The 144,179-nt window shown below is 41.5% G+C and overlaps 1 non-coding gene and 1 pseudogene across 1 annotated transcript; one reads left to right on the plus strand and one right to left on the minus strand.

Annotated features, from left to right (window-relative positions):
- Window positions 1–8,164: 8,164 nt before the first annotated feature.
- Window positions 8,165–8,271, minus strand: LOC133092844 (U6 spliceosomal RNA). Its single transcript, XR_009701195.1, has one exon. It is a non-coding gene; the product is annotated as a U6 spliceosomal RNA (small nuclear RNA).
- Window positions 8,272–41,902: 33,631 nt separating this feature from the next.
- On the plus strand, window positions 41,903–119,664 carry LOC133091727 (large ribosomal subunit protein eL32-like; annotated as a pseudogene).
- The last annotated feature ends 24,515 nt before the right edge of the window (window positions 119,665–144,179 follow it).

Consider the following 144,179-nt stretch of genomic DNA (forward strand, 5'->3'; position numbering starts at 1 on the left):
TGATGGCTGCTCAAAGCAGCCACAACGCCTGCTTTCTCTGCCTGTGTCAAATCTCCCTCTGCCTGTCTCTTATGAGGATACGGTGATGGCATTTAGGGCCCACTGAGATAATCCGGGATAATCTCCCATCTCACGATCCTGAACTTAATCACATCTGCAAAGTTTTTTTTTTTTTTTTTTCATCTGCAAAGTTTTTGCCAAGTAAGGTGACATTTACAAGTTCTAGGAATTAGGTCCTGACATCTTTGGGGCCATTCTTCAGCTTACTACACCACCTCTCAATTTTTCAGCAATTCTGTGCTTCAGTGTTAGCAGAACACCTATCATCTGTAATTACTGAGTGGCATTGGAAAGCTCTTCCATGGACTTCCTGCCAACTAAGGACTCTCTGGCCTCATAGCACACAGGCATGTGTGTGTGTGTGTGTGCGTGTGTGTGTGCGCGCGCGTGTGTGTGATTGTGTGATAAAATGCCCTGGCAAGGAGGGGCATTTTACCACAGACATTGCTTCCAATTGCCTTTGTGTGATGCTAATAATAAAACTGGGTCAGTTTTATTTTGGGCGGACCCCTCCCCCCGCCACCGCTGCCACCTTGGTACATCACTGCTCTGTCAGCTTCCCGGTAAAGGAACCAGCTCCTACTTTATGGATCACGCTAGGCTCAGAGGGGTGAGAAGATCTGCCCACAGAGCCGAGACCAGCACTCACGGCTCCTCGCTCACAGCTCAGGGCCAAGTCCTTGCCCCCTTATGTCCCTCCTCAAGCCCCATGACTGGCTTCCACTTACTGAGCTCTGAAGGCTCCAGAGGTCCAGCTTGACCCTCAGGCTCCTCTTCCGAGCTGTCATCTTCTGCTCTTTCTTGGGGGCTTTTCTCCTTCCCAATCTAAGTCTGGTTGCAGAGTGGGAGGTTCTTTCTCTACTTTCCTGTTTCCTGGGGCAGGTGGAACATCTGGTCCAAGGGCCTCCAGGCTGCTCACCAGGGGAAAAGAAACAGCCACAGAAACGTAGCAAAGATTCCAGGCATCTTATACCATTCTTACGGCCGTGAGTCACGATCCATAGTTCCGTGTTCCTTCTCTTAAATTGTGTGGGAAGTCCCTCTGGGATGTTCTCACTTTACCTGGCCAGTTTTAGCTACCCAGGTCTGATTGGGCTGGAGGCTGCCTAAACCGCTCAGACAGATGGGGCTGGCAGATCCTGCTAGCCTTCCTTCCTAATCTTTCTAGGTGTGGGACTCTTAGGCTGGCCCTCGGTTCCCTGGGATGGCTCTCGGGAACTTCTGTGCACAGTTGCTTTGCACAGGCTGTCTGTTCCTCTCGTGACCCCCCGAAATCATATGCACAGAGTCACGTAGAGGCCACTCTCCCTTGCTCTTTGGATTATACCCCAAGCCCCAAAGTAGTCGCTGACAAGCTGGGGTAAAATACTGACTCACTTTTCCTAGGCCAGAGACGGCCCCTGTGGCCTTTGACACCGAAGGAGGCCAGGTGGCCATCATGACCCATTTGCCCTTCTGTGTGCTCCCCTACCCCTATCCTGGGCCATTCCTAGGGTGGGGACAGATCTCAGCAGGGAACACCCCCAGGCTGTCTTCACTCTAAGCTGTGCGCAAATCCAAAAAGAAACTACCCATATTTACTGCCCCTGACCCCGCTGAAAGCTCCAAGCTGTAGCCCCTGAGGCCCCATGAAAATTTTAAACTTTGATTCATCCATGTGGACACTCCTCTTTGGAGAGCATGGGGCGGAGCTCGCGCTACCTTGCAGCCCATCTTTCTGTACCGATTTCCAGGTACCTCTCCCCCTCCCTCCCTCCCTCCCTCGGTGACCTTGCGGGCTCTAGTCCAGATAACTCTCGCTTTCCTTTCTCCTCCGGAGAAAGGTGACATGTCCTAAATTGGCTCTTAAAACTCCTTTAAGATTTTATGTGGAATCTAGAAAAATGGTAGAGATGAACTTATCAGCAAGGCAGAAATGGAGACACAGACATAGAGAACAATCTTATGGTTACCAAGGGGGAAGGGGGGGTGGGAGGAATTGGGAGATTGGGATTGACATAGACACACTACTATGTATAAAAGAGATAACTAATGAGAACCTACCATTTAGCACAGGGAACCCAACTCAATGCTCTCTGTTGACCTAAATTGGAAGGAAATCCAAAGAAGAGTGGAAATATGTATACGTATGGCCGATTCACTTTACTGTACAGGAGAAACGAACACAACATTGTAAAGCAATTATACCCTAATAAAAATTTTAAAAAAAGAAAAAAATATTTTCTTGTTTAGCCTTCCAGAAAGACCCTGGCCCCTGGAAGGCCCCCTCTCTCCTGCTTTCTCCGCTCTCTTGTGTTTGCCAGCTGTTCCTCACGGGCCAGTCCTTAAGGCTGATTTGACGTTGGTTGAATGCCAGCATCTTTTTCCGCTACTTTAAGCCCACGGTCCACCCTCTGACACAGCCCGGCCCCCCTGGGAGAACCCATCTTGCTTGACGGGAACCTGCATCCTTTAGGTCTTCTCCCTCCTTCCAGCTCCTGGGAGTTTCTCTTCACACCAATCTCCTGTGCTCCCCAGACGGGCCTCTGGTTCACAGCTCTGCATGGAGCTGGGTGGAAGGATCCAGATCGCCCCAGCTCAGGTTATTGTGGGTCGGGGCCCCCTCTTGTGTTACTTACCCCTCCATTTTCTTCCCTCTCTGCTCCCCCCCTTCCCCATGCCCTCAACGGAGCAGTCTTTTACAATCGCATCTTTAAAAAAGAAAATACTTCAAAATACGGAGACAATAAAAGATATAAAACCCGCCGAGGGGCTAGGAGGTTATTTCCGCACACGCGTTTCCTGACAATTTTGGCAAAGCTGCTTCCCAAACATCTGCATTAAATATTCCCCAACACAGGTGTGTGCTTAATGAAGTCTTGGAGTAAATGACACAGAATTGCAATCACCAGGCGGCTTGGGACTAGACAGGCCCTCTACCTGGGTTTACTTCTTGGGAATCCAGGGTGAAGGAGGCCCTGGGACCTGGGCTCCGGGGCTGCACGGGATACATTTGCTTTTGCTCAGAAGCACTGAGGAGGCAGCCCGGCCTCAGGCCTTCGAAAGAGACAACACTAGCTTTTGAATAGCAGCGCAGCCCTGAATATCAACTCGCTCTTAATTTAGCCACTGTGCTATCATTCTTCTCCACAGATGAGAAAAACGAGGCAGGGAGTAGTCAAAGTTTATCTCCTAAGCACCTCTGTCCCCTCGTCTTCGAGATGAAGAGGACGGACCCAAGTTTCTCCTTATTCTCAAATGGTCTGATTCTATGAAATCACTCCTTCCAAATTTATACACTCTTGCTGATGAGTGCGGCTGCCTCTCTAATTTCCGAGGGATGTGAAGGGTTTTCTAGCAATCTGCAGGCTGAACTGAATGCCTCTCCGTGCTTTCCATCACGGTCTAAAAGAAAATCTTTGGAATTGTAGCAGGAAAAAAAAAACAAAAAAAAACCCATCTGAAAAAGTCTCTGAAAAAGAAAAGTGCCTTCACGGTAGCCTCTGTTGCACAAAAGGAAAAAGAGCTTGACGTTTTCCCGGGAGTGAATGAGCAGGTGCAGTGATTGTAAGGGTTAATGGCAAGGTTTCCCAAGAGCTCTGGGATAAGGATGGGATCATGACTGAACTTCTCAATGAGCTTTTTAAGGGATGACGCACGGGCTGGAATCTAGGATGCCGTTGTGTTTCTCACGTGAGGAACAAAACGGCTGTTTTAATGCATCTCCTGTTCTACCCGCCTCTTCAGTAGCCTGTGGATCTACGTATGTACGTATGTACGTATCTCTCTCTGTCAATCCATATATGTACGTATATATCCATCCATCCATCGGTCTGTCCATCTATCCATCCATCTGCCTTTCTTTCCCTTGATCTCACCTGCTTGCTCTGACGGCCTCTTCTCATTTTTGTCTCGTCAGGCTGAAATTACTTGTCTTCCCAGTAAGGATGAATAATGAAGTAGTGTTTTCCCACCTGCAGTATGTCAATCTTTCTCCTGAGTGGACTGTTCAGATAGTTTTCATCGAATTAGAATTCCAAGTCTGCCCTGGAAGCTGAAGCATACATCTATAATGCTTCCTGAGGGTTTTCAGAAATTCCACTACAGCTAATCATAGCTGCTGATGGTGGGGCGCCTCTTCTCTGGAGGGTCCCCGAGGACTTTTAGTATGATCATCAAGGAGGTGTCCCCAGGTGCCTGTTAGCAGTAAGGGTCCACATCTTCCCATTCAAATTCTCTTTGTCTCCTGAGGTGTGGATGGAATTTGGAGGCTGCAGAATCCCATGGAGGATGTGTTAATACCGTCTCTTCCTTAAGGAGCTTGAGGTCTTGGAAAGAAGACACGCATTTCCTGAGAACAAACAGAGTCATGAAGTCTACAAAAAGAATTTTTAAAGGGCAGATCACCTCTTCCAGGTCCCCGGCCCTGCTCATTTGACTTGCTGGAATGTAGTGACCATAGCTGGCAGTGATTGAGAGCGTAGACATTGTTACAAGTGTTGTACACGCATGAGCACACTTAATTCCCACAATAACCCAACGGGGCAGATACTATTAATAGCCTTATTTTACAGGAAGGGGGTTAATGAGGTAACTGATATCTTTTGGATGGTGAGGCACACATTCTGTTTGGGGATTAAAGAGACAAGGGAATCCAAAAAGTGAATTTCTGTCCTACCCACATTTAAAATTCCCTACTGGCAGGCAAAAATAATTTTAAAATAATTTAAAAAATAGGGCAATAAGGATAAATAGGGCAGGGGAAAAATAGAGCAACTGCGGCTAGATTCCTGGTCTGCTGGGGTGGACGTGAGTAGGGATACAGGACATCATCTCGAGATCATCCTCGGCCCCTGGTCGGCTGTTGAGAACATCTGTAAGACAGGCGGGTCGCTGCAGCTCTGTGTCATGGCCATTCTGAGCCCCACGGGGCTGACGATGCCTTTTCTCCATCTCTAGTCACGCTTTCCCCGCTGGGGGTGCAGACTCACCGGATGCGATAGAATCTGGGTTTCCATCTATGCTTGACTTGCGCTGCCCTTTACTCCACAAGTTTCTTGGCTCCTGAGGGGTGGAGAGGGCAGAAGGAAAAGGGAGCTCTGAGGACCAGCTGCCCACGCCTCTGATCTGTTTGCCTCTGCGTCTGTTGGCAGGTGCAGGGTTGAGGAGGGGGAGGGGACCGAACCCAAGTCGCTCCTTCTGCAAGGCTGGTGGGGTCTCCGTCACATTCCATCAACACTGTAGGCGGCTAGTTGCCATCCTTCTGGACAGCACGATGAACTGCCTCTGCTTTCCAAAAGGCTAAGCTTGGCTTCTGTTTTTAAGCCTTTCTCCAGAGCGTGGAGAAAGCAGGTCTCTCCAGTGCAGGATATTGGCAGCTTATCTAAGTTTAGAGGCCATGCGGGGCGTGATTTTGCATATGTCCCTTCCTGATGCCAGTTGGCACCGCAGAACTCAGCACAAGCCCTGAGCATTTTCGTGCTGCTCCCTTGCTGTGCGCGCGCGCGCTCACACACACACACTCACACACACACACACACACTCACACACTCACACACACACACACTCACATGCTCACACACTCACACGCTCACACACACACTCACACACACACTCACACGCTCACACACACACACTCACACGCTCACACACACACTCACACACTCACACACACACACTCACACGCTCACACACACACTCACACACACCCACACACTCACACACACACTCACACACTCACACACACACTCACACGCTCACACACACACACTCACACGCTCACACACACACTCACACACACACCCACACACTCACACACACACACTCACACACTCACACGCTCACACACACACTCACACACACACTCACACGCTCACACACACACACTCACACGCTCACACACACACACACACACACACACACACACACACTCACACACACACACTCACACCCTGTGCGTTCCAGACAGGCTGCTTCAAGCAGGTGACTAAGAAGAGACAACAAAAGCATTGTACCAATTGCTTTGAAAATGGCTCCTTTCAAAATGCCCTTGAGATCTGGGTGCAACTCTCTCTCTGGAATCTATGCGGAAATGCCATGTACCCAGCATAGTGTTCTGAGGCACAACAGTTCCTGTGTCGGCCAACTCTGCCCTCTGCCAAGCCTGTTTAGAGTAAGAGCTTTCACTGCCAGAGCCTCTCCCGCTTCTCAAATTCAGGACACGGCCACTAGATGGCGCTAAAGGTCTGTGAAACATTTTTTTTTTGGTAGGCCCTTAAATCTGTAATTCCGCCCTTAGTTGAAGAATCCTTGTAGAAGAGAGAGACCTTGATCATAAATCCCACACGCAATAACAGGTTCATAATGCATCCGAGTGACTACGCGTTGTATTTCTTTTTCTCCCTGAGAAATAAAATTTCTCTTTCAATGGAGAAGGATGTTCCTTAACATCTAACATGTGCTAATGTTAAATCTCTTTCCTAGGAAGCCTGCAAACTAAGCCTTTAATGTGCGCTGACCAAGACATCTGGGCAATGTCTGCGGCGGGATGCCGATTGATAGCTTGAGGGACTGAGAACACATAAGCCACAGTCTTGGCAGCCTGGATAGAGAGGGTTATTTTTCCCCTAAAAAATGAACATTTGACTTGTCAGAAACGTTTTCTCATTGACCCACTGAGACAGAATCTGCAGGTTAGAGAGGCAAGTTTATGGAAAATCTCCTTCATCTTTGGAAGGGAAGTTAAGGGGAAAGAAGAGACTAATTTCTTCCATTTAAAAAGTATTTACCTATTTGAGAGTGACTTTAAGAATATAATACTGGTGGGACAGAAATACATTTCTTTTTTTCCCCTGACTCTTCCATCCCATGGCCTTCCACGTTACCTGGGGAAGAGGGATGACAGAACATTAAAAAAATGCCAAATGAGAGAGTCAACAGCGGAATCTGTACGAAAACAGAGCACAATACATTCACCAACATCTCGATTTATTCTTAATATCGGTCCTTTTGTTATCAGTGCCATGCAGCGAAAAGGGCTGGAATTCCCTGATTATGATGCACCTTTTGGTAGCTTATTGGTGAAGTCTTTATGTGTCGATTGTTTGTCATGTGCACAATGTGAGATTAGGTAAAAACCAAAACCAAAACTGAAAAACCCACACACTTGAAACCAAATTTGGTGTTGCATTGCAATTCCTTTGAAATCTCTACCTGTCATAGATTCCCAGTTAAGTCTCCAAATTGCTTTCTGGGGTCTGCGCTAGAAGGGCAGGTGCCTTGCATCTCTCTTTCCTTCTTGCGTGCCCAGCACCTGGCCTCACGTCTGGCACATGTGCGAGGTCTCAATCTACTTGCTCTGGGAAAGAAGGGCATGAAGGACTGGCTGTGGGCCCAGCATGGAGAGAACATGTTAATTTCTATATTTTGTACGTGTCCCATTCTGAAATCTGCCTATTTCAGACTGACCCCTCCAGAGGCAGAGACTTACCTAGAGACCTTGCAAGCTTATGGTTGGAAAAAGTAGGATCAAAACCACCGCACTGGGACTTCCCTGGTGGCGCAGTGTTAAAGAATCCGCCTGCCAATGCACGGAACACAGGTTCAAGCCCTGGTCCCGGAAGATCCCACATGCCTCAGAGCAACTAAGCCCGTGCACCACAACTACTGAGCCTGAGCTCTAGAGCCCGTGCTCTGCAACAAGAGAAGCCACCGCAATGAGAAGCCCGCGCACCACAACGAAGAGTAGCCTCCGCTCGCCGCAACTGGAGAAAGCCCACGTGCAGCAACGAAGACCCAATGCAGCCAAAAATAAATAAATGGATAAATTATTAAAAAAATAAAACCCACTGCACCTCCATGACAAAAATGGGGACAATCTGCTGCCTTTCAGAGAAATCAAACCAAGATTCTCACAGTTGAATGTGGCACAGTTATTATTATTATTTTTATTGAAGTATAGTTGATTTACAATGTTGTGTTAGTTTCAGGTGTACATCAAAGTGATTCAGTTATATATATATATATATATATATATATATATTCTTTTTCATATTCTTTTCCATTGTGGTTTATTATAGGATATTGAGTACCGTTCCCTGTGCTATACAATAGGACCTTGTTGTTTAAAAATATGGAATGCTCCACGAATTTGCATGTCATCCTTGTGCAGGGACCATGCTAATCTTGTCTGTATCGTTCCAATTTTAGTATATGTGCTGCCGAAGTGAGCACTGGCACGATTATTTTTATCAGGTTTGTTTGTTTTTATTGCTATGTATCATAAATAAGAGGCATTTACTCTGTCAATGTTTTTCTTCTCCGGAGTTGGATGGTGTCTTCCTGGCTTCCACAATGCTAAATAGCCATCTCACATTTAGTGCCGGCCTGTGTGGCCATTTGTAAAAGGGATGTCCACGGACAATAAGGCACATGTTCATTTAGACCCTGAGATAAACAAAACAGGAACTCTTAATGCGGTGAGTGAAGTGTTTCTTCTCCCGTTGACATGCTTTTTTGGTCAAACTTCATTTTCAGAAATAGAACAATATGGGAAGCAGGTGCATGTGTTCTAGGTTTTGAGTTTCTCTTCGTGACTTCAGAAGACTTCTCACCTCCCTCCCCACTTCTCCCCTCCCCTCCCCTCCTCCTCTCCCTTCTATGCTCTCCTCCTCCAGACAAAGAGATAGGTCTCTTTCTTTCCCTTCAAGATGAGGTAAATCATGGTCTCTGATCTTCAAACGGGGAACACTTGTGTCTCCTTGGGCTGCGTCCCCATTCAGTGATGGAGAATCACAGGTCAAGGCTGGGGGACGTACCATCTACCTCCCAACAACTGGGCCCCAGAAGCTGGGATGTGACCACAGCAGGACCGGAAACTGCTACCTCTTCCCAGCTGCTGAGGCCACAGACCCAGCAGTGAGGGGGCAGAACTGGCCTCCAGCTTTTCCCTTAGACAGACTGTTGGCTGTCACACTCAGGAAGCAAACTGAATGCAGTGCAGATCACATTTCAGCTACTCTTTCTTCTGGGAGTTCCTTATTCTGGTCAGAATGTAAGGATGTAGCTTCAGGGATCGCTTTTCTTTGTGGTCCCTGAGGTCCGCTCCTGCTCTGGGGCAGCACCTCGCCTATACCACAAGGGGTTTTGCTGGAGACTCAGCAGCATAGCTCTCTCCAAAGTTATGGCCTTATAGATATCGTCATCCAAACCCCTCACAAAATTCTTGCTCCTTTTTATTTATTTATTTATTTATTTATTTATTTATTTATTTATTTATTTATTTATTTATGTTTGGCTGTGTTGGGTCTTCGTTTCTGTGCGAGGGCTTTCTCTAGTTGCGGCAAGCGGGGGCCACTCTTCATCGCGGTGCGCGCGCCTCTCACTATCGTGGCCTCTCTTGTTGCGGAGCACAGGCTCCAGACGCGCAGGCTCAGTAGTTGTGGCTCACGGGCTCAGTTGCTCCGCGGCATGCGGGATCCTCCCAGGCCAGGGCTCGAACCCGCGTCCCCTGCACCGGCAGGCAGACCCTCAACCACTGCGCCACCAGGGAAGCCCTCTTGCTCCTTTTTGCCCTCTTTTCACATCCGTATCAGGATCCAGGGGCCAGGAGTTGTGAAAGGGGTTCTGGGATCATCTCCGTGAATCTGCTGAGACAGGTCTGTCCCAATCATCTTGATATCAGATATCTTTTTTTTTTTTTTGGCACCTCAGTTGAAATGCAGGCAGAAAGAGTCTCTTTGTAATATCTCATTCCTTCAGGACTGAATGAGATCCTGTTAGTGAAAACCAAATGTGAAGAGATCTCTGTCAACTCTAACATTCTGTGCAAATGTCACTTATGAGCATCGCCATTCTCTGCTAATCTGATAACGGAGTCTTCTTACAACCACTACCAGGAAATAGGAAAAAACCCTTTCCGGCGTGACAGTGTACATTCTGGAAACAATGTTCAGGTTCCAGGGTAGTTAGTGAGTGATAATCTTTGGTAGGGGAGCCGTTAATTTCCAGTCCTGTATCCGAGGCAGTGGGCAGTGGCCACGTGCTGAGACTCTGCGGCGGCTGCCCCGATTCAAGTGGGCTGAGGGCAAACAGTGGCACATCAAGTGATTGTAAAACAATGCTGTTCTTCTCAAGAGCCAAAGAGAAATTCAGTCAGCATTTAATATCTAAGGGAATGAAAGCGGGGGAGGGATGAGTATTCCAGGGATGGGCATGCAAATGGAAAGGAGAGGGACTCCACGAGGCGTGTGTGTGTGTCTGTGTGTGTGATTTGTGTGTGTGTGATTTGTGTGTGGGTTGTGTGTGTATGTGTGTGTGTTGTGTGTGTGATTTGTGTGTGTGGTGTGTGTGCATATGTGGTGTGTGTGTGATTTGTGTGTGTGTGTAGTGTGTGGGTTGTGTGTGTATGTGTGTGTGTGATTTGTGTGTATGTGGTGTGTGTTGTGTATGTGGTGTGTGTGTGGTGTGTGGGTTGTGTGTGTATATGTGTACGAGTGTGTGCATATGTGGTGTGTGTGTGATTTGTGTGTGTATGTGGTGTGTGTGATTTGTGTGTGATTTGTGTGTGTGTCATGTGTGTGTGTTCTGTGTGTGATTTGTGTGTGTATGTGGTGTGTGTGCATATGTGGTATGTGTGTGATTTGTGTGTGTGTGTAGCGTGTGGGTTGTGTGTGTATGTGTACGAGTGTGTGCTGTGTGGTGTGTGTGTGTGTGGTGTGTGTATGTGCACACATGCTTGTGTACCTGTAGCTGGGGAAAGGTGCCTTCAGAGCATTAATTAGACACCTAATTGCCCTGTTAGAAAGTTGATGGAAGGAAGGTCTTAAGAGCTGATTTTGAGTTAAGGGTGGATAAATAGTGAATGTTGAGTCATGTTGAATTCTAGCATCATATAGGTGCCAGGGGTTCTCCCCAGGAGGCAGGCGTGGGGCAGTGCTTGGTAGACTTGGGGGTGTGTCACCTCAAGGTGGACGCCACTGGGTGACAAACCACTCTTGGCCATGGGTAGACCTTACAGTGGGGCAAGGAGAAGAGAACTCAGCTATTGTCAGCCCCCTGAACTCCGGGGAACTTGCCAGACCACCCCCCATGGGGCTGCAGCTTCTCCTTGTCACTGTCTGCATCTCTGGTCGTGTCTCTGCATCTTCCGCCCGGCCCCTGGAGCTTTTCCTCCCAGTCTCGCTCGGCCTTAAACCTTTGCTCTGTTAGCATGTGCCAGATCTTCCTGCCCTAAATCGATTACTTGCGACATTCTTCTTGTTCTGTTGTGTGCGACTCACGCCAGGGTACCAGTAAAGGGTTTTGGTCAGTCTAGTTAGAGGGAGAAACACGCTGATTAATAACTTGAAATACCCTCACATGGATAATTTAAGAGTGAAAGCCTTCACAATACCATGCCTTAGAGAAAACCCCTGTTTCCATCTGCCATGTATTCTTCCATATTATTCCAGGCACCTAATGACATGGGCAAAGAAGACATGCAATCATGTCTGTGTTATTTACAAAAATGGGATCTTACTACATGGACTCTTCTGCGTCGGATTTTTTTCACTTAACACATCTTGGACATCTTTCCAAATTGGGAGCCGTAGATCAACCTCAGAATCTCTAGGGGGCGGACGAGGATGTTATTTTGGGAAAACTGCTCAGGCAATCCTGGAGCTAATCCTTCCCACCCCAGGCTGCTGCCCTGCGACCCCTCTGTGATGAATACCCTCACTCCTCTGCTTGGTGCCCACAGAGGCTGTGCTTGATGCCTTGTCAGCACGCTCATTGCCCCTTTTCTCATTTAAAAAGTGTCCTCTAACTTCTTTCAAAATCTCCCTTCCTTCCTCCCTCCCTCCCCCTTTCCTCCCTTCCTTCCCTCCCTCCCTCCTTCCTTCCTCCCTCCCTTCCTTCCCTCCCTCCCTCCCTCCTTCCTACCTCCCTCCCTTCCTTCCTTCCTTCCCTCCCTCCCTCCCCCTTTCCTTCCTTCCTTCCTCCCTCCCTCCCTACTTTCCTTCCTTCCTTCCTCCCTCCCTCCCTACTTTCCTTCCTTCCCTCCCTCCCTCCTTCCTTCCTCCCTCCCTTCCTTCCCTCCCTCCCTCCCTCCTTCCTACCTCCCTCCCTTCCTTCCTTCCTTCCCTCCCTCCTTCCTCCCTCCCTCCCTTCCTTCCTTCCTTCCCTCCCTCCCTCCTTCCTTCCTCCCTCCCTTCCTTCCTTCCTTCCTTCCCTCCCTCCCTCCCTCCTTCCTCCCTCCCTCCCTACTTTCCTTCCTTCCTTCCCTCCCTCCCTCCCTTTCTTTCTTTCCCCCCTCCCTCCCTCCCTTTCTTCCTTCCTTCCTTTCTTTCTTTCTCTCTTTACAATTAAAAAGCTAGTGAATATAACAGATATCATTAATGTGGAAAAGAACCACAGAAGGGCTGTTCTCTAGCTTTCCTTTCCTGCAGCTGGAGCCCTAATGAGCTTTGATCACCTTGAGGGAGGAGGAGACATATTAGAAATGCCCAGCATCTGTGAATGCTGCTGTGCTGCCAGGCTGGGGAGAAGCCTGGGAGGAGGGGCCACTGCAGGGACCCTGGGGACGGAGCTGAGGCTCCTCTGATTCCTTGGAAAAATAACATTTCTCTTCTGTCACTGCCATTAGGTTGCTCACAAGATGCATCCGTGCTTTTGTCTAAAAGCATAGAAGGAGAGCAGGCACATAGAACCGGAGCACCTCCGGTTTGCCTGTGATTTCACCACATCAAGAATGCAGCTGGTGGGAGGGGAGCCAAGCTCCCACCTGGCTTCCCCGTCCTCCGCCAAGACCTGTTGCCTGATGGCTGGTATTTTTGCCTTTAATCACCGGCCCTATAGTTCGAGGCTGGGGATAGTGCCTCTAACTCTGCAACCTCCATCCTCACATGACATCTGTTACAATCCTCACGGTCAGGGGCACCATTAGAATTTCAGCTTTTCCCTGAAACGAGGGACCTAGTTCAGCAAATCACTATCTAACTTCAATATTCTGTCTGTCTGATCAATAAGGAGACATTTTTGACAAGTTTGATGTTCAGTTTTGAGGAGGAAAATGACCTCCTTGAGCTGGGAGAGGAAAGATTTGTGTGCCAGGGCAAGAAGACCTTGGCTTTCACCCTGAGCTTGTGGAAGGAGATTTTAGGGTAATGCGCCCTTGGCTTCTTTTGCCTCTGTGACAACTTCTATCAGGACCTTTTTTTTTCCTTCTTAAGCTCAAATATCAAAGCTAGTAGCAAACATTACAAACCATGACACCAGCAGTCACAAAGAAGAAAAAACAAGCTTCTTGGGAGGGTAAACGACATCCTTTGATTTTCTTAGGGACACGGTTAGATTATGAGGTTTCAAAAGGAGTTATTCTGACCCTTGAATGGGATTTCCATTCGGGAGAAGGTTAATTGCCTCTCTTACCTCCCTCTGTCCAGTATTTTACTTTGTGTCTCTTTCTTCTCGTCTTACCCATGAGGAATTTGAGGTACCGATAGGCTTGGTAAGTCTCAAGGAGCAAGTGGCATTTGAAACCTTTGTTCAACTGCATATTAACATGGAGTCTCTGTTAATCTCAATTTTCCTATTCCTACTGGGTTTGAGATCAGAAGATAGTGTAGATGCCCTGGAGAATTCCAGCACAGAGGCAGGAAACCCACCGAGGTTTGGGAGTGCTACCTTGCAGGGGCAGTGGGGCCTGGCCCTACCTTCACCTGGTAGTTCCTGGTACAGAGAACTCAGGTTTGATGCCCTGGATGGGCTGTCCTACTTTTTACTCTTTTTTTTTTTTTTTTTTCTTTTGGCCATGCTGCACGGCATGTGGGATCTTAGTTCCCCGACCAGGGATCGAACCCGGCCCCCTGCATTGGAAGGTGGAGTCTTAACCCCTGGACCACCAGAGAAGTCCTCCTACTTCCTGCTCTCTAGGTGCTTAGGATGCAGGACAGCAAACCACGGTCAGATAGAATCTTAATTGTGGGCTTCCAATTAAATGGGATGCGCACAAGGCGTTTTTTTTCACTCCCAGAAGACACAGAAGGGAGTTTGGGAGGAATCCACATGCTGCGCAGAAGTCTACACTTCTGAGAGGTTTGGAGGAAGCGCCTTCTATCTTGGGGGCAGACCAATTCCAACTCTGAGGCAGATATATTGAAATGATTGACCGGGAGTGTGGATACCTATTCAGGGTCTGAAAAAGAAAGACAGGGCTTAACAACTAAGAAATGAATTGAACCTTGTTAGAAATCAATGCATTAAATGGAATTGGTAGATGAAGCCCCAGCCAATCGGGGCCTGGGGTTTGGGCACCTTCGTTGATCAGCTCTGAGTTTAGCTTTGTTCAGTGATAATCTGATAGCAGTTCTGCATGCTGATTGGCTGGGGGCGGTTCTCTTCTACAATGAGAAACTAATCAATCATGTTACAGGCTTTTGTCTTGGCGAAAGGTATTTAGATTTCAGCCAGCTGGTAAGCTGCCTCAAGGCCACCTGCTTGACTGAAAAATAAAGCATCAGTCTCTTTCCCCTCGCAAGGAGAGGAGAGGAAGTATTGACTTGTGTGATAATTTTAGGTGGATGATTAAATTTGGCCTCTTAGGCTCCAGCTGAAAATTCAATTCGGATGACTGGCTTTTCTTTTCATATACCGTTAAGCAATCCTGTGTACTGCCATGGCTAATGTTCCTGGTGCTGTTGTCCTACAGAATCCCCGGCCACTCTCTATTTCACATGGCTCCCGGCTACCAGAACACAATGAGGAAATGCGCTCTTACCACGTAAGTTAAGAATAAGACTCTTATGCAGGCATGCACAGAGAGGCTCTCCAAGTAACAAAATTGCTCTGTTGGAGGAAATCGGAACAGTGATGATTTCTCTGATGATAGTTTATAAAATATACCAGTTTCCTCTGGTGCATTTCAAATTTACAGGGCAATTGGTCATGCGTCTGGCGCCATTTGGCAGAAACATCACAGTCTCAGATGCCAAAGGAGCAAACGGGTTCCATGTGTATGAGCTGGCCCCAAGTCGGAGGGACGTTCTTGACTCTCTCATTCCCCACATCAAATCCATCAGCAAATCCTGCCATTCTATCTCCATAACATTTCTCCGAACTTGCTTCTGTGCATCTTCACAAAGTACCACCCAGTAAAAACCTCCATCATCTGTCACCTGGACGACCACCATCACCTCCTAAGTGGTCCCCCTCCTTCCATTTTTGCCTTCCAAAATCCATTCCCCTCGCAACAGCTAGGGTACTCTTTTAAAAAAACAATTAGGTCACGAATTCCCCCTTGACTAAAAACTTCTAATAGCTGCCCATCATACTTAGGTCAAAATTAAGCTCTCCAGTGGAGTCCTGAGGGCCTTAGGAGATCTGGCCTCTGCCCACTTGTCTGACCTCATCTCATACCTCTCTCTTTTCCCTTGCGCTGCTCTTGCTGTGTCTTGAAAACTTCAAGTTCCCTTCCATCTTAGGGCCTTTGCACTAGGTGTTCCCTGTGCCTGGAATTTTCTTCCCCTAGCCAAGATCTTCACGGAATGTCATCATATTTATTCTAGCTTCAGCTTAGATGTCAACTCCTCAGAGTCTGTCTTGACTAATGCAAACTAAAGTAGTCTAGTCCTTTTGTATTACATTATCCTGTTTTATCTTTGAAATAGCACTAACCGCTACCATACATGTTTTTCCTTGTGTGTTTGATTATTACCTGTGTAAGATCTATTACAATACTGACTGTTGTATTCAGTTTTGTAAACAGCAGGTGCCCAATAAATGGTTAGCTTGTAAATGAATGAGCAAAGCCTGGCAAAGAAGAGATTTTCCTAAGTGATACAGGAACAGGATGCTTTAGGTGTAGTCCTATCAAGAGTTAGGGGATGAGGCTGACTGGCTTTTTGCAGGCTTATTTTTGATCCATATTCTGAGCTTCCAAGTTATCAGATATTTTCTGAGACCCAATGTCTGTGATGCTGTTAAATGTACTCAAACAATGACAACCTCTTATCTTGAGGAGGTAAGAGATTGACCTCATTCTCAGCTGATCTGATCAACTGAAAAGCAAAATGTGCCATTAATTTTAGGATCCATTATACGTGACATTTTTGTCTTGCTAAAGGTTAGGGGCCAATAGGAGAATTGAAGAAGCTTGCTAACCAATGTATCTTTACTCACATTTGGAATTAGTCAGCCCTGGGGACAGTTTTGTACTCACCCTGAGTTGAGGTCTACGTCTTATTTTTCCAGGAAGGGCTGGTGTCTATGCTGTGTCCTCAAGTGTCTAAAATATCTTATTCATGCGTAAACAAAGGGCAGGCATGATTCAGACGGGATGAATCCCTGAACCTCACAGACAGGAGAAAAATGTGGAGTCGTGATACTTAAAACATTTCTCAGCCTCTGTTGCCAGTGCTGGTACCCACTTCAGCACATTTCTGAAATGAACTCTGCTAAGGCTAGGTCAGTGACACCATAAAAAAGAATTTTGCAATTAAAAAGGCTTAGAGGGTTCACTGGCAAGATGGCTTTTTCTTTTCTTTTTTAAAAAACAAGTCACTTAAAGAAGTAAACTCAACAGAAGTATTTCCTTACATCAGTTTTACCATCAGTCAAAATGAAGGCATCCAGGCTGAGAAGAGCCACCATTTGAGAAACTCTAAAGGGCAGTTTTTTAGAACTCAGCCTTTGCTTGGGAAGCCATTTTTAATGTAATGAAGGCATCTGTATGGTGACTTCAGTGGTCCTTAAAGTTTGATAATCTATGGAGAAAGATTATAGGATTAGGAAATAAGATATAGATAAAACAGCTCATTGGAAAAGTCCTACCTTTTATGAACATCTATAAGCTTTACTATTTTAATTTACCAGATGGATGGAAGTGATTTAACATATTACAATAAAGGAAAACAATCACTTCCACCAAATCACATAATATTCAATGTACATTTACTACTTTTGACACATCTGGGTCTCAGGATTTAGATCTTACTAGCTGGTTTTTTAAAAAAAATATTTGTTTATTTATTTGGCTGCGCTGGGTCTTAGTTGCGGCACGTGGGGTCTTTAGTTGCAGCACGTGGGATCTTTAGTTGTGGCATGCGAACTCTTAGTTGTGGCTTGTGGGATCTAGTTCCCCAACCAGGGATCAAACCCGGGCCCCCTGCATTGGGAGTGCGGAGTCTTAGCCACTGGACCACCAAGGAAGTCCCACTAGCTGTTTAATAAATTAGCCAAAATACCCCAAATCAGCGACAATGAAATGAATGAAAAAGGAGCAAGAGGGTCATTCGTGTCTGGGGTCCTCTTGGTGCTCTAAGAGGAAGCAGCTATTTTCCTGAGCTACCCTGTGATGATAAGTGACCATAGGAGTTGACGTGAGTTCAGCCTCTCTCTTGAATGGAAAGCAATTAAGATCCATAATGAGAGATTATCCCAAGGGAGGAGTTTTAAATCAGACAGTTGACGGGTTCTTTCTGATAGTTTGCCATTACCAGGACCACACACATACACACAGAGCAAAAATGACCACATAACTCTGTGAGGGGACAGAACGGGAAGTTTAGAGAGTATCTGAGCTGGAAGATCTCAGAGAGCGTCCAGCCTGAACTCCCTATTATGCCAACGAGGGAACTGGGACCTGAAAGGGTTAAACGATGTGCAAAGTGCCACACAGATAATGACGAAGTGAGGGCTGGTACCTAAGTGTGGTGAACCATTGTCTTTCTAGACAGAATGGAAAATTAGAAAAAAGCCCCATTATTTCTAATGCTGATTATACTGTCTCTTCGATGTCCTTCTGCTACAAGGTGGCATATGTTTGAGCTATGACGTTTGCGTTTGAACACAGGATCTCTTACTCTTAGCTGTCTGATCTTAGGTAGATTATTTAACCACTCTGGGTTCCTGTTCCCTGATCTTTGGAAAGTACAAACATAGGCAGTGGTGAACTTTAAAAGCAGTATGTGCGAATGCTAGTGTAGAGTAAGAAAGGTAGCTGTTCTTATTACATTAGAGGAAACGTTGTTTGCTAGTTGAGAGAGTGGGCACTGGGGTCAGGCTGACAGGCTTCGATTCTGCCTCCATTTCCTAGTTCTGGGACCTCCTTAGTTCTTTAAGCTTTGAGTCCTTTCACTTTTTTATTTTTATTTGGTTGCGCTGGGTCTTAGTTTCGGCAGGTGGGTCTTAGTTGCGGCAGGCGGGCTCCTTAGTTGCGGCAGGCGGGCTCCTTAGTTGCGGCACGTGGGATCTAATTCCCTGACCAGGGATTGAACCCGGGCCCCCTGCGTTGGGAGCACGGAGACTTAACCCCTGCACCATCAGGGAAGTCCCAAGTCCTTCACTTTTAAAATGGAGAAAACAAAATACTTACTTGATAGAACTGTTGTGGAGAATTAATAATATACTTCATGGGATGTGTGTAACTTCATTGCACGTTGTAAAGTTTGATAAACATTGGCCATTATGATAATTATCTTAAATTTTGCCACAAAGGATATAGGGCCGGAGTCAGTAGACTTTATAAAGGATCAAATAATTAATATCTTGGGCTTTGCATGCCATTTAAGGGCTCTGTTGCAAATACTCAACTCTGCCCTTTGTAGCAATAAAGGAGCCATAGACAACATGGAAATGAACATGCATGGCTGTGTTCCAATAAAACTTTATTTACAAAAACAGGCAGTGGGCTGGACTTGGCTTGTGGGCCATGCTTTGCTAACTCCTGATAAAGGGCAATTAAGAACTCCTGCTCTGTGGCTTCCAGAAGAAGGCATCTGTTGATACAGGTAAAGGAGCAGATATAGTTTTTCATTGAAAGAAGAACTAAGTAAGTCTCCTTTAGACACATGTTTCCTATCTTCAGACCCTGTTCATGGCAGAATTTACAAATAGTAGGGCAAGAGTCTCTTTTTTTGCCCTCTGCCCGAAGCTTGCTTTCTCCCAGCAGACACGGCCAGTCAGGCTCATAAAGAGACAAAGAACCTAAGAATCACCTCACAGTCAGATCCACAATACACCCAGTTTCTATGTGGTCCTTAGATTTCATGTCATGATGTCAGCGTACAAGATGATGGATATTACTTGCAAATGCTGTGTGGTTCTGATATTGGCATGATTTGCACAGTTCACTAGGGGTTTTCAATTTTTCTTCCCCTGCTATTTGTGGAAGAGCAGGTGGTTTATGCTTTGCTTTGAGTCCTAGGACCCTTCATGAGAAGGTCTTCAGAGACAAGGTATTTTTGGCTTTGACACCATGCTGCGATCTTTTTCCTGTTGTTCCTGAACCCAGCAAGTGGAAGGTCAGTTGCTCCCTTTCTGGAGATGATTAAAGGTGGCACTTTGCTGCAGAGTGGAGGTGTAATCTTATTAATCTGGTACCAGCGTACATCTTTCAGGCAGAAAAAAGAGAAATTTAATCTTGGCTACTTTCACATGCAGTATCAAGACAATTTATTTCCTATCCACTGATCTAGGTTCTGGGACTGTAGGAAAGAAGCATCTTGGGCAGCTGCAAAAATTAGGGAACGAACTCTGCTAAATAAACATTCAGTGGCTTTATATAATACGAAGCACGGTGATTGCCAACAACAGTGTAAATAGTAGTGAGCTAATCATTAGGGTGAGGCTCCAAGACTTTCTCAATGATCCAGGGTTAAAGTGTTCCCCACAGAGCATGTATGCAAAGGAAGCTATTTATGGGAAAAAGGATCAGGTCCTTGTGGTCTCAGCAGAAACCTGTGACCAATATTTCCTGGTTAGTGTTGGGGGAAGGCAGTTAAAAAAATACCACGACATTTAGGAGAAAAGGAAAGTTCTCTCATATTTCTTTTTTTTCTTTTCCATTATGGTTTATTACAGGATATTGAATGTAGTTCCCTGTGTTCTCTCATATTTCTTAAAAAAAATTTTTTTTAATAAATTTATTTATTTTATTTATTTATTTTTGGCTGCATTGGGTCTTCGTTGCTGCGCACGGGCTTTCTCTAGTTGCAGCGAGCAGGGCTACTCTTCGTTGCGGTGCATGGGCTTCTCATTGAGGTGGCTTCTCTTGTTGTGGAGCACAGGCTCTAGGCGCGGGCTTCAGTAGTTGTGGCTCGTGGGCTCAGTAGTTGTGGCTCGTGGGCTCAGTAGTTGTGGCTCGTGGGCTCTAGAGCGCAGGCTCAGTAGTTGTGTCACACGGGATTAGTTGCTCTGCAGCATGTGGGATCTTCCCAGACCAGTGCTTGAACCCGTGTCCCCTGCATTGGCAGGCGGATTCTTAACCACTGTGCCACCAGGGAAGCCCTCTCTCATATTTCTGACATTAAAACATATTATTTCAGGACCTTCATAGACAGATATTGATAATTAATTTTCCCAGAATCCTCCTTACTGTAGACCTTTGACTCTCTTGGGGGCGGGGCATCAAATTTGTCATCTGTAATCAGAGTTCTGGGGAGTTAGTAGGATATTACCTTGCCAGTTCTCAATTACGGAAATTTTTATATTGTTTTCATTATGTGATCAGTGTTTCTATAGGTATTTTTTTAATTTTTAAATTTTTTATTTATTTGGTTGTGCCGGGTCTTAGTTGTGGCAGGCACTCTCCTTAGTTGCGGCTCACTGGTTCCTTAGTTGCAGCACGCAGGCTCCTCAGTTGTGGCATGCGAACTCAGTTGCGGCATGCACATGGGATCTAGTTCCCTGACCAGGGATTGAACCTGGGCCCCCTGCATTGGGAGCGTGGAGTCTTAACCACTGCGCCACCAGGGAAGTCCCTCTACAGGTATTAAAATATATTTATTTTCTTAGGCATTATTTTATTTTTGTCTATCCAGACAACAGAGTTGTCATGCCTTCAAAATGGACTCATTTTATATTCTTCAATGTGCTTTCTGATTTCTCAGGGAATGTTTAATTATCTATTAAATTAATTTCGTATTAATGGTGATGAATTAGTGTGCAATCTTTTCAAAAGACATTTACTCTTCAAACAGAGGATTCTGTGAGATATAGGTCTTTAACCCAGAGAGCTGGCTCTTCAATCACATATTTGGTGTGGAGGAGATCTCTGTGTAGGGAGGTGGTGAGGACAGAGGGGTTGGAGAGCTCTCCCTCATCCTCTCAGAAGCCCTCAGACATATTGCCGCTGCTCAGCTTTGAATAAAGCCAAGTGCTGCAATGCAGACAGGGTTGAGGCAGAGGGGAACAGACAATGGCGGGGAGCTCAGAAAAAGGGTTTCCTCCATCGCGTCAGACATATCCAAAAAGTCCAAAGGATTAGGAGTCCTTATAGACTCTTAGACTTGGCGAAAAGGTTGGATTTGATGATCTTGAAGAGTCGTTTCAGTGGTGTGCTGGGTGGGAAAGCTGTCTTTTAGATGTTTGAAGAGAGAGTGTATGAAGGTAAGGGAGATTTGGCAGTTAAAGGCTGGATGAAAATAAGGCGATATTTACAGGCAGTAGCAAGGCCAAGTCATGAAAACAGCATGAGGAGAAATGATGCTCCTGGCAGCCTTGCTGGTGGCACCACAAGTTCATGGAAGAGCAGGGGCTGGAACCCACAGCACCTGATACCCAGCCTTGGGACGATTTTCCACAGAAGAGGAACATGAGCATGTTTTTTTTTTTTTTTTTTAAATTTATTTATTTTTATTTATTTTTGGCTGTGTTGGGTCTTCGTTTCTGTGCAAGGGCTTTCTCTAGTTGTGGCAAGCGGGGGCCACTCTTCATCGCGGTGCGTGGGCCTCTCACTATCGCGGTCTCTCTTGTGGCGGAGCACAGGCTCCAGACGCGCAGGCTCAGTAGTTGTGGCACACGGGCCCAGTTGCTCTGTGACATGTGGGATCTTCCCAGACCAGGGCTCGAACCTGTGTCCCCGGCATTTGCAGGCAGATTCCCAACCACTGCGCCACCAGGGAAGCCCCATGAGCATGTTTGATGACAGAAGGGAAGGACCAGTGGAGGATTGTTGAGGATGCTGGAGGGGCAGTGGTTTTCTTTTTTTTAAATAAATTTATTTATTTATTTATTTATTTATTTATTTATTTTTGGCTGTGTTGGGTCTTCGTTGCTGCGCACAAGCTTTCTTTAGTTGCGGTGAGCGGGGGCTACTCTTCGTTGTGGTGCGCGGGCTTCTCATTGTCGTGACTTCTCTTGTTGCGGAGCACGGGCTCTAGGCGCGCGGGCTTCAGTAGTTGCGGCATGCGGGCTCAGTAGTTGTGGCACGTGGGTTCAGTAGTTGTGGCACCTGGGCTCAGAAGTTGTGGCTGGCGGGCTCTAGAGCGCAGGCTCAGTAGTTGTGGTGCAGGGGCTTAGTTGCTCCGCGGTATGTGGGGTCTTCCTGGACCAGGGCTCGAACCCGTGTCCCCTGCATTGGCAGGCGGATTCTTTACCACTGAGCCACCAGGGAAGCCCCGGGGCAGTGATTTTTGAGCAAAAGACACCTCTTCTCTCTGAAGGCTGAGAGGGAAGCCCAAAAGGTGGATAAAGAAACAAGGGAGGTGGATGGACGACCAATGTCAGGTTGTCTTGCTCCTCGGAAGAATCCATATTAATGGTTCTCTCTTCACACACACACACACACACACACACACACACACATACACGCTAACAAACAGTGAACAGTGGAAATTTAATGATTCTTACTTGGGCTGATTCTTCCCCTTTTCAAGGAGTAAATCTTCAAATGATTGCTATGACTCGCTCTCGTGGATTTAGGTAGGGAGAGAAAATTGTTCCCATTTTCCTGTTTAAGTCTCTTTTAAATTAGGACTATTTTGATGCAATTCTTTGCCTACAGAATGTAGATTATGGTGGAGCTGGCTATAGTTCATGGAGACATGAGATCACCACCCTCCTTCCCTTCCTTTCTTTCTCTTACAAACTGATTTCTAAGTGTTGGCCACATCCCAAGACTAGGATCTATAAAATAGCCTTAACGATTTTACCAGACTAGTAACCATTAACAAGATACCTCTTGAAGGTAGGATAATACAAATAATAAAAAATCTACCAGCTCTATGCTAGAATCAAGCTTGGGGGCCCAGTGGACAGCATGTACACTTTGTAAATTTTCTTCCAGTGTTATTTGGGTTTAGCTTGTTAGGAAATGCTAGGGGAAAAATAATGGGTGCTTTACAATCACCATAAAAAGACCCAGATTCCTTTAATTTCACGTTTCTTGTGATGACAAGCCTTCATTCCTGCTCTACCTGCTGACTCCCATCTGCAGTTCAGGACCGAGAGCTAAGAGCTAAGATGATCCTCCTCCTGTATTTATAATCTCAGGATAAACCATAGATGCTAGAAATGAATGCGTCAGTTCTTGTTTATCCAAAGTTCAAACATCCAGAGAGCTCATATTAGCAACGTGTATTTATAAAAGTGCTGGGCAGTGATGAACAATGTTCATAATTGTCACCCAAGGCTTAGAATAATCCTGAGAGGCCGTCTGGATTATCAAAGAGAGGTGCCTTTTGGTTCAGTCTTAGCGTTCGATTTCTTTCATTTGATTTTCTAATTTGCTGAAAACAGAGGATGGTTTATGAAACCTCAGCCAGAATATTTGATTAGTGGGCGGTGGGGGGGGGGGCACTGAACGTCTAGCCATTTTGTCTGAATGGGAACAAAGGGAAAGCAAATCCTGCCTTATTCTCTTCCCTGAAGAGGCCATAGGGATGGTGAGAAAGTCCCTTCTTTAAAGTAAAGCTGCTTGTGAAAAGAGAAAGGACTTGTCTCGCCTACCTTGCTAGCCACCTGCGTTCAATCACAAAAGGAGACATCACCCCACAAGGGTTAATTCCTAACACCTGACTGCTCCAGGAGACACTGCCAGCGGGTCTAGCCAGCGAGTCTAGCCGCTTCCCTGGTCTAATTACCCACTGAACGCTGGGGTGGGAGCCCGCTCGGCGGGAGGCCCTGCCCTACCTGCTTGAACACTTAGGCTGGAACACGCCTGGTTTTTAATCCTATACACAGCTCAGTCTTTCTGCTAGTTGTTATTTTCCTTCCTCACCTCTGGACACTTCGGCACATTCACTGGCAGCATCATCACAGGAGAACCCGGCTTTGACAGAAACCTCTTTGAAATGATTTTTTTCTTTTTTTCCTGTTCTGGCTTGCACTTGAATAATTCTCCATCAACAGCACGTCTGATTGAGTTGGCATCACAAACCCTTTTGTATGCTATTTTTTTTTTTTCTTCAAGAAATATTAAAGTCTGAATACAATTGGAATAGCTGCCTGGTAATGATCTCATTATATATAAATACCAAAGTGCTCTCGGGGGACATAATGACTCCCAGGCTCAGGTATGCGGCGAATACCGATTACCTTGCAGGTGTCCGCCCACAGCAGCCCTCCTCCACGCAGCCCCCCACGCATCCCTTTCAGCCTCAGGTTCAAGTTGCAGAGAACGAGTGGCTGATTAAAGATGGGAAGAGGGTTTTTTCCTTTTCCCCTTCGTGACATATGTTAGGAGATGAAAGGAACCCGGGCCGTGTGTTTACTTCTCATTTGGGAGTTTCACATGTTCTGATTGATCGGGAAGACGAAAAAGGCCAGAAGGAGAGACATTTGGTGCTGGCTGCAAAGCACATCCATTCTCAATGCGAAGTTGCCTCGTTTGGTGAGGATAATTGTGATGAGGCAGGTATGGACGCTACTCAAAGATGGTTAAAAAGCCCAGGCCCGCCACTCGGTTTGAATTCTTATGTAGCAAAGAACACACACAGATGGCGGCAGTCGGAGTGGGGCGTGGGGTGGGAGAGACCCTCTTAATGTGGGAGTTTACTAGTGCTTAGCCCCAGTCCTGTTTTCTGGCTGCCAAGGCGTAAGCGCGTGAGTTTAGCACATCACAGAGGGCCACGTGTAGGGTTCCGTGCCCGATATGGGCTAAGCAACCCTGGACAATTTTTACTCCCTGTGATTAGCAGCAAAAAAAAGCAATTGGATAGGGGAGATGGTAGACCCCCTTGCTCTCAACGTCCGTCTTAGGCTCTAAAGGGGCGTTCGTCTAAAGGAGGATTGCCATCTGCCATCTTAGACCAGAAAGAGAGGGGTGGTGGTAGAGGAGTACCAAGCTGTTTCCTCCGGCATGAGGTTATAAAGCTTTTTTTTTTTTTCTGACATCCATATTAGGAACTATCAAAAATGCAGAGTAATACTATGAGCATAAGTCTTTGGCAAAAGGATGGCATGAATGGCAAAGATATTTTGCCCATAGTTAAAAGTCTTTCGTGCAACGTACATGGTATGTTGTAGAGCAGTGACAACAAATTCCTATTGACTGAGGGTTATGGCCATAAAATCTAAAGAAGGGAGTGTTAGGCAGATTAGACAGGGGCCTGTGTGGCCAGAGGGGAGACCCTGGTATCGGGTGGGACCATTCTCACCGTGCAGAGGATCGGGACAAACGTTCTCGGCCACAATTGGATCCATACTACACACATGCTGTTTGATACACTTCTAAGTTTTTCCTTAGTTCATTATGTGTTGACATTTGTAGTGTCTTAGCCTCAGGGAAAGAATCTTCCTTCTCTCCGTCCAGTGCCACAGCTACTGTTGGAATCTGAGAGAACGTTCCCCCACTTGTGCTCTGATTTCCTTGGGTGATGGCGATTGAGGGTGAATTCAATTGTTTGCAGATATTGAGCATTGGGACCCCAACTTCTTGTATTTTTCCTGTTACCTGTGGAAGGATCTAAGAGAAATAAATCCCCATTTCAGTAATTACATATCCCCTCCAATACCCAGGCATATCTCGGGATGCCTCCATTTTGATGATGATGATGATGATGATAAAGAAACGACCGTTCTTTGAGAGTTTACCACATGCCAAGCACAGTGCCGCCTGCTTTACACACTTTGTCTCATTTCTGGGAGGTTGATACTATTATGTCATCTGCAAGATGATCTTACAGATAGTAGTTTGATGTCTAACGGGAGAAGGACTGGTTTGTGGCGACACATACTTGGAGGCTGTGGAGGCCTCCTGTGGAAGCAGGAGGGGAGATGGGTTACACAGAAGAGAAATCTCTCAAGGAATCCCTTATTTTCTCAATCCCTTTGCATTTAGTTAACCAGTTTTCATGATGACTTCAGTATTCAGCCTCCATTGTTTGCGATACCACAGAAACACGAGGCACAATCCCTGCCTACAGGGCACCTATAATCTAGTAGGTGGATAAGAGGAGAATGTGAAAACACCACCACGTGGAACAAATTTGGGTTTGGCCTCTCATCTCCTATTAGCTAGCCTTTGTGGGCCTAAGCTGCTGCCGCTTCTTCCCTTTTTTTTTTTTTTTTTTGGTCATGCCATGCGGCTTGTGGTATTTTAGTTCCCCGACCAAGGATGGAACCAGGCAAGTGAAAGAGCCAAGTCCTAACCACTGGACCGCCAGGGAATTCCTGACCTACGCTTCTTTTTAAAAACTAAATAATTGGACTAGATAAGAAGTTTGCAAACTTTTTTTCTATAAAAGGCCAGATATAAATATTTTAGTCTCTTGGGGCTCTACAGTCTTTGTCTGACTACTCAACGCTGCTGTCATAGCATGAAAGTGGCCGAGGACAGTATGTAACAAATAGGCATGGCTGTATTCAAACAAAGTTTTATTTACAAGAACACCTGTAAATAAAAATCAGGTGGGCTGGATTTAGCCCATGGTCGACCCCTGGACCAGTTGATGGCTATCAGCCCTTTCTGGCTAGAAAATGCAATCATTTCTTCACCTTCCACATTGATTTCAGCCTTGGAGTGTGGAGACATTTCTTTGGCTTTTCTCTTCTTGAGGAGGAGTATATAAAAAATGGCAATAGAAGTGGTCCTGGAGAGGCACCAGGAGGGATTCCCAGCAATGTTTTGATTGAAATCGCAATGGGAGGAAGCCATTAAGAAAGGTGGGGAGAAATGTCCCATTAATCAGAGATGGGCACTGCTGTTTTAGTTGGAGATCTGGCTATCAGCTCAGCAGGAAGACAAGGAAGACAAGATGGGATAGGCTGGAAAATTGGCTTTTCCAGAGGCAGAATGCTAAAGAATTCTATTCAGAACAAAATTTTCATGCAATTCCTTATATAAGGCTTAGAATCCAAGGCATAGTCAATAATGAAATTTTGCTTGTGTTGGGAAACACAAACTAGCATAGCGATGTAACAATCCTCACAGTCTAACACAGTCTAAACGCAGATTTCATTTTTGTTGCAAATACCTGTGTATCTCCATTTGAAAACTCTCTCATGTGGTTTTGCCATATATTTGAATAACTGGGGTTTCCAAGACATTTAAACAGATGCACAGTCATAGGACTCTTCCTGTTGCAAGTGACGGAAACACCTTGTTCAATTTGACCTAAAAAACGGGATATGTGGGCTCAGAATACAGTGCAGTCCAGAGGGATGCTGGCTTCCTCTGGGGGAAGTGTCTGATCCAGAATGTGACACGAGGTCATTTGTTTCTTGTCTCTTTCATTCCTTCTTTCCTTGTGTATCAGCCTCATCTGCAGGTAGACTCCTTTCTGGGTAATAGGATGCTATCCCAAGACTCACTTTCTTCTATGACCAAATACAGCAAAGGAACAAGAGCTTCTTTTTTGTTGAAAGCTATAGCAGTCTCCTTGGCCCTGATTGGGCCATGTGCCCATTTCTAAACCAACTCCTGTGGCCTTAGCCAGTTAGGGCCCACTACACAGCTAAGAATGGTAAAGGGGAGGTTCCCCAAAGGAGAGTTGGATTACATCTATTGGACAGAGGTGGATGATTTTGGGTAACCACCAGCAGATGTCCAGTGTAGTGATACATTATAATTTTCAAAACACTTTCATGGAAACTGTCTCATTTGATTTTACAACAGTTTCATGGGAATATGTTTGTCAGGTATTATTATTTCCATTTTCAGATGAGAACACTAGGGCTTAAATCACATGACTTGTTCAAAGTCACATAGGTGGTGAAAGATGTTGTATTACATTTTTTCCCTCATGTTGTGACGTTTGACCACTGAACAACAGAACTGTTACCTCTCTTGTTTTGGACTAGATACCTATTAACATCATCTAAAATAGAATTAGCATTTTGGGGCAGCCATATCACACTGGCTTATACTGATTCTATAGCAAAGTAAGAATCTCACTGGTTTTTCCACATGATTGCTGGTAAAATGTACCTAAAATGGCTTTTTGAACCTAAGTGCAGGGCTACCTTTATTCCTGTGATATCTTATATTAAATTTCCCCCATTGCCAGCCTGGCAAGGATTTTTGAGTCATGTGGAATCCGAAATATTAACTGTCTCTTCCAGCTTTGTGCCATCTTCAAGTTTAACAAATAGCCACTTCTATTTCATCTTTTAAGTAATTGCTAAAAAGGTTGAACAATAAGATATATGTAACGTTGACTAATGACTGACTTTAATCTGGAATGAAATCTCCAGGTGACACATCACAGGACTCTACCTTTGGATTTGTTCAATATTTTTATAACTGATATGGCTGGAGGCTCAACTGATATGTTAAAAAGGTCAGTCACCTCACAGATGGAATATATCTTCTCATTTGACCTCTTGTCTCATATTTCTGATATGAGCGACATTTTGATTGAGGACATCACCATTTGAAATGAAAAGACAAATGATTGACATGGAGTCAGTGGTAACTATGATTGCGTGAAACCCCCGTATCATTCATCCTGGATAGAGTCAGGAAAATTGTGGCCATTCAATGTTACAATCCAGAAATGAAAATAAGAAGGTAATCGCAGTGGTGATCAAGCATCACCATCTGAGAAAATGTAGGAAGAAACAGACAGTACGTATTCCCCTAGTGACTTAATTTTCTTTTTTTCAGATTAGAAAATTGAAATTCTAGAACTCACATGGAAGTGATACCGAGAATTCGGCCAGAAATACTATCTAGGACTCAGCTTCTCAGGCAGGTATGTGGCAGGTGGGTTGTAGGCTCATCTGGTGGTAGGGATGGCAGTGAGGCTTTTACCCAAACGTGCTCCCATCTTATAGCTTTGACTGGGGGTTAGTTCGAAGCACTTTGAAGGAGGATGAGAGATTTCTATGAATACTAGAAATAATTTTATCCATTATTATCATCATTTAAACAAGTTTGAGATACATCACCGTGCAGCTTAATTTCTCTAAAAAGACCCCCTTTAGGATTGGTCTCAGCCCTGGAGCGGGAGGCGTGCTTCTTGAGCCCCCCTCGGAAGGTGGCGGGAGGCGCCCTCGTCACTTTCGCCCTGGTCACTTTCTCCCCGAGGACCGATTCCACCGCCAAAAGCTTTGCAGCCCCTGTGTCCCAGCTGATGACCATCTTCTCCCAGACAATGACCGGAACACAGCTGTTCCTGCTCTGCCTTACTTCTCCCATCTCTGCCCCCTCTTCCCCACCCTGAGAGCTTGTAGAAACGCCACCCTCACGTAGGTATTTCCTAGAGAAATTTTGCTTTCAAACTAACGGATGGGTTTCACGGAAGATGAACAAAAGCGATTCTCTTCTCTTCTTTCCCATTAAGTGATTAGCCTTGAGATCTGGAAAATACCGTTTCTGTTTAAAAGGAGAAATATTTAGAGAGCAAGCTTCACCTTTTCCCAGCGGCTCTCAGAAAACAAGAAAACAGTCTCTTGTTCTCTTGTTCAGGGCTCTGACCCGCCCTCTCCCCCTCCCAGCGGTCCCCCTTCCCCATCACACTCTTTCCTCAGCTACAAACACAGGATATCGAGGTGCTAATAAGCTCGAAAATGTTCCAGGCTTGTGTTAAGCCTCAGCCACATTGCACTGCTTAAAAGAGGTTAAATGCTTGTGTGAACCTGTGTTTTCCACCCCCGGCCAGGCAGCCCTAAGCCGGGCTGATCTGGCCTCGCCTGGGCCTCTCTCCACAAGAGACTCGGGACGCGGTGGGATGATTGAGGTGGCCTCAGCCTCCCCAGCAGCTGCTGACTTGCACTTGGAAATTCAATCCTCTCAAGGTAATTCCTCAGCTTAGGAGAAACTTCCAGCAATGAATTCTGACTTTGATGCAGGGCGAAGGCAGGCTCCCTGGCTTCCACAGACGCCAGGCCTGGGATGGGTGAGGAGCGTTGTGTTATCAAAGCAGTTTTACAAGTAGGACTTTTGTGGTCTCATTAGGAGGTTTCTAGCAATTTCTAGAACACCATTCTGATCTTCTTTCCCTTCGGAGGTTTTCTACATCCCAAATGACTCGGGCCCGTCTGGCCACCCCAAAGGCTACAAGGTGGCCTGGCTTCGAATGTCAGAGTAAAACTTATGCTTCTGTCTCTTTTCGGCTGGAGCATCTCTCATTGCTTAGAGTGGCACTTTGGTACTAACATTGGAGGCCGAACTAATTGTAGAAGGAGATATGGGGGAACCATTTGCTATGGTACCTCGGTCACCTCCTGCAAGCTGGTGGACGTGGACATCTTGGCAAAAACAGATGGGGTACCAGGTTGGGAGAAATTCTCCTCAATGCAGGGAAGTGGCCCAGAGATTCTGAAATAACCATCTGCTTTTAAGATTTTGGGGATCATTTTTCTCAGGCGGTAACAATTTCCCTTTCTTTTTCTTCCTCACTCCCCAAAGCTGCTCCCGTCCCCAAGAGCAGGAAGTCCCCAGTGGTGGATGCAGGGACCGCCATGACAGTCCTCTGCCTCCTCATGGGGACGGCTTTGTTGTGGGAAGACCTGAATATCCTTTTTGTCCCCTAAAGCTTCAGCTCCGAGTTTCAGGATGTGGTTTGGCAACTGCCAAATCCAATCGTCACTGAACCCTTGATCATCTTTTATGCCCCGTAGAAGTATGTTTTTATTCATCCATTTCTTCAGGAGGTAAGAAATGAAGCTGTTCCATTCTAGGCATAAATTAGCATTTATAACAATGCAGTGCAAAAAATGTAATTTAAATAGAACTGATTAGAATTTTGATAGGGCACCTAGGAACCTCTAAACAAATGCTGATCAGGTAATGAGTGGAACAAGTCATTTATTTCAGTGGTTCAGTTCTCCGTTCGATGATTGGGTCACAGTTTCCCAAACATCTACGGCCACTGTTCATTAATTATTCACTTCTCGCTCAGTAATTGTCCAATTTAACTACAAACCGTGAGCTTATAGGCAAAGCCACAGAAGACAGCAGAGGGAAAAAGGAACAACCTAGATAAAAGTATTTTTTCTTTTTGTAATAACATTCGCTAATTCAAGGACTCGGAGAGAGGGTTAGCTATTGTTAGACTTTGGCCTTTGTCTCATCTACATGCGGTGGACTAAATTGCTCACCATTTGTTAAGCAGGGATGTTTAAGCTCCAGAGTGCCGAGCTTTGCAAATGAGGCTGTACAAGTTGGCATTCAGCCTGTCTTTGTGGGTAGAGCCTCACCTTTGGGTCAGCGAGCAATGTGCCGTAAGTGGGACAGAGAAGTTTCAGGATGCTATCATCCTGAATCACGTGTTTTTCTTCAGGTGCCTCATCTTGGAAAATGTTCTGAATCAATCTGAAAGGTTCATTTGCAGGGGTTTTCTCCTTTGATATTTTAGAGGTTTTTATTTTATTAAGAAGATGAAAATGTTTCCCTCTTATTTCATGAGTTCGACTCACATTCAGGAAATTCTGGGTTCGGTGGCTTCCCCAGTATATCATTACATTCCATGTTCTGCTTTACTTATTATCTTCACTGGTAGTTAAAATTAGTTTATCAGCCCTCTTGTCTTGATATAATCTCGGTATTAGTAGGATGTCATTTGCTAGAATGCAGGTTAGAAATGAAATCCCAAGAAAGGCAATAAGTTAAACAATTGTTCCCCCCCAAGTCAGAACAAAGCGTTGTTTTAAAGGAAGAATCATCAGTTTATTATAGTTTTAAAAAAAATGTTTATTTATTTATTTATTTGGCTGTATAGGGTCTTAGTTGCAGCATGTGGGATCTTCATTGCAACACGCAGGCTATTTTCTAGTTGTGGCGCGTGGGCTCTCGAGCGTGCAGGCTCAGTAGTTGCGGCTCGCGGGCTCTAGAGCGTGCAGGCTTAGCTGCCCCGCGGCATGCGGGATCTCAGTTCCACGACCAGGGATCGAACCGGCATCCCCTGCATTGGGAGGCGGATTCTTAACTGCTGGACCACCAGGGAATCCCTTTATCATAGTTTTAATGTTGCCCTCCTTGTCCTGGGTGTTTCGTGGGTGAAGAACCTCCAGGGATGAGGCTCTACAAAGTGGAGCGTGCTTTGAATGAGCACCTGATAACTGGGGCAGGTGGGAGATCAGGGCTAGCCTGGTCCTATGGTCTGGCGGGTTAATGGTTGGCATTGCGATTTGTGTGAGTGGCACTTGTCTTTCTTCCTGCTGCAGCCTGAAAAGAGAGTGTCTTCCTTCCTTTGGGTCATGACCGGGTACAAAGCAAGCATCTAAGGCGGTAGCCAGTGGAGAAGGCATCTACACTGCTCATCATTACAGAGTTAATAAAGCTGGCGTCTAGGTGAAACTCACATGCTGGCCGTGGAGTGACAAGCATGTATAGAGAATTTCTGTTGATGGAAACAACAGTAAATATCTCTGGGACAGAGTCCTTGTTGCCCAAACTTACTGTATCCTTGGGGAAGAGAAAGTAAAAGTTTGTTATTGCCGGAAGAATTTATAGCAGCTTGGCTCTATGTTTGCAGAATTCAACTGTCCTCTGAATACCTGTTTCTTCGAATAGGTGTCAGGCCATTTTACAGCCGAGTAAACTAAGGCAAAGAGAGGTGAAGAGATTTGCCATACTCACAAAATAATTCTGAGACCTAGGAGAAATGAGAACCAATGGTCCACCGCAAAGCGATTTAAAACCACCTAGGCCTATGTGTATCCCTGTGCTTTTCTTTTAAAATAAAGTAAAAAGGAATTAGGTGTACTATTAGAGGTGGCTGATACTGTTTTCAGCAGTGATGATTTTGGTTCTCATGAACTTTGCTATTTAGAGATATGCTAAGAGAACTTACTACCTTGGAACAAGCAAATGGCAAACAGATAAAATACTGTGTTTGGGGTAATTTATTTTCTCTGGCTTTGTTAACTGAGCAATTAACTAGATTATTTCCCTAATGTGAACAAGGACTCTAGTTATGTTAAACCAATTAATTGGACAATTGTTGTAGGGTGAACATTTACTCTCTTATTTTTTTCCCCTCCTCCTGTCACCTCTCCCTCCCCACATGTCTGGTTCTCTCAGAGAGAGCAGTTTCAACCGCATAATATCTATGTGAAGATTGGAAGCTCTCAAAAATCATAGCAAGGAACTATAGCCGCACATTTATTCTCAGCAGATCTTTGCATATCTTTGGATTTTTATGTTTTGCTTACTTTCCAATGACTGAGTTCCATGCTATAACATCTCCGTTATTTTGGTGGGTGGATTAGAGCTTATTGTCTCTCACAGCAGCCTTCGGCCGCCCTGGGTGAGACCTCCACAGCTTGCTTACCTTATCATAATATTGGAAAGCAATTTCTCTTGACTGCTGTGAACCGACACTAGAATTCCTTAATGCTGCCACAGTCATTAAGTGATTTCCAATTAGTTAACTGGTTTCACAGGCTGCTTCTTTCTAAACTGTACCTTAAATGAAAAGCGGAACCATCCATTTTTGAAAGGGAAAAAAATCCTGAGGCCTTTGGGTTTTAAGATCCTAAAACGAAGCATACTTTGGAAGAAACGTCACTGAAAACACCAGTCCTGCAGAACAGAAAATATTATTATTATTATTACAGGAAAGAACGGACTGTCTCTCCTGGCTTTGCCAAATGGTCGAGGGTTTATTTTGCCCACTTTCACTCTGAACCAAAGGAAGTGAGGTAGATTATCAGAAAGCAGCACAGAACATGGAGAGTTTCGAGATCAACATGGATTCTTCTCTAGGGAAGCTTCCTGGGCCTCTGTGTTGGGTCTTCAGGGCCATATCGGCCTGGCTGCTCTGGGATGCTACTAACCCTCACTGAGCAGTAGGGCAAAGTCCTTGCGAATGGTTCATCAAGAAGCTGCTTTTTGGAAAGGGAACTGTATATGGTTAGGTATGTGGACTGACAAAAGGAATGGGGTGAAAGAAGGTGAGAGGTTTACGTAGAATCTCTCTAGTCAACACGTGTTGTTAACGGTGGGGGCCATAAACAGGATTTTTGAGCAATAACTGATTTGCACAGTAGAATAAATATTTATTCAATAGGGTAAATACGGTAATAATTACCCACTAGGGTAAATCAATCATCTATTTTCCCTGGTAGAGAAAACTTGGCTTTAATAGTAGATAGAATGCATAAAATATGAATGCAAAATTTCCTCTCTGTTAATTAGACAAAAACGCAGTCAATCAAATAAGAAGCATCAGAGTCTAGCGGTTAAAAGCATGAACTCTGGAGACAGACTATCTGGGTGGAAATCCTGTTAGTCACTTTCTAGTTGTGTGACTTGGGGCAAGTTGCCTGACCTCTCTGTGCTTGTCTCCGGGGAAATGGAAGAGAGAAGTAATACCATCCTTACAGGGTTGTTATGAAGGGTGAACATAAAGGGTTAAAATTCATCAATCCCTTAGAATCGGGTTTGAAACATAGTTCGTTAAAGAAACCAAATTTTATCGTATGCCATGTTTTGAAAGCTCCATCTTTTGATTTCTCCATTGAAAAAACCCTCTCCTCTTCTGGGTAATCACCCATGAGAACCAGTACGCAAAGGAGGGCAAGAGCTGAGATTCTGGCGGTCCCTTGGGTTGGTCAGTCCATCTGTCGGTCAGCTATGTTCCCTGCCATTAGCTCTTTAAGACAATTTCTTTCCCCCAAATCAGTCAGCCTGACCTTTTTGTTAAAGAAGAATGTTTATGTTAGAGAAGTAGATTAAATTGGAATAGCAAAGGGGTCAGTGACTGGAATACTGGGTCAGAACGAGACAAAGAACTTCAGTGTGTGCAAGTGTATATGTGTGTGTGTGTGTACGTGCGTGTCTGTGTGAAAGACAGAGACAGAGAGACATGGTGTCAGAGGAAGACAGAGAGGGGCACACAGACACATTCACACAGACAGAGACACACAGAGACAAAGACAGAGACAGAGAGAACATGCGGAGAGCAACAGAAAATCTTCGGTGAGTGGGACACCATGCACAGGGAAAGTCAGCACTTGGCTGAGAAGGAATTGAAAGACGTGAGGAATACTGAAGGCCAAGAAGGGAGCTGAGGACAGAAAGCCCTGACTGGTGATCGTGCCTTTCTGTCTGCTTTAGAAGCAGTTGGTTCATCATTTCAGTAGCCTGGAGTCCTTTAGTAATGACTTTATGGATTAAAATTTAAAACCAAATTAGACGTGTTTACAAAACAGCACTCACACTGAATTGATAGCAAGCTGCTGAAGGTGGGCTCACAATTATCCCAGAGCCCGGGGTATGCTGTTCTGGTAGACGGTCCTGGTGCTTGTTGAAGTGGGTAAGACCACAGCCCCCCTTTCTTCTGTGTCACTTCCCGCCCTGCCTAAAGATAGCACTTTCAGGTGATATGCTGGCAGGCACGAGTAATGCCATTTATGGGCACATGTTGCCTGGCCTTGATAGTAACCCTGGTAGAAACTTGTCTGCTTTTTAAAAAATATATTTTTAAGTTTCCTCGTGCAGCCTGTTCATTCCAGTTGAAACGATGGTTTGAGAAATACTAAGTCCAGAATCTCATAATGATACAGGAGTTTTGAGACTGTGTATTTTTTTATTTTTGAATTTTATTTTATTTATTTTTTTATACAGTAGGTTCTTATTAGTCATCCATTTTATACACATCAGTGTATACACGTCAATCCCAATCGCCCAATTCATCATACCACCATCCCCACCCCCCTGCAGCTTTCCCCCCTTGGTGTCCATACGTTTGTTCTCTACATCTGTGTCTCTATTTCTGCCCTGCAAACCAATTCATCTGTACCATTTTTCTAGGTTCCACATATATGCGTTAACATACAATATTTGTTTTTCTCTTTCTGACTTACTTCACTCTGTATGACAGTCTCTAGATCCATCCACATCTCGACAAATGACCCAGTTTCGTTCCTTTTTATGGCTGAGTAATATTCCATTGTATATATGTACCACATCTTCTTTATCCATTTGTCTGTCGATGGGCATTTAGGTTGTTTCTGTGACCTGGCTATTGTAAATAGTGCTGCAATGAACATTGGGGTGCATGTGTCTTTTTGAATTATGGTTTTCTCTGGGTATATGCCCAGTAGTGCGATTGCTGGATCATATGGTAATTCTATTTTTAGTTTTTTAAGGAACCTCCATACTGTTCTGCATAGTGGCTGTATCAATTTACATTCCCACCAACAGTGCAAGAGGGTTCCCTTTTCTCCACACCCTCTCCAACATTTGTTGTTTGTAGATTTTCTGATGATGCCCATTCTAACTGGTGTGAGGTGATACCTCATCGTAGTTTTGATTTGCATTTCTCTAATAATTAGTGATGTTGAGCAGCTTTTCATGTGCTTCTTGGCCATCTGTATGTTTTCTTTGGAGAAATGTCTATTTAGGTCTTCTGCCCATTTTTGGATTGGGTTGTTTGTTTTTTTAATATTGAGCTGCACGAGCTGTTTATATATTTTGGAGACTAATCCTTTGTCCGTTGATACGTTTGCAAATATTTTCTCCCATTCTGAGGGTTGTCTTTTCATCTTGTTTATGGTTTCCTTTGCCGTGCAAAAGCTTTTAAGTTTCATTATGTCCCATTTGTTTATTTTTGTTTTTATTTCCATTATTCTAGGAGGAGGAGGATCAAAAAATATCTTGCTGTGATTTATGTCAAAGAGTGTTCTTCCTATGTTTTCCTTTAAGGGTTTTATAGTGTCCTGTCTTACATTTAGGTCTTTAATTCATTTTGAGTTTATTTTTGTGTATGGTGTTAGGGAGTGTTCTAATTTCATTCTTTTACATGTAGCTGTCCAGTTTTCCCAGCACCACTTACTGAAGAGACTGTCTTTTCTCCATTGTATATCCTTGCCTCCTTTGTCATAGATTAGCTAACCATAGGTGCGTGGGTTTATCTCTGGGCTTTCTATCTTGTTCCATTGATCTATGTTTCTGTTTTTGTGCCGGTACCATATTGTCTTGATTACTGTAGCTTTGTAGTATAGTCTGAAGTCAGGGAGTCTGATTCCTCCAGCTCCGCTTTTTCCCCTCAAGACTGCTTTGGCTTTTCAGGGTCTTCTGTGTCTCCATAGAAATTTTAAGATTTTTTGTTCTAGTTCCGTAAAAAATGCCATTGGTAATTTGATAGGGATTGCATTGAATCTGCAGATTGCTTTGGGTAGTATAGTCATTTTCACGATACTGATTCTTCCAATCCAAGAGCATGGTATATCTCTCCATCTGTTGGTATCATCTTTAATTTCTTTCATCAGTGTCTTAGTTTTCTGCATACAGGTATTTTGTCTCCCTAGGTAGGTTTATTCCTAGGTATTTTATTCTTTTTGTTGCATTGGTAAATGGGAGTGTTTCCTTAATTTCTCTTTCAGATTTTTTATCATTAGTATATAGGAATGCAAGAGATTTCTGTGCATTAATTTTGTATCCTGCAACTTTACCAAATTCATTGATTAGCTCTAGTAATTTTCTGGTGGCATCTTTAGGATTCTCTATGTATAGTATCATGTCATCTGCAAACAGTGACAGTTTTACTTCTTCTTTTCCAATTTGTATTCCTTTTATTTCTTTTTCTTCTCTGATTGCCATGGCTAGAACTCCCAAAACTATGTTGAATAATAGTGGTGAGAGTGGACATGCTTGTCTTGTTCCTGATCTTAGAGGAAATGCTTTCAGTTTTTCACCATTGAGAATGATGTTTGCTGTGGGTTTGTCACATATGGCCTTTATTATGTTGAGGTAGGTTCCCTCTATGCCCACTTTCTGGAGAGTTTTTATCATAAATGGGTGTTGAATTTTGTCGAAAGCTTTTTCTGCATCTACTGAGATGATCATATGGTTTTTCTTCTTCAATTTTTAATATGGTGTATCACATTGATTGATTTGCATGTATTGAAGAATCCTTGCATCTCTGGGATAAATCCCACTTGATCATGGTGTATGATCCCTTTAATGTGTTGTTGGATTCTGTTTGCTAGTATTTTGTTGAGGATTTTTGCATCTATATTCATCAGTGATATTGGTCTGTAATTTTCTTTTTTTGTAGTATCTTTGTCTGGTTTTGGTATCAGGGTGATGGTGGCCTCATAGAATGAGTTTGGGAGTGTTCCTTCCTCTGCAATTTTTTGGAAGAGTTTGAGAAGGATGGGTGTTAGCTCTTCTCTAAATGTTTGATAGAATTCACCTGTGAAGCCATCTGGTCCTGGACTTTTGTTTGTTGGAAGACTTTTAATCACAGTTTCAATTTCATTACTTGTGATTGGTCTGTTCATATTTTCTATTTCTTCCTGGTTCAGTCTTGGAAGGTTATACCTCTCTAAGAATTTGTCCATTTCTTCCAGGTTGTCCATTTTATTGGCATAGAGTTGCTTGTAGTAGTCTCTTAGGATGCTTTGTATTTCTGTGGTGTCTGTTGTAACTTCTCCTTTTTCTTTTCTGATTTTATTGATTTGAGTCCTCTCCCTCTTTTTCTTGATGAGTCTGGCTAATGGTTTATCAATTTTGTTTATCTTCTCAAAGAACCAGCTTTTAGTTTTATTGATCTTTGCTATTGTTTTCTTTGTTTCTATTTCATTTATTTCTGCTCTGATCTTTATGATTTCTTTCCTTCTGCTACCTTTGGATTTTGTTTGTTCTTCTTTCTCTAGTCCCTTTAGGTGTAAGGTTAGATTGTTTATTTGAAATTTTTCTTGTTTCTTGAGGTAGGCTTGTATAACTATAAACTTGCCTCTTAGAACTGCTGTTGCTGCATCCCATAGGTTTTGGATCATCGTGTTTTCATTGTCATTTGTCTCTAGGTATTTTTTGATTTCCTCTTTGATTTCTTCAGTGATCTCTGGTTATTTAGTAACGTATTGTTTAGCCTCCATGTGTTTGTGTTTTTTACATTTTTTTCCCAATAATTGATTTCTAATCTCATAGCGTTGTGGTCAGAAAAGATGCTTGATATGATTTCAATTTTCTTAAATTTACTGAGGCTTGATTTGTGACCCAAGATGTGATCTATCCTGGAGAATGTTCCATGCGCACTTGAGAAGAAAATGTAATCTGCTGTTTTTGGATGGAATGTCCTATAAATATCGATTAAATCTATCTGGCCTACTGCGTCATTTAAAGCTTCTGTTTCCATATTTATTTTCATTTTGGATGATCTGTCCATTGGTGTAAGTGAGGTGTTAAAGTCCCCCACTATTATTGTGTTACTGTTGATTTCCTCTTTTATAGCTGTTAGCAGTTGCCTTATGTACTGAGGTGCTCCTATGTTGGGTGCATATATATTTATAATTGTTATATCTTCTTCTTGGATTGATCCCTTGATCATTATGTAGTGTCCTTCCTTGTCTCTTGTAACATTCTTTATTTTAAAGTCTATTTTATCTGATATGAGTATTGCTACTCCAGCTTTCTTTTGATTTCCATTTGCATGGAATATCTTTTTCCATCCCCTCACTTTCAGTCTATATGTGTCCCTACATCTGAAGTGGGTCTCTTGTAGACAGCATATATATGGGTCTTGTTTTTGTATCCATTCAGCAAACCTGTGTCTTTTGGTTGGAGCATTTAATCCATTCACGTTTAAGGTAATTATCGATATGTACGTTCCTATGACCATTTTGTTAATTGTTTTGGGTTTGTTTTTGCAGGTCCTTTTCTTCTCTTGTGTTTCCCACTTAGAGAAGTTCCTTTAGCATTTGTTGTAGAGCTGGTTTGGTGGTGCTGAATTCTCTTAGCTTTTGCTTGTCTGTAAAGCTTTTGATTTCTCCATCGAATCTGAATGAGATCCTTGCCAGGTAGAGTAATCTTGGTTGTAGGTTCTTCCCTTTCATCACTTTAAGTATATCATGCCACTCCCTTCTGGCTTGTAGAGCTTCTGCTGAGAAATCAGCTGTTAACCTTATGGGAGTTCCCTTGTATGTTATTGGTCATTTTTCCCTTGCTGCTTTCAATAATTTTTCTTTGTCTTTAATTTTTGCCAATTTGATTATTATGTGTCTCGGCATGTTTCTCCTTGAGTTTATCCTGTATGGGACTCTCTGCACTTCCTGGACTTGGGTGGCTATTTCCTTTCCCATGCTAGGGAAATTTTCGACTATAATCTCTTCAAATATTTTCTCAGGTCCTTTCTCTCTCTCTTCTCCTTCTGGGACCCCTATGATGCGAATGTTGTTGCGTTTAATGCTGTCCCAGTGGTCTCTTAGGCTGTCTTCATTTCTTTTCATTCTTTTTTCTTTATTCTGTTCTGCAGCAGTGAATTCCACCATTCTGTCTTCCAGGTCACTTATCCATCCTTCTGCCTCAGTTATTCTGCTATTGATTCCTTCTAGTGTATTTTTCATTTCAGTTATTGTATTGTTCATCTCTGTTTGTTTGTTCTTTAATTCTTCTAGGTCTTTGTTAAACATTTCTTGCATCTTCTTGATCTTTGCCTGCATTCTTTTTCCGAGGTCCTGGATCATCTTCACTATCATTATTCTGAATTCTTTTTCTGGAAGGTTGCCTATCTCCACTTCATTTAGTTGTTTTCCTGGGGTTTTATCTTGTTCCTTCATCTGGTACATAGCCCTCTGCCTTTTCATCTTTTCTATCTTTCTGTGAATGTGGTTTTTGTTCCACAGGCTGCAGGATTGTAGTTCTTCTTGCTTCTGCTGTTTGCCCTCTGGTGGATGAGGCTATCTAGAGACTGTGTGTTTTGAAAGCAAAATGTTTTCAGGAACGATGAGTTCCTCTGCTACCTTCTCCAGCAGCAAACCCTGTTTCCTACCACGTAGTTGTTCCAGAGAGAGAGAGAATGTTTTATTTCAGTTTTCTGCAATAGAACGCAGTATTTTCTCCTCATATACTTTTTAGAACAGGAGCTGCTCTTTCAAGTTTGTTAATCAGTATAAAGGCAAGAAGACATCAAAGGTAACGCTTCTTGGTTTGAAGATACAGCAAGGCTTTTTCTTGTAATGAAGTGCATTGATAGATTTATTTCTGTGGTCCATGAAGCTAGTTATGACTCAATAAATATTAAATCAATCAATCAGCCACATAACCTCTCCCTGCCCTCAAGGAACTTATGATCTGCTGAAACACGATGAGTATCATGTACCTGTATCTTTTAATATTTTTTGACTTTCACTTATGGGTAATAAAGTCTCACGAATTCCCAACCAGGGAGACTTAAGAGGTTTGGGCTCCTAATTCATTTATAAGCCAATGAGAAGATTTGGTTGGAGTTGTTACCTGAGCGTGAATAATGCTTGTGAAATGGCTCCTTTATGAAAGAGAGTCAAGTGCTAAAATAACATGGGGGCTGAAGAAAGTGTGGCTGCTTGTGATGGTCCAGAGGGGTGTGTGTTGTGTCTCCAAGGGTAGGGAGAACAGGGCAAGCACACTGGGACAAGACTGTGCCATCTGTTAATCACAGGATTTAAAACCACAGTTCACTTACGTGGGATTCCATGCTAATATGAGTGACTTTTCCATTTCAGAAGGCAGCAGGAGCCCGCAGCAGAGTCAGTGGGCATCTGAAAGCCTGATTAAATGTGGTGAGGGTACGCGTGGAATATTTTAGTCTCTGGATGTTATTTAGATTGAGACAGGAGCGTCTTGGGGGAACAGAGATGCATTAAAGCCGCACACGTAACGGATCATCTTTTACTTCCAGAGAGGCTGCATGTTGCTGTGTGGGCTCCAGCGGCCCCTGGTAAAGCTCTTGGCTTCTTCCTGACCTGCGCTAAACCTGCTCTCTGGGCTCAAGACGCATTAGAAATAAGCGAAATGCACTTGTTTGAATCGATGCTGGGCATTAAGCGGCTCCTGGGCTTTACATCAGGGTCTCTGGTAGGGGTGGTTATCCTCTGGCTGCGTGTGCTGGGGTTTGGGTGACAGGATATTTATTTATTTATACTGGAGGATAGTTGCTTTACAATGTTGTGTTAGTTTCTGCTGTACAGAAAAGTGAATCAGTTATACGTATACATATAGCCACTCTTTTTTAGATTTCCTTCTCATTTAGGTCAACACAGAGCATTGCGTGAAGTTCCCTGTGCTATACAATAGGTTCTCATTAGTTATGTATTTTATGCATAATAGTGTGTATGTGTCAATCCCAATCTCTCAATTCATCCCATCCCCCCATCCCCCCTTGGTAACTGTAAGTTTGTTCTCTACATCTGTGACTCTATTTCTGCTTTGCAAATAAGTTCATCTGTACCATTTTTCTAGATTCCACATATAAGCAATATTACACGATATTTGTCTTTCTCTGTGTGACTTCATTCTGTATGGCATTCTGTAGGTTCGTCCACATCTCTGCAAATGGCACTATTTTGTTCCTTTTTATGGCTGAGTAATATTCCATTGTATATTTGTACCACATCTTTATCCATTCCTCTGTAGGTGACAGGAAATTTAAAACTAAATGGGCCAGACATTTAACACCTGGAGGCACTTGGTCTTGTGACTGTTCCTAGGTTCTCGAGCCTTTAGGAAGCTCCCGATCGAATAGGAGGGAGGGTGCCATCTTCCCTCAATGTTTTATGCCTTCTCACTGCTCTGCCTCTTACCTTGTCCCTTACTTAACTCATTCTTCAAGAGCAGCTAAAATGTCACGTTGGTCTTCCTTGGTGCCTGCCTTTACTAATGCTTATCCCCCTTCCCGCCCCATCCCCATAAAACACTTAGGAAGCATAGTATCATAGAAAAGCATGGATTTTGTTCCAGATAAGTCTGAGTTTATGTTCCTGGTCTCACAGTTACTAGGTGTGTTTACCTGGTAAGGCTTCTCGTCCTTTTTTAGCCTTACTTTCCCTTAACTGTAAAGTGGGGATAATGCCACTTACCTTAGGGTTTGTAGGCACATTAAATGATGCCACCAAGTACAAGCCCAGGTAGAAAATATTCCATTGATCTTAGTTCCTTCATCCTTCATAGTTTGTCCGGCCAACTGTAATTCTTAATCTTTTGGTCATGGATCTGTGGGAGAATCTGATGAAAGTGATGGTCTCTACTCCCAGGGAAAAAAAAAAGATACATGCACAAATTTTCATACAATTTAAGGAAATTCGGGGATCCCTAGAGTCCAAACAAGAGCCCCTTAAGGATGGTGATCCCGGGACTTCCCTGGTGGTCCAGTGGTTAGGACTCCGTGCTTCCATTGCAGGGGGCACGGGTTTGATCCCTGGTCAGGGAACAAAGATCCTGCAAGCCACGAGGCATGGCCAAAAAAAAAAAAAAAAAAAGAGTGGTGATCCCTTGGTTAAACCCCTCCTCTACCAAATAGCCACATTTGTAAGACGTTTGCGAGGCTGAAAAGAGACCTGGCACTTAGGAGGGGCTGAACAAACACTGGTTAACCTCGGCTCTGCCTAAATTGCAATCACAATATACACCATGCCTGGTGGAAATGTAGCTGTAATTTTTCCTTCTGTTTAGTTTTGAGAAGCTGTCATGGACAAGTGACAGAAATACCTCTGAGCGGAGAGTCTGGTCCTTGAATGACATGTCTTCCAGCTGGCCTGCCGTGCCTGTTTTCAACAAATTTGGCCTTTTCAAAGACCTTCCCTTTCTTGTCCCACTCTACCCTGCGGTCCTGTGTGTGCTGCTACCCAGCCAGGCGATGTGTTTTGCTGACATCTCTGTCTTCGCTCTCTGTATGGAATGTAGAGCAATTATCCTTTGGTTGGTCCCCGTGTCTGTATTTTGGCAGGCTGCCCTGCCTTCCATGTGATAAGTGTTTTGCAGACAGTGCAGCCCGACCTCTGCCAAGCCTAATGTCACCCTCATCAGATGCCGCCTGGGTCCAGGGGTTACCTCCACCTGCCCCTTCCCTTCTGAGTCTGCTGGTGCAGCTTCCCCTGGCACTACGTTTAAAAGCACAAAACGATGTGCAAGTCTGACTGTGATGCAGTGCCTTGGAACAATGTTAGCAGTGAAAGTGAACCTGGGTAATTCAGGCACCTCCGAATGTCCTTTTTACAACCCGCAGTACCTAGATTGGTTTGTTTGGCTGTGTACAGCAAGTAAATGAACTGGATAATCGCCATATTTCTATTCCACTCCGTGCTGTGTAGCCTGCGCCTCTGGAAACAAAAGTTTTCTCTACAACAAAGTCAATCCTCAAGAACAACGATGGTCCCCGGGGGGATGAATCCCTTTGTCAGTGTGTGCCAAGGTATGGCTGATCAAATTGACTCAGAAATCACCTTTCTCCCATTTGATTTTCACTGGATATTTTCACTGAAGAGCAAGCAACAGGGAGAACAGCAACAAAAAACTATAAAAACAACCAACCAAACACAACCCAAGCCAACATCACCTCCCTCCCAACCATCTCTCATTGATGTGCCCCATTCCAACTGTGCAGGTCAGGCTTTATTTACTGTCTGGCTGCATTGCGAAGGTCCTCACTGGAATGCTCAGGGATTCTGTGGATCACGGTTTCTCAAGCTTTAATGGGCATTCAGATCACCTGGAGGTCTTGGTACAATGCAGATTCCGATTCAGTGGGTCTGGGGAGGGATCAGAGATTCTGCATGTCTAACAAGCACCCGGGGATGCTGGTGCCCCTGGTCCACGGGCGAACCTTGGAGAATCGAGACAGCAGCCTTATCCTGTAAGGCACATGCACACAAAAGTCAAGCCCATCCCAACACGTGCCAACCTATGTGGCCCGTTAGGCCCTCGGCTTGGCCTGCTTTTCATCACAGCCTGCTTCTATTTCTTACAGCAAACGCAAGTAGAAAGGCTCTGGCCTTGAGAGAAGAGCAAACAAATTTTCATGAAATCAAGGCAGAATCCACCTAAATATAACACATGGCCCTCACAGACACCTCCTTGCCTGTAAGTCCTCATTGGCTTCTCGCTAGTTATTTAAAGTTCTCGGTAGGAAATTGTTCATCACTCAAAATTTAGGACAGCTTAGAAAAGTGCAATGAATGTAAATTTTCAGAGTCTGGAGTACTCGTCACAGCAAAGAGCAAATTCTTGGAGTTTGAGTTTAAGACAAGGAAAACTCTAATCACAGCCACTCATTTTTTTCTTTTTTTCACTCCTATTAAATACCATTCTTTTTTGGTTTTATGTCTCTTAGAAAACTACCTGAACTCTTTGCTGGAAGGAATCGGATACATTATGTAAACATTTGTTCTTTAAACACGGAATGTCTCCTATGTGTGAAAAAATTGTGGTAGTGACTTTGCTTCTGAGTTAATAAAACAAGCCATTAACCTCTGTGAGATTCCATTTTCACATGTGAATAATGAAGGGCTGGCCTGCGTGATCCCGGTTGTCTGGGATCGTGCATTCTAAGCACTGGGATACACTGAAACAGGACATTCTGCCTGTTTGTGGCTTTTTACTGTCCAACATGAAGGCTTTTCTTAGCTCTTTCTCTTTCATGGCACAGCGGGGAAGGCACACGTCCTTCTGTGTGTGTCTTTCATGGTTTATAGGGTGATAAGTGAGGAAAGGAATACGGTTCCTTGTAGGCATGTTGCTTTTTCTTTTTCTCTTTTGCGTGGAAGGGTATTCCTATCAAAGAAAAATCCCACATAGAATTCCTATATACAAAAGTGAGAAAGGTGAAGGGGTCCGAAGTCCATCTGGGGGCCGACGCTTTGGCCCTTGAGGAGGTTCCAGAGATACCCCAGGTCCCTGCTGGAGATGGATGGAAAACCGTTGCTCTAAACTGAGTTCTCTAAGGTCCAAATTCCAAACCACTCAGCTGTTCCTATGTAAATAAAGCTGGTGATGGGAAATCTAATTTAGGAAAAAAATGTGTAAGGAAGAGTGTGGAAATCTGAGTAGGCCTAGGTAAATAGAAATAAGGAGGATAGAGAGGCTGTGTCCTTCTTCTTCTTCTTTTTTTTTAAAAAAAATTATTTATTTATTTATTTGGCTGAGCCGGGTCTTAGTTGCAGCACTCAGGATCTTCGTTGCTGCCTGTGGGATCCTCGTTGTGGCATGTGGGCTCTTGGTTGCGGCATGTGGGATTTAGTTCCCTGACCAGGGATCAAACCCAGGCCCCCTGCATTGGGAGCGCGGGGTCTTAGCCACTGGCCCACCAGGGAAGTCCCTAGGCTGTGTCCTTCTGAGGATGGTGAGGGAAAGAGGTGCGACCTGGCCACTGTGTGTAAAGCTGACCAGAGTAGGTCTTAACACCTCATGGTTCTTCCCATGCAAGGGGTGGATGTGAGTTTTGTAATGGAGAGGCTGGCTTTTGGACTTGTTCTTGAAACAGGAATGAGGGGCAGGCAGGGACTGAGAGAGAGAGAGAGAGAGAGAGAGAGAGAGAGAGAATCTGAATGAGAGAGAGAATGAATGAGAGAGAGAGAGAAATGTAGCCAGCCTGCACTCCCTGGGTCTGGTGGGCAGAAAATGAAGCAGAGCCGCTGGGACCCCATGATGGATGGCGTGGAGGGGACTTTCCTGTCCTTGTGGTCTGTCCATCTACATTGAGTTGGTTTGAAAGTCCCAATCTGCAAACCACAGGGGCTGAGTTTAGACTCTCAGTCAAGTCTCTGCCTTCATTGCCTTTGGTGTCTGCGAAACGCTTAACCACTGAGTGAGAAGAGGAATCCTAGTTTTGACTTAGGCCAGTGGAGCACAAGTCCTGCTATAGGCTTCGGGCAAATGGCTTTTTATTTCATCTGTATATAAGGTAAAAAACCTCATATATATATATGTGTGTGTGTGTGTATATATATATATATATATGTATGTGTGTATGTATGTTTTTTTTTTTTCCTTTTCTTACAGGATGACTAAAAGTGAAGTGTTCCTTTCCTGTTGTTGCGAAGGCTGCTGTCTAGTTGAGTTGCTTCTCTAGCAAGAACAGTCGGTGTCATTAACTTTTTCTCCATACTGTGTGAGCTGTGGAACATGAAACTGACTTGATTGATCACGTTGCCACTTCAAAACGGAGGCAGGTAGGTGAGTGGGTTGATGAACCACTTTGGAGAGTTAGTGCCTTTGCGTAGGTATCACAGCATTGCCCCTCGGTGGATGGATTACATTTTGGATCGGCCTGTGTGCAAGGGGCTGGGTAAAATCAGGATGGAAGGAGAAAGATGGGGCGAAACTAAAGGGAGAAGGTGACTCTGCCTCAGCCACGTGGCAGCCATAATTGCGAGATGGGCTATGTTTGGGTGCTTGTCTGAAGGTGGGGCATGACGTGTGCCTGGGGGCGGAACCAGGATGGAAAAGGGATTGAAAATCCTGTTACATAAGGAAGAGATCAAAGACCGAGTGTATTCAATGGCAAAGGAGAAATTCTACTTTTGGGTGTGTCCTGTTTTTTGTCTTCAATTGTTAAAAGGCTGTTGAAGGGAGGGGTACGGAATCTCCTGTATGACTTCAGAGGAAAAATTGGAGCCTCTTTGGCTCCATTTGAGGGTGAAATGTTTAAATGGAATGGGTAGCTGCTAATGGAAGTGGGTTTCTCCTCAGGTCGCCATTCAAGCCAATGCCTTAAGGGAAGTGCGTGATCTGGGACGTAGTTGGCTTGGTTGACCTCTAGGGGTGCATAGAAGGCTGTCAGACAAAGAGTCCATCACATTTCATAATTTTCTCTCCATCTCCAATAACAACTCATGAACAATTTCTGGCCTTGCTGAAACTAGATACCCTGCCATGGACAGAATCTAGTTTCCTGCGGAAGTGGAGTTGTACAGAATTGGCTTTTCTTCCCTTTAAGAAATAAGAAGATTGAAAATCTCAGTTTCTGGGGGCTTCCCTGGTGGCGCAGTGGTTAAGAATCCGCCTGCCAATGCAGAGGACACGGGTTCAAGCCCCAGTCTGGGAAGATCCCACATGCCGCAGAGCAACTAAGCCCGTGCGCCACAACTACTGAGCCTGTGCTCTAGAGCCCGTGCTCTGCAACAAGAGAAGCCACCGCAATGAGAAGCCCGCGCACTGCAACGAAGAGCAGCCCCCCCCTCGCCGCAACTAGAGAAAGCCCGCGCACAGCAACGAAGATGCAACACAGCCAAAAAAAAAAAAAAAGAAAAGAAAATCTCAGTTTCTGTTTCCTTGTGGTACAAGAGAAAGAACAGAACTTGGAATCTAGAGTGGGATCTTAACTTAAACATTTTCTTGTTGTGTGATCTTGGGCAAAGTTTCAGATTTTTAATTTGTAAATTGGCGCTAATGCTATTACCTTTGCATGGTTGTTAGAAGCATTAAGTGAGATGATATTGGTACAGTGCCTGAGACAGGGCTTGGTACAGAGTAGTCACTCAATAAATGGATTTATTTCCATTTATTTCCTTTAGTCTCCCAGACAACTAAAATACAACAGTTGGACTGTAAGAAAAGTAAACTACAGGCCAATATCCCTGATGAATATGGATGCAAAAATTCTCAACAAAACTGCATTCAACAGCACATTAAAGGGATTATACACCATGGTCAAGTGGGGTTCACCCTTGAGATGCAGAGATGGTTCCACACATGCAAATCAGTAAATGTGATTCATCACATTAATGGGATGAAAGATGAAAGTCATATGATCATCTTTCTGAGATAACTGGCCATGAGGCTGCTCAGAGTCACTTAGGGTGAATGCAGGTCATGGATCCAAGACCCATGGGAGGGACGGATGAATGGTGGGGTGGAGGGATGGCATGGCAGAGCGCTGGATGCCAGTGTGTGGGTAGTTCAGACTAGAGCAGAGATCTCCTTTTGCGGTCCCATTTGCCTCAGAGCAGCATGTGTGTGTGTGTGTGTGTGTGTGTGTGTGCGTGCGTGCGCGTATGTTTTTCTTCTGCTTCTCCTAGGCTCAAGCTGTCTATTGCATAATTCCTCTAGTCCAGTGTTTCTCAAACTCCAATGTGTGTACAAATCTCCTGGGGATCTTGAGAAAATGCAGATACCAGTTCAACATATCGGTGGAAGGGCGTGAGATTTTGCATTTCTAACAAGCTCCCAGGCAGTGCTGAGGCTGCTGGCGTATGGACTGCACTTTGGGTGGAAAGGTTTTAGTTCGTGGCAGTGCTGCCTGTAGAAAGCCTCTGAAGCCATCGCTAGTTGGGTGATGATGTTGGAGCCTGCCTCTCCGATCCTGCTGGGATTCCTGGAGAATGCTTCCTTATCATTGTCTTTTTTTTCTGCTAAGACCTATTATTTATGAGTACTATCTAGGTATCTCTTTTTCTCCAAAGATGAGGTCTACCCGCAATCTATAAAGCCCATATTTGGGCTTCTTATAGCAACACATCTTTTTCTCAGAGTGGTGCTAACACGGCTGGTGGTGAAGCCCTGGGTACAAAAGTGTTTTAGGAAAGAAATTCATCTTGTTAGAGGGAGCTGAGTACTTACAAGGCAGATAACGTTCTGCAGCTTGCTGAATTGATGAAGAGAAGCACCGGAATTCAGACTTAACCTATTTTTCATTCTTTGAATGAAGTCTATCTTCTGAATTACATGAGCCGTGTGAAGCAGGGAAAGAGAGCAATGGTTCTAGAAACAAAAACAGAGTTCTTATCTTTTAATACAGGAGAGAATGCCTCAGGATATTATTATTTGTGATTTATGGGGTGCATAGCAATATGACCAGTGTCTCACCACAGCAGACAGAGGACTCTGAACCTCTGCCTTTGATGAACTCTTGTAGCTTCCCAGGGGCAATTTTCCACTGTAGAATAGCTGCTGCATCACAAAATTTTGGCTTAAAAAAATCATACTGAATGAGCTGCTAGGAAACTTGGTTTCTGTTTTCAGTCTTACTACTGACTTATTCTGACTTTGTCCAAACTCCTTCAATCTTCTGACCTGTTAGTAAATATTGCTATCAAATATTTGCTTTTGACATACCTTGGGATGTTTATTAGCTAAATTAGTCTCAAGTATTTGTGAAAACTTGCTTTTCCTTCTGAAGATATATCAGATTTCCCTGACAAGGGCAAACTATGTAAATGAATAAAACCAACTAAACAAACAAAACAGAGAAGACAACCAGATCACCCTTTGTAAGAAAGGAGTAGAAGAGAAGACAAATTTCCTCCCCCCCCTTTCTTCCTTTCTTCTGACTTTTTAAAAACTTTATTTTGAAATAATTTCAGATTTATAGAAAAGTTGCAAGAATAGTATAAAGGTTGCGCAAATGTTAACATTTTTACCACATTTGCTCTCATTCTCTCTCTCTTTCTATCTATATCTATATATTTGTGTTTTTTTCTGACCCAATTGAGAATAAGTAGAAGACAAAGTAGATGCCCCTTTATGCTTAAATACTGCAGTGAGTATACTGAGGATGTACTTACTCACAGTATAGTTATGAAAATCAAGAATTAATCTGACAACACTATTAAATCTATGGACTTTATTCAGATTTTGTCAATTGCCTTAATATGTCCTTTATAGTAAGACAAAAAAATAATCTTTGGTCCAGATCCAAACCAGGCTCCTGTGTTATATATAGATGTCCTGTTTCTTGTCTCATTAACCTAGAGCATCAACTCAATCTTTCTTTCTTTCATAGTGAAGCTAAATTCTTTTTTTACATTGAAATATAGTTGAAATACAATATTGTGTTAGTTTCAGGTGTGTACTACATAATGATTTGGCAGTTGCATACATTATAAAATGATCCCCACGATAAGTCTAGTCTGTCCCCATATAAAATTATTATAATGTTATTGACCATGTTTCTTGTGCTGTATATTATATTCCTGTGGCTTATTTATTATATACCTGGAGTTTGTACCTCTTAATCCCCTTCACCTATTTCACCCACCCTCAGACCTCCCTCCTTTCTGGCAACCACCTGCTTGTTCTCTGTATCTATGACTCTGTTTTCATTTTGCTTTGTTTGTTTTGCTTTTTAGATTCCACATTTAAGTGAGATCATGCAGTATTTGTACTTCCCTGTGTGACTTATTTCACTTAGCCTAATACTCTTTTGATCCATGCTTACTATTGCAAATGGCTAGATTTCTTTTTTTAATGGCTGAGTAATATTCCATTGTGTATATATGTATATACATATATATGTGTGTGTGTGTATGTGTGTATATATATATATATGTATACATATATATATACACATACACACATATATGCATATCTTCCTTATCCATTTGTCTGTTGATGGACACTTAAGTTGCTTCTATATCTTGGATATTATAAATAATGCTGCAGTGAACATTGGAGTGCACATATCTTTTCAAATTAGAGTTTTTGTTTTCTTTGTGTAAATACCCAGAAGTGAAATTGCTGGATCATATGGCAGTTCTATTTTTAATTTTTTGAGGAACCTCCATTCTGTTTTCTATAATGGCTACACCAATTTACAATCCCACCAACAGTGCAAGGGTTCCCTTTTCTCCACATCCTTGCCAACACTTGTTATTTATTGTCTTTTTGAAGATAGCCATTCTGACAGGTGTGAGGTGGTATCTCGTGTTTTTTAAAAAAATTATTTTATTTATTTTTGTTGGGTCTTTCTTGCTGCACGCGGGCTTTCTCTAGCTGTGGTGAGCGGGGGCTACTCTTCTTTGCAGTGCGCGGGCTTCTCACTGTGGTGGCTTCTCTTGTTGTGGAGCATGGGCTCTAGATGTGCAGGCTTCAGTAGTTGTGGCACGTGGGCTCTAGAGCACAGGCTCAGCAGTTGTGATGCACGGGCTTAGTTACTCCACGGCATGTGGGATCCTCCTGGACCAAGGCTCGAACCCGTGTCCCCTGCATAGGCAGGTGGATTCCCAACCACAGCACCACCAGGGAAGCCCTATCTCATGGTTTTGATTTGCATTTCCCTGACGATTAGTGATGTTGAGCATCTTTTCATGTGCCTGTTGGCCATCTGTACATCTTCTATTCAGTAGGTGGCCTTTTTGTTTTGTTGATAGTTTCCTTAGTTGTGCAAAAGCTTTTTAGTTTGACATAGTCATATGTGTTTATTTTTGCTTTTGTTTTCCTTGCCTGAGGCGACAGATCCAAAAAAATATTACTAAGGCTGATGTCAGAGAGTATACTGCCTATGTTTTTTTCTAGGAGTTTTGTGGTTTCAGGTCTTACATTTAAGTCTTTAATCCATTTTGAGTTTATTTTTGTATATGGTGCAAGAAAATAGTTCAATGTGATTCTTTTGCATGGCAGCTGTTCAATTTTCCCAACACCACTTACTGAAGAAGCTGTCTTTTTCCTATTGTATATTCTTGTCTCCTTTGTCATAGATCAATTGACCATATAAGTGTGGGTTTATTTCTGGGCTCTGTATTCTCTTCTATTGATCTATGTGTCTGTTTTTGTGCCAGTACCATATTGTTTTGATTACTGTAACTTTGTAGTATAGTTTGAAATCAGGGAGCATGATACCTCCATCTTTGCTCTTCTTTCTCAAGATTGTTTTGGCTATTTGAGGTCTTTTGTGTTTCCATACAAATTTTAGGATTATTTGTTCTAGTTCTATGAAAAATGTCTTTGGTATTTTGATAGAGATTGCATTGAATCTTTAGTTTTCTTGAGGTAGTGTAGTCATTTTAATGATATTAATTCTTCTAATCCATGTACATGGTATATCTTTCCATTTGTTTGTGTTGTCTTCAATTTCTTTCATCAGTGTCTTATAGTTTTTCTGAGTACAAGTCTTTTACCTCCTTGGTTAGGTTTATTCCTAGGTATTTTATTCTTTTTGATGCAATTATGAATGTGATTGTTTTCTTAATTTCTCTTTTTGATAGTTCATTGTTAGTATATAGAAATGCAACAGATTTCTGTATATTAATTTTGTATCCTGCAACTTTACTGCATTCACTTATTAGTTCTAATAGTTTTTTTTGGGGTGTGTGTGTCATCTTTAGGATTTTCTGTATGAAGTATCATGTCATCTGCAAATAGTGACAGTTTTACTTCTCCCTCTCCAATTTGGATTCCTTTTATTTCTTTTTCTTGTCTGATTGCTGTGGGTAGGACTTCCAGTACTATGTTAAATAAAAATAGAGTGGATATCCTTGTCTTGTTCCTGATCTCAGAGGAAATGCTTTCACCTTTTCACTATTGAGTATGATGTCGGGTGTAAGTTTGTCATATATGGCCTTTCTTATGTTGAGGTATCTTGCCTTTATACCCACTTTGTTGAGAGTTTTGATCATAAATGGATGTTGAATTTTGTCAAAAGTTTGTTTTTTCCTGCATCTATTGAGATGATCATATAATTTTTATTCAATTTTGTAACTGTGGTGTATCACATTGATTGACTTGTGGATACTGAACCATCCTTGCATCCCTGGAATAAATCCCATTTAATCATGGTGTATGATCCTTTCACTATATTGTTGAATTCAATTTGCTAATATTTTGTTGACGATTTTTGCATCTATGTTCATCAGTGATATTGGCCTGTAATTTTTTCTTTTTGTGATGTCTTTGTCTGGTTTTGGTATCAGGGTGATGCTGACCTCATAGAATGAGTTTGGAAGTGTTCCTTCCTCGCCGTTGTTTTTGCAATAGTTTGAGAAAGATAGGTGTTAACTTTTCTTGAAAAGTTTGGTAGAATTCATCTGTGAAGCCATCTGGTCCTGGAATTTTGTTTGTGGTGAGTTTTTTTTTTTTAAATTAATTTAAAAAAATTTATTCTTTTTTTTCTTTTGGCTGCATTGGGTCTTCGTTGCTGTGCGTGGGCTTTCTCTAGCTGCGGCGAGCGGGGGCTACTCTTTGTTGTGGTGCGTGGGCTTCTCACTGCGGTGGCTTCTTTTGTTGTGGAGCACAGGCTCTAGGCGCTCGGGCTTCAGTAGTTGTGGCATGCGGGCTCAGTAGTTGTGGCTCACGGGCTCTAGAGCGCAGGCTCAGTAGTTGTGGCACATGGGCTTAGTTGCTCTGCGGCATGTGGGATCTTCCTGGACCAGAGCTTGAACCCATGTCTCCTGCATTGGCAGGCAGATTCTTAACCACTGCGCCACCAGGGAAGCCCTTGTTGTCAGTTTTTTAAATTACTGATTCAATTTCATTACCGTTAATTGGTCTGTTAATATTTTCTATTTCTTCCTGATTAAGTCTTGGGAGAGTGTACGTTTCTAGGAATTTATCTATTTCCTTTAGACTATCCATTTTATCAGCATATAGTTGTTCATAGTGGTCTCCTATGATTTTTTGTATTTCTGTGCTGTCCATTGTAACTTCTTTTTCATTTCTGATTTTATTTATTTGGGCTCTCTCTCTCTCTCTTTTTTTTTTTTCCTTGATGAGTCTGGCTAAAGGTTTCCAATTTTATTTATCATTTCAAAGAACCAGCTCTTACTTTCATTGATCTTTTCTATTGTTTTTTAAGTCTCTATTTCATGTATTTCTGCTCTGATCTTTATGATTTCTTTCCTTCTACTAACTTTGGGTTTTGTTGGTTCTTTTTCTAGTTCCTTTAGGTTTAAGTGTTAGATTGTTTATTTGAGATTTCTCTTGTTTCCTGAGGTAGGCTTGTATCGCTATAAACTTCCCTCTTAGAACTGCTTTTGCTGTGTCTCATAGATTTTGGATTGTTGTGTTTCCATTTTCATTTGTCTCTAGTAGTTTTTGATTTCCTCTTTGATTTATTCAATGACCCACTGGTTGTTTAGTAGCATATTGTTTAGCCTCCATGTTCTTGTGTTTTTTGCAGTTTTTTCCCCTTGTAGTTGATTTCTAGTCTTATGCCAGTGTAGTCAGAAAAGATGCTTGATATGATTTCAATCTTCTTAAAATTATACTGAGACTTGTTTTGTGGCCCAGCATGTGATCTGTCCTAGAGAATGTTCCATGGGCTCTTGAAAAGAATGTTTATTCTGCTGCTTTTGGATGGAATGTTTTAGATGAAATGTATCTATTAAATCCATCTGGTCTAATTTGTTGTTTAAGGCCAGTGTTTCTTTATTAATTTTTTTTGGTCTGGCTGATCTGTCCATTGATGTAAGTGGGGTGTTAAAGTCCTCTACTATTATTGTGTTACTGTCAATTTCTCCCTTTATCTTTGTTAATATTTGCTTTATGTATTTAGGTGCTCATATGTTGGGAGCATATATATTTACAATTGTTATCTTCTTGTTTGATTGATCCCTTTACCTTATGTAATATCCTTCATTGTCTCTTGTTACACTCTTTGTTTTAAAGCCTCTTTTGTCTGATATAAGTATTGCTATTCTAGCTTTCTTTTTGTCTCCATTTGCATGGAATAACTTTTTCCACCCTCTCACTTTCAGTATGTGTGTGTCTTTAGATCTGAAGTGAGTCTCTTGTAGGTAGCATATATATGTCTTGTTTTTTAAAATCCGTTCAGCCTATATCTTTTTATTGGAGTATTTAGTCCATGTACATTTAAAGTAATTATTGATAGGTATGTACTTATTACCATTTTGTTAATTGTTTTCTGGTTGTTTTTGTAGTTTGCTTTTCTTCCTTTCTTCTTTTCTCTCTTACCTTGTGATATGATGATTATTTTTAGTGTTATGTTTGGATTCCTTTCTCTTTTTTTTGTGCATGTATCTATTATAAGTTTTTGGTTAGCCATTACTATGAGGTTCATAATAACAACGTATATCTATATCTAATTATTTTAAGTTGATGATATCTTAAGTTCAAACACATTCTAACCACCCTACATTTTTATTCTCCACCCCCATGTTTACTATTTTTGACATCATATTTTATGTATTTTTGTTTTGTATATTCCTCACCTAGTTATTATGGATATAGGTGATTTGACTACTTTTGTCTTTTAAGAGAAGGTCAGTTCTTCACCTTAAAAGATTTCATAGAATTTGGATGGACAAGTATTATTTTATTTAACAAGCAACCATAGAAGGCAGCTAGGAAGTCTCAAGGTTGATTTCTGAGAATATTAAAGTTGGTTTTCAAAGTTATAAAAATAAGACACAATTATTATAAAATTAAAATAATACAAAAATGAATTGTCAAAATAAGAGTCAGCCCTTCGCTCTCATGTCTGCTTAAGAGTAAACACCATTAGAGATTTTTGTATATTTTTTCAGATCTTTTACTATGCTCATAAAATATGTACATATATAACTTGTGTTTATGTTTTAATAAAATGAGATTATACCATGTGTATTGTTCTATAACTTTCTTTTTAAAAAAATTAGTATGTCATTGGTACCTTTCCCCGTCAGGCTATGCAGATCTGTGAGGGTAGACTTTTGGCATCCTTACTGGGAAAGCCTGAACTCCAAAGTTTTTCATCTTGCTCAGAGTCTTCCATCTTGCTTTTGGTGGTAGCTTTGGTTTACTGATAAGTTCATAAACGGCCTTGTGCACTGGGAGAGAACATTCTTTTTTGAAGCACACAAGCAGAGTTTGGGGAGCAAACTCCTTCTTTGGATTCTTGGCCCCTTCTTCTCTTCTCTTTCATGGTGTCCTCAGATTCTTATTTACTGGCTCCTCATGGAGGATGTCATCAGGGTGGTTGTAGCCTGGGAAGACTTTAGCACAACTTGGGTAATACTGCTTTATATTATATAAGTGTAATGTTGACCCATTTCAAAGGTCAAAATGAAACATGAAAAAAAGGTTTAAAATGACACTTTCAATTCACTGAAATCTGTCTCTTTTGCAATGAAACTAGAATTCATGATTACATGACGTGATATATAAATATACACACACACACATATATATCTTAATATCCACGCATGCATGTACACATTTTGTACAAGTTTTTGTGATCACATATCTGGGCATCATCCCCTGTGGGTGTTAATTTCTAACTGTGTAGATACTCTTTTATCTGTATCCCAGATTAGAAGCGCAGCTGTTCTCCAGTCTTAGACATACTTGCTTGATCTTGGAATGACATTAGGGGGTTTCTTGCGACTGTTTTGCTGAGATCATTAAGAAAATCAGTCTTAAAGATTGGTTTAGGCTGGTTTTCCTTTGGTTCTTGAGTGGACTTTCTCTGGACCTTTCTGACCTTTAACTCTATTCATTCTTTGCTTATCCTGATCTTATGGTGCCTTTAAACCCCAGAGGGCAACTAGACAGTGATGATCCAAAGTTATTTATGAGCTTGATGGCTGTATTAGTGGTTTTCCCATTTTGCCTTTCTCCCTGCAGCTTTTAACCTGAAAGCATTTTGGAACAGGGTCTGTTTTCCTATAACTGCCTTCTTGTACTGGTTGAGCAAAATCAGAGCAGTGATTGAGTCCTCAGCACTGTTATGGCACTACAGAGTAATAACATTTATCACACGTCTTTTTCAGCCCTTTAGAGAGTGACATTTCACAGTGTAATTTTGCTTCACAGATTTTTCCCTTGTGAGTTTTAACTTTCAGGGTAGAATTCTCTCTTATGGCTTCACCTTTCCCCTCTTTTGCGTATCTGTAAGAAGTTGCACAAATCAGCCTCCTCTCAGCATAGCAAATGGAATCAGGTCATGCTCCCAAGTGCCCTTCACCTCGAGATTCCTGATGGTTTCTTCCATATTTGTCATGCACAGGCCCAAATTGCCTCACCTCTAGCTGGCCTTTCCACTTTATGAAACAAGCAACTAATAGCAACAGAGCTCTAAAAATTCCCGGATGACCTGCATTTTGCTCTTTTTATTATCCCTTAAGAAATGTCTCAGTAATTGAAATCTAGAGTAGCAGAGTTTTGTGATCTTGTCATTTAGCGTTTTACTTATGTTTGGTTTATTTATACTGTGCCTTTAAACCCCAGTGGGCAACATCTGCCTAAGGGACCTAAAGAAATGAAACCAAGAATATTGTCATTAATTCAAAGGCAAGAAGTTAAGCAGAGGTCTTAGTGCCCGTGGTGGTCTGAGAGTCAGAAGGAGGAAAAGGAGGAGAAGAACGCTGGAACATTCTAGTAGGCAACAGCAGAGATGCGAGATATCTATGCCCAAGATTTATACTGCATGCTACATTTTATTTATTTATGGGGACATGGGTATCTGTTTTTTTCCCTCCACAGTAATTTATCAGTGAGTTCATCTTGATTTATTAGTGCACTGAGGACCCCCACTGCTAATTCCCCTTGATTTCATATATTTCTTTTACCTTAACTCATAAAGCTTCAGCGTTGCTACTTCCTTTATCATCCATCTGTGTTTCTTTGCCAGTCCAACTTGTTTTGATCTAAAGCATGAGCCCTCTTTCCCCACTTCTTTGTCCTGTCTTCACAGATTGCTTTCCTCAGTATGACATTTCAGTCATTTGATTTTTCCCAACAGGTTCCCTGATGCCAACCAGGTCATAATTCCCTAGCATCACTTCAAGACCTTCCTGGTTATTTCCCTTGGCTCCTAGTATCTGTGGATCGGTACCTAAGAGATTTACTGATGATTTGTCTCCTCTTTTAGGTTTTTGTTTGCTTAGATCCAAACCACAGGTGGTAACTTAGACGGCCTGAGGATATCTGGAATTGTGTGAAATGGGAGCTTTGTTCTGCTTGGTAGGGAGTGCTGGAATGTTCTATCACAAGCGTTGTCACAGAAGGGCCATGTCTGGAATTGCTTTAAAGAGAAGAATTCTGCTAGCCTTTGTAAATCAAATACCATCTACCTAATTTCCCTGAGAGCTTCTAGATGGGGAGAGTTGGATTATCAATTTTCAAAGTGGTTTATCTTTTAAAAAGAGGAACACACCTGTAAGAAACTCATATTAATTTTGGTTGGAAGGAGATAGAAGACTTTTTTTCTTGTGTCATTTATTTTTCATTGGTACTATATTTGTGGGATCTGAGCCACACACACATATGCAGACGGACACCTACGTATATATAACGGAGAGACAGAGAGAAAGAGAAAAAAATTCCCTTTTGTTAATTCTCATGATATTGGCATTAAAACACTGAATGCTGCATTATCACGAGAACTTCAGCTGTCCCGATTTACATTTGTGGCATCTGTTTCTGGTGTCAGACAAGAGAAAGCTGTACAGAATTATTTTTTTCTGGTCTTTTTAGCTTTCTTTAAACAGTTTCTATGATTCCACATGGAGAGAGGTTTTGTGGCTGTGTATGACATTAGAAAAGTAGCCTTGTTAGGAAAAGTAGCCTTGTCCTTAAATTGAGTATAATTCAGGAATTTCCCCATTATTTAAAATTACAATGCCGTGAAGGGCACTCATAATTCTCTATTCTGTTGCTTTACTCTGTGAAACATGTGTGGCTGGGTTCTTTCAGGGCTGTTCTAGTTGAGGTCTGTGAAGTTGATCCCACCTCATATCGTGATGGTGGATGAAAGACTTTCTGCCTGTGGGTAGGGAATGCCTGTTAATGCCGCCGCCTCCCCCCCCGCCCCCCCCCGTGCTATTACCACCCCCCTCCCCCATTCACTGCTGAGGGTGCATTGACCATAAGACACTACGGTGTCTACTTTTCCATTGTTCCCTCAGCTGTAAAATAAAGGAGTTCAATGAGTCACCCAGTCCTAAAATCAAATTTAAAATGGGCTTCTATTGCAGTTGGAGGGCTTTGGGTAGCTATAAGGAAGAATTTCCTGATGCTGAGGATATCAAATTGCTTGAATGGTTGTATAATCACATTCTCAACAGACCTTAAGAAATATTTTAATCTCTGTCAGATACCTGAAGGCAGAGGAAAGAACTGTTTGACATCAGGTCCATAACTCAATTCTGTAGTAGGGGAAACCACAACAGGTAATACCACTTTGTAATTTCTGATAATGGTACATGGATTTCTGCCCAATATTAATGTTCTATTGATTCAAAAATGTTCCTGGAATCCAGTGAAATGAATCTAAGCTGATAGACAGGATGACTAAGTAAATAATAGCAAAGCAGTAACCAAAAATGTCAAGAGAAAAAACTATGGGGAAAAAATCCCTAATGAAGAACGTATGTTTAATATCAGAGGTAAATAATAAAAAGTCAAATTAACTTACTTAAAAAATCCATTTTTGAAAAGGAACGAAAAATTACAAAAAAAGGAGAAAAAGTAGAATTAAAACCTGATCTTTGAACAAGAGACACCATGGGGTCAGATTTGAGGGCACAAAGGGAAAAAATAGTATTAATATTATTTCTTTCAAGACATTAGTAAGTGAAGTCATAGGCAAATGTGATCTGTATGTCCAAAAGGTCCACATGACTTATCTGGCACCAGGGTTAAAAATAATACATATATGCCTGTTGGAATTACCAACAAGTAGAGTGCAGTAGCAGAAACAACGTTTGTCACTCATCTCCAGCATTTTATATATTCCACCAATCCTTACCAATGGGATTTATGAAGTATTATAAAGAATTTAATTATCCTATTATAATAGTATATACACTCTGAAATTAGGAATATGCTGCAGGCGTTGACTGAAAATGCACAGGCTGATGGCTTTTAACAAGCATGGAAGACAAGATTCAAAAGCAAAACAGACTCCTAAGTGTTGAGCTATGGCTTCTTCTCAAAACGCCTGCTCACAGATTTTTTTTTTTTTTAAAGCTGAGAGAAAAGTACTGATTTACCATTTCTGTAAGGGGCATAATTTATCTGCACTGATTAAAATGATCAAGTATGCAGGGACAGCTCCTTATATTCCAGGTAAATGCTTCCTTTGTGCTTTTCAGACAAGAATTTCTGACATGATGTGGGAAAAGCTGAAGAAGTCAGTCTTTGGAGTGTGTTTTTATCCAGGAGGTGGCTTGAGATGGATTAATGGCAAATCACAGTAAATTATTTATCAGTTAATAGGTGTGATAATTGTTCTTATTTATCATCAGTATAACTTGCCTTGTTCTCCTGTCATGCTTTCAATCAAACCCTCCCCAAAGATTTACAGGTTAAAATATACAGCCAAAAGGTCATTCCAACAATTTTTACTCATAATGGCACACTGATTATCTCCTAATTGAAAAATGTAAACTAGGGGCTCTGTAAACAATACGAGTGACCCTTGCATTTCTAACTCAATGAGGAGAGTCATTCTGTACCTCATTCCTCCTGCCACAAGGAACAGCACAATTTTCAGTACTTTTGATGGTCTCCTGAATTAATTGGAAATAACTTCTTTGTTTTCCATGGAGAAGGGGAAAAACCCACATACCCAAATTTGCTGAAAAAGTACGGATGTAGAATACCACTGTCTACTGTCCTGATGGCAGCTAATCCGTCGAAGCTTAATTGTAGTTATCCACCAGGTCTGGAGTTGGAGAGGAATACTGATTAGTGCTACGTGCGTTTCCATAGGCAAGACTGTGTCTTGAGCCTGTTGCAAAGTTTCAAGTAAATTTATTTCTACCGGCAGCTGTAATGGATCTTTGGTCATGGACTATTTCTGGACTTGGTGCAGTGGGAGAAAATAATTCCAACTTACCCATGCAGAATTTCTCAAAAGGTTGCCAAGGTTTGCAAAAGGGGACTGACATACTCTCAAGCACCCCACACTCTTTTTATCAGAGGCACCTGTGGTCCAGATGGCCCTGGATTATTTTACTATGGTTTACCTCTTCACCCAGAAACCCATACACAGCTAGGCAACCCAGTAAGGGTTTCCCAACTTCCTTAACAAGAGCAGTGACTGCTACAAGCAAAGAAGTCTACACACTTCTCTGTGTCTCACTTCCCCCCTTCACTCCCCTCTCCTCCTTTCTTCTCCCCTCACTTGTTTTGGGTGTGACCCCAAGGTCGTAGCTCAGATAGGACCCTCTCCTAATGCTCCATTTCCCTCTGGCGTGCATCCTGTCACACAGCTCACGGCCTCTTTCGGGCGTGTTGCTTCGTTGTGACCCTACCAACCTTGTCTAATTCACGTGTCTATTCCTTCCTGGTCAGTCTGCTTCTCCTGTACAATCTGGGGATTTTCACGTATATTTGGGTTGGATCACGGCCTTTCCGAAGTTGCTCAGCAACTTTCACAGCTCCCATCTACAGACCTCCTGCTGATACCCTAAGCCCCGCCCTTCTACACCCACTTGCTCTGTTCTTGTTATCTGGGCTCCAGCTCCCCTTGCCTCTTACCGTGTTTTCACATCTTTGCACAACTCTCTTCAGATCGTTTGTATTGTTTCTCTTATTCCCAATCTTGCCCTCACCCTTGGAAACTATTTATTTCTTCTTTTCTAATGTTCCACAGGGGTGAGCTGGATTTACCTCTACTTCCTCAACTAAGTTAGTGTAAGAGCCTTGATCCTTCTGCTTTACCTCTTGTGGAATTTGACACTATTAGTGTCAAGTCCCATGGTAGAGACCACTTTCTGACTCTCAGTAAACTGGCCAGGGGGCCTATTTTCTGAAAGGGTCTTGATAGTTATCTCTGTGATTTTATCAATTCATTGAGAAGTTGCCCTGCCCCATCTAGGAAATAGAAGTTTTTTTGTGAACTGGGTAGTGATGAAATATCCCTAGGGTGCCTTACGGAGCTCTTCTAGTCCTGGGACTGATTGAGATTCAGTGACTCTGACCTTGTGTACAAGGCAAGCAGTTGTTTTGGTGATCAAATTCTTTGAACCCCCAACTCAGGACACGTGGATGAACAATAGAACAGAATATCTGAAATCTTGAAAAATCTAGGATGTCGTATTAGTTATTTATTGCTGTGTAACAAACTACTCCAAAACTTAGTGGCTTAAAACAACAAACATTTATTATCTCATACAGTTTTTGTGGGTCAGGAATTTGGGTGCAGTTTAGCTGGGTGGCACTGGCTCAGGGTCTTTCAAGGGGATGAAGTCAAGATGCTGGCTGAGGTTACAGTTATCTGAAGGCCTGACTTGGCGCTTCTAAGAGGACTCACTGACATGGCTGTAGGCAGAAGGACTCTTTTCTTCACCACATAGGTTTCTCCACAGGGCCGCTTGAGTGTTCTCACAATATGGCAGCTGGCTTCCCCCAGAGCAAGTGATCCCAAAACAGCAAGTTAGAATCTGTAATGTCTTGTGACCTAGCCTTGGAGGTTGCACTTCATTATTTCCATAGTATCCCATTGGTTACACAAATCACCCCTATTTATTGTGGGAGGGGACCACCCAAGGGCAGGATACCAGAAGGCAGGGATTATTGGGGACCATCTTGGAAGCTGGCTACCACAAATGTGTAGAATCATTTTTTGTGTCTTATTCTGCCCTTGTTATCCTTCCAACCATGTTTAGAAGATTATGAAGAGCACTGTACCTTGCTCAGCTCAGCTAGAAGACAGACACTGGGGCATATTATGTCCTTTGAGCACGTGAATCAGAAAACAAAGGACTCCAACAACCATCATGGTTAAAACAAAGTGTTTTAATTCCTTCTCTCTTTTGTTCTCTCTTCCACCAAACTTGGTGCTTCCCAGTGTATACTTCCCAGAGTACTAGTCCTGTGAAGTACTCTACCAAAAATTATTTTGCAATCAAAGACATAGATTCACAATTTTCATGAAGACTCTGAGAATTCTTGCAATAGAGATACTTATTTCACTGTTTAACCCAGCATTTCTCAAGTTTATTTGTCCATAGGTTTTGAAATTTTGTCATACCTGAAAACGTCCGCTAAACCTAGTGTTCTTTAAAATATACATTTTGAAACACTGGTCTGCAGAGTTAGATGTCCATAACCAATATTATTCCAGAAAAGATTTAAGATGCTTGTAATACAAAAGCAGTATGTTGAACCTACCTGGAATTGTATAGTTGAGTATGCCCATTAGATTGAGCCCTTGAAGGGCAATCTTATATCCACAATACCTAACTCAATACCTGAAACTGTTGGTTTGCTGGGGAATCCTCCTTTGACTATCCCCTTTACTGTGCTCTAAGAGCGTGCGCTTTGATGTTTCTTTACCCCTGTATGAAATCTCTATTGAAAACTGGCCCTCAAAGTCTTTCAAAGAGTGTTAACCTCCTTCCCCCAGGAGGAGAAAATTTTCTCCACCTACATATAAACTCCAAGAAGCATTGCACTGCTGAGATTAAGCATCTCTTAGCTGGTGTATTTTATGGCTGAATTGTTTGTCTTGGTATGTAAGCCTCTGGGGCATAACCATTTCTCCTATGAGTCTGGTATAGCACTCAGTACACTTTCAGCGCTCAACCCAAAGTAAATCATCATAATAATAGGCATAAACATAAATCAAGGGAGCACAATTCAACTTATTTATAGCGTTACAGGAGAAGCACAATAGAGAAAGTGTAGTTATTTTCCATCATATTATCCTATATCATTTCCAAGCAAAATGTCGTATTGTCCACTAGTGTGTAACCAGGTAATGAAGGATTCTGGCGTAACCTGCAAATTCCATGAGGCCAGAGTTAAATGATGTGAGGCTAGAAGCTCATGTTTTCTAAGTTTCTATAATTAAAATCTGAATTTCTAGGGCTTATTAAGGTAATATTTAACATATAATTATCTTGACATTTTAAAAGGGAAAAGTGTTTAAGACAAATTATGTAGTAATATTTAATCACAAAAATCTACTGGTTCTGTTCATTTCTTCAAAGGTCTGTTCTCTGATTTCTAAGGTGAAAGCTTAAAACTTAATAAAGATTTTAATGTAATGTTTAATCTAATGGATAATAGTGGATTAGTTAGTGGGTTATCCCTCCCATATAATATACAGGGTGCTTTTACCGTATTGAAATCCGAGCCAGCCTTACAGTTGGGCTTGTTATTCCATATGACTGAATATCAAACTATAGTAGCCACGTTTTCCACTTTTTTTTTTAACTTGAGAGATTTGGAAAACACACCTACACACACACGCACACCTTGTCCCCCATACTCACCCCTCCTCATAAATGTGAAAATAACAATCCCAAATGTATCCACCATCAAGCAATGTACTTGAACATTTTGATAGACTTCTTTTCAGGCTTTATCCTAAGCATCCACTTTAAAAAATATCTGAGTAACACATGACTGTATTTTCCTTTTCTATTTTTTATGAAGGCATTTTATTTTATTTTTAGATAGTGAGTTCCATATTTTTTTAAAATTAATTAATTAATTAATTTTTGGCTGTGTTGGGTCTTCGTTTCTGTGAGGGCTTTCTCTAGTTGCTGCAAGCGGGGGCCACTCTTCATCGCGGTGCGCGGGCCTCTCACTATCGTGGCCTCTCTTGTTGTGGAGCACAGGTTCCAGACGCGCAGGCTCAGTAGTTGTGGCTCACGGGCCCAGCTGCTCTGCGGCATGTGGGATCTTCCCAGACCAGGGCTGGAACCCGTGTCCCCTGCATTAGCAGGCAGATTCTCAACCACTGCGCCACCAGGGAAGCCCCCTATGAAGGCATTTTAGATAAAGCTGAAGTCCTCTTCAATGACCATCTAAATCTTGCCCTCTCTCTTGTTAGTGGCACTCCCTTTTTGGTGGTATTCGTAATCATGAGTTTGGTTTGTATTCTTCCAGATGATTGTTTTTTGTGCTAACATACATATCTATGTATTTCTATGAAATATGTAGTATTGTTTTGTAACATGAAAGGCATTATATTTACATTATATTTTATGTATTTTTATGTGAGTTACTTTAAAACAAAACCATCAATGGCGATGTACACACACATTCATACTCTAGTTTATTCATTTTATCTACTATATAATATTCCACCTCTTAAAAATACATTTTATTTAACAGTTCCATGATTTCTATGGCAGTGAACACCTTTGCATATACTAGAGTGTTTTTTTTAGCATTTAAAAAATTTATTTATTTATTTATTTATTTATTTATTTTTGGCTGTGTTGGGTCTTTGTTGATGCTCCTGTGCTTTCTCTAGTTGTGGCGAGCGGGGGCTACTCTTTGTTGTGGTGCATGGGCTTCTCATTGCGGTGGCTTCTCTTGTTGTGGAGCACAGGCTCTAGGCACATGGGCTTCAGTAGTTGTGGCTCGTGGGTTCTAGAGCGCAGGCTCAGTAGTTGTGGTGCACGGGCTTAGTTGCTCTGCGGCATGTGGGATCTTCCCGGACCAGGGCTCAAACCCATGTCGCCTGCATTGGCAGGTGGATTCTTAACCACTGCAACACCAGGGAAATCCCCCACCCCAACTTTTTTTTTTTTTAATTAGTAGATATCTAGAAGTTTAACATCTGGGTCATGGGTATGAACATTTTAAATTTTAACAGGTGGTGCAAAGTGAATGTTCTAATTGACCAGGTCACCACTGGTAAATAGATCCCTCTGTCTATAAAACCTTGCCAATGCATGGTATTATCAAATGTTAACATTTCTTATCTGATCACTGTAAAATATCACTAGTGATTTAATTTGTATTTCCCTGGTTGTTAGTGAGGGCAAATTTATTGTCCTATGTTTCTTGGCCATTTGTATTTCCTCTTCGATGAATTGCCTAGTATATTCTTTATTTTCCTACTGGATCATCTTTTTCTTATTAACTTTTAGCAGTTCTTTTTATATTCTGGATATAAATATTTTGTCTTTCATATTTGTTTTGAATATCTTTCACAATCTAGTTCTTGTCTTTGAACTTTGTTTAGGCGTCTTTTGTTTAAAAGTAGTTTAAAATTTTCAGGTAATCGATTTTATTTATATGTTCTTTTATGGTTTTTACTTTTTTTAATTTTAGGAAGACAGGTTTAGTTCCTTTTTTGTTCTCTAGTACAATGGGTATGCAGTAATTCTGGATCTTAGCTTGATCAGATGTGAAATCAATGTAGAGTTGAAACTCAGTCGATACTGGTCCTAATGGACTTAATCAACGGAGAATCTCAGAAATATCTAATACGTGTACCCCATTTTAACAAACTGAAGGTACCATTTTCTTTTCTCATCAGTGATTTTATGCCTGAGCTTATTATATTTAGCAGTTGGATTCTCCTCCTTTGATTTTCAACATTGTCTAATTAGACATTTGGCAGTCTCCACTGAATGGCTATCTCATTCTGTCACAAAAATTTTAACAGCAGTTATTAAGTGAAACAAGAGAAAGCTGTGTTCACCAAGATATACTCCAAATTCAAGGGAAAATGGGTGTCAGAACTGGAATTAACATGGTTATGTCACATGAGAAAAATCTCTCTTGGACTTTCCTGCTTTACGTACACCTGGCCCCCTCTGTTCACACATTAAATTTCCTGTGTCCCGAACACCTTACAGCACATTTATCCTTGTCTGTTTATTGGCTTATGTTCAGAGTAAGGTATTAAGTAGTGAGACTTTTAGAAGTTTGACAAGGTCTAAATTGACTGCTGCCCCAAATTTTAGCAATGGAGATAGAATACAGAATCTTAGTGAGATGGACAGACTCCTGGCATACCACAGTACCCTGGGGCCAGCCTTCAGATTTGTTATACATGCTAATTTAAGAACATGTGGTGGATAGTGACTGCTTTGATAGTTTTAAGCTTATTTTAGAAATTGTTGGATTGACAGGGTGGCATCAAAAACATCTTTTTCAAATGGTCATGAAGAACCTAGGGGCAAGACGGGAATAAAGACGCAGACCTACTAGAGAATGGAGTTGAGGACACGGGGAGGGGGAAGGGTAAGCTGGGACAAAGTGAGAGAGTGTATATATGGACATATATACACTACCAAATGTAAAATAGATAGCTAGTGGGAAGCAGTCGCATAGCACAGGGAGATCAGCTCGGTGCTTTGTGACCACCTAGAGGCGTGGGATAGAGAGGGTGGGAGGGAGGGAGATGCAAGAGGGAAGAGATATGGGGATATATGTATATGTATAACTGATTCACTTTGTTATAAAGCAGAAACTAACACACCATTGTAAAACAATTATACTCCAATAAAAATGTTAAAAAAACAAAACAAAAAAACCCCATCTTTTTCTAAAAAATTTATTTATTTATTTTATTTTTGGCTTTGTTGGGTCTTTGCTGCTGCGCGCGGGCTTTCTCTAGTTGTGGCAAGCGGGGGCTACTCTTTGTTGCAGCACGTGGGCTTCTCATTGCGGTGGCTTCTCTTGTTGCAGAGCATGGGCTCTAGGCACGCGGGCTTCAGTAGTTGTGGCACACAGGCTCAGTAGTTGTGGCTCACGGGCTCTAGAGCGCAGGCTCAGTAGTTGTGGTGCACGGACTTAGTTACTCCGCGGCATGTGGTGTCTTCCCGGACCAGGGCTCGAACCCATGTCCCCTGCATTGGCAGGTGGATTCTTAACCACTGCGCCACCAGGGAAGCCCAAAAACATCTTTTTCAAGGAAAGTTTAAATGTAGTTATATGGCTAATATTATATAGGATGTTCTTAATGAAGAGCTTTCGTATGTCTTACATTGTTTAATCCTTACAACAAACCTGATAGGTATTATTTTTAGGTATTACTTTTTAATAACAGATTTTTCAAGAATAATTCAAATAACATTCAATTACCTTTTGAAGTGTTCAGTTCAGTGGTTTTTAGTATGCTCATGGAGTGGGGAAACTGTCACCACAATCAATTTTAGAATATTTTCGTTACCCCTCCCCAAATTCCCATACCCATTAGCGGTCACTTTGTCATGTCTCTACCCCCCAACTCTAGACAACCATTAATCTACTTTCTGCCTCTATAGATTTGCCTTTTATGGACATTTCATATATATGGAACCATTAATACATAGCTTTTTGTGACTGGCTTCTTTCACTTAGTAATATAATTTTTTCAAGGTTCTTCCATATTGTAACGTGTATTAATACTTTATTCTTTATTAATGCTGAATAATATTCCATTGTATGGGTATACCACATATTTTTGTGGGAGATTTTAAAAATTGAAGTACAGTTGCTGTACAATATTATATAAGTTATAGGTGTACAATATATGATTCACAATTTTTAAAGGTTATATTCCATATATAGTTATTATAAAATATTGGCTATGTTCCCTGTGCTGTATAATATATCCTTGTAGCTTATTTATTTTATACATAGTAGCTTGTGCCTTTTAATCCCCTACTGCAATTTCGTGCCTCCCCACCTTCCTCTCCCCACTGGTAACCACTAATTTGTTGCCTATATCTGTGAGTCTGTTTCTGTTTTGTTATATTCACTAGTTTGTTTTACTTTTAAAATTCCACATATAAGTGATAACATACAGTATTTGTCTTTCTCTGACTTATATCATTGAGCGTAATACCCTCCAGGTCCAGCCATGTTGTTACAAATGGCAAAACTCATTCTTTTTTTTTTTTTAATAAATTTATTTATTTTTGGCTGTGTTGGGTCTTCGTTGCTCTGCGGGGGCTTTCTCTAGTTGTGGCGAGTGGGGGCTACTGTTTGTTGTGGTATGCAGCTTCTCAGTGCGGTGGCTTCTCTTGTTGTGGAGCATGGGCTCTAGGCACACGGGCTTCAGTAGTTGTGGCTCGTGGGCTCTAGAGTCCAGGCTCAGTAGTCGTGCCGCATGGGCTTAGTTGCACCGTGGCATGTGGGATCTTCCTGGACCAGGACTCGAACCCTTGTCCCCTGCATTGGCAGGCAGATTCTTAACCACTGCGCTACCAGGGAAGTCTGGTAGTTCTATTTTTGGTCTTTTGAGAAACCTCCATGCTGTTTTCCATAATGGTTGCACCAATTTACACTCCCATCAACAGTGTATAAGGTTCCCTTTTCTCCACATCTTTGCCAACATTTGTTATTTGTAGATTTTTTGATGATAGCCATTCTGACAGGTGTGAGGTGGTATCTTGTTGTGGTTTCGATTTGCATTTCCCTGATGACTAGTGATGTTGAACATCTTTTCATGTGCCTGTGGTCATCTGTATATCTTCTTTGGAGAAATGTCTATTCAGGTCTTCTGCCCATTTTTAATCAGGTTGTTTGTGTTTTTGATATTGAGTTGTATGAGCTGTTTATATATTTTGGCTATCACCCCCTTATTAGTTATATCATTTGCAAATATTTTCTTCCATTCAGTAGGTTGTCTTTTCATTTTGTTGATAGTTTCCTTTGCTGTTCAAAACCTTTTAAGTTTAATTAGGTCCAGTTTCTTTATTTTTGCTTCTGTTTCCTTTGCCTTAGGAGACAGATTCTAAAAAATGTTGCTATAATTTATGTCAAAGAGTGTTCTGCTTATGTTTTCTTCTAGGAGTTTTATGGTGTCATGTCTTATATTTAGGTCTTTAATACATTTTGAGTTTATTTTTGTATATGGTGTGAGAAAATGTTATAATTTTATTCTTTTACATGTAGCTGTCCAGTTTTCCCAGCACCACTTATTGAAGAGACTTTTTCTCCATTGTATATTCTTGCTTCCTTTGTTATGGATTAACTGACTATAAGTGCATGGATTTATTTCTGAGCTCTCTATTCTGTTCCATTGATCTGTGTATCTGTTTTTGTGCCAGTACAATACTGTTTTTTTTTTTTTTTAAACATCTTTATTGAAGTATAATTGCTTTACAATGGTGTGTTAGCTTCTGCTTTATAACAAAGTGAATCAGTTATACATATACATATGTTCCCATATCTCTTCCCTCTTGCATCTCCCTCCCTCCTACCCTCCCTATCCCACCCCTCTAGGTGGTCACAAAGCACCGAGCTGATCTCCCTGTGCTATGCGGCTGCTTCCCACTAGCTATCTATTTTACATTTGGTAGTGTATATATGTCCATGACACTCTCTCACCCTGTCACATCTCACCCCTCCCCCTCCCCATATCCTCAAGTCCATTCTCTAGTAGGTCTGTGTCTTTATTCCCGTCTTGCCACTAGGTTCTTCATGACCTTTTTTTTTTTTTTCCTTAGATTCCATATATATGTGTTAGCATACTGTATTTCTTTTTCTCTTTCTGACTTACTTCACTCTGTATGACAGACTCTAACTCCATCCACCTCATTACAAATACCTCCATTTCATTTCTTTTTATGGCTGAGTAATATTCCATTGTATATATGTGCCACATCTTCTTTATCCATTCATCCGATGATGGACACCTAGGTTGCTTCCATGTCCTGGCTATTGTAAACAGAGCTGCAATGAATATTTTGGTACATGACTCTTTCTGAATTATGGTTTTCTCAGGGTATATGCCCAGTAGTGGGATTGCTGGGTCGTATGGTAGTTCTATTTTTAGTTTTTTAAGGAACCTCCATACTGTTCTCCACATTGGCTGTATCAATTTACATTCCCACCAACAGTGCAAGAGTGTTCCCTTTTCTCCACACCCTCTCCAGCATTTATTGTTTCTAGATTTTTTGATGATGGCCATTCTGACTGGTGTGAGATGATACCTCATTGTAGTTTTGATTTGCATTTCTCTAATGATTAATGATGTTGAGCACTCTTTCATGTGTCTGTTGGCAATCTGTATATCTTCTTTGGAGAAATGTCTATTTAGATCTTCTGCCCATTTTTGGATTGGGTTGTTTGTTTTTTTGTTATTGAGCTGCATGAGCTGCTTGTAAATCTTGGAGATTAATCCTTTGTCAGTTGCTTCATTTGCAAATATTTTCTCCCATTCTGAGGGTTGTCTTTTGGTCTTGTTTATGGTTTCCTTTGCTGTGCAAAAGCTTTTAAGTTTCATTAGGTCCCATTTGTTTATTTGTGTTTTTATTTCCATTTCTCTAGGACCTGGGTCAAAAAGGATCTTGCTGTGATTTATGTCATAGAGTGTTCTGCCTATGTTTTCCTCTAACAGTTTGATAGTGTCTGGCCTTACACTTAGGTCTTTAATCCATTTTGAGTTTATTTTTGTGTATGGTGTCAGGGAGTGTTCTAATTTCATACTTTTACATGTACCTGTCCAATTTTCCCAGCACCACTTATTGAAGAGGCTGTCTTTTCTCCACTGTATATGCTTGCCTCCTTTATCAAAGATAAGGTGGCCATATGTGCGTGGGTTTATCTCTGGGCTTTCTATCCTGTTCCATCGATCTATATTTCTGTTTTTGTGCCAGTACCAAACTGTCTTGATTACTGTAGCTTTGTAATATAGTCTGAAGTCAGGGAGCCTGATTCCTCCAGCTCCATTTTTCGTTCTCAAGATTGCTTTGGCTATTCGGGGTCTTTTGTGTTTCCATACAAATTGTGAAATTTTTTGTTCTAGTTCTGTGAAAAATGCCATTGGTAGTTTGATAGGGATTGCATTGAATCTGTAGATTGCTTTGGGTAGCAGAGTCATTTTCACAATGTTTATTCTTCCAATCCAAGAACATGGTATATCTCTCCATCTGTTTGTATCATCTTTAATTTCTTTCATCAGTGTCCTATAATTTTCTGCATACAGGTCTTTTGTCTCCTTAGGTAGGTTTATTCCTAGGTATTTTATTCTTTTTGTTGCAATGGTAAACGGGAGTGTTTTCTTAATTTCACTTTCAGATTTTTCATCATTAGTATACAGGAATGCAAGAGATTTCTGTGCATTAATTTTGTATCCTGCTACTTTACCAAATTCATTGATTAGCTCTAGTAGTTTTCTGGTAGCATCTTTTGGATTCTCTATGTATAGTATCATGTCATCTGCAAACAGTGACAGCTTTACTTCTTCTTTTCCGATTTGGATTCCTTTTATTTCTTTTTCTTCTCTGATTGCTGTGGCTAACACTTCCAAAACTATGTTGAATAATAGTGGTGAGAGTGGGCAACCTTGTCTTGTTCCTGATCTTAGTGGAAATGGTTTCAGTTTTTCACCATTGAGGACAATGTTGGCTGTGGGTTTGTCATATATGGCCTTTATTATGTTGAGGAAAGTTCCCTCTATGCCTACTTTCTGCAGGACTTTTATCATAAATGGGTGTTGAATTTTGTCGAAAGCTTTCTCTGCATCTATTGAGATGATCATATGGTTTTTCTCCTTCAATTTGTTAATATGATGTATCACGTTGATTGATTTGCGTATATTGAAGAATCCTTGCATTCCTGGAATAAACCCCACTTGATCATGGTGTATAATCCTTTTAATGTGCTGTTGGATTCTGTTTGCTAGTATTTTGTTGAGGATTTTTGCATCTATGTTCATCAGTGATATTGGCCTGTAGTTTTCTTTCTTTGTGACATCTTTGTCTGGTTTTGGTATCAGGGTGATGGTGGCCTCGTAGAATGAGTTGGGGAGTGTTCCTCCCTCTGCAATATTTTGGAAGAGTTTGAGAAGGATAGGTGTTAGCGCTTCTCTAAATGTTTGATAGAATTCTCCTGTGAAGCCATCTGGTCCTGGGCTTTTGTGTGTTGAAAGATTTTTAATCACAGTTTCAATTTCAGTGCTTGTGATTGGTCTGTTCATATTTTCTATTTCTTCCTGGTTCAGTCTTGGCAGGTTGTGCATTTCTAAGAATCTGTCCATTTCTTCCACGTTGTCCATTTTATTGGCATAGAGTTGCTTGTAGTAATCTCTCATGATCGTTTGTATTTCTGCAGTGTCAGTGGTTACTTCTCCTTTTTCATTTCTAATTCTATTAATTTGAGTCTTCTCCCTTTTTCTCTTGATGAGTCTGGCTAATGGTTTATCAATTTTGTTTATCTTCTCAAAGAACCAGCTTTTAGTTTCATTGATTTTTGCTATTGTTTCCTTCATTTCTTTTTCATTTATTTCTGATCTGATCTTTATGATTTCTTTCCTTCTGCTAGCTTTGGGGTTTTTTTGTTCTTCTTTCTCTAATTGCTTTAGGTGCAAGGTTAGGTTGTTTATTCGAGATGTTTCCTGTTTCTTGATGTAGGCTTGTATTGCTATAAACTTCCCTCTTAGAACTGCTTTTGCTGCATCCCATAGGTTTTGGATCGTCGTGTCTCCATTGTCATTTGTTTCTAGGTATTTTTTGATTTCCCCTTTGATTTCTTCAGTGATCACTTCGTTGTTAAGTAGTGTATTGTGTAGCCTCCATGTGTTTGTATTTTTTACAGATCTTTTCCTGTAATTGATATCTAGTCTCATAGCGTTGTGGTCGGAAAAGATACTTGATACGATTTCAATTTTCTTAAATTTACCAAGGCTTGATTTGTGACCCAAGATATGATCTATCCTGGAGAATGTTCCATGAGCACTTGAGAAAAATGTGTATTCTGTTGTTTTTGGGTGGAATGTCCTATAAATATCAATTAAGTCCATCTTGTTTAATGTATCATTTAAAGCTTGTGTTTCCTTATTTATTTTCATTTTGGATGATCTGTCCATTGGTGAAAGTGGGGTGTTAAAGTCCCCTACTATGATTGTGTTGCTGTCGATTTCCCCTTTTATGGCTGTTAGTATTTGCCTTATGTATTGAGGTGCTCCTATGTTGGGTGCATAAATATTTACAATTGTTATACCTTCCTCTTGGATCAATCCCTTGATCATTATATAGTGTCCTTCTTTGTCTCTTGTAATAGTCTTTATTTTAAAGTCTATTTTGTCTGATATGAGAATTGCTACTCCAGCTTTCTTTTGATTTCCATTTGCATGGAATATCTTTTTCCATCCCCTCACTTTCAGTCTGTATGTGTCTCTAGGTCTGAAGTGGGTCTCTTGTAGACAGCATATATATGGGTCTTGTTTTTGTATCCATTCAGCCAGTCTGTGTCTTTTGGTGGGAGCATTTAATCCATTTACATTTAAGGTAATTATCGATACGTATGTTCCTATTCCCATTTTCTTAAACGTTTTGGGTTTGTTATTGTAGGTGTTTTCCTTCTCTTGTGTTTCTTGCCTAGAGAAGTTCCTTTAGCATTTGTTGTAAAGCTGGTTTGGTGGTGCTGAACTCTCTCAGCTTTTGCTTGTCTGTAAAGGTTTTAATTTCTCCATCAAATCTGAATGAGATCCTTGCTGGGTAGAGTAATCTTGGTTGTAGGTTTTTCTCCTTCATCACTTTAAGTATATCCTGCCACTCCCTTCTGGCTTGCAGAGTTTCTGCTGAAAGATCAGCTGTTAACCTTATGGGGATGCCCTTGTGTGTTATTTGTTGTTTTTCCCTTGCTGCTTTTAATATGTTTTCTTTATATTTAATTTTTGATAGTTTGATTAATATGTGTCTTGGTGTGTTTCTCCTTGGATTTATCCTGTATGGGACTCTCTGTGCTTCCAGGACTTGATTAACTATTTCCTTTCCCATATTAGAGAAGTTTTCAACTATAATCTCTTCAAATATTTTCTCAGTCCCTTTCTTTTTCTCTTCTTCTTCTGGGACCCCTATAATTCGAATGTTGGTGCGTTTAATGTTGTCCCAGAGGTCTCTGAGACTGTCCTCAGTTCTTTTCATTCTTTTTTCTTTATTCTGCTCTGCAGTAGTTATTTCCACCATTTTATCTTCCAGGTCACTTATCCGTTCTTCTGCCTCAGTTATTCTGCTATTGATCCCATCTAGAGTATTTTTAATTTCATTTATTGTGCTTTTCATCGTTGCTTGGTTCCTCTTTAGTTCTTCTACGTCCTTGTTAAATGTTTCTTGCATTTTGTCTATTCTATTTCCAAGATTTTGGATCATCCTTACTATCATTATTCTGAATTCTTTTTCAGGTAGACTACCTATTTCCTCTTCATTTGTTAGGTCTGGTGTGTTTTGACCCTGCTCCTTCATCTGCTGTGTGTTTTTCTGTCTTCTCATTTTGCTTATCTTACTGTGTTTGGGATCTCCTTTTCACAGGCTGCAGGTTCGTAGTTCCCGTTGTTTTTGGTATCTGTCCCCAGTGGCTAAGGTTGGTTCAGTGGGTTGTGTAGGTTTCCTGGTGGAGGGAACTAGTGCCTGTGTTCTGGTGGATGAGGCTGGATGTTGTCTTTCTGGTGGGCTCGTCCACGTCTGGTGGTGTGTTTTGGGGTGTCTGTGGCCTTATTATGATTTTAGGCAGCCTCTCTGTTAATGGATGGGGCTGTGTTCCTGTCTTGCTAGTTGTTTGGCATAGGGTGTCCAGCACTGTAGCTTGCTGGTCGTTGAGTGAAGCTGGGTCTTGATGTTGAGATGGAGATCTCTGAGAGATTTTCGCCATTTGGTATTACGTGGAGCTGGGAGGTCTCTTGTGGACCAGTGTCCTGAAGTTGGCTCTCCCACCTCAGAGGCACAGCCCTGATGCCTGGCTGGAGCACCAAGAGCCTTTCATCCACACGGCTCAGAATAAAAGGGAGAAAAAATGGAAAGAAAGAAAGAAAGAGGATAAAATAAAATAAAATAAAGCAATTATAATAAAAAATAAGAAAAAAAATTATTAAGAATAAATTTATTAAGAAAAAAAATTTTTTTTTAATTTTTAAAAATAGATTTATTAATTTTTTATACTAAAAATAAGAAAAAAATTATTAAGAAAAAATTTATTAAGAAAAAAAATTTTTTTAATTTTTTAAAATAAAAAATATGGAAAAACTTATTAAAAAAAATTTTAAAAATTTTTTTAAAAATAGAAAATAAGGAAAAAATTATTAAGAAAACATTTATTAGGGAAAAAAAAATTTTTTTAAGTAAAAACAAACAAACAAAAAAAAAACGGACGGACCTAACCCTAGGACTAACGGTGAGAGCAAAGCTATACAGACAAAATCTCACCCAGAAGCATACACATATACACTCACTAAAAAAGGAAAAGGGGAAAAGTTAATATATCCTGCTCCCAAAGTCCACCTCCTAAATTTGGGATGATTCGTTGTCTATTCAGGTATTCAACAGATGCAGGCACATCAAGTTGTTTGTGGAGCTTTAATCCGCTGCTTCGGAGGCTGCTGGGAGAGATTTCCCTTTCTCTTCTTTGTTCGTACAGCTCCCGGGGTTCAGCTTTGGATTTGGACCCACCTCTGCATGTAGGTCGCCTGAGGGCGTCTGTTCCCCGCCCAGACAGAACGGGGTTAAAGGAGCAGCTGATTTGGGGGCTCTGGCTCAGTCAGGCCGGGGGGAGGGAGCGGTACGGAGGAGGCGGGGCGAGCCTGCGGCGGCAGAAGCCGGCGTGACGTTGCAGCAGCCTGAGGCGCGCCGTGCGCTCTCCCGGGGAAGTTGTCCCCGGACTACGGGAGCCTGGCCGTGGCGGGCTGCACAGGCTCCCGGGAGGGGCGGTGTGGAGAATGACCTGTGCTCGCCCACAGGCTGTTTGGTGGCGGCAGCAGCAGCCTTAGCGTCTCATGCCCGTCTCTGGGGTCCGCGCTGATAGCCGCGGCTCGCGCCCGTCTCTGGAGTTCGTTTAAGTGGTGCTCTGAATCCCCTCTCCTTGCACGCCGCGAAACAAAGAGGCAAGAAAAAGTCTCCTGCCTCTTCGGCAGCTGCAGACTTTTTCTCGGGCACCCTCCCGGCTAGTTGTGGTGCGCTAGACCCTTCAGGCTGTGTTCACGCAGCCAACCCCAGTCCTCTCCCTGGGATCCGACCGAAGCCCGCGCCTCAGCTCCCAGCCCCCGCCCGCCCCGGCGGCTGAGCAGACAAGCCTCTCGGGCTGGTGAGTGCTGCTCGGCGCCGAGCCTCTGTGCGGGAATCTCTCCGTTTTTCCCTCTGCGTCCCTGTTGCTGTGGGATCCGCGCTGATAGCCGCGGCTCGCGCCCGTCTCTGGAGCTCGTTTAGGCGGCGCTCTGAATCCCCTCTCCTTGCGCGCCGCGAAACAAAGAGGCAAGAAAAAGTCTCTTGCCTCTTCGGCAGCTGCAGTCTTTTTCCCGGACTCCCTCCCGGCTAGCACCGAAGCCCGAGCCCCAGCTCCCAACCCCGCCCGCCCCGGCGGCTGAGCAGACAAGCCTCTCGGGCTGGTGAGTGCTGGTCGGCACCGCTCCTCTGTGCGGGAATCTCTCCGCTTTGCCCTCCGCACCACTGTGGCTGCGCTCTCCTCCGTGGCTCTGAAGCTTCCCCCCTCTGCTACCCGCAGTCTCTGCCCACGAAGGGGCTTCCTAGTGTGTGGAAACCTTTCCTCCTTCACAGCTCCCTCCCACTGGTGCAGGTCCCGTCCCTATTCTTTTGTCTCTGTTATTTCTTTTTTCTTTTGCCCTACCCAAGTACGTGGGGAGTTTCTTGCCTTTTGGGAGGTCTGACGTCTTCTGCCAGCGTTCAGTGGGTGTTCTGTAGGAGCAGTTCCACGTGTAGATGTATTTCTCATGTATCTGTGGGAAGGAAGGTGATCTCCGCGTCTTACTCTTCCGCCATCTTGCCCCTCCTACAATACTGTTTTGATTACTGTAGTTTGTAGTATAGTCTGAAGCCAGGGAGCATAATACCTCCAGCTTTGTTCTTTTTTCTCAAGATTGTTTTGGCTATTTGGGGTCTTTTGTGGTTCTGTATAAATTTTAGGATGATTTTTTCTAGTTATGTGAAAAATGGCATGGATATTTTGATAGGGATTACATTAAATATGTATATTTCTTTAGGTAGTATGGACATTTTAACAATATTAATTCTTCTAATTCATGAGTACTGATATTTTTCCATTTCTTTGTATCAGCTTCAATATCCTTCATTGGTGTTTTATAATTTTCAGAGTATAAGTCTTTTACCTCCTTGGTTAAGTTTATTCCTAGGTATTTTATTCTTTTGATGCAATTATAAATTTGTATGTATGTATGTATGTATTTTGGCTGCACTGCACAGCATGCAGGATCTTAGTTCCCTGACCAGGGATCGAACCCATGCCCCCTGCAGTGGGAGCATGGAGTCTTAACCACTGGACCACCAGGGAAGTCCTGATACAATTTTAAACAGGATTGTTTTCTTGCTTTCTATTTCCAAGAGTCCATTATCAGTGTATAAAAAAGCAACAGATTTCTGTATATTAATCTTATATCCAGCAAATTTACTGAATTATTTATTAGTTCTAATAGTTTTTGGGTGGAGACTTTAGTGTTTTCTATATAGTGCACGATGTCACCTGAAAATTCAGTTTTACTTCTTCCCTTCCAATTTGGATACCTTTTATTTCTTTTTCTTGTCTGATTGCTGTGGCTAGGGCCTCCAATGCTATGTTGAATAAAAGTGGTGAGAGTGGACATCCTTGTCTTGTTCTTGATCTTACAGGAAATATTTTCAGCTTTTCACCATTGAGTATGATGTTAGCTCTTGGTTTGTCATAAATGGACTTTATTATGTTATGTTCCCTGTATACCAACTTTGATGAGAGTTTTTATCATGAATGGTTGTTGAATTTTGTCAAATGCTTTCTCAGCATCTATTTAGATGATCATGTGATTTTTTTATCCTTCATTTTGTTAATATGGTGTACTACATTGATTGATTTGCAGATATTGAACCATCCTTGCATCCCTGGAATAAATCCCACTAGATCATGGTGTATGATCCTTTTTATGTATTGTTGAGTTTGATTTGCTAATATTTTGTTGAGGATTTTTGCATCTATATTCATTAGAGATATTGGCCTGTGATTTTCTTTTTTTGTGTTGTCTTCTTCTAGTTTTGGTATCAGGGTAACTGTGGCCTCACTGAAGGAATTTGGGTGTTTCCTCCACTTCAATATTTTTGGCATAGTTTGAGAAGGATAGGTATTATCTCTTTTTTATATGTTTGGTAGAATTCCCCTGTGAAGCTGTTCAGTCCTGGACTCTTTTTGCTGTGAGTTTTTTAAATTACAAATTCAATTTCACTACTAGTGGTTTGTCTGTTCAGATTGTCTGTTTCTTCCTTATTAAGTCTTGGAAGATTGTGTGTTTCTAGAAATTTATCCATTTCTTTTAGTTTGTTCAACTTTTTGCATATAACTGTTTGTAATATTGTCTTATGATTTTTTGTGTCTCTGTGATATCAGTTGTTATTTCTCCTCTTTCATTTATTATTTTGTTTATTGATATGCCACATTTTGTTTATCCATTAATCAGTTGATGAAAATTTGGGTTTTCCCCACTCCGATAGGTATTATTACCCTCATTTGGTAAATGAGGAAACAGCCTCAAAATGCTCAAGTGATTTATTCATGGTCATATAGCCAGTCATTGCCAGAACTATAAATTAAATCCATTGCACACTTCACAATATAAGAATATCTCTTTTCATATTCTTTCACTTTCTCCTTGTTTTCTCTTAAAATTAAGGACAACCTGATATTTATGTTTAGAGGTATTGCTATTAATTTGATTTCTTTGCTGTTAAGTCATTTTCATCAATCTCCCTGGGTAAGGACTAAGTTCTTGGGCACCATGAGTGTAACAAACTTTATACACGTCTACAGACTCAACACAGACATTCCCCAAACAGTTAATACTTTGGAATCCCACTCGTAATTGTCATGCCAACCTGTTAACTTTTGATAGTTTAGTAGTTGATGACAGTTAAAAAATTCCTGGCTGACACGTTAGTTATCATTTGAAAGTATGGAGGAGTAAAATGTCTTGAAATTTTTCCTAGTTCCAAATTTAACAGATTTAGAGAGCCCTGCTTCCTTGTTCAATACGTTACATGTGAAAGAATGTCTTAAATGTAAAAACAAACTTGATGCTAATGGTGAACAATAAAGTTTGTAATTCCATACTTACTTTAAGATGACTTCATAACTGGTATTGAGCATAGTTGTAATGGAATTATTGAAATTGAATCTGGACAATGCAATAAAAATCTCTCATATATGGAAGAAAACATCAATTAATTTAAACAACTCTCATCATGCTGTGCCATATACATTATTAATGTTCAGATGAATTGGCCAAAACATTTGCTGCTCAGCAATATTCCTTGAAACTAATGATTTCTGTTATCTGGTTGTAGGGCAAGTAGGAGAAGGTGGATACATAGTCTTAAATGTTGTAGGGACTTTACATCAGCTAATTTTCAAGCCTCTCTATTTATGGTTGGAGAAACTAAGTCCTAAAGAGATGAAGGTCTTATTTAAAGTCACAAAGTGAACGTCAGTCTTCTTATGCTTTGCCTGACTAACAACTATCCTTAAAACTCAGCAGATTGGAAAATAGTAAGCAGGTTCCTTAAAAAATTAAAAATAGAACTGTAACATGATCCAGCAATTTTACTTCTGGGTATTTACCTGAAGAAAACAAAAATACTAATTCAAAAAGATGTATGCACCCAATGTTTTAGCATTATTTACAATAGCCAAGATATGGAAGCAACCTAAGTGTCCATCAGATGAATGGATAAAGCAGATGTGGTTTACACATACAATGGAATGTTACTCAGCCAAAAAAGAATGGCATCTTGCTGTTTGCAACAATGTGAATGGATCTAGAAGGTATTATGCTAAGTGAAATAAGTCAGACAGAGAAGGACAAATATAATTTCACTTATATGTAGAATCTAAAAAACAAAACAAACAAAACAAAAACATACCATCAATACAGAGAACAAATGGGTGGTAGCCAGAGGTGAGGTGAGGGAGTGTGGGTATAACAGGTGAAGGGGATTAAGAAGTACAAACCTCAGGTTATAAAATAAGTCATGGGGATGTAATATACAGCATAAGGAACACGGTCAATTATATTGTAATTGCTTTGTATGGAGACAGATAATTATTAGACTTATTGTGGTTATCATTTCACAAGGTATGCAAATGTCAAATCACTATGTCGTATACTTGAAACTAACACAGTATTGTATTTCAACTATATTTCAATTAAAAGAAGACTAGCAGATGCCTCTGGCAGGGCACATCCCTGACATCCTTCCTCAGTGCTCCTTTGATTTTCCAAAATTTCCGAGAATATTGTAATTATTTGTTATGTGAACTTGGTTAAATGTGAGTTTGGCTATCTTGTCTATGTATTCCCAATGTCCAGATCACACCTGAGAACACAATAGATGCTCTATAAATATTCATGTTTCTGTGATACTCTATCCAATGTCCTTTCATGTTTTTCTATCTCATGGTCCAGGCTAGAGTTTTTCTATGTTTTTAGTGATGGGACAGTTTCCTCCCTGCTAACATCTTACAGAAAACGCCAGTGTGTAAGACAGATAACAGAAGAGCTGGCTTGGCTGAAGGAGGAGCCAGGGAGCCAGATGCCCAGCTTTTTGGTCTTCCCTGTCATGGCTCTGCAACAGGGGTTGGGGGTGAAGAAGACATGTCTCAGAGCGGTGCCAAGGCTCCAGGAATCACAGCTGAAAACCCGCCATTCCAGATGCTCAAAGAGAACTAGAATTAAGATCATAACTAGGAATAGCTATTGCATATTCATTAGTTCATGTCCTGTCTGAGAAAGGTAATCATCTGTTAGCTTACACAAAACTCTAAGACTCTAAATTTTGCAGGAAGCTATATGTTCATTCAGTTCACTCACCAATCGTGTAATGAGCACCTACTATATACTGGGCTCTACTTTAATAGCTATGGATCCAAAAGAGTGAACAAACAGACCAAAATATTTTCTTTATTGGAGCTGACATTCTGATAGAGGAAGATAGACAATTAAAAAAGACATAGGATTTCCCTGGTGGCACAGTGGTTAAGAATCCTCCTGACAGTGCAGGAGGTTCGAGCCCTGGTCCGGGAAGATCCCACATGTCGCGGAGCAACTAAGCCCGTGCGCCACAACTACTGAGCCTGTGCTCTGGAGCCTGTGAGCCACAGCTACTGAACCCATGCACCTAGAGCCTGTGCTCCACAACAAGAGAAGCCACCGCAATGAGAAGCCTGCGCACCGCAATGAAGAGTAACCCCTGCTCGCCGCAACTGGAGAAAGCCTGAACGCAACAAGGAAGACCCAGCACAGACAAAAGTAAAATAAATAAAAATAAATAAATTTAAAAAAAGAGACATAATTACACAGTATGTTGGATGGTGATGGTGATAGGTTTATAGAGAAACAGTGTTGAAGGGATACAGGGTGTGTGTGTGTGTGTGTGTGAGTGTGTTTGTTGGGGTGTTGCAGTTAATGGGGTAGTAATGGGAGGTCTAAGTGACCTTTGCCTACAGACTTGAAGGAGGTGAGGGAAGGAGTCATAGGCTTTTTGGGAACAGTAAGTGTAAAGCCCTAAGTGAAAGTATGCCTGGCAATCTGTATATCTTCTTTGGAGAAATGTCTGTTTAGGTCTTCTGCCCATTTTTGGATTGGGTTGTTTGTTTTTTTTGATATTGAGCTGCATGAGTTGCTTGTATGTTTTGGAGATTAATCCTTTGTCAGTTGCTTCATTTGCAAATATTTTCTCCCATTCTGAGGGTTGTCTTTTGGTCTTGTTTATGGTTTCCTTTGCTGTGCAAAAGCTTTTAAGTTTCATTAGGTCCCATTTGTTTATTTTTGTTTTTATTTCCATTTCTCTAGGATATGGGTCATAAAGGATCTTGCTGTGATTTATGTCATAGAGTGTTCTGCCTATATTTTCCTCTAAGAGTTTGATGGTGTCTGGCCTTACATTTAGGTCTTTAATCCATTTTGAGTTTATTTTTGTGTATGGTGTTAGGGAGAAGATATACAGATTGCCAACAAACACAGGAAAGAATGCTCAACATCACTAATCATTAGAGAAATGCAAATCAAAACTACAATGAGATATCATCTCACACCGGTCAGAATGGCCATCATCAAAAAATCTACAAACAATAAATGCTGGAGAGGGTGTGGAGAAAAGGGAACCCTCTTGCACCGTTGGTGGGAATGTAAATTGATACAGCCACTATGGAGAACAGTATGGAGGTTCCTTAAAAAACTAAAAATAGAACTACCATACGACCCAGGAATCCCACTACTGGGCATATACCCTGAGAAAACCATATTCAAAAAGAGTCATGTACCACAATGTTCACTGCAGCTCTATTTACAATAGCCAGGACATGGAAGCAACCTAAGTGTCCATCAACGGATGAATGGATAAAGAAGATGTGGCACATATATACAATGGAATATTACTCAGCCATAAAACGGAACGAAACTGAGTTATTTGTAGTGAGGTGGATGGACCTAGAGACTGTCATACAGAGTGAAGTAAGTCAGAAAGAGAAAAACAAATACCGTATGCTAACACATATATATGGAGTCTAATTAAAAAAAAAGAAAAAGAGGGGGCTTCCCCGGTGGCGCAGCGGTTGGGAATCTGCCTGCCAATGCAGGGGACACGGGTTCGTGCCCCAGTCCGGGAGGATCCCACATGCCGCGGAGCGGCTAGGCCCGTGAGCCACAACTACTGAGCCTGCGCGTCTGGAGCCTGTGCTCCGCAACAAGAGAGGCCGCGATAATGAGAGGCCCGCGCACCATGATGAAGAGTGGCCCCCGCTTGCCACGACTAGAGGAAGCCCTTGCACAGAAACGAAGACCCAACACAGCCATAAATAGATAAATAAATAAATAAATTTAAAAAAAAAAGAAAAAGAAAAGAAAATGGTCAGAAGAACCTAGGGGCAAGACGGGAATAAAGATGCAGACCTACTAGAGAATGGACTTGAGGATACGGGGAGGGGGAAGGGTAAGCTGGGACAAAGTGAGAGAGTGGCATGGACATATATACACTACCAAACGTAAAATAGATAGCTAGTGGGAAGCAGCCTCATAGCACAGGGAGATCAGCTCGGTGCTTTGTGACCACCTAGAGGCGTGGGATAGAGAGGGTGGGAGGGAGGGAGACGCAAGAGGGAAGAGATATGGGGATATATGTATATGTATAACTGATTCACTTTGTTATAAAGCAGAAACTGACATAACACTGTAAAGCAATTATACTCTAATAAAGATGTTAAAAAAACAAACAAAAAAAAGAAAGTATGCCTGGTATGTGTAAAGGGGGTTTCTTTCTTCCATCTCCTTTACGTGCGAGTCCTTAGATTACAAAGAGCCATAGAAGAATTTTGATCAAGGAAATGATTTGGTTGAATTTCTTTAGTTCAGATCCTATAATTAGGCAATAGATAAGAAAGTACTTTCATGATGAATGATCTAATAATAACTTGCCTGCTCTCATGGAATTAAATTGTCTTTGGCCAATTATGTTGACTCACATATATACTGATTTGAGATGTAAATGAATTCCCTTCCCATTTGTCTCCCTATTCCTGTGCAGATGGGAAGAGTTAAGAACCTTCTTTCTTAGGGGGTCTTTAAAATAGGCCAGAGTCTCCTGAAGGCAGATCAAACTCCCAAGTCTCATTACTACCCAAAGAATCTTTACAATAGACTGCGCCTCTCCAGGGGATCTCAGATTCTCTCTATTAACCAGGAGGAAGTTCTTTGGTGCTGTCATCCCTTCAGTTTTCCCTGGATCAGATGCAGAGAAGATACCGGGGCATCACAGACCTTAAGGGGTGTGGGAGACCTGTGCTGCATCATTTAGACCGTAAGCAGCATCATTAGGGTGATGACGAAGGAAACGAGTCCTGAGAGGTTACTGTGTGATTCCATGACCACCTTTGCTACAGACCGTATTTTCTAAAATACCTCACTAGTTTCTTTCAAGGGAGGTTGTTATCTGCTACTCTAAACAACTTGCTTTGTAGCCAAGTCGCTTGTGGAGAGGACAGGTTATGAGGCTTCTGGAACAGGCTGGTGATGGTGGTGACAGAATCTCAACCAAGGGCCTTTAAGAGCTGTTCACACTTTAGATTTTGTTTGAAGCCCAATCCTGGCCCCATGGAGTATAGTGTTTATGTTTTATTTAATGATAGCCCGATACTGAAAAATGGATGCTGTGTAACTTTCTAGTGGGAGGCTGGGGAAGGGAGTCAAAATGATAGTGCAGAAGGGAGTTTGACGTGGGGGAGATCTACCCTGCCCTATCATTACCAAGTTCCTACTCTACAATTGTTGTCACCTGTTTAAATGCCTGTCCTGTGGCTCCCCTGAGGACCAACCTTCAGTACATACTTGTTACTACTGGGGAGCTGTTGCTAGTGGTGTTTTTGGGGAGCGGGATAAGGAGATAGATGGGGGAGGAAACGTGATGTGTCATAAAAAATGACCCCATGTTTTTACAAATACACCATCCCTTATGCAAGAGATGAATTCTTTTTGTTTAAGATATTCCACCTGAGCTTTTTTTTTTAACATCTTTATTGGAGTATAATTGCTTTACAATGGTGTGTTAGTTTCTGCTTTATAACAAAGTGAATCAGTTATGCATATACATATATCCCCATATATCTTCCCTCTTGCGTCTCCCTCCCACCCTCCCTATCCCGCCCCTCTAGGTGGTCACAAAGCACAGAGCTGATCTCCCTGTGGTAGGCGGCTGCTTCCCACTAGCTATCTATTTTACATTTGGTAGTATATATAAGTCCATGCCACTCTCTCACTTTGTCCCACCTTACCCTTCCCACTCCCCGTGTCCTCAAGTCCATTCTCTACGTCTGCGTCTTTATTCCTGTCCTGCCCCTAGGTTCTTCAGAACCATTTTTTTTTTAGATTCCATATATATGTGTTAGCATATGGTATTTGTTTTTCTCTTTCTGACTTACTTCACTCTGTATGACAGACTCTAGGTCCATCCACCTCACTACAAATAACTCAATTTCGTTTCTTTTTATGGCTGAGTAATATTTCATTGTATACATGTGCCACATCTTCTTTATCCATTCATCTGTCAATGGACACTTAGGTTGCTTCCACATCCTGGCTATTGTAAATAGAGCTGCAGTGAACATTGTGGTACATGACTCTTTTTGAATTATGGTTTTCTCAGGGTATATACCCAGTAGTGGGATTGCTGGGTCATATGGTAGTTCTATTTTTAGTTTTTTAAGGAACCTCCATACTGTTCTCCATAGTGGCTGTATCAATTTACATTCCCACCAACAGTGTATGAGGGTTCCCTTTTCTCCACACCCTCTCCAGCATTTATCGTTTGTAGATTTTTTGATGATGGCCATTCTGACTGATGTGAGGTGATACCTCATTGTAGTTTTGATTTGCATTTCTGTAATGATTCCACATAAGCTTGTTATTGAAGAAACTCAATGGTAAATTATTTTTTAAATAGAGTTTTTTTTCTAATTAAAGTATTTTGTAAAACTGGATTTTCATAGTGCAGCTTTCGTGAAAGCGGGAGGCAACTGTAAGACACCTTGTTAGATGTCACTTGAGCTCGGCTTAGGGATGTGAAAAGTCCCTAGCTGCAGAGACCAGAGAGATCAGGTTTGAATCTTGGATCCACCATTTGCAAGCTCTGTGGCTGGATAAATCACTTCACTTCTGAGTCTTCAATTGATTCCTGTGCAGAAATGGAGGTAATGATTCTTCTCATGCTGGGTTGTTGTGATGTAAAGTCTCTGACACACGATAGAGGCTCAACAAATGTTATTTCATCCTGCTCTTTCTCCGTTGGCACATGAGCACACCCATTTAGGCTGAACTGAAAGCATCATCTTCGTTTATCAGAGAAATTGGCCAGTGATGGTAAAGAAACCATTCCTTCCCCACACTAATTTTTAGTGCTTTCCTTGGATTTTGGTGATTTATCCTCAAGTTGGAAATCACCTGTGTTAATTTCCTTTTTTTAAAAAAATTTATTTATTTATTTATTTTTGGCTGCGTTGGGTCTTTGTTGCTGTGCGCTGGCTTTCTCTAGTTACAGCAAGCGGGGGCTACTCTTCGTTGCAGTGTGCGGGCTTCTCATTGTGGTGACTTCTCTTGTTGCGGAGCACGGGCTCTAGGCGCGCGGGCTTCAGTAGTTGTGGCGCGCGGGCTCAGTAGTTGTGGCTCGCGGGCTCTAGAGCGCGGGCTCTCGAGCACAGGCTCAGTAGTTGTGGCACACGGGCTTAGTTGCTCCGCGGCATGTGGGATCTTCCCGGACCAGGGCTCAAACCCGTGTCGCCTGCATTGGCAGGCAGATTCTTAACGACTGCACCACCAGTGAAGTCCCCACCTTGGCCTTTAGTGTTGGGTTTTTGGCTCTCCATGGAACATATCTGTATGCTAAACATCTGAGAATACTCTGTGTTTGTATTTTTTACCAGGGCAAATGACAGCATGGTGATTTCATTTTGCTTCAGGAGCTATAATGATCGAATAGGTGGATTCTCTGCTGAACTTGCTTCCATATTTTCTAGCATGGTTTCTTCATTGGTCAGTAGAATGAGATTGCTATATTTCTCACTAGCTGTGGAAAGGGCTGTAGAAGAGAACTAATTCCTCCTGCTCTAGTAATTCTCTAATATCATTTTGTGACTAGTGCCTGATTTCTGTACTATTGTTCTCAAACTTGTATCCCTAAATTAGAATTGTCTTTCCAAAGAGTTACCTGGGAAGGCTCACCATTAACTCCAGTGATGCCACGAATGCTGATGTGTGATTGTTCGAACCGTTTCTGGGCCTTCCCTTTGGAAACTGCCTTCAGAGGCAAAACCCTAGTCACAAAGAAAAGAGTTTGCTCATATCAGGGACTTTAAAATCTAAGAACAACAGTATTGATCTGTTTGAAAATCAACACTGAATGTATAAACTGTGATTTGTTTGCTAAAAAAATCAGCCTCATTACTTTATGGTCACAGCTGACAGGGATAGAAAAGAATATTTATAGGGACTTCCCTGGCGGTCCAGTGGTTAAGACTCTGTGCTTCCACTGCAGGGGGCACGGGTTCCATCCCTGGTCAGGGAACTAAGATCCAGCATGCCGTGCAGCGCAGCCAAAAAATAAAATAAAACAGGCCTATTTGTTCTCTCATAGTAAAAAAGCAATATAAAGTAAAAAAAAAAATTAAAGAAAAGATTATTTATAATAACATCTTAGCACAGCTACAGTCAACAGGCCATGCTAGAAATCCAGAGTATCAGCTTTTCCTTGATCATCAGCAGTGTGTCCTTTTCTAGTCATTATGTCATTCATTGGTACTTGTTTTGCTTCCTCCTTGATTTAAAAAAAATTTTTTTTTCTGTTAAGTCTTTCTCCCATGATCCCTGAACTTGCAGTCTCACTTGTTTCGGGGAAGCTTTTATATCCCCAGTTCCAGGCATATTCTTTGATGGTTCAAAGCACTCTGTTTGCTTTTCTCTTTTTCTAGCCAAGACCATCTTTACTTCGCACTCCTGAAGCCATACTTGCCCAGCCATGATTCTTCTATCAGGGGAAACTGCTAATCACTTTTGCCTTCCTGTGATATGCCCTGGGTTTGTTCCCACGCTCCTGCAGTTTTGTGTTTGAAATCTGAACTCATAGTAAGAAAGGACGTGTGTAACGGGGTTAAGATTGTCTAGTAGCCTTTTACATGTTATATTGGGGGGTGTGTGTGTGTGTGTGTCTTCTCTTTTCTGGGTTCTTTTTACATATGTACCGCTGGTCAAGTTTCTACTAATTACGAAGGCTAAATAAAGCCTCCTTTTCAGAGGGAGATAATTTTGGTAGGGCAGGATTTAAGAGTTTGGTAGCATGCAGCATTTGCAAGAAAAAGGCAACTCAAAGTCCAGAAGACTGATAAGTGACCCAGTGAACCCGAGTCCCTGGGCACCGCACTTACCTTTTTGCTTCAATAAAGTCTGCTTCAAAGCAATCTCAATCCTTCATCAAAGAGATTTCCAGAGCACTCCCAATGGGTTAACATAAATCTTACTGATCTCAATTTTTTTTTTTCCCTTCCAAAAAAAAAATCAGTCCCGTGTCTCCATTTCTTTACATCTTTTATCCTCGGGCTGCTACCACTGGCTGTATGGATTACATATTAGCAGTTAAGAATATTCCACAAAGTCCCGGCTTGTTCTCACCCTGCAGTGATTACAGTCACCGATGGCGTTGAAAGGAATTTGAAAGGCACGGCCAGGCAATCCTGCACGGGCTCAGCACAGACCCTCTCTGCGGCTTATCGCGCCGAGGGTGTTCTTTGGACCGGCCATCAATCGTGTTTGAAACTTACCCCTGATTCCTGAGATATGAACCCCTTTGATAGAAGTTAACAATACAGCACATGCAGCATGGGCTAAGGAAAATATTTTTGACTTCGAGTTAAAGAAATGCTTTGCTCCAGCTCAGATTTTTACACTTTCTTAGGGTCTCCCTTCTCTTGGGCAGCCTCCGTGGCCCCCTGCCAGCTAAGTCAAGTTCAAGCACCCACGGATGCTTCAGTGGCTGCCATAACAGGAAAAAAGAGGCTCCTGGAGGGAGACGGACAGGAATAAAGAAGAGCAGAGAAAGAGATGGAGCGGAGAGAGGAGAGCGAAGATGAGAAAAGAAGAGCATATCGAGTTGAAGGCAGAAGTGACTGGGAAAGAGCCAAGTCCTGAGGGAGGTGGAGGTGTAGACAGAGCACTCAGTGTCAAGGTCAGGGGCATCTAGAGAGAGGAAGAAATGCTGTGCGCCCAGATGTCTGTGTGCTTTACAATGCACAAGTATAAAGGAGCCATTCTGGGAAATGTTCTTGGGAGCTGGAGGTTCACTTGTTACTCAGACCCCACCCTGTGTGATTCCTCTGTTGTTTTTAAAACCTAGGCTTTGCTTTAAAATATTTGAATTTTTATCCCTGCTTCAGGGTAACAGGGCAGATCACTCCTCTTTGCTGATGGAGGTTTAGCTCTGAGCCCTGGGGCTAATATTTAAACATCAAAGAAGCCAAAGGAGCCCTCACAGCAATCAGGCAGATTTCATTTTCAGTTACTTCTAGCAGAAAGAGAAGAGGGGAGTCGTCTGCAAAATTATTGGACCCAGGACCCCCATACCATTGAGCATTATTTTGAATGGACAGGACACTGATTGCTCAGTGCTGTGGGAAAGATGTTCATCAACTGAACAACATCCAAAACAAGTACCACCTGCATCCCTGTGTTGAGGGTTGAAGATTGGAATTAAAATGTCGCCCTTTCTTTTATCTTCAGCAGCACTTTGGAGGTACTTCCCTGGAGGGTTGATTTGTTCCTTCTTTCACTGGGTTGGAATAATTCCATTGAAAGTCTTTTGCTAACTCAAGTAAAACACTCTACCAAGTGAGTGGCATTTGGCAAACTTGTTCCCTTTTCTTGATTATTCTGGTCTATTGATCTGTGTCTCTGGAGAAATTCTGGAAACTTCCAAGACGTCTTTTGGAGTTTAAAATATTATCTCCCTGGTGATAAACTTGAATCAGAGACTAATAAGATGAATTCCTGCCTTGCCTTGGTGATCCCAGTTCTTTCTTCACCTCCATCAATCCTCCCGCTCTTAGAGAACTCAGAAACGAAGGAGTATATTTGTCACCAGTGGGTAACAAGGCAACAGAAAAATTCAGATTGGTCAGACAGAAATAAATGCCTTTGCAGGAAAGGTAAAAGGCACACAGTTGGTTGTAGGAAATTGGAAAGAAAGAATTTTACATGAAATGGTGGAAGGAGAAAACTCATGCTGTTAAAAACCACAGAATTATTGTTATCCTATGGTAAATGGTAAATTCCATGAGGTCTGGATCCAAATAATCTGCCACTGGGAACAAGGGAAAAAATAGAAGCGTCTTTCTTTGTATTTTACTTAGAAAACATCCTGATTGGCATTTGAATTCCTAGAGTACATGAGGAAAGAATGCAGTAAGCTTTTTCAGAGAGTCCACTTTCTTCTGGAGAGAAGATAGCAGAAAAATGAATGATGGGTCACTTCTAATTTATAATGATGGTTTCATCTCTCCCAGGTATTACTTTAGTTCTTGGATGATTGGTTCTCCCCACCTGAATCCTGATTGCTTTTTGAAGATGAGAAAGGTCACAGAGGCTATACAGTCCATTTCTAGTCTTTCGCAACTTACACACTGCTTTTAATACTAGTTTAAAATTCTTTGGATAATGGAGATTCCAGTTTGTTTTAAATTTTTCCTTTACTCCATGGCTTGATTAACAAACACTCATAAACAAAACTGATTAGTTCCTATCGCTTTTTAAGTTGTTGTTTGTGTTGAAACCCACACTTCAGCTAAGTTATTTTGAACATAACTAGAGGCTAACTTTATTGGAATAAACCAAACAGCCAACATGAGAAATACTGCCAATGTGTATATGTCTTACATAATGAGAAACATGGTGCTTAACAAGAAGCATATAATATGTCTTATAGTATTGAAGTGAATTATCTCTTTGTGCTTGCTCTCAGATTTGGCACTGTTTTGTTTTTTAACTTATGCTGTAGTTTTAGGTATTCTGGAGCTTGGACCACTTTCATTCATACTTATATAAAAATTGGAATGCTCCCCAAAAGAAATGGTAATGTCTGTGCTACTGTTTTTAGAAAGACAATTTGATCTTTATTAAAGAGTAAGGATAAAGCCCATGTATTAATCATCCCCATTGCCTTTGTTCCAAATTTAAGATTATTGTCTTCCTCTTTGCTTCAGCATCTTCTTTGACCCACGCTGCTCTCTCTCTCTCTCTTTTTTTTTTAAATAAATTTATTTATTTTTGGCTGTGTTGGGTCTTCATTGCTGCGTGCAGGCTTTCTCTAGTTGCGGTGAGTGGAGGCTACTCTTCCTTGTGGTGCGTGGGCTTCTCGTTGTGGTGGCTTCTCTCGTGTGGAGCACGGGCTCTAGGCACACGGGCTTCAGTAGTTGTGGCACGTGGGCTCAGTAGTTGTGGCTCACGGGCTCTAGAGCGCAGGCTCAGTAGTTGTGGTGCACGGGCTTAGTTGCTCTGTGGCATGTGGGATCTTCCTGGCCCAGGGATCAAACCTGTGTCCCCTGCCTTGGCAGGCGGATTCTCAACCACTGCGCCACCAGGGAAGCCCCCATGCTGCTCTCTTTTAGACAGGGAAGATAAGGACAAGGGGCAGGATCTACGAGGGCAGGATATAGGGCAAGATACATGTGTTCTTTGGGGCAGGAACCATATCTTCTTCAGCGTTTATTCCACCCTCAGACTGCCTCTCTCTGCCAAACACTTAGAGCCTAGCTTGACAATCATTTGATTTTGTTGATGGGATAAATGAGTAGGAAGATGGAGTTTGTGGCCAAGTCTAGACCAAGAGTTCCCAAAGTGTGGTTCTGGGTAACATTAGTCTAGATATATATCCCATACAAATTTTCTAAGAAAAAATAGATTGAGATTATATTTTCTTTAGGGGAGTCAAAATGTACATTAGTATATTAAAGAGTCTGAAAAATATCCAATAGGAAAGAAATCTGTAGTAAAGCAGTAAACCCAGGGTTTCTCCAATCTATTTGACCATGAAACTTTTTTTCCCCTCTTTTAAAAACCTTCCTTCTTAATGTCCCACAGAACCGGTGCTCTGATGAACACCCTAGATGAAGATGGATTAAATTAAGATGGAAAAATCTTGCCTTCTTTGAGCATTAAATTTAAGATGTATTTACTGAATATATAACCATGTCTTTAGGTATCACAAGAAGTCCCATAATAAGAAAAAGGAGACCATGAAGTAAGTAAAAGCCTTCATTTCCCATCAGGTCAGAAAACAAACAAACAAACAAAAAACAGTTGAAACAAAAATCTTGATGAAATATTGCTTAGGGAGGAACCAGGTACCAATTAAAGATATCTTAAAGATTATAAATGTCTATTATGGGAAGCAATGGTGGGCCTACCTAAAATATTTGGTATTGCTGAGTCACAGCCTTCATATAATCGTGCAGAGAGAAACTGTGTACTCTCCTGGAATGAATAACAATTTAGCCTGGGCAAGCAGTAGAGATTGATGATTTTATGTATCTTTGATTTTTTTATGTTTTTCCAGAGTATGAGCAGACTGAAAAAAAAATCAGGCCCTCTAAATGTTTCTTCTTATGTTTGTAAGGCTTGTGAAGAGCTTTACCACCAAGAGGCCAGCGTATATCTTCCTGGTCAAGCTTTGTCGTGACTTGCTCTGTTCTGAGTAGCATTAGAGCTCTTGTTTGAGACAAATGGACTCCATCATTTCTTCACCACTCAGACATGTAGCAGGAAGATGGCACTGACGTGAGCGAAGCTTTGACACGGCAGTCACCGTCCCTTTATTTCTGCTCTCCCTTCTTTTTGGGTAATGAATCGGGGTGTCGTTAGCTGCCTGCCTTGTGTTCATCACTGTCAGAGCTGGCAGGGTAACAGATAACAGCAGAGATTCAAGGCCACCCAGGGAATGAAGCCTGACAGGACCTCATCTATCACTCCCATTTTAGGGGGTCTCTGTGGTAGAGCTAGCATCAAAGCTGTAATCGAAGCTCACCAGATCTTCAGGGGCCGGGCAGGATTGCTCTGCCAAAAAAGCAACTTGAGCTGTCAAATCTGCTTTGTAAATGAAGTGCTTTTCCAGAGACAGTGTGTTTATAATTGTCATCCTGTATGTAGTCCCTCAACATCCAAGAGCTTCTCTCCATGTGCTCCCTCTGGTTATTTTCAGACAAATGAAACTTACACCATGGGGAGGAAAGGTGTGCCAGAAGATGGATGTCTTTGACCTTGGGCATACCTAAGCATACCCTGCTTCTGAGGTTTTTGTCATCTCCTCAAGCAGCTCAGTTATTAAGGCTGGGTAGAAATGGCCTGACTAGGGGGCTACCTCTTCTCTTGTCCTTTTCTCTGTGTGAGTCTATCCTCATGGCTACTTCCTTCCTTCCATCCATCCATCCATCCATCCATCCATCCATCCATCCATCCATCCATGTCAGCGACCTCCAGATTTCCATGAACAGCCAGCTCAGTTCTCCAGTCTCCATTCCAGAACAGTATGTCCAAATCTCTACTTGCATGTTCCACAGGCACCTCAAATTCATCATGTCCCAGACAGGATATATCATCTCTACTCCAAACCTGCTTCCATCTGCATTCTCAGTCTCAAGAAATGCATCACCTTCTAGCAAGAAAAGGAGGAGAAGCATCCTAGATCTCTTGTTCAGCTTTACCCTCCTCCAAAATCCAATTAAAATTAATTCTGTTGGAACCAACTCTTAAGCATCTTCAGCAGTCGTCCCATCATCTCCATCTCCTTGTTTCACCCGGACTTTTCAATAGGCTTCTTAGTGTTCTCCCTGCCCGTCTCCCTCCACACCACAGAGAGGTTCCCAACATACAGAGCTGATCATGTCAGTTTCCTACTCAATAAAGCCTCCCCAGTGCCTATGGGATGGGCTCCACCCCTTCCTGTGACATTCCAGGCTCTTCATAATTAGACTCCTGTCTATCTGACCACTTTCGTCTCCTGGACTCTGCCTTGAGCTTATGATCTAGAAATACTGAATTAGCTGCACATCTTAGAAGATGCCAGTTACTTTAATGTCTCTGCACCTTTTCACATGCTGTTTTCTCTTCCAGGAAGGTCCTCCCAATACATGCCTGCTCAGCAAATACTATTCATTTTTAAGTCTCAGTACAGGGAATTTGTCATCTGTGAAAACTTCTCTAACTCCTTTCCACTCACTGTTACGATTTTTCATGCCTGCCTTTCCACTGTAAAACAAGTATCATTTATCGAGTGCCTCCGATTGTCAGGCACTGTATTACTTTCTTTACATATTTGTATTTAATTCTCAAGTCTGTCTATAAGTTAGATGCTATTTGACCAATTATACACATGATAAAATTGAGGCTTAGACTAATGAAATAGTTTCCCCCGATTCATAAACCTAGTAGATGGTGGATATGAGCTTTAACTCCAAGTTTATGTGACTTTGAGAGGCTGCTCTTTCCATTGTTTTAAACTGGATCTGTTCATGTCTTGAGAGTAAGCACCGTATGTTTCCATTTTTATTTTCCTAGTGCTGAACACAGTGTTTGGTACAGACTAGACACTCATCAGTTACTAAACGAATAAAACTCATAAAGGATTCCATATATTTGTACTCCCAAGGTACCTTATACACATTATCTCTATTTTTCAAAACAACCCTGTGATAAGCAATGATCTTACCATTTTTACAGTTGTGGAAACTAAAGCTTGAGGAGTTAAATGACTTTACTAAGGTCATATAGGGGGCAGAAGCTGTGTTTTCTCATTCCATAGCCCACGTTCTTCTCAACACGTTCAAGCACTGATGAATTATGTCTGTTCATTTTGGTCAGTCATGGCATGAGAAGTTCTTCAAGCCTTCACTATTTCTGCTTGATTTCCTAGAAAGCCTCACACTTATTACTGAAGATTTTTCAGGAAAAGAAAGTTATGCTGTATTCCTTGTTGAATGCCAAACTTCCATGCTGGCTGCCAATGAATGAATTCTCTGATGGCAATGAAAGAATCAACATCAAGGAAGGGATAGAGAGAGATGAAGAGCGTACGGTTCAAGTCCAAATTCATTACCATTACCATGCCCTTCATGGCATTCTGTGGTTTCATTGTATTCTTTCCATAGAGCTTTTTCTAACACAACTCAGCAACTTCCGTCCCCTTCTCTGTAGTGAGCTTGGCCTCTCAAATCCCCTCTTACACATCCTGCCTGTTGTTGCCGCTCTCTGATTTTACTTACACCCTCTGCACTGCCTGAAGTGCCCTTCTCTGCTGCTGTGTGCAGCTGAACCCATACATCTCCCAAGGACAAGCTCCAGTTCCATCTCCTCTATGAATAATTTCCCATAGCTCCATCCTGCCCGCCCCGACCAAGCATAATGTCTGTACCTTATATTTTAGTCTTGGTTACATAATTTGATTGCATTGCTCTATTCTGTTTGGCATCCTGTAATTACTTCAGCATCCAAGTTTTATTCCCAGGAATATTGCAAACTCCTTGACAGGAGGGACTGCGCTATATATTTCTTTTATATTTCACACAGCGCATAGCACAATTCTAGACAGGCCCTCAATAAATATTTATTGAATTAAATTGGCTATGGCACAGACTACATGTAAACCTGTACAGAATTCCTTTTCATAAATGATAGGGGCCTAGACAAGAGGATTATGGGAGGGAACCACTGAATGTATTCAGTCTGGGCAAGGACACAGGAGAATGCGGGGCTACGATGCAGGTTCCAGAACAAAGAGTAGTAGGTAAGCTGGGATTTGGAGCCAAGGGTGGGAAGAGGAAGATTCTGCAGAGTAGGAGGAAGGGGAGTAGTAGCTGCGGTGAGAGCAGTGAAGAGAGCTCCGAAACAGGAGAGAGGCCTCCTTAGCAAAGAGGCTGCCGAGAACTTCTGTTTTGAGAAGTTATTAACAAGTTAAATAATTTGACAATGTGTTCTTAGGTAGTCAAGAGATTTGCTAACCAAATATCTTGCTGGGTCAGCAAAATACCACTGCTCGCCATAATTTCTGCACAGGTGGAATGAAGTGTTTTCAGAGTTTTATTCATTAAAAACACCTGTATTTCTTTCTAATGCTCCTGTCTCTCGATTCTCTCTCTCTCTCCCCACATCCCACCCCCGAAAAACACACACACTCACACACATACATATCCTCTCTTTCAGTTGGATAGAATATCCAACTGAAAGAGAGGATATTTGGGATGATAATATTCTCTCTTAAGTGACTAGATTCTTGAAAGATTTCGTGATTTTCTTTTCTTTTCTTTTTTTTTTACTTCTATCTCGGATTTACGTGTTTGGGGCTATGGAGGAAGCTCATGTGTGGAATTTGACTTATTACAGATAATATTGATCCTAAAATTACTGTTCAAACACAAAATGACATATCAAACCGTTCACAACATTGATGTTTCCTGGGAATATTTCAATGTAATTAAAAAAAAAATCTGCCAGTTTTTTTTCTCTTGGCCTCATTTCTGTACTTGGAGCTTATGGTTTATTGCCAGGAACACTTTCCTGAACGGTTCTGAGAAGATAGAAAACGAATATGCCATAAACACAGATTGGGATTAAATGGCAACTCAGGGGACTATTTTGTCAGTTTCCTTGCTTTCTGGTAGGAGAGAAATTATAAAACATTTCCATTCATTTTTGATTGCAATTGAAATCCTTAAATATCTCCAGGGAAACACGTGCCACCAGCCCACTAGGAAACAGTTTCTGATGCCCCATAAATACTATCCAATATCAAGAAATTGTTCTCCAGGAGGAAATGCTTTTCCACCTCTGTCTGTCTTTCCTCCCCCTTCTTTTCCTTGTCCTTGGTGCGTTATTGTGAAGCAATGATTTGTTTCCATTTGAAACCTTTCTATTTCTGCTGAGGAGATAGTTTTATGGGATATCACAGATATTGCTGGCTGGCCGACCCATCTCAGAGCCACACCTTCATCTCCCAGTTGAGTGTGACCACATGACAAGGTTCTGGCCAGTGAGAGTAAACAGACGATGCTGTTTACAGACTCCCAGAACCATAAGGTAATAAATTGGTGTTATTCAAGCCACTAAAGTTTGTGATACTTTGTTACATCAGTGCAGCCACCGAGCAAAACAGTGTAGAGGTTTCTCAGAAAACTAAAAATAGAACTACTGTGTGACCCAGCAATTCCACTCCTGGATATAGATCCAAAAAACCCAAAAACACTAATTCGAAAAGATACATGCACCCCAATGTTCACAGCAGCATTATTTACAATCGCCAAGATATGGAAGCAACCTAAGTGTCCATCAACAGACGAATGGATAAAGAAGACATGGCATACACACATACACACACACACACACACAATGGAATACTACTCAGCCATAAAAAGAATGACATTTTGCCATTTGCAGCAACATGGATGAACTTGGAGGGCATTATGCTAGGTGAAACAAGTCAGACAGAGAAAGACAAATACTGTATGATATCACTTACATGTCAAGCCTAAAAAATACAACAAACCAGCGCGTATAACAAAAAAGAAGGAGACTCACAGATGTAGAGAACAAGCTAGTGGTTACCAGTGAGGGGCAGGGGGGAGGGGAAACATAGAGGTGGGAGTGTGGGAGCTACAAACTACTGTAAGATAAGTGTAAGATAAGTTCAGAGATAATATTGTACAACACAGGGAATCTAGCCAATATTTTGTATTAACTGTAAATGGAGTGTAACCTTTAAAAATTGTATTAAAAAGATATATGGAGGAAAAACAAATAAAAAATTTTTTTAAATGCAAAAAAAAAAATTTGTTACACCAGTAATAGGAAACGAATACACTAGGTTTGCCTGTTTCCCTACCCCGTCTCTTTATTCCGAATAACTCCCCACCATCTCCCTCTTCTCCCCACTCCACCTTGTGCTATGAGGCCTGTTAGTCTGGTAAATCCATTGGAATTTTAGACAATAAAATAGAAATAGGCACTTACTTAAATTCCCATTCCTTTGTGTGACTACTCTCAGGTGCTCAGTAAAGACAGCCACTTTCGCACGTGAAGATGGCACTACTGAGCCCCTGTGGTCACAGCCCTCCTCACTTTGAACTTGTGTTACTGTAGCAACCTTCTCTGTGTTCTCCATACTATGTTTTATCTCTCTAACTGGATAAAACTGACCTTTCTAATACGCCACGTTTATCATGGAAGTCTCTGATCAAGAACCTACACTGGCTCTCTTTTTCCCTAATAAACTGAGACAGTCTTCTTTTTAGCTTTCAAAATCTGATCTTACTCTGGATTTCTAACCTGAGCTTGAACTTTCTGTTTGATTGGGTTACTCTCTTCCTATCTGCCGTATCCCAAACCGTAGCAAACCCTTGTCTAGCTTGGAATTATCTTCCCTTGGTTTTTTTCTTTTTTCTTTTCTTTTAAAATCCCCTCCCTCCCTCCCTCCCTCCTTCTTTCCTTCTTTCCTTTCTTTCCACTGACACTCTGTACATTCTTGAAAGTTTCACTTCAGTTACCAAACATCCTGACTCTTCTAATTACTGGTGACTTTCTGTTACCTGATCATTGAACTGTACTTGGTACCACCTATGTGGTTTTATTTGTGAGTTAAAGGTTATATTCCTGTAGTTCCTTTTGCCTGTGATTCAGGACAGAGCACATGGTAATAATGCACATGGATTCATACTTAGTTGATCCCATTCTCTCTTGCCTTCTGGACTCCTCCCTCGTTACTGTGTAACCAATGCCAAAGATTCTCCATAGCGCTAACTGTGGACCGGGAGAGTGGGTTCAGAGGCTGTTAATGGGACCAGATCTGAAACCTGCTGCAATCAGGATTGTGTTCTATCCCTCTGAGCAAACTGTCTGTGGAAATGCTTGGCAAATACTGGTTACTTGATCGACTGAACAGACGTTTTAGAACATGCTCATAGTCTTGTTCATCACATTTATCTTTAAGTATGTAAGCATCACCATCACCACCACCATCATCATCACCTTCATCATCATCACCATCATAATCACCATCATTGTCACCATCACCACCATCATCATCACCATCACCATCATCATCACCATCATCGTCACCATCACCATTAGCATCACCATCATCACCACCATCACCATCATCACCATCACCATCAGCATCACCATCATCATCACCATCATCGTCACCGTCATCATCATCATCACCATCAGCATCATCATCACCATCACCACCATCACCATCATCATCACCATCATCGTCACCATCACCATCATCATCACCATCACCACCATCATAATCACCATCATCATCACCATCATCATCACCATCATCGTCACCGTCATCATCATCATCACCATTAGCATCACCATCATCATCATCATCACCATCACCATCACCACCATCACCATCATCATCACCATCATCATCACCATCACCACCATCATAATCACCATCATCATCACCATCATTGTCACCATCATCATCATCGTCACCATCAGCATCACCATCGTCATCACCACCATCATCATCATCATCATCATCATCATCATCGTCTAAAGCTTCCAGTATTTTCTTGAAAATGTAACCCAGGTATCAGGTCTGAAACGTCTACCTTACTGGGGGTCATCTGTCCTTGATATTTAAATAAAATTTGGTTTATGTCTCCATTCCAGTGGAATACTCAATGTTTCTTCCATTATCTTTAGGCTTCCAGGGAAGTGACATTTTTCATAATCATTTCTGGCTGTGAGTTCCTACTTTGGTTCCAGGTTTGATTTCCAGTCTGCATTCTGCCCTCTTGGATGTTGTTTCTTTTCCTGTCTGATATTAGCCTGCTGCATATTGCCCTTATCCAATGTCTTTTCTCCTCAAAGTCCCACCAACTTAAGCTGCTGAGTATTGCAGATTTTATGAAGATTTAGGGGTTGATGGTGGTTGATCTGGAGGGTTAGAGGGTCTGTGTTCATTGATTCTATTAAAAGCGTATTAGACATTCCTGTTCTACCCTTTAGATAGATCTGCCTTAAAAATTACTGATCATCTCTTCTGCCATGCCAGGGGAGCCCCTGTCCTCTTTAATTCCTCCTCTCTCCTTGTAGATTTTGATTCTTATCCATTTCTGGGGAAAAACCATTTAGATATTCTTTTGTCTTGCCTCAGAAGATTCAAGCCAAGCCTTGTGGGCTTCAATTTTGTAATCAAACACGTCTATATAGGTGTGTTCCTAAACAAAGATTGTTTCCTCCTTGAGAAAATTTCTGCTAGTACTGCACTAATTGTTTTTTCTCTTGTACTATTAATGGAAAATGTAAATCAGAATTAATTGTGAAAATCATAAAATGTTACCATTCCATATCTTTGGGTATTTAGATTGTGGGTGATCATTACTTTCTTTTTGTTTTTTTTTTAGAACTTTTATTTTCAACATTTTTGTAATGAATATGTATTTATTTGCAACTAGAAAAATGTGAACAAACTATTTTTATCCAAAATGAATACAAATAAAAGAAAAAAATATTAAAACTGATGAATATATAGGTACATATTATTTATATTTTGAAATATTTATGTGTCCTTTAGTTTTAGAATCGAAACTTCTAAAAGAGGATAATTTTTAAGCAAGTTCTTTCTAAGGAGTTAATGCACTGTGGGTCTCTGATAAATGTGAAATGATATCTACTTGATTCACTCCCTCAGCTGACATACTGGCACTGCTTCAAGACATTAAACCATTTTATGAGGACACTTGATGGGTACAAGTTATTGCCCCATTATCGGTGTAAGACACAGAATAAAATACCCTTCAGTTGGGCCAATGGGAATAAGACCTGTAAAGCAAGAATAACTTTGAAGAGAAGGAAGGTGATTGATCACTTTAAAGTGATCAAAATGGACACCAAAAATATTGAAGGAACACAAATATTAGAGAAAAATACGATGGGACAGAGCAAGATAATGACTATGAAACATGGGCCTTTTTGACCAAATTTTTTTTTTTTCTGTTTTGTCCCTGCTGCTATCACTTTGTTAAATCAACAATTCAGTTTGGGCCAGATGCTCTAGTGATTAAGCTTTAAATAAGGATATTGAAATAATCGAGACAAATGATGGAGTCATCCATTATCATAATATATTTTCATAATGCCGAACAATCCCGCATTTAATCAAGAGATTGTCAGGACAGGGAAGAAGTTGATCATTTGCAGTTGTAATGTAATAAAAATGTTATAATTCATGGATGAGACACCCAGACTACATCATGTATTATGAGTTTAACTTGACTTATAACTCTCTCTGGAATTTAAACTGTCAAATCTGACCATATGCGTTGACTTTTATAGTGATTTAACGAGTTGTTTGGTGAAAATAGATGTTGACAAAGTTACAAAATTTTCTTTTTTCTTTCTTTCTTTTTTTTTAAAGATTGTTGTTCTCTCTTTGGATACTAGAGCTGGATGTTTTGCAATAATCCAACAGTTTCTCTTTCCCCATAATCCATGGATAGGATCTTGGCCTTGGCCTTGGATGGATTGTGGTCATTTTGCATGCTTGATCTTGGTGGATGGATCAAGGCAAAAAGAGCCTAACAGAACATAGTGATTAACCTCTGGTGGCAGCAAGATAATAGTGTAAATTTGGAAATAGGGGACCCAAAGCCCTAATATCCCAAGTATCACCTGATTCCCCAGGGAAGTGCCTCGTCTTCTGGATGTGGTTTGGCTTTAGCTTAGTGCTGCTGTTGCAGCTATTCAGAGTGCTGGTCACGATGCTGGACTTGAAGGGTGAGTGATTATCTTGTAAGGACAAGCTCAATTCCTATGGAATCTCACAGGAGGATCTCAGCTACTGGATGATGCTGTTGATACTGAAAAAATGAAATAATGCCGAATTGTAGTAGTAGCGTAGTAAAGTGTCTTCTCAAATGAGCTGTAATTTGAGCAGGCACACATTATCCACTCATAGAGAAAAGTAAGGAATGACTAACTGGCTTATTGTGTACTCTTTAATTGGTTCCGCTAACTTTTAGTTACGGCATAAGGGAATAAACAGGGAATCCTGTTTTGGGCTTTGGCTAGGCCAGAGAGACATCATGAAATTTCCCTACATGATAAAAATGATTAGATGTACCACCATTTAGCAAACATAATAAGGCAATAACCCATAATCTATTAAGAGCTGCATAATGGTCCTGACTGCGTGGTCAATGAGCCAGTATGAACGTAAAACTCCCTGGGAATAAAGAGATCTGATGTGTGGGAGGGAATGACCTCCTTTAGGGCACCGAGTACCCTGAAGAGTGATTTACTCTCTTGTCCTACAAAAAGCCATTTGCCTCACAGGGGTGACGTTTTTCTTACCCATGAGTTTCAACTCAACTGCTACTGTTACCTGCTTATGTAAAGGGAAATGAACATTTGCGGTAACTACCTAAATCCTATGGACCAGTAAAACGCTTTTTCTTCAGTTGCCTTGATATTTCAGTCAAATGTTTTTTGGCCTCAGTGCTGATTGCCTTAATTTTGCATTTCGCTTTGGATGCACAGACTAGACTGTGTCATAGGAGGGAAAAATAGTAAAGCTGTAGAAGGAAAAGTTTTCCAAAGTGTTTGAGATAACGCATAATGCTATGTTAAAAGAAAATTTGCTTGTGATACGCAGCCCAATGATAATTGATGCATTTTTATCTTTTAATATTTACTGTTTAAGCCAAGGTTTTAATATTTAGATCCATAAGCATGGCTTATTATCCAAAGGCTAAAAGAATGGAGTTTGATGTTTTTAGCATCAGAACCTGGCCACTTCTCACCACCTCCTCTGCTGACACCTTGTCTGAGGTACCATCACGTCACACCTGGATGGTTGTAAAAGTCTCAAAACTGGTCTCCCGCTTCCATCCTAATGCTGTGCTCCATTTGTCACACAGCAGCCAGAGTTTTCCTATAAGATGCAAGTCAATTTTTGCCATTTCCCCACTAGAAACTCTCCATGGCTTCTCATTTTCACTCAGAGCAAAGACCATGGTCCTCACCATGGCCAAAGGCTCTGCAAGACTGGTCCCCAGCCACCTCTCTGCCCACTTCTTGAGTCCTTGCCACTGGTCCAGCCACACTGTCTTCCTGGTCATTCTCTGACTACTGGAAGCACCGTCTCCCCTTGTGATCTTTGCACTTGCCATTTCTTCCACCTGGAATGCATGGCTCAATTATTCAGTTGCTCCAGACTCTCTGCTTAAATGGCCTCCTTATCAGAGAAGCCTTTTGCGACCACTCTCCATAAAGGAGATGATACTCTCAATACCCCTTTCTTTCCCTTATTCTTCTTCATAGAATTATCATCATCTGATATTTCCTGTATTTATCTCTGGATTTGTTTATTGCCAGGCTCCTCCATCCCTAAGCATATGTATGAGGGCAGAGACTTTATATTTTTGTTTACTTTGCATGGCAGATTGAATTTTCCAAGATGGCCACAAGATCTCCTGTCTTCTTAGAATGTGATATTGACACTCCTCCAGCAAGAGATGTCGGGGCGGGGGGAATGGGCTACGCTCTTCCACTTGAATCTTGGCAGGCCTGTGGCTACTGGCAGAAGCGATGCTATGTGATTTCCAAGGCTAACTCATAAAAGTGATACAGCTTCCTCCTGGTCCTCTAGGGATTCTCAGTCTTGGAACCCAGCCACCATGCTGTGAGGAAACCCTGGCTACAAGAATAGGCTGTGTTTCATCGATGCAGTGACATCAATTGATGAGGTCCAGGATCGACTACCAGACATGTGACTTAGGAAGCTTTTGTGATGACTCCAGGCCCCAGTCACCATCTGACTGCAACTATATCAGTGACCCCAAGAGACAACTGCCTCGTCAACCTCCAGAATTATGTGGCATAATAATAAAATGATTGCCATTTATTTAGATTTTGGGATCTCTCATTTAGCAGCAATAGACAACCAGAACACTATGTCCCCCAGAGCCTGAAATAGTGCTTAAAACATACTTCCTCAATAAATATTTTCTGATTAGACAAATGGGGAAGAACTCTAGAGGTGAAAAGTATTCTGGTTTCTGGTTAGAAACTTCCTTTAGCCTTCTCCATTCTAATGGCAAGTTTTGATTAATTAATTTACATGTTGTACATCCCCTTGTATATTTAGAAATTTCAGGCTAGCAATTCTGTTTGAATTTTTGAGAATAGATAGCTCACAAGATCTGAATAAAGGAAGGTTAAGCTTAAGCTTAAGAGGCTTAAACATATGGTCTTTTTTTTTTTTTTAGCGTTTTCTTTTTTTGAGTATTTAGTTACATGTACGTATCTTTGACAGAGAGAATGTTAGTAAGTCTAGAAAAAGACATTCATGAGGAAGAGGCTAAGGTCTTGGTATTATCTGTTGATTGCCTTTATCCTTGCCGTACAGGTATTCCCCACTTTTCGAAAGTTCACTTTACACCACTTTGCTTTTATGAAAGACTTACATTGATACCTATTTTCACTAACCTAGATAAATCTGAAAAGGATTTTCATGTTTCTGAAAAGAAGTAAGAAGCAAAAATAGCATTCAGTGTTTGTTCGCAGGGGCTGTTGTAGCAGTGGAAACCCTGAGTGGCAAGAGTGGTGCCACCAAGCTCCTTCCCCGGGAATCTCAATTTATTTTGTGCATCGTTAGCAAGATGTGTCCTAAGGTACTTGCTTCTTTGCTTTACGCCTTTTTGGCTTACACGAAAGGTTTTGTAGGAGCAGCTCTACTTTCAGATAGCAGGGCAAACCTGTACTTCTTCCCAGTTGTAATTGCTCACATAGGGAATAGAAAAGCTTTAGCCTAGTTTACATTTTATACTATTACTATAGTAGAATTTCAGACAAAAGCAAGAAAGCAAAGCAAAGCCAAAAAAAAAAAAAAAAAAGAAACCATTTTCAAAGTCACCATAACTCACATGAAGTAAAATTGTTTTAAAATGGGCTCTTTTCTTACTAAGAAAGACCTATTACACCTGAGCTGTATTGTTTTCCTGTTCACTACCCAGTGTCAAAGCAATGGGGAGTTCTCAGACTCAGCCCTTACAAATGTCACCTGTGTTCAAGCGTAAAAGTCACCCAGCTAGATTCAGTCACTTTAGATATGAAGGAGTCAAGCTTCTATCTTGGGACATTTCAAAGAGGTCCCGGAATGGCATTTCTTTCTTCATTCTTTGACTGACAGTTGTTCGCTCTTCGTAGGCCTTTGCATCACGACCAACAGCTTTTCCATCACCCATCTGGCTGTTGAAGCATGAAACGGGGGTCTTGCAGAGATGTGAGGTAGGAGGCCAGGGTTGGCTGTGGTTTTTTTTCTCTGAAAACATGCAGGAGCAATGAAGGAAAGGGCCGCCTCATTTGCAGTATCATCCCGTTATGTGTAAATCGCCCATCTCTGTGGCTCAGAGAGGAAACCTGAACAAGGAAGGGTACCTCAGGGTAAGGGAACCACCTCATAACTAATGCTTTCAATTCTCCTACCACTTTCTAGACCTCATCTCTGGGGAGAGCGGAGCCCTTCAGGCAGAGATCCTCATGTGTCCCATGGCCCTTCGTCTCTCTATAATCTCGGTGATTTTCTCTCGTATTCCTGGGGGCTGACAGCAAGTTTGCAAAACAGCGTGAATGAAGAAAGTCACGGTAGAAATTTAGTGTGGGCTTAAGGCAGGGCACAAGGAGTTGGAATTTAAGACCAGGCATTCAGAGACTGTGTAGCTATGGCACAAGATTTGGGATGAGTATCGCTTATGCCCCAGTTGAGCTACCCCAGCTGCCTCTGCATGGAGCAGAGACAAATCTTTCCTACCAAGTGCCAACTAAAGAATGTCGCTTGTCACCCGGCTCTACATGGATTAGCCATTAGCCACTGCAGTCGCTGACCTCCAACACATCCTGAAAGGAATTCAGGGTGAAGATCAGAAATGAGGCAGTCTGTGCTCTGGGAAAAACTGGCAGAATAGGCCTTCGGATAGTTGGATATTTTGGAAGGCTCAGGGTCTCTTATAACCTAATCTCAGAAGTGACCGATTGTTACTTCTGCCATCTTCTTTTGGTCACACAGACCAATCCTTTTCCAACAGGGGAGGGAACTGTACAGGGTGTGAATATCAGGAGGAGGGGCTCATTTGGGTCCATCTCGAAGACTGGCTACCGTATCTTCTATCCTGGATTCCATGTTTTTTCTCCTTGGTTGCCTGCTTCCTTTTGGTGGATTACATTTTTCTAGTGGCATCCTGAAAAAGGTTGCCTGGGCAGTAATCTTTTTCAGATGTGGCATTTGTGAACATGTCTTTTTTTTTTTTTTTAATTATTTATTTATTTATGGCTGTGCTGGGTCTTCGTTTCTGTGTGAGGGCTTTCTCTAGTTGTGGCAAGCGGGGGCCACTCTTCATCGCTGTGCACGGGCCTCTCACTATCGCGGCCTCTCTTGTTGCGGAGCACAGGCTCCAGATGCGCAGGCTCAGTAATTGTGGCTCACGGGCCCAGTTGTTCCGCGGCAGGTGGGATCTTCCCAGACCAGGGCTCGAACCCATGTCCCCTGCATTGGCAGGTGGATTCCCAACCACTGCGCCACCAGGGAAGCCCTGTGAACATGTCTTTATCCTCATCCCTGAATAATGGTTTGGGTTCAGAATTCTAGGTTGATAATATTTTTCTTCAGAATTTTGAAGGCTTTATCCTTTATCATGTAGTTTCCAGACTTCTTATTGTCAAGTCTGATGCCGTTGTGAATATTCATTTTCATGTGCTCCCTGTCTTTGTGTTCTTGAAACTTTTAGGCTTTTCTCTTTATCCCCTGTACTCTGGAGTTTCATATTGTGTATGGGTTTTTTTCTTCTTCATACATTTGTGTATTGTCCTGGGTATGTGATGGGCTCTTTCAATTTGGAAACTCAAGCTCTTCAATTCTGTGAAGTTTTCGTTTTTATATATTTGGTAACTTTCTCAGTTATCTCTTTCTGGGGTCATATTTGTTGCATGTTTAACCTGTATTGATTCTCTGCTTTTCTTAGTATTATTTTTTCTATTTTCTACCAATTTTTCTTTGATCTACTTTCTGAAAGATTTTTTCAAATTTATCTTCCAAAACTTTTATTAATTTTTAAATTTCTGCTTTTATATTTTTAACTTCCAAGAAGTCCTTTGTTGTTTGATGAATGTTTCTTTCCTTTTTTTTTTTTTTAACACCTTCTCCTTCCATTCTACTTTTATTATCTTGTCCAATTTTTTCCCCCATTGGATGCTTTCTGAGAATGTTTGACTTAATAATCCTGGACTGTCTACTAGTGCTGAAGAGTGATGCATGAAAGTTGATTGGAACAGTATGTGCAGAGGCAGGGCTTGTCGAGATGTGGGCTTTTATTGAGGGTAATTTGTTGGTGTTCTTTCCTTGATGGATATCTCAACTCTCAGTATTTATAGGTCTTTTTTTTCTCTTGTATTGTTTAGTTTCCTCAGTGAAAAATTACCCAGTCTCTTGCTTACGGTGTGTTTGTTGGGGGATGGATAACAAACTAGGCTGCTGGATTCTAAGAGCAGAGCAGGGTAAGGAGGATGGGAAGTCTCATCACACCTTATGCATGATTTCACCCTGTTTTCCTCAGCTCTGGCTGGCATCCCTGAGTCTGGAGCTTGTCTGCGTTCAGGCTTTCAGTAAATTGGCAACATGGAGGGAGACAGGCAGTTACCTCATTGTAGCAGCTAAGGGAGGGGACTCAGGGCAAGGGATTTAGCTGCTTCATAGACAGACTTTCAACCAGTGCGGCTCTGGTTCAGACTCAGCCTCCCCCCAGCCTTCACAAGCACTTCCGGTCTCCTGTCTGGGGAACATGCACCTTGCTGTTACTGCACATGGAGGGGCATTTATTAGAGCATCGGTTCTCAGAGTGTGGTCTGGGGGTCTGAAAAGTCAAAAGAATTTTTATAATAATACTAAGGTGAGATTTGCCCTTTTCACTCACATACTCCCGTGAGCGTACAGGGGAATTTTCCAGAGGCAACATGATGTGTGATAATGCAACAGATTAAATGCAGAAGTAGATATGAGAATCTGGCTGTCTTCTGCTAAGCCAAACATTACTGAGATTTATAAAAATGTGTAACAAAGCCACTCTTCTCACTATGTTTTCTTGGTTTGAAATATAAACTTATCTTTCATAAAATATGTTATTCACGTTAACATATACTGGATTTATTAATATTGTTAAGTGAATTAATAAATAAATACTACAAGTTTCAGCTTTTGGGAAATATATATATATTTTTTATGTATATATATACACAATACCTTTATATATAAATATGTAAAATATATATGTATATATTTCCCAAAAGCTGATACTTTTAGTATATAACCAACATGAACAAAAGCTCTTTGAGGTCTTCAGTACTTTTTAATAGTATGAAAGGGTCTTGAGACCAAAACGTCTGAGGTCACTGTATTAGAATAATACTCTTGGATTCTTTCTTCTCGTGCCGTCACTCCTCCCCAGGTGACAAGAGTGACTTAATCGGAGAGTTTGGGAGAAGAACTGGGCAGGCACGGCTCAGCCCTTTCCTCTCACTTTTCTTTTACGTGATCCTAACTTCTTACACTTAAGATTTACCTGTCTGTAACAGAGCATGTGTTCTTATCAGTTTTTGGCCGGGGGTCAGCTTAGGGCCCGTGGCACTGTCCTGTGATGAGACATGAGTTGTCTCATCATGGCTTGTGATTCTGATTGGGTAAATCTGTCTAATTCAGGGGTGGAGTTGGCAAATCTATCTAATTCGGGCAGAATAAGCTATGTTTTCTCAGAAGAGCTTTATTTGTAATAAAGGAGGCATTTAACTTTTAAAGAAGTTTTGATTTTTGAGAGATTTTAGACTTACAGGCAAGTTGCAAAAAATAGTACAGAGAGTTCCTAGATACCCTTTGTCCAGCTTCCCCTAATGTTAATGTTTTATGTAACCACAGGACAGAGATAGAAAGCAGGAGATCACAGTACATTACAATAAACTAACCCACAGACCTTTTTTGAATTTCATCAGTTTTTCCACCAATCTTTTTCTGGTCCAGGATCCAATCCAGGATTTCACATTAAAAGTGACATTTTGATCTCCTGCTGCCAGGTTCCTGCATCTATGTCTTAACCGGTTGTATATTCAACTGAGAAAAAGCTAGGGGACGGGAGTTATTTATCAGTCAGCCTTGTCTCCTAGCACCTCCCAAAGTTGAATCTTTCTAGAATTCTATGGTGTGAAGAGATGAGTTCTTGTCTTCTTCCCCATGTTCTCCACTATGGTACTTTCTACCTTCTCCCTTTGACTCACTCAGTTGCCACAAGTCCACATCTTTTCCAGCTTCCAGAACTTTGTTGCTAACTCTCTTCTACTCTTGTCTGCCCTCGTGTTTCCTGTGGTTTGCTTTTTGGGTGACTTACACTCTTGCCCTCAGTCTAGGGTCAGTTGCCAAGCCCCACCCATGCTCTGAGAACTTGGGAGTTAATAAATTCTTATTCCTTTAATATTATTATTGGTTGGGTTTTAGAATGAAGCAGCAATAAATAATAGTTTTAATCTCCTCGTTTAATTAGAATCTGACCCTTGATATATAATCCCCAATTTGTACATTATTTTTGCTTTTCAATGGAAAACCTCATTTAAATACTTTTAATGACTCTTGTACTAAAATGAAGCCCTATAGTCACTTTTAAAGCAAAACCATGGCAAGATTAGGGAAAAATTGGGTAACTTTAAAACTAATTTTAGGTATATCTATTGTTTGTAATCAAACACATGTAGGCCCCGATTAGAACGCTTTTTGTAGCTTACCTTGAATTTCTTAGCTTGGAATCAAAAGACCCATGCCCAGGGATGGGTGTTATCCTTTAGGCTTGGCTGGCATCATGGTGCCTGCAGCTACTCACTGCTCAGAGATCAACTGTAGGTCTCTCCTAGTCACCTCTTCCTTCAGTTTCTAAAAAGGAAGAATTGCTGGAAGGAACAAACACTATCTTATCTCTGGTTCCCAGTTCCCAACTTTCTCCTATCATTTTCTCACACTCAACTGAAAAGGAAGAGTGAGATTATGGCTATGTTATACTTTTCAATAAAGTATTTGGCTATCCTTAATTACTTTTCCTTAAAAGTAATCAGGTTCTCTACATTTATAGTATTTATAAAAAGAGTAAAACATTCTCTTCCTATCTCTTATATTAAAAATTTACCTTGATATAGCTATTCCTTGTCTTTATACTTTTGCTTTTTATTTTAATTTACTATTTATTTATTTATTTATTATTGAAGTATAGTTTATTTACAACATTATATAAGTTTCAGGTGTACAACATAGTGATTCACAATTTTTAAAGATTATATGCCATTTATAATTATTATAAAGCATTGGCTATCCCTGGGCTGTACAATATTTCCTTGCAGCTTATTTATTTTATACATAGTGGTTTGTACCTCTTAATCCCATACACTTATCTTGACCCTCTCCTCTTCTTCCCTCTCCCCACTGGTAACTACTAGTTTGTTCTCTATATCTGTGAGTTTGCTTCTTTTTTGTTATATTCACTAGTTTGTTGTATTTTTAGATTCCACATGTAAGTGGTATCATACAGTATTTGTCTGTCTTTGTCTGACTTATTTCACCAGGCATAATACCCTCCAAGCTCATCTGTGTTGTTGCAAATGGCAAAATTTCAGTCTTTTTTATGGCTGAGTAGTATTCCATTGTGTATATATACTACATCTTCTTTATCCATTTGTCTGTTGATGGACACTTAGGGTGCTTCCGTATCTTGGCTATTGTAAATAATGCTGCTATGAACATTGGGGTGCATGTATTTTTATATTCATTAATAATGTGCTATATTATTTGTTGTATATTTAAAAGTTGCATCCATGACTTTCTCATAGGGTGGAAGGTGAGGGATGAGAATGGGGATGGAGAAGGGAATGTAGGGGACAGTTTCCTTGACTGTGATGCTTTAGTTCTTAAAAGATTAAGATCTGGAGCACATATGACAAAATATTAATGTTAATTTTGAGGGGTGGAAATGGGTGTTTATGACATCATTGTTACTCTTTGGCATTTTAAAAATAATTTTTTCAAATTTATAACCATTTTTTTTAAACATCTTTATTGAAGTATAATTGCTTTACAATGGTGTGTTACTTTCTGCTTTATAACAAAGTGAATCAGTTATACATATACATATGTTCCCATATCTCTTCCCTCTTGCATCTCCCTCCCTCCCACCCTCCCTATCCCACCCCTATAACCATTTTTTTTTAAAGCTGGATGTAGTTTGATTTTACTGGGAATCACAGTGACTACCTGGTCTTCTGTCATCTGAGAATGAATCATCTTCCATAAGTGAAAGGATTGTATCCAACTGAAACTTAACTTTTAGGTGTAAATGTTATTTCCTAGGCCGCGCCTACCTTGGTAAACCTTGGGACGGTAGAAACAATAATTACAAAGCAGTACTTCTATGTATCTGTTCTCACTTGGTCTGCAGAAATTTCAGCCCTCTCAAATTTGGTAAAATGGTCTAGAGATCTCTAGGAAATGTCTGTGTCATAAAAACTTCAAAACCATCTCCTGTCCTGGCTAGCTACAATAATGACTCCAGGTATGGCAGATGTCTTACTCAGCTGTGTCACCAGTGTCCACCCAAGACACCAGAGCTGCCAGTGTTCGAGTTGCTTGATGATTCTGGCAATGAGGGCACTGACCTCTGTGCCCTTGAAATCTAGGTCATTGAATCGATCTCCACCCCTGGTGACAAGGTGTACAGAGCTGCTGCTACCAACACCTCACCATCACTGGCTCTAGTGTGGCTGATGTTTCACAGTCTGAAGGTCCCATGGAGGCTTCAGAGAAGGAATTATTTTGGCTCTTATTGGTGCAACCTGCGGTGGGTGTGGGCTGGAGGACAGTCTGAGCGACAGTCACCTGCTATGCTCTCATTCACTTCTCTCTTCCAAGCTTGGGCCGTTGACTCTGTTACTAGAATGAGTTTTTTCCTGGGAAGAACCTTGATCATCATTTAAATAGACTCCTGGTGAGCCTGTCCCACTAGCCCCTGTGCAAAGTCAGGATAGTAGAATAGATTCGAGGTGAACACACCTTAGACTCAAACTGGGACTCTGTTACAGGTTCTAAAGCATGTATATTTTTAAAAACATGGTTAAAAAGGGACCTTACCTAATATGGAATATTTACCATCCTGACTTTAGAAATTATTTTTATTATTCTAATGCAGGCAGCAGCAAAAAGAAAAATGTCCTGGGTCTCTGAGAGTCATCTGTAAAATCAAAGCATAATAATGACTTTAGAATACATGCAAAACAGGACTCAAATATAAATATTGTTCAGGTCCAGAAGCAGGAAGTACAATACAAAACTGGCTCTATTAGCATGTCAGAAAGCTATTATGAGTTACATTTAGTTAATATGTTATAAGAAAAAACATGTCAATCAGAAAAAGAGGTAGATGATCAGTGATGGAAGTCGGCAAAGTCACGGAGGGAGATTTGCCATTACATCCCAGCTCTGCCCAAGAGAAGTTCTCCTGACCAGTGGACTTCATCTGTCTGGGGACTGGAACAGCTTTTTTGAAGTGATACAGCTGGCAAGTCCCCACATAGAACAATCAATCCCATTAAACGTCAGAACTTAAAGCCAAGTACTGTTTATCTGATTCCAGGGTCACTAAGTTAAGAGGGTACAACTCAAGGTCCCTTTGGCAGTTAAATTTCTTGTTTTAAAGACATAATTTGCATTTAGATTTATGTACTAGTCTTTTGCAGTCAAGGTTAATTTGAGTACATCCATTGAAGAACGATCTACTTACTTTCAGGTTGTGAAAAAAATCAACTAGTTGAGCTTGCAAAGTTGAGAAAAAGATTCTGGAGAACTACGAATTCACTGAAGTGCCAACATGAGGATTCTTGGTAGTAAACTCCCACCTTGGTAGCACCCTACCATGGCTGATAGCCCGCAACAAAAGTAATGCAATTACATTAGAATACTTAGAATACAGAAAAGAATCAGTCACAATTTCACCGATATTACAGTTTTGATGTTACTGTTAATTTTGAGTGTATTTACGTGTAATCATTGTGTGTGTGTGTGTGTGTGTGTGTGTATGTGTAAGTGTGTGTTGTATATATAATTTAGGTCCTGGCTTTTTTTTTTTTTATTAAAATGGTAAATTTTATTTTATTTAAATTCTTTTTTTAATTTTTTTTGGAACTTTATTGTATTTATTTTTTATACAGCAGGTTCTTATTAGTTATCTATTTTATACATATTAGTGTATACATGTCAATCCCAATCTCCCAATTCATCACACCACCACCAACACCACCCCGCCACCTTTCCCCCTTGGTGTCCATATGTTTGTTCTCTACATCTGTGTCTCTATTTCTGCCCTGCAAACCGATTCATCTGTACCATTTTTCTAGGTTCCACATGTATGTGTTAATATATAATATTTGTTTTTCTCTTTCTGACTTACTTCACTCTGTATGACAGTCTCTGGATTCATCCATGTCTCTACAAATGACCCAATTTCGTTCCTTTTTATGGCTGAGTAATATTGTAAAAAATGGTATATTTTATTTTATTTTAGTTTTTTATTGAAGTATAGTTGATTTACAATGTTGTGCTAAATTCTGCTGTACAGCAAAGTGATTCAGTTATACATATATATACATTCTTTTTTTAATATTCTTTTCCATTATGGCTTATCATAGGATACTGAATACATTTCTCTGTGCTATACAGTAGGACCTTGTTTATTATCCATCCTCTATATAATAGCTTACATCTGCTGGCCCCAACCTCCCACTCCATCCCTCCCCCAACCCACTCCCCCTTGGCAACCACAAGTTTGTTCCATATGTCCGTGAGTCTGTTTCTGTTTCATAGGTAGGTTCATTTGTGTCGTATTTAAGATTCCACATGTAAGTGATATTATATGGTATTTGTCTTTCTCTTTCTGACTTACATCACTTAGTATGATAATCTCTGCATGTTGCATGTTGCTGCAAATGGCATTATTTCTTTCTTTTTTATGGCTGAGTAGTATTCCATTGTATATGTAGACTACATCTTCTTTATCCATTCATCCGTTGATGGACATTTAGGTTGTTTCCATGTCTTGGCTATTGTGAATAGTGCTGCTATGAACCTAGGGGTGCATGTATCTTTTTGGATTAATTTTTGTCTGGATACATGCCCAGGAGTGGGATTGCTGGATAATATGGTAATTCCCTTTTTAGTTTTCTGAGGAACCTCCATACTGTTTTCCATAGTGGCTGTACCAATTTACATTCCCACCAACAGTGTGGGAGGGTTCCCTTTTCTCCACACCCTCTTCAGCATTTGTTATTTGTAGAGTTTTGTTTTGTTTTATTTTTTTAAAGACACTATTTTTTAGAGCAGTTTTAGGTTCACAACAAGGTTGAGAGGAAGGTACAGAGAGTTCCCATATTCTCCTGCCCGCACACATGCTTAGCCTCCCCCATCATCCCCCACCAGAGTTATACATTTGTGACAATTGATGAACCTGCATTGACCCATCATAATCACCCAAAGTCCATAGTTCACGTTATGGTTCACTCTTTTTTTTTTTTTTAACATCTTTATTGGAGTATAATTGCTTTACAATGGAGTGTTAGTTTCTGCTTTATAACGAAGTGAATCAGCTCTTAGTGTTCTACATTCTGTGGGTTTAGACAAATGTATAATGACATGTTTCCACCATTAGAGTATAATGCAGAGTAGTTTCTCTGCCCTAAAATCCTCTGTGCTCTGTCTATTTACCCTATCCTCCCCCTCCTCCACCCCTGGCAACCACTGATTCTTTCACTGTCTCCATAGTTTTGCCTTTTTCAGATGTCATATAGATGGAATCATACAATATGGAGTCTTTTCAGATTGGCTTCTTTCCCTTAGTAATATGCATTTAAGGTTCCTCCATGTCTTTTCAAGGCTTGATAGCTCATTTCTGGTTTTTAAATTTTTATTGGAGTATAGTTGCTTTCCAATATTGTGTTAGTTTCTACTGTACAGCAAAGTGAATCAGCTATTTATGTCAGAGAATGTTTTGCCTATGATCTCTTCTATAGGTCCTGACTTTTTAATTAAGCGTTTCTTGATGTGTTTCACAAATTTTTATTGAATTGCTGTTATTTTCTAGGTGTTGCTTAGGTTCTGGGTGGATAAAAGCTTTTGCCTTCAAGGAATGTACCTTCTTAAGTGAGGGACAGAAAAGAAACAAAGGAAAGATCAAACAGGTGGCATGTTTGGTGGCAATCAATGACAGGAAGAGTAAGTAAAGCAATGGAAGGAGGGAGAGAGTGATGGATGTGCTCCAGGACGGGGTGGATCAGGGAAGACTTCTCAGAGGAGGTGACAGTGAATAAAGGTCTCACTCAACTCTCAAGAGGATGCAGTAGTAAATGAAAAGAGGGAAGATCTAGATTGAATAAGACTTGGGATTACTGATGTCTGTTACTAAAAGCCAATTTATTTCTTCAGACTTAGGAGTGGGTGAGATATATTATGGCTATTAAATCTTTATTAGCACTGGCATTTTAGAATACTGGACATATTTATTATGTCAAAATGCAGACGTGTATATTTGTATGCACGTTCATTGGAATAAAAGGGGAAGAGTAATGTGTAAGTGTGGATGCTTCCATGTAAGAAAGATTCATCTGGCCCTCCTGAAAGATTCCAGATCTTTCAAGAATCTTACACTCTCGCTGTATATTAAACACTAAAATAAAGGAACCGACTTTAGTGCCATGACATACTAGGTATAGTCCCACTCCTCCAAAGACTTTCCTATCACTTATAAGATTTTCACTTTGTATTCCCCAAATTTGAGTCTAGGTTCATGTCCTTGATAAGGTTTTCACAGTCAGTCAACAAACAGCTGAATCAAATTTATTATGAGGTGATTTTTGACTCTGCTATTTCCTGCTAATCTCTTTTACCTAATCAACACTTATCATGCTCATATTATGTGTCAGCTATTAAAGAATTGAGGCCAGAAATGGAAGACAAAATCCTTATCCTGACAGAGGATCGTTTCCTCTAGCAGGGGAAACGATCAACATGGCAGGACAGATGCTGTGGTGGAGACAGTGCGGGGCGTGGAGAACAGGGGCCTGGGAAGGCGGCCTGTGAGGCCTCTAGGGTCCTCATTTTAAAAGGAGACAGGATATAAAGGACATGTGCCATAATTTAGTTAGCAATTTCCTTATTTGTTGTATATGATGTTTGCTTCTAATTTTTCATTGATACAAAATAGAAGCAATTTCACTTCTAGGTGTATACCCCAAAGAATTGAAAGCAGGGACTCAGATATTTGTACGCTAGCACTATTCACAATAGCCAAAAGGTAGAAACAGTAAAAATGCCCAATAATGAACAAATGGATTAACAAAATGCCATATATATATATATATATATATATATATGAATATTATTCAGCCTTAAAAAAGGAATGAAATTCTGATGCATGCTACAATATGAATGAACCTTGAAATATTATGCTAAGTAAAATAAGCCAGACACTGAAAGACAAATATTACATGGTTCCACTTATGTGAAGTACCTAGATTAGTCAAATTTAGAGACAGAAAATAGAATAGTGGTTACCAGGAGCTGAGGAGAGGGGGGAATGGGGAGTTATTGTTTAATGGGTACAGAGTTTATGTTGAGAATGATGAAAAAGTCCTGGAGATGGACAGTGGTGATGGTTGCTCGACAACACGAACGTACTTAATGCCACTGACTGTGCACCTAAAATTGGTTAAAATGGTAAATTTTTATGCATGTATATTTGATCACAGCTTTTTTTTAAAAAAAAGATAAGCTGAGATGACATTCCAATGTATATAGGAAATGCATATATCCTAATATGTAATACAGATTTCCCAGAATTTGGATTATTTCCTTATTCTAGAACCCCGAAGAAATCTTACTGGATCAGAGTTTATGGCATTTAAAAAATATCATCAAATTATTTTGTGAGAACAACTGCGCAAGTTTACGGTTCTCCCAGGTACATATACAAGTACTGATCTCATTATTCCTATGCCGATCCCTATCCCTGACTAAAGGAAAGAAAATAGTTTTGAAAATTCACAGTACCAGTGAAGAACTAAGCCTTGGGCTTAGGATCCACATTAAATTATAAGTAAAAAAATGGTGCTTTGTTTTAATATGCACTTCTTTATTAGTGAGGTTTATACTCTCTTGGTATCTTTGTTTTTTAAATTTATTTTTATTTTTTTTAACATCTTTATTGGAGTATAATTGCTTTACAGTGGTGTGTTAGTTTCTGCTTTATAACAAAGTGAATCAGCTATACATATACACATATCCCCATATCTCTTCCCTCTTGCGTCTCCCTCCCACCCTCCCTACCCCACCCCTCTAGGTGGTCACAAAACACCGAGCTGATCTCCCTGTGCTATGCGGCTGCTTCCCACTAGCTTATCTATTTTACATTTGGTAGTGTATATATGTCCATGTCACTCTCTTTTTTTTTTACTGGATATATTTCCTATTGTGTGGGTTCTCTGGTTTCTTAGAGTATTTAAAAGTTCGTTTCTCGCTTTGTTTAAGACAGCTTAGCAAAACACATATACAACAACAGGGTGTTTTAAAAGTGAAGGAAATTGGAGCAGAGGGAAACTAATGGTAGGAAAATAAAATGAAGACAAGGTAAGTTATTGAATATGAAGTTTGCCAAGGGATCTGGCTGGAGGAAGGCAACACATTTGCCAATGAGTTTTCTGGAAGCCAATGGAAAAGAAGAGAAACGAGATCCATACTTTCATGAGCTCAGCCAACATTTTCTTGGTTAACACCACATTCATTCCCCGTATAGACTCTGAAACACATTCTTCCCGTGGGTTCATATGCTAGACTGCATCAAAAATCACAGGAGCAATATTTTCCATCCCCTGTGATTTTGCAAAACATTTTCACTCCCACGCAAGAGGTGGAGTCTATTTTCCCCTCCCCTTCAACCTGGGCTGGCCTTGGGATGGCCGCCCTTGATTAACAGAACGTGGCAGAGGTAAGGCTACATGGCTTCTGAAGCAAGGCCATCCGTGAAGGGCAACACAGCTCCCCTGGGAAGCCTCGAGCCCACCTGTGAAAAGTCTGGCTACCTTGAAGCTGCCATACAGTAGAGACTATGTGCTGGAGATAAAGAGGCATATCCAATCAGACAGAGCTGAGCCGGGTGGAGAAGAGCCATCCCTGCTGAGCACTGCCAGGGTTGCAGATTCATGAACAAAAATAAGTTTTGTTTGTTGCTTTAAGCCCCTGTGTTTTAGGGTGATTTGTTATGCAGCAATAAGTAACGGCGACAGTTTATTTAAAGAGAATAGAAAAAACTTCAGTAGCGCTCTTCCTCGGCGCTGCCTAAGGAGGTGGCAGCCATCTCCTACTCGGCATCGTGGCCGCCCTCAGACCCCTCTTGAAGCCCAAGATCATCCAAAAAAAAAAAAAAAAGGACCAAGAAGTTCATCCGGCACCAGTCAGAATGATATGCCAAAAGTAAGCAGAACTGGTGGAAACCCAGACAACAGGGTGCATAGGAGATTCAAGGGCCAGATCTTGATGCCCGACATCGGTTACCGGAGCAACAAGAAAACAAAGCATGTGCTGCCCAGAGGCTTCCACAAGTTCTTGGTCCACAAGGTCAAGGAGCCTGAAGTGCTGCTGATGTGTGACAAATCTTACTGTGCTGAGGTTGCTCACAATGTCTCCCCCGAGAACTGCAAAGCCATTGTGGAAAGAGCAGCCCAGCAGGCCACCGGAGTCACTGGTCCCAACGCCAGGCTGCGCAGCAAGAAAATGAATAGGCAGCTCGTGTGCACATTTTGTTTGTGTTAAGAAAACCATAAAACTCAGCCGAAGACAAACAAACAAACAAACAAAACAAAACAAAACCAAAAAACCTTCAGCAACAATCTTTTATAGCATCAGTGTGCCAGACACACATGGGGTCAAGAGCTGTTTTGTCAAGGGCTCTGTAAACGCTGCAGTCAGAAGCCGCAGTGCCTATCAGTGGGCTTTGGAAACAAAGCAGTTTGAATGCCTTTGAACTTTCCTGCACATTTTCGGAAACTCATGTGTCACTTTTCTTAGCAGTATACTTACAATGTGATCATAAATAATCTTGAGTACAGACAAATATTGAGAGTTTCTTCTTAAAGACCATTTAACTTTCATAGAGAACATCTTATGTAAAACAGTTTCCTGGTAGAGGCTTATATTTATTTAATGGCAAACTATAGGATATTCTAGACTCTGTTTTTGATGAAGGATTCAGGTAAACCAGAAATAGATTCCAGATACCTGCTAAGTACTCAAACTAAATGTGCATAATTCAAATCTATTATTCGAAAGGTAGAGGAGTGTTTGGGAGGTTTGATTCTCTCTCGTCCCTCTGATTAATGCCATGGTTAAGCTCCCATGATTGGCAAGCTTTCCACGGATGGGACCCAAAGGAGGGCGAGAAAATCTGGGTCTACCCAGGAAAATTGTGACTGACTGAAGCTTTACATGGGACCTTCGCCTCCATGGTGCTATTTACTGCTCTACCAGAACTTCCACTGGATTGCAAATTCCTTTAGGAAAAGGAGGCAGGTCTTACTACAGCTGTGGAAGCTGGCAGAGAGCCAGAATGTACCTAGCAGGCTGTTATCATCGTTGAGAATGTGAGCATGGACTCGGGGTCCAGAGAGCCTGGGTCTAAACCCCGCTGGTACCACTCACTAGCTGAATAACTTCAGGCAAACTATTTAACCTCTCTGTGCCTCAGTTTCTTCCTCTATAAAAATAGGAATGCTCACAAGGGTTAAACGATTTAAAAGTCCCTAGAACAATGTGTGGCATAGGAGAAGTGGTAAGTGTCAGCTATCGCTGCTACTACTGCTACTTCTACTATTACTACTACATATTAGTAATGGGCACCAGTGAAGTTTGCTGAGTGAATAAATGAGTGAATGAATGCCACTCTACTGTGTCCTAGATTTTCCCCTTTATGTTTCTGTAATTTTTAAAAAATATATTTATTTATTTATTCGGCTGTGCCGGGTCTTAGTTGCAGCACGCGGGATCTTTGTTGCTGCGTCTTACTTCAGCTGTGGAAGCTGGCAGTTGCGGCGTGTGGGATCTAGTTCCCTGACCAAGGATCGAACCCGGTCCCCCTGCATTGGGAGTGCAGAGTCTTAACCACTGGACCACCAAGGAGGTCCCCTATGTTTCTATAATTTTTCTACCTTCTAGCTCCATTGACCATAGTTTTTGAAGACCTCATCCTACCCAGGGCTACTGGACTCTTACATAGCCACAAGCTGAAGATTTGTCCATATAAATATTTGGTTTGTTCACTGTTTGGCCTTCCAGAGCTCCAGGGCTCAGGTCCTCTTGTCCCTTCTGAACTTGGTCCTTTCAATGAAACTTCTTATTGTTCATTGTTCATGCACAGTAAGAATATATTTAAGAGTGCACGGAACACCCCCTTTTCTGCCAGTTGTTCAGACTTCCCTCTTACTCACATGTCGTTCCTTGTTCTCATTCTTCCCGGATCCCTGATCATTTGCCCTCCATCAGTGGGTCATTGATATCCATTTCCCCAGTTTACATGCTTTGATCTGCTCTGTTCAACTTTCAGCTTATACCCCTTGGGTCTTTCCTGATCATCCCCACATGCAGGCTGCAGATGCTGTGCCTGATTCCTCACCCTCGGTGACCAGGTCAGCCAGTATGCACTGACAGTTACACCACAAAGAGGTCTTAATCACACACCTCCAGGCCACCCTCCCAACTTCCAATCCCATCAGGTCTGCAGACCCAACTCATCCCATCTAGACAGCATTTATCTGAACCCCGCCCATCGTTTAGAGATACACACTGGAAAACACATTGCATTTCTATCTCCTATTAATAGTGCATTGTGTTTATTTAGCTGTCTGTTTCCTCTACTTATATTAAAAGCATTCTGATGGAAAGGATTGTATGTTGTGTTGTATGTGGTGGAGGTTGTGTCTGTTGTAGATTTGTGTTCTAGGGTCTTGACATAAATCTCCCTCTTTTGTGGATTCAGGATCTGTTGGTGGAGATGAGCAGAGTAAAAAGTTAACTTGTGGTTGAGTTTTTGTCATGTTTTGTCCAGCTTTGTATCAGTCTGCTTAACACTTACTTGGTTTGCTTGTAGGTTTCCATTGTGTACTAAAGAGAGCATTGGCTTGGGGGTCAGAAGACCTTGATTCATGCTTTAATTCCTTGGACAATTCGTTTCAGTTGAGTCTCAGTTTTCTAATTTGTAAGAGTAGGGCCATAATATCTCTCAGAATTGTTTGAGGGTTTAATGCAATAATTCTCATCAGGCTCACTGCTAGTCTATAGGAGGGCTTTGTGAAAATGAGAAAAAGGTGTTCCCACATCCAGGCAGACACAGTTTTGTTCCAGGATGTGCCCTTTGTGAGTGGAATGTGATCTATGTTCCCCACACATCCTCTTAGCTGGGGGGATGCCCTGGTACAGAGCTGTGTGCAGAGACTCCACGACTTTTAAAAGTGTAGTTTGTAATGATAAAATGTCATACATGTATTGGGAATTATTATTTATTATAAGTTTTGTTTCTCAGACCCTATCCTATCTATCTGCCTATCTATCTATCTACCTACCTACCTATCCATCCATCCATCCATCCATCGTTCTTTCTATATATCTATGTATCTCTATATCTACATATGGATGTGTGGATGTATAGATGTATCTATCTCTCTATCCCCATCCATTTAATCATTCCACCTCTTTTCACAAAGGATTTGAGGTGGCATTGATTAAATTACAGAATCACAGCTAATATTTGCATAGTGCTCTTTCATTGATCTAAATTACTTTATGTCATACTTATAATGGTCTTATGGGGGGAGTATCCGGTCTCTCACTTTACAGATGGGCTGGCTGGGTCTCAGACACACATAAGAAATGTCGGACTCAGGATGGAAGCCCAGATTTCTGGTTTATACCCATGTTCTTTTACCAGTATCATGCCATCCAATCTGCTTGTCACTATGATAAAGTACGATATGACAGAACTATTTTTTATTTTCTGTACTATATCTCAAAAATTGGAACTGCTCTTCAGTAACTGAAACTGAAGAAAAATCAACATCTGTTATTATAAACACAACGGAGACCTACAGAATTGGTTTTCTCTTGGTTTCTGTACTGTCTCTAGATGTTAGGGAATTTAATTTAATTTCTACGTGAGAGAAGCAACACATTCAACCAAAGGGATGTGGATTACATAGAAATGAGCTAGGCTTAAAAGGGACTCAGATAGCCAGAGGAAAGGCAGAAGAGGACAACATTAATACCTGCAGCGTAAGTAATCACTCACATCATTTATTGTGGCTACTGTATGTTGCTGTATAAATATATCACATATGATCTTATACAAGGGGGATTTCTATAAGAAGTATTATGATTAAACACAATTGGATTTCAGATAAATCTCATACATCCGTTTCGTATCTCCCTTTGTTACGGGATTTCAAAATGCTTGTGAAACACTAAGGAAATGAAACCATATCTAGCCTCTTATCAAACGAGCAAGAGTATTGCATTGATGGTTATGAGACATAGGAACAAAGAGGTATTTCAAAATTGCATGTATGCCACTCAGAACCACAACCCTGGTCTTCATAAATCACCCATCGTTAGATATTTTCTTAGAAAAGATGGTTTCCATGATTCCTTTGACTGTAATTACTCATATAGTTTCAACCTCATTATTATTGTTCAGAGTAAGAATTGTATTTTTTATTTCAGTGATATCAGATTTGGGGAAACGTCACAAAGTAAAACTGATCTATGTCCATAATTCTAGGCCTTGGGTATTTTTTCCCCCCCCAGAGGATGAAGGTAATGGTTACCACCTCATCCCTGGAAAAATACCAAGTCGAGTGGCTTTCAGAACAGAGAGAGCCTGGGCTTCTTGTGACTGCTGTTGAAGTACAGGAAGAAAGAGATTGGCCCCTTCTTGTAGCTCTTTTTGGGGAACAGGACAAACACCCACACTCTAGTCTAAATTTGTCATTGGTGTCTCAGGAGACATGATTTGATTTGTGGCTACGCTGAGTCCAGATTACAGAGAGCAAGAGAGCCCATATGGTGCTTGGCATTTCAGCAAGAAACGTGAGTTAGATAGGAACTTATTGATTTTTTTTTCTTTTTTACAGCAAATTTAGAAAGTATATTGAAATAAATAACAATGTAAATACCACATAGTAAAACTTTTGGGATACAAAAAGTTGCTTGCAGAAAGCAGCTAAAACAATCCGTTGGGGCACATTGAAAGCCCTAAGATCTCATGTTAGAAAAAGAAACACTGAAAAATTATTAACCTACACTTTTTTTCTAATTTTTTTTTTCTTTTTTTTTTTCCCAATCTCCCAACTCACCGCACCACAACCCCCATCTCCCACTGCTTTCCCCCCTTGGTGTCCATACGTTTGTGGAACTTATTGATTTTAGTCTCAAATAGTTCTCATGGAATTCTTTTGAGGATATAAGCGAGCTTTAGGGTAGTTTAATCCAACATTTTTGTTTTCTATGAAGAAATTGGCTCCAGAGTGGTAAGATGAATTACCTGGTGGTGATGCCAAAACCAAGGCCTTTAGGACACCAGCCAGGAGGTCCCTCACCTCACCATTCAACCACTTTCTTCCTTCTTCAAGGTGAAGACAAATATATTTACTAAAAATCAGTATAAATAAGATTTATTTAGTTTTTTTTCTATTTTGGGCACTGTGCTTTCTTTATTATTTCATTGAATCTTTCTGTAACCCTACGACTCTAAGTCCTATGCTATTGTTACTATTGTTCACCTGCCTTACAGATGAGGAAACTGAGGCTTACAGAGGTGATGAAGGACCTTGATCTGAACCACACACCTGTGAGAGCCAGGATTTGAACCCAGTCTTATCTGAGAGACCACACTCTCAACCACCACCTGAAACTAACCCCCTTTGCTGTATTCTCTTTACTCTGGGTCTCCTTGGGAAGGAGTTTCTGTTGTGTATTAGCTGAAGTGATGGAGCCCACTGGGAGAGACAGCACTTCACTCTCTAAGTGGTCATTCGCTGTCTCCTTTCTCTTTTTTATACTCTTCTTTGTCCTTCTTTCTATAACTATCTTTCCTTTTACATTCTCAAAGCCAGAGACAGTGCACATGCTGACTGAAGCATTCCAACTCGAATTCCCATTTCCAGCTCTGGGTTTCATCTGAAGTTTTCCTTCTTCTTTTATTTATACATTTGATTGTAAAGGTCCTTAGGCTGTGTATACTTTTGGCACACACATAAATATTAAAATAATAATATTACTCACTTAGATTGTATGAGATTTATATGTAGTCATTCTTGACAAAGAGCAGGCAGTTTGTTTGATTGCTTTTGTGAGAGAGGTTAGAAGTGGGTTCCTCAGCTTTTCTCAAACTTACGTGCATTCTTTCTATGGAGGGCAAAGGAAATGTATTTTCCCTCTGACTTTATTGAAGTTTGGTAGCGTGGAGAATACTTGTTGCATTAAGAGCATTTCCCTATTTAGTTGAATGGTTTGCTGCCTTTGGCCCTGTGTTTAAAAAAATGCACTGTTTGTGGGTGAGGAACGTAACAATGAGATACTTTGTGCCTGAAAGCATTTCTACAAAGTGCTAGAGCTTGATTTATGGTGCGAACATTGCTTGGAGGATGATAAATATGCAATATGGATTCAACGTGGATCCCAGCAATCCAAACCGTGCAATTTCTTTGCGTCCAGGGTCACTTAGTCAGTGACATTTGTCTCTCTGTAGCTGGGATACTGGTTTGCTTCTAAGCATGGTTCAGGCATGTCTAACATAGCTAATGAACCAGGGGCTGGACGAACTGAAATTTTCAATTTATTTTCTTGGGGGCTGTGTAGCTTCCCAAGAAAGTACACAAGCGGGGTTCCCTGCTGGTGTGCAGACGTGTCTGGGAGTCTCTTCTGACCCAGAGGGGATGCCCGCTGAAGTCTATTTGCAGGGGCACCGAGGAGACTTCTGGGAAAGCACCCATCTTAGGTGAGGGAGAGCCGGGCCTGGGAGATTGATTGTTTTGGGTCTTGAGGACTGTATCCTACGTGTGGCTTGGATTTGTCTCCTTGTCACAGCTCTTCTGCCCACATGGCTGTACGCCCAGATTTGTTTGGTCAAGGCTACCAAACAATGGGACACAAATCATGCTGCTTAGGGGCGTGGAAGGGACTGCCCACAGAGGGGAGTGGTCCATTCTCCCTTCCTCCTCACTGTGGGCCACCGCCCACTTGGGTCTATTAGGCCCCTTGGTTGTCTCATTCCAGAGCATTTGGTTCATTGACCATCGCACCTGTCTTCCCTGCTCTGCAGAGAGAGCTCTGTGAGAGCCAGCTGACTTTTGTCTTGTTCAGTATGGTATCCCCAGCACTTAGCCTCTTAGAGGAGCTCAATCAACATGTTGTTGGATGGATGAAGTTTGGGTGGAGGAAGGTAGGGGTGCTCAAGGCTGCACTGGGGTACCTGGCAGAGCTGGGGGTGAACTGCTGGGCCTTGTATGGGAATGGGAAGGGCTGGGGAGTAGAGCTGCCCTGGGCGGTGGACCGACCATTAATCAATCGACCCTTCCAAGTCAGAGAGGAGAAGTAAACTGATACTCGTTTTTTTCTGGGTTGTTGGAGTTTTTTGTTTGTTTTGGGTTTTGTTTTGGTATGAATTTCACATTTGGATTCTGTCTTAGTTTCTGCCATATGACTTCAAGTTTACAGCAGCCTCTTAGTTTATAAGAGCAGAGCCTTTGATTGACTTCACTGAGTGAAGCCAGTGCCAGTCACTGGCCTTGGTGACTGACATCACTACTGTATCTGCCATTTATTTCTCCTCCATGTCCCAAGTTTCAGGAATGTCTCTGGTTGTCCATGCTGCTCACCTTCTGGACCCAGGATTGGAAGACTTTAACATCCTTGTGCCAGCCGTTCCCAGGTTACCAGGTGTCATTCTGGTGCCCCCTGCTAAGTCCTGCCCTTCTCTTGTTTATTTTCTTTTTTCTCTACTCTTTTTAAATTCATGGATCACATGTCTCAGTGCTCCTTAAACTTGTAGTCAAGTACGGTTTTAACACCTGTGGTAAGAACCTGTCACAGTTACTGATTAACCCAGTGACATATGCTAATGAGACTGGACATGGACACAGGGAGGGAACGTATTCATAATGAGCCCATTAAGTCTCATTTCCATCAGAAACTTGAAAACCTCAGAGGGATCAAAAGTTCTATGTGATTTTTCTGAGAGAAGAGAATTGTTCTGGCATTAAGGACAATGTTCTGGAGATTACTAGACCGTTGGAAACCTAATTCATTCTTGCACAGGGACATATAGTGATGGCATTTTGTGGATGTTGTTAGGACAATAAGGTCAGAGTTAACTTAAAGAAGCACCCAGTGTCTTGCTATTTTCCCAGAACCTCTCTTGCTCTGTATGATTCTGAACCTTTATGCATCCATGTACCCTTTTCCATCTGGCAAACTCCTACTCATTTTTTAAGACTCAGTTCTTTAGTGAAGCTTCCACAAGTTCCCAGACACAGTTAGGCACCCCTGTCCCCTACCACATGCTTCTATAGCATCCTTCAGCACACATATATATTATAGTATTTACCAAGACATAGGGCAGGAGTTGGCAAGCTTTCTGTAAAGGGCCAGATAGTAAACATTTTCGGTTTTGCCAGCCATATGGTCTCGGTTGCAACCATTCAACTTGGCTGCTGGGTGTAAGTAGTCATAGACAATATCTAAATGAATGAGCATGGCTGTGCTCCAATAAAGTTTAATTACGGATTCTGAGCTTTGGATTTCATGGACTCCTTCGATGTCATGAAATATTCTTCTTCATTTGATTTTTTTCCCCCAAACATTTAAAAATGTGAAAATCATGCTTAGTTCCGGGACCATACAAAAACGGGCATGGGTTTGGCCCGTGGGTTGTGCTTGTCCAGCTCTGATATAGAGCTTTTATTCAACCACATGTCTGTCTCTTCCATTTGACTGTCAGCAGTTGAGTCCAGGTAGTAGAATCCTAAAGCCTAGGGTAGTTCCCGGCACCTAGGAAGGAAGGACTCAGCAAATGCTTGCTGAATGGATGCCTGTGCCGGAGTATGAAGTAATACTTCCCCAAATTTGTTGAGCACTTACGGTGTCAAGCATTGAGCTGAGCACTTTATATGCATTTCTCTTTTAATCCTCATTTAATTTTGCTATCTAGAGACATTAACGTCAACAGTTATCATTAGACTGTGTTAAACGTGTCTTTGTAGTCACATTTAATCCTCTCAACAACCCTTTGGTGAGTAAGTACTGATAATATCCACTCTTACAGCTGAGGGAAATTAAGCTTGGAGAGATTCTTTGCTCCAAGTTACCGAGCTAGGGAGTAGGGTGGGGTTAGGAAAGAGCCTGGGTCACCAGACTTGAGGGTCTCCAGTTCATAACCCCCATGCTGTAGAGCATCAAAGCTTGGATGCCCTCTTGATGGACTTGAGTATCAGGCAGCTTCTGGGACCATGGTGGTGCTGAAACAGGCATGGGGGATGTCCTTTTCTCCTTCTAGCCGTTTGGTTATGTTTTAGGACTACCATGATTCTGTTACTAACTAGCTGTGTAATGTTTGGAATGTGGCTTAACTTTTCTGGGTCCATGTCTTCCACTAGTATAGCAAAGAGTTCGAACTGTATGCTGTCAAATGTGTCCTCTTACGATAAGTTTCTGTAATTTTGTTCTCTGCTGTTTTCTGCTTACATATTGCTATCGTCTGTCTCAATTCTCCCAACCTTGACTACAGAAATCTCAGGTCCCATGGGGTTGCTTGGACTTAGAGGGGAGGAAGGGAGAAGGGAAATATTCATCTAGCCACAAATACATTTTTAAGTCCACAAAATAGCAGCTTTTAGGATATTTGTTTTTTGGCTTTTATTTTTATTTTTTTGATGGAAAGGTAGCTTTTCCAAGAAAAACAAGTAACATTATTGTCTATAACAAAATGACAATAGTGATAGCATCTTCTATTTCCAAGGCACCTTTTAAAAGTGCCTTTTTGAAGGCATTATCTAATTCATCCTTCCAATATTCCTTTGAGACATGTAAGAAGCTTTTTTATTAGAAGATTCTTTTATGTAGCTACAGAATGAACCTTTCTTTGTTGTAAACCGAAAGGCACTGAGTGTCCCAGAGAGATTTCAATAGCAGGCCACTGGGTGAGTGGTCACTTCTCAGATGGATGGTCACAATTCTTAAGGAAAAAAAAAAAAAAAAAAAAAAGCCAGGCTTCTGCCAGGGCTTTTAGAAATTAAAAAAAATTTTTTTTCCACTTAATATAAACGTGGCCTTTGGTATTTAAAAATCTGATATCCTTGTTTGGCTGGTGAATATGAGTCATTTGAATTAGTGGAGGTGGATATACCTAACTCATTCCCAATAAATATTTGCAGTAGGAGTCAAGGGATGTTTGAGACAATCTTCGGAAAGGCAGGAATCGTATCTATGGGGAAGTTCCATGTCCTGTGGCCATGTCACTGGGCCCAAGTGAAATGTAGAGGCAAGATCATAGGAGGTTTCTATTAGATGTGCTTAAGTGACATCTCTCTGGGGCTCTAGAGGGATAGACCTAAACAAGTAAAATAAAACAAAAATTCAGAATTCTCCATAAATAAGCATGTCAAACAATCTTTTCTGAATTCAACTTTTACATTTACATAAAATATAACACTTCCATGGTGTCTTTGCAAGTGCAGACATTGGCTTTTAGCTTTGTTTAGCAGTGATTACCACAAGTATATCCTGACAGCCAGGGAACGCCATTGATAACATGACAAAAGAGAGAGAATTTGTTATGGGGGCCTGCCTACTCCCCTTTTCGCATCCAGGTGCCCAGATCCCTCATACTGCCCTTGACTTCTCGCAAGCCCATAAGAATGCTCCACCTATACCAACTCTCCCTTAGGGTTCTAACCCTTCAGGACATCTCTACTTCTCTTCATCCTGTTCCCCACTGCCTTCACTTCCTTAGAGCATTCTGCCCTCTCTAAGTAGGAAATCAAGTTGATAAGTAAATTTACACTATGGTATAAATCAGTGCTAGGCTTTTGGATTTTATGAATAAGAGAAATTTAAAAATTCTGAATTGCCATCTTTTCTATTCAACTTCTGTCACCAGAATTTTGTAAACTAAAGGGTAGCTTATTACCTTCAAATTAGGATGGATATAATCTTACAACAGAAGATAGTTCAGCCTAATAGAAGATAGTTGGCAACTTCATACTGACATGTTAAAAAAAAAGGATATATTTTTAAAGGATAGAATGTAATAAAATTACAACATTCATTTTTATTTTATAAGTTACATGTAAAATTGGCAACTGAGCAATCCACATTAAGAGATGAAGGTTGTGTAACATGATCTGGGACATTTTTTTTTTTTTTGGAATAGTCATTGTCAAATACCAAATTTTGCCTGGAGGAGCTTGACAAAATGGTAAGCTATGTTTTTTAACTTGTTCAGATCAATTTGAAATGTTCTAGGTAAACTAAGAGGAGCTCAGGGAGTATTGCCCTCAAGTTGCCCATTCCTTTTCTGCAACTTCTCTTTGCAAGACTGGTGAGAAATCTGAGAAATTAAGCTGTAAGCAGGGTGTCTGGTTAGCAAATTTTCCAAAAACAGACTACAGAGCAAGCATCATGTGGCAACTGCTGACACATAGGTCTGTGCAACCTGGGCGCCCCATTCGCCCAACCTGGAGTCATCAGAAATGTACTCAAGAGGGAGGCTTCAGATTGGTAAAAAATTTCTGCAAGCACGGGCCACACACCTACCAGCCTTTGGGAACTGTTTGTGTAAAAGGCATCACTAACCTTCCAAGGGTAATTTGCATTTGAAGAGCTTATTAACCAAAGAAGTGTCCAGTGCCTTAGTTTTAGTGTGCTCAGAGATCCTTTTGGGAATCTGATGAGAGCCCTAGCCACTGTCCCCAGGAAAATATCACAAGCTCACACAAGAATTGCACATTTTAGCAGGCAATTTCAGGAGATTTATGGATTTACAAAACTCTACTCTAATGAGTAGAATTTGGGAAGCATAAGGATGAAGTGATGCTTTTCAGAAGTCTGGGAGAACTGTTAGGGACATTGTGGGTAAGTAGCCCTGTTTTTAATGTCTCAAGAGTCTTCTTAATTATGCACCTTCTTTCCTGAAATAGACATCAATAGGATGAGCATAATTGTAACCTGAACAGAAAGATATCTTTTTTTGTTCTTCTTGCCAATTAAAGGATTGCTGAGTTATAGCAAAATACTCCCAGTTTATGCTTTGCACAGAAAAATATAGAAGAAATAATTGCCTTTTGATCTTTGAAAACCTCTTGGTGTTCAGCCACTTAAACCCAGGCATCCTACCTAGATGGTCATGAAGAAATCATGCTCCCAAGTAATGCAGTGACACTGCTGGCATTATAGTTGTCCTTATGCTAAACTCTTCTATCTTGTGACTGTGATGTGGAGAAGGGACAAACATACTTAATATTTTCATAGTACCCTTGGACTCAAATTCCTCCATGTGTAACACAATATGTGCTTATTAAGTTCTAGAGTTTTGTCTCTGATATTTCTGTTGGCGAAAGAAATACAGTTAAAGAGAGATTGCACTGCTCAGTGTGATGTATACATTATTCATGATGCAGAAACGTAAGTCACTTTCCCTTGCTGTGCTAATGCAGACCACCCATAAGGTAGAGTCGTTATCTATAGGCTCTTCTTTTTCATACCAATCTGTTCAATATGGTCAGACAGGGTTTCTCCTGTCAGACATACCCCCCCCCCACACACACACTTTTTGCTTTGACTATTTGTATTGTAAGCATATAAAAAGACATAACATGATATTTTCACACTTCTCCCCACCCCCCCAACTCTTTTACATGAGAATTCTAAATTTTTTGAATCTCTTAAAGCATCTGGGCTGAAATGACAACCCATCAGCTAACAGAGCAGTAGACATTTGGATGGGTCTTCTAGTTATTTTTCTGCTTTCTGCCTTTCACACTCCCTCTCTCCCATCCCCATCTTCCTATCCCTCTCCACCATGCTTCCTGATCTCCTGGAATCTCTGGTACAAATAAGAGAAAGTTTGGACCCAGAATGCAAATAATGGTTACTTTTCTCATATATAGAGATTGAATTCTATTTTGGCTTTGCAAAATATTTTTAGCCAATATAAGCATAAAAGATGTGCTTCAAAGCTAGACTCTTAATGGAGCTCTGCCTCTTCTGGATGAAGACATTGGAACTGGACCCACTTTGTCCTCCTCCAGGGATGGTAACCTATCTGACTTAAACACTGTGATGCTGTTTAGGCCGAATTGTAACTAGTTGAATGCAGTGCATTGAGAACTTGAACGAGGACTTGGAAGTCATTGGCCGAACTACTCACTTGAGAGCTGGGGTACCTATACTTCAGTTACTGTCAGGAACTCGATGCAGTGTAATCTTTATTTAAAGAGGGTTTAGTTCTTCATCTACAAGGAGAGTATCCGGAGTGACAGCATCCTTCTGTCTGAGATTGGCTAGATATTCGCCAGTCTGTTTCCTTTCTCTGGGCACATATAGAGAGACTACATTTCCCAGCCTTGCTTACAGTTGGGCTGGGGCCATCTCACTGGTGTCAGTGGGATATGAGAGGAAGTGATGGATGCCATTTTCATTCCTGGTCACGAAAATCCCTTTATAATCAGCTGCATGATGATAGGGTCCTACTGTGTGGATGAGAGTCATTGAGGAGTGCTGCCCTCCACTCACCATGACAATGGTGAGAAATAAACCTTTATCATGTGAAGTCATTGAGAAGTTGGGTTTGTTAGTTACAGTGGCTAGTATTACTTATTAAAATTAAACAGTCACATTGCCTTCGAGAAGCTGATTTTGAAAATGTGTTTCTGAGCATAGGCTTTGTATAATTTCTATTATTAATAATCTTAAAGTTAATGGAATTGATCATACAACAAAGGATATTTGAAGAAAATGTCACATTTCTGCTTTTATGAATAAATCTTTACTGAATGCTTACTGTATAAGGCATTTATGGGGCACAGCTTCTGACACAGCTCTCAATGATCCCAACTCCTGGTACATGCTCTTGTGTAATATCCACCCCCTTGAATGTGAGCTGGACCTAGCGAGTCACTTCTAACAAGTAGAATATGGCACAAGTGATGGGATATTGCTACCACGACAAAAGACTGTAACTTCCTTCTTGCTGGCACTCTCTCTGTTGTTGGCACTCTCTCTGTTGCTGACACTCTCGCGCCTTCTCACTTGCTTGCTCTGATGAAACCAGATGCCATGTTGTGAGTTGCCCTATGGAGAGACCCAGGTAGCAAGGAACCGAGGAAGGCCTCCAGTCAACAGCTGACGTGAAACCAAATCCTGCCAACAACCGCTGGAGTGAGCTTGGAAAGCAGGTCCACTTCCAGCTGAGCCCTCAGATGAGACTTTGGCCTCCACCATCCTACAGCTTGATTACAGCCTATGAGAGATCCAGAGCCGGGAGACCTAGCTAAGCCTTGCCCAGATTTCTGACTCAGAGAAACTGTGAAATAATAAATGATGCTTGTAGCCACTAAGATTGGGGGTAATTTTCTTTTGCAGTGATAGATAACTAATATAGCACTCTATTAGATGGTCGGGGGATGATGATGGCTATGATTTCTTTTCTTTTTTTTTAATATTTATTTATTTGGCTGCGCTGGGTCTTAGTTACGGCAACGGGATCTTCATTGCCGTGTACGGGATCTTCGTTGTGGCATGTGGGATCTTTAGTTGCGGCATGTGGGATCTTTAGTTGCGGCATGTGGGATCTTTAGTTGCAGCATGCAGGATCTAGTTCCCTGACCAGGGATCGAACCTGGGCCCCCTGCATTGGGAGCAGGGAGTCTTAACCGCTGGACCTCCAGGGAAGTCCCATATGATTTCTGTTTTTAAGGAGCATGGGGTTCTGTAGTGATTGCCAGAGTGGCTACAAGAACAAAGCTTTTAGGGGTGGGGAAGAGAGTTCTGTTCATTCTGCCAGGGGTTAGGGTTAGAGGAAATTGTGTTGAGTAACTGGTACTGGGTTTGATTAGGATTTGACTACACAAGGAGTGGGAAGAAGACACTTCAGGCATGGAGAGCAGCACAGGGAGGTGTGAAAGAGCCTGGCATGTTTGGGAAACATCAGGTGGTCTAGTGAGGCAGGCGAATGAGGAGGTGATTGAGGAGCGATCTGTAAGGATGCGTGGGGGACACGAGGCTGCAGAGATTGCTTTAGATAATAGGATTTGTTCCTCAACCAGTGGTAAAGTCATGGACCATGGGTTGAAAATTTGTCTGTTGAAACTGGTATCAACCATGGTGTGAAGCGCAGAACCCAGAGCCCAAATTCTGGGCAAGAAAAAAAATCCCTCTGACATTTTATCATCCACATAGTCCATGCCTAGATAATACCAAACTCAGTCATTAAAATCTCATCACAGTATTTGGTTTGATATTAAAAATGGTTTTGTCTGATTTTTCACTGAGTTATTTCTGTGTGGAATAAATGTAGTTAAAATGATTTTCAAGGTGATGGATGCGTTAGCTAACCGTGGTGGTCTTTTTGCAACATATACATTATATATATATATATATATATATATATCTCAACTCATTACATTTGACAGCTTAAACTTACACAATGTTATATGTCAATTATATTTCAATAAAGCTGGAAGAAAAAAATCTTTGTAAACAGAAAAAACAAACAAAAATCTGTTTCAAGTCACCTTATCCCTTTTTTATTGGCTTCAGGGGTCTTTGGGCAGAAAGCTGTATTCCTCCCCTAGGAATAAGAATTGGGACATCGTTTTTTCACTGAGCCTGCAAGTTCACTGGACCTCCTATTCCTATATTCGTTTTTTTTTTTAATTAGTTAATTTTTGGCTGTGTTGGGTCTTCGTTGCTGCACGTGGGCTTTCTCTAGTTGCGGCGAGCGGGGGCTACTCTTCGTTGTGGTGCACGGGCTTCTCATTGCGGTGGCTTCTCTTGTTGCGGAGCACAGGCTCTAGGCGTGTGGGCTTCAGTATTTGCAGCATGCAGGCTCAGTAGTTGTGGCACACGGGCTTAGTTGCTCCGCGGCATGTGGGATCTTCCCGAACCCGTGTCCCCTGCATTGGCAGGCGGATTCTTAACCACTGTGCCACCAGGGAAGCCCTTACTATATTCCTGAATATGGAGGTAGTGGCAGGGATTGGGCTACGTATTTATATATATTTATATATATTTATATATATATATATATATTTTTTTTTGGAGTACTTAAAAAAAAATTTATTATTAGTTTTTCTTTAGGCTGCACCACACAGCATGCGGGATCTTAGTTCGCCCGACCAGGGATCGAACCCGTGCCCCCTGCATTGGGAGTGCAGAGTCTTAACCACTAGACCGCCTGGGAAGTCCCTACATATTTATATTTAAATTTATTATTTATTTATTATTTATTTTTGGCTCTGTTGGGTCTTTGTTTCTGTGTGAGGGCTTTCTCTAGTTGTGGCAAGTGGGGGCCACTCTTCATCGCGGTGCGTGGGCCTCTCACTGTCGCGGCCTCTCTTGTTGCGGAGCACAGGCTCCAGACGTGCAGGCTCAGTAGTTGTGGCTCACGGGCCTAGTTGTTCCGCGGCATGTGGGATCTTCCCAGACCAGGGCTCGAACCCATGTCCCCTGCATTGGCAGGCAGATTCTCAACCACTGCGCCACCAGGGAAGCCCCATATTTATATTTAAACTCACCTCTGCAAAGAATCCAAGCGTCAGGAAACTATTGAAGCACTAAATTTCTAAAGGCTATGGTAAATAACAGAATAAGATATTTCACAAGTTGGTAACTATATAGCATCAACGAGCCCCATATCTTTCAGATACAGGCATTATTAGAGCGGGGAAGGCAGTTCAGCCTGAAGCAAACACTGCTGTTCGTTGTCTTTAAAAAGGCATTCTCTAATTTGCATTAAATGGAAAAGTTAGGATTCTGTGCTGGTGCCCATTTTGTTGGAAAAAAAATGTACCTTAGAATCATTAAATATACCACGTTTCAAATTTCACTAATCTTTCTTTCAACTCTTTTCCAGTTAAACGATCAAATAGTTTAGCGTTATCTGTTCTGCTCATAGTTTTTCTGAAGTGGTACATTTTCCCCTCCCTTGGATTTATTTACTTCATTCTTGACTCTTTCCTCTACTGGTAGCCAATACTAACGGCCTTCCTGGAAAACTGATATTTGCTTTATTAGCTTCGCAGCTGGTACTAATATTGGGATGATGTCCGTTTCCATGAGCATCAGCAGGGCTTTCGAGGGGAAATTCTCATTTGTTGCTGCGTGAAGCAGGGCTGATGAAGTCCAGGGCTCCCCAGAGCTGGCCTGGTTTGGTTCAGTCCCTGGACCTCAGGGATGTTGATTCTGATGATGAGTCTGGCTCATTAGAATCACTTTTTGCACTTCTTTCTCAGTTGGGGATGTTTATTCAAGGATCACTGCAATGGCAGGCTGGGTGAATGGGGTCACCTTGGTCTATATGAAACAGCGGCACACAGCTATCAATCCTGGATCCGCGCATGTGTAAGCCTGCTGCTTGAGAAGGGACAGACTCATTCCCTTGGTTGGGATTTATCTGATGCCTGATATCAATTACGCTTAATCTCACTCCCCCACCTGGAGTCCCTGCTGATATCTAAGTCCTCTTTTGCACACTTCAAGTATGGTGGTTGCAGTTCCAGAAAGGAGAAAGGCTGAGTGGAGGTCAGGTCTGTAAAAATATCAGAGGAAAGCTTGGGTAGGTCTAAAGAATCACTGTAAAATTTTACCAGCTCCTCTGTGTCCTGCAGTTTTGCAAAAATCACATTTCTTGAAAACTGATTCTAAATCCAAATTAAAAAAAAAAAAGAAAATCATTTCTTTTATTCTGATTCACATTCTACATAACATTCGACATGTGTTTGTACCAGTCTTACACATTGATGCAAAGAATTACAGGCTTATGTTTTTTTCTTGGGGGGGCAGTTATGTTTTCTCCAGTGATGTCACTTGTAACAAACAACTCGCAACTGTCAGGGCATAAGACTATTAAAAGAGGAGAAAATCCCACGCCAACCTTTTTTTTTCCTCCTTTCATTGGGCTTCTCCCTATTTGCAGCTCTGTACTCCATAGGCTGCCTGATAGCTTTTACTCAAGAAAGTCGAGTTGTTTTGAAGGTTTGTTTGTTTGTTTTGAAGGTTTGTTTGTTTGTTTTGAAGGTTTTTTTGAAGGTTTGGTCGCTGTTTTCATTTCAGTATTCCAGAGCCAAATGCTTTATGTTCCAATTCAGTATTTCCCACGTTCCCTTTGTTGGTGAACTATTCTCTGTGAGCCACAGTAAGGTGCTTCCTGGGGGTCTCTCAGGGCTGACAGACACCACCTTAGTGTTAAGAAGGGCTCAGAGGCTGTATTAGTCAGGACGTGTTCTGAGAACAATCAACCACAAACATTTTAGCGTCTTAGAAATGGAGGTCTATTTTTGGCTCATGCTAAGTGCCCATTGTAGGGTGGCCGTGGGGCTTTGCTTCCTGTTCTCATCACTCTTCCTTGGAGCTACATATTCATTTGGTACATTTTTGCATTTGGCGTTTTCACAGGTGAACACTTTACTAGATACTGTATCACTGTGTGATAGGGATTGTCATCCTTGCAGCCTCTGATGGTGGGTTCCCCTCTGTCTACTCCCTGACCTTACCTTTTTAGTTCTCTTCTAAAGGTAGAGCGGAATTTCACTTATTGGTACCAATTTCTGAATTGGTCAGGATTGGCTAGGTTATGCTGTAGTGAAGGACAACCTCAAAGCTGCAGTGGCTTAAATGACAAAGGATGATCTCTTACTCCTGGTATACATCTTGAGGGACTCTGCCCTGTCCTCCTTACCTAGAGATCCAGGCTGAAAGAAACTCCCCATCTGTTTCTATAGCTGCCCAGGTTGGTATCATAGTCACCTAGCGCTGTGTAACAAACAACTTTCAAACTTAGTGGCTTTAAACAACAATTATTTAGTTGCTCACTATTTTGCAGCTTGGGGTAGGCTTAGCTGGGCAGTTCTGCTGTTCTTGCCTGGGGTTGTTTTGCAGTCATAGTCAGCTGGTGGGTTGGCTGGGGATGGCTGGCCTCACTCATGTGTCTGGGGTTCAACTGAGATTGTTGGAGCAGCTGGGACGGCTGGGTCTCTCTAACCACCTGGTCTCTCATCTTCAAGGAGTCTAGCCTGGGTTTCATTGTTCAAATAAAGAGTGAGAGGTGAAGTTTCATAGACCTCTCGGGGACAGTGCTCACATTGTCACTTTCACCACGTTCTATTGGCCAAAGCAAGTCATAGGGCCTGCTCAGAATCAAGAGCAGGAGAAACCTTCTCTTGGAAGAAACCGCAGAGAATTTATGGCCATTTTAATTCACCACAGCAGGAGAATGGGATTGCGGTGAATCATGTACAGGCATGCCTCAGAGACAGTCGCGGGTTGGTTCCAGACCACCACAACAAGGCAAATATATAATAAAGTGAGTCACATAATTTTTTTTTTCCAGTGCATATCAAACTTACGTTTACACTATATTGTAGTCTAGTAAGTGTGCAATAGCATTATATCTAAAAAAGCAATATACATACCTTAATTTTAAAATAATTTATTGCTAAAAAATGCTAACCATCATCTGAGCCTTCAGCGAACTGTAGTAGTGGCGTTAAAAATCACTGATCACAGATCACAATAACAAATATAATAATAACGAAGAAGTTTAAAATATTGCAAGAATTACCAAAAAGTGACACGGAGACACGAAGTGAGCCAATGCTATTGGAAAAGTGGTGCTGATAGACTTAATCAGTGCAGCGTTGCCCCAAACCTTACATTTGTAAAAAACGCAGTATCTGCGAAGCGCAATAAAGCGAAGAGCAGTAAAACGAGGTCTGCTTGTACTTGTTCTTAAATCTTGTCCCCAGATATGACAGTTGTCACTTCTACTCACATTTCGTAAACCAAAGCATGTCACATGGCCATGCCTAACTTCAGAGAGGGTGGGGAAATGGACTCCTTACCCTCTGCTAAGAAGATAGAAGGCTGAAAGTATTTGATGAATGTAAATGATGATGCTAATAAAAAATGTCCAATTGTTGACCATAAGGGCATCTATTGTTGGGGATTGATAGGTTTCTTAAATTGATTTTCAGTAGAGTGCAGCTTATGTAACAGAGTTAACCAATCAGATTCAAGGCTCTTACATTATATTTAGGCTATTTGTAAGACTTATACGGTACTATTCAGTATGTGGCTCAAGCCTTCCCGAATGTTCACTCATTTTGTAGCCCTGCATCAACTATAAAAATACGTTACCAATTTTTTTTTGAGTGTAGCATCAACACATCAGATTTTGGATATTGCTCTTAAAGGCTTTTCATAATGTTTATCACTTATGGGTCAGATGGGTCATCAATGTGTCTTTTATTTCCTTAGTTCAAGGGCAAGAATCCAATGAATATGTGCATGAAGATGATTAAGCAGAAGTCATACACAGAGTTGGAATCTCATGTGTCACAAATTTAAATTTAGTAGTAGGGATATCTTGATATGGACTTTGAAGAGACAACAATAATTGGGGATCCCTGTGGAGGTTGTACTCTTTCAGTCAGAAGTGGTTTGTGTTCATGGAATCAAAGGCTGGCGGGAGACTGAGGTAGGTTTTGTTGATTTGTTTGTTTGTTTTTGGTTGCACCATGCAGCATGTGGGATCTTAGTTCCCCAACCAGGGATCGAACCCATACCCCCTGTAGTGGAAGTGCAGCGTCTTAACTACTGGACCACCAGGGAAGTCCCTGAAGTGGGTTGATAAAAGTCATATAGCGTTCCTGACTGTTTTCATGATGAATGAAATAAACCATATTAAGTAAATAGTTGTATACAGCTAGATATACATATAAAACTTAAAAAGAAATTTCACAAGTATGACTTTAGATGGAGGGATGTATCCTTCCATCTAAAGTCAGCTGGCAGAGGGAAGCAGGGGATCCGAGAGGCTGGTGCAGACATGAATGGTGCTGTGGGCAAGAGTAGGGCTTTGCATAAAAAAAGCATGAAATAATGCCACGTGCACCAACATGGATGGACCTGGAGATGGTGGTACAATTGAAGTAAGTCAGACAAAGACAAGTATCGTATGGCATCACTTATATGTGGAATCTAAAAAAGTGATACAAATGGACTTATTTACAAAACAGAAACAGACTCACAGACATAGAAAACAAATTTATGGTTACCAAAGGAGATAGTGGAGGGTAAGGGTGTGTGGGGAGGTAAGTTAGGAGTTTGGGATTAGCATATACACACTACTATAAAATATATATAAAATAGATAACCAACAAGGACCTACTGTTGTATAGCACAGGGAACTCTACTCAATGCCTTGTAATAACCCATAATGGAAAAGAATCTGAAAAAGAATAAATATATGCATATAACTGAATCACTTTGCTGTACCCTTGAAACTAACACAACAGTGTAAATTAACTATGGTTCAACAACAAAAAAATCCTAAGGTTAAAAAAAAAAAAAGTAAGGGCTTTGGAGCCAGTGGATCTGGTTCAGGACCTGGCCCTGCTATTTACTGGCAGCATGTCTCAGAGACAGTAAGTACCAGAGGCACAGACCAGCCACCTTCCCGAGCCTCCCTTGCAGTTGAGGTGTGACCACGTGACTGAATGAGAGCTACTGGAATGAGGGCAGCGGGAGTAGAATATGCCACTTTCAGCCTTGGGCCAGAAAGATACTCTTCCATCGTATGTGACCCTCGCTCCCTTTCCCCCTCTGCCGTCTGAATGGAGAAGATTTGGGGGGCGGGAGCTTGGAGGAGGGCAGAGAAGTTGGAAGTTGCCTGGGTTCTTGAATGACTTCACGCAGCGCAGCCTGCTTCCCTCCCACCCCATCGCCACTGCTGCATCGGACCACAGGTGCACAAAGCATCTTGCTTGGTCAAACCCCTGAGATTCGGGGGTTTGTTAGAGCAGCTAGTGCTACTCTATTACTTGTGTAATATTAGGCAAGACACATAGTCTTTATCAGCGCTACTTTCTTTTTTTGTGTGTTTCTGTTAGCTGTTTTTTTTTTTTAAAGTCTTTGTAAAAAATTGAAGTATAGTTGCTGTACAATATTATATAAGTTATAAGTGTACAATACAGTGATGCACAGTTTTTAAAGGTTATACTCCTTTTATAGTTATTATAAAATATTGGCTATATTCACTGTATTGTACAGCATATCCTTGTAGCTTATTTTATTTTATTCTTAATAGATTTTTAATTTTTATTTATTTTTGGCTGCTTTGGGTCTTCGTCGCTGCGTGAGGGCTTTCTCTAGTTGCGGCGAACGGGGGCTACTCTTCGTTGCGGTGCGCGGGCTTTTCATTGCGGTGGCTTCTCTTGTTGTGGAGCACGTGCTCTAGGTGCGCGGGCTTCAGTAGTTGTGGCGCGCAGGCTCCGTAGTTGTGGCACACGGGCTCAGTAATTGTGGCTCACGGGCTCTAGAGTGCAGGCTCAGTATTTGTGACTCACGGGCTTAGCAGCTCTGCGCATGAGGGATCTTCCCGGACCAGGGCTCAAACCCGTGTCCCCTGCATTGGCAGGCAGACTCTTAACCACTGCGCCACCAGGGAAGCCCTGTAGCTTATTTTACACCTAATAGTTTGTACCTCTTACTCGCCTACCCCTATCCTGTCCCTCCCACCTCCCCTCTCCCCACTGGTGACCACTAGTTTGTTCTCAGTGTCTGTGAGTCTGTCAGCCCCACTTTCCTCATCTATAAACTGAGGCAACCAATGCCCACTTAATGGAATTTTTTGTAAGGATTGAAAGACATAAGGTTTATAAAGTGTTTAACATATTGCCTAGCATATAGTAAATACTCAATACATGGTAGGTATTAATAATAATAATTATAATAGGAATGTTAGAGCGTTTCCTTTCTAAAGTTGGAACAAACTACTTGTTTTCAGTTACTCCTAATAGACTATGAGATTAATTACAGGAAAGAGCTTTGGAAAGACCGAGGCAGAATTAACAGTTTAACACTTAGTTGGATACCTTAGACTACGTGGAAAAAAACTAGAATGTCTTACTTGATTTATTTCTTTGGGGATGAGAAGTAGATCAAATAGAACAGACTGGATGAAGCATATGAAACTGGGAACTCTTAATTCACCTCATTATCAGACACCAGCATGTGCTTGCTAAGACCCAAAAGCTGACCCCAGCGTTATGCCAGGCGCTATTGAGGTGCTTCACGTGTATTAACTCCTAAATCCTCACAGGAGCCATCTGAAGTGGGCACTCCTACTATGCCCATTTTACAGATGAGGAGACTGAGGCACAGAGTAGTTAAGTACTAACTTGTCCAAGGCCATCCCGGCTAGCCAATGGCAGAGCCAGGATTTGAGTCAGGCAGCCTGGCTCCATGGTCCATGCTTTGGACCACTATCCCCCCACACTGCCGTAGACACAGGCAGAGCAGGTGCTCCATAAATATTTATTTGTTCAGTAAGTGAAGGTTGCCACTTGGCATATTTTCAGAGACCTATATCACCCATGTGGGACTTGGAACTCCTGGATAGCAATCAGATCCCTGATTCTTTTACGATATTAAAATATGATAAGAAGTAATGTGGTGGCGGAGGGGTCAGAGAGCCACATTAGATTTGCTGGGTGCTAAAATGAACCCAGCATTCAAGTTGAGGTCAGGAGATGGGCACAACCAGTGCTGGTGTGGTGCTTACTTTCTGGTTTGTAGAGATTAGGTCTCCACTCATACTGCAGGCAAGCCTAACAAGATTTGATTGCCAAATAATCCTAAACTTCAGCCCTTTAAGAAGCTTCTGACTTGGGCAAGGTGTCCTCTTCATAGAGGTGTCAACCCACATTGCGCTTTCTCCAGCACTGTACTGCGGTTGTGAGGAAAAAGAAATGTCACTTGAACACGAAAGCACGATTTACACTTAATATTCCTCAAATCACTCTCGGAAGCTTATCTGCTTTTCCAGCAATTTTGTGGTGGATATCATTGCTTATTTTGTTTTACAAGCTACCCACAGTTGGTGATTTTATTTTTATAAAGCTCATAAGATGAGTGACAGTATAGCGTTCACTCTCTGTCACCAAAGGTGTTCGTACACATCTGTCTATAGGTAGATCTATACGAAGAGAGGAAAGAGACCAAGCTGACCTACGATTCCTTTTTTCCTAAAATTTCCTTGTGTCATAGCTCTGATCTTAAATCTTATTTGGCAAGTCACAGAATGTGCTAGTTTATCAAAGAGATAAAAAAATGGACTTCTTTTCTGCCTTCTGAATTTCAGTGAAAGCAGAGTATTCGTCTTCACTATTGATCTCTTCCATTGAGTAGTTCTTGTGATGATTACCACTTTTCTATATTTATAGAGAATCAGCACTTCATAAATGTCAAAAGGCACTTTGCTTTACAGAAGTGTCAGTGTTCTAACATCTCACGAAGTTAGCAATTATCACGAGAACCACATGTGGAAACTGGAAAATAAATAATTACTAAGGGAAGTAATTTTTCTTTTTCATGGTAGAATCAGAGAACGAGGAAAAGTTCTTCATTCTCTGTCTTATTTTGATTGTCCTTTTGTCCATAGAGTCACTGTGGTCCGGGAACTTTGTCGTCTTCCTTTTCCACTTGCTTTTCTGCCTCAAAATTACTCTCTCCGGGGGCTTGAATATCAAGTGGGCTATAAAAATCTCCTGCAATGTGGGATGCTTGTACTGGGACAGAGGAAAATTACATTTGGAACACAGGAATCAGAAAGGGCAGCCTTTTGGGGTCCTATGTAATTACTGTATTAGGGTTTATAAAGAAATTTCTCTATACTGTCATGACAGTATAAGTGAAGATTTCAGACAGTTTTCAGCACCGGCGGTGGAGGGGCTGTAAATAATGCTTAAGAGCTGTCTTGACCATTTACCCTCCACTGAATTGACCAGCTCTTTCACGTCCTGTAGACATAATCTGTGCTTGGAGGTTTTTTGTTTGTTTGTTTGTTTGTTTTTTCAAGTCCCCAAGAAGGCTAGTTTGAAAAGTTGTCATAGCAACACTGGCCACTGGTCTCAGATAACATAACAGGGTGAGAAGGTGGCCTCCACTGGCCTTCAGGCTTTGTTAGCTCATGCTGTTTTGTGCTGGAATGGCTTGTTTGGAGATAACAT

This window comes from Eubalaena glacialis, chromosome 5 (genome assembly GCF_028564815.1).
Source record: "Eubalaena glacialis isolate mEubGla1 chromosome 5, mEubGla1.1.hap2.+ XY, whole genome shotgun sequence".
NCBI classification, from domain to species: Eukaryota; Metazoa; Chordata; class Mammalia; order Artiodactyla; family Balaenidae; genus Eubalaena; species Eubalaena glacialis.